General features: G+C 48.0%; 2 protein-coding genes across 3 annotated transcripts; one reads left to right on the top strand and one right to left on the bottom strand.

Moving 5' to 3' along the window:
• Positions 1-20765: 20765 nt before the first annotated feature.
• Ap2a2 (adaptor related protein complex 2 subunit alpha 2) lies at positions 20766-88407 on the top strand. 2 transcript variants are annotated; one of them, XM_005064194.4, is made up of 22 exons: positions 20766-20961; positions 46805-46873; positions 54369-54511; positions 55682-55875; positions 59383-59512; positions 62284-62385; positions 68178-68286; positions 70133-70283; positions 71327-71495; positions 72859-72996; positions 74726-74908; positions 75359-75456; positions 75690-75921; positions 76015-76188; positions 78853-79016; positions 81483-81565; positions 83295-83384; positions 84616-84739; positions 85449-85565; positions 85678-85747; positions 85826-85960; positions 86604-88407. In XM_005064194.4, exons 1-22 carry the CDS (start codon positions 20895-20897, stop codon positions 86679-86681), a joined length of 2820 nt encoding a protein of 939 aa, XP_005064251.1. In that variant the 5' UTR covers positions 20766-20894; the 3' UTR covers positions 86682-88407. The 2 variants fall into 2 exon arrangements, with proteins under 2 accessions (XP_005064251.1, XP_005064252.1); XM_005064195.4 differs by having other exon boundaries at positions 20767-20961; positions 70136-70283.
• Positions 88408-88940: 533 nt separating this feature from the next.
• Muc6 (mucin 6, oligomeric mucus/gel-forming) lies at positions 88941-117566 on the bottom strand. The gene is made up of 34 exons (XM_040751391.1): positions 117476-117566; positions 114030-114092; positions 113666-113719; positions 113271-113511; positions 113075-113201; positions 112689-112779; positions 112491-112600; positions 112116-112323; positions 111868-111990; positions 111411-111531; positions 111165-111303; positions 110983-111087; positions 110801-110873; positions 110564-110701; positions 110158-110319; positions 109969-110063; positions 109750-109882; positions 109267-109516; positions 109128-109180; positions 108917-109026; positions 108365-108516; positions 108032-108173; positions 107838-107948; positions 107118-107303; positions 106777-107016; positions 105908-106064; positions 105534-105677; positions 104642-104704; positions 104201-104236; positions 103620-103799; positions 102843-103061; positions 92076-102443; positions 90171-90273; positions 88941-89712 (listed from the first exon to the last, which is right to left on the bottom strand). The coding sequence occupies exons 1-34, from the start codon at positions 117537-117539 to the stop codon at positions 89535-89537; spliced, it is 14739 nt and encodes a 4912-aa protein (XP_040607325.1). The 5' UTR covers positions 117540-117566; the 3' UTR covers positions 88941-89534.
• Between the last annotated feature and the right edge of the window lie 16094 nt (positions 117567-133660).

Here is a 133660-nt window from a genome sequence, read left to right as displayed (position 1 = left end):
GTGTTGCTGAGCGTCACCTGCTGCGGGCTTACTGGCTGGCTGGCTGGCTTAGTGCCCGCACTGAAGTCTACCTCACGTCCACATTCGCGACCACCGAGGCGTCCAGCCTGAGGGTCTTGGAAACTTATCCCTGCCAAGGCTGGGTAGCGCGGGTGACTATGCGCATGGTCAGTTCCATAGTCTCCCAGGTGTGTCAGGATCGACCCTATTTCATGCACTCTGCACCAGGTTTTCCTTGGACCTTTCTCTCTCTGCATTACCTCTGATGCCACATTTCTGTCACCATCCACAGGTCTGCAGTGTCCACTACACGGCCTCCAGCAGGGACACTGCATCAGGCGACATAAAGTCCTTCTCCGAATGCCCTCGCACAGCAAACATTCTGCCTGTCCAAATCCTAGAGCTTCGTTTTGGTCATGCAAATTGTAGGAGATAGAACCCACAGAGGCAGACAACACTCTCTCCACCCCCATCTCACCCTTAACAAGAGGAGCCCAGACACTTCGAGTGGGTTGAATGCACACGTGACCAGCATTTTTATTTTTTCATCAAGCTGACTGGTCCCCACCTCCCCCTCCCTTGCTGTTCCCAGCAGTTTCCTGCAGAAAACCACATTCGGCCTGTACACACCCGGTTAAACCCTCCGCCCCACTCCACCAAGGCCTGTTCCAGAGTTCGCAGTGCGGCTGTTTCCCTATTCCTGCCGCTGCAGAGTTTTCTCACTGACTTGAGTTTTGTGTTCTTCCTTCCCAATCACGTTTCCTCCTTTCTCTTCCCCAAATTTTTCTACAGAAGTGGGGCTGGGCATGTGTGCTAAGGCATGCTGTGCATCGCCACCTGCTTTCCTGGCATCCAGCTCAACACCCTACTGTGAAGAAATGCCCAGAATGATGACTCGAAGTGGGGTGGGGCAAGATCTGGAGAGGGTCCCAATAGACTACACTGGATGTCATGAGAATTGTGTGGTTCTGGCGATACTAATGAGAACAGCATTCTTTTTTATTTGTCTGTCTGCTTTTTTTTTTTTTTCGAGACAGGGTTTCTCTGTGTAGCTCTGGCTGTCCTGGAATTCATGCCAGACTGGCCTCAAATTCACAGAGATCTGCTTGCCTCTGCTTCCGGAGTGCTCGGATTAAAGGCATGTATCACCACTCACTGGCTGAGACCAACTTTGTTCTAAGACAGCAAAGGCATTTGGCCACGGGAGAAGCCAGTTGAGGTCAGAGATCTCTGAGTTATAAACTTGCAAAGTCCATTAAGAATTCTGTTCCTGGCCGGGCGGTTGTGGCGCACGCCTTTAATCCCAGCACTCGGGAGGCAGAGGCAGGCAGATCTCTGTGAGTTCGAGGCCGGGCTGGACCGATAACCTCCAAAACAATACAGAGAAACCCTGTCTCGTAAAAACCAAAAAAAAAAAAAAAAAAAAAAAAAAGAATTCTGTTCCTGGTCTGTGTTGCTAAGAACAGAAAGCAAAGAGCCCAAGATTGCCTCTGCAGGGCTCCATTGGATAGATGCTCAGGAGATGCCAGCACAAAAAACATCTGTCCCTCTGTCCCCCCACATACACAGCTGGACCAAGCTGCAAGATCCCTGGTGTGTGTGTGTGTGTGTGTGTGTGTGTGTGTGTGCGTGCGCGCGCGCGCGTGCTCAGGCGCGCGCAGCATGCAACAGCAGGAGGTGTGAGGATGTCAAAGGACTTTTGGGAATCGACTCTCCTTCCCCCATGAGGTTTCTGGGGATGAATCTAAGGTTGCTAGGTTTTTATTTTTGGTTGTGAGCCTAGCCTTTAACAGCTGAGCCATTTCTCCAGCCCAGGTTGCCAGGTTTTTAATCAAGTGCCTTTACCCACTTAAGCCACCTCCTTGGCCCAAGGAATTGTTTTTTTTTTTTAATTCAAGTTCTTGAAATTCCTGACATCTTGTTGCTCATTTCAACAAAGTTACAAAAAATGTTTATTTTCAAAATTTAGGTCAGATGTGGTGGTACATGCCTCTGTAATATCAGCACTTAGGAGGCAGATATAGGAGGACAGCTACAAATACAAAGCAAGCCTGGGTTATGTACCAATATATACATACATATATGTTCATTCTAAAATGTTGAAAATGCTTGTTTTTATTTATTTATTTATGTTTTTCAAGGCAGGGTTTCTCTGTGTAGCCTTGGCTGTCCTGGGACTTGTTCTGTAGACCAGGCTGGCCTCAGAATTCACAGAGATCCCACTGCCACCCGAGCGCTAAGATTAAAGGTTTGCAACATCATCGTCTGGTGAAAATGTTTATTTATATTTAACTGTGTTTGATGTAGAACAAAATATTATGCAAAGGCATCTACACGGAGACTATAAAGAGGCAGGCACAGTGGCTCATAACTGAAATCTGATATTCACTGAGTTCAAAGCCAGCCTGGGTTAAATGAGACCCTGTCTATTTTTGTTTGTTTGTTTGTTTTTGCTTTTCAAGGCAGGGTTTCTCTGTGGCTTTGGAGGCTGTCCTGGGACTAGCTCTTGTAGACCAAGAGATCCTCCTGCCCCTGCCTCCGCAGTGCTGGGATTAAAGACGCGTGCCACCACGGCCCTGCTAGAGACCCTGTCTATTAAAAACAAAACAAACAAACAAAAACTAAATCTTAATTCTTTAACTTTAATGTAAATGTAAATATAACTCCCTTGACCAGAGCGCTATACTAGACCTCAAGCAGTTTCTCGGTCTTTGCTACCACAGTAATGCTGGAATGTCCCGGCCAAGGTTCCAGCTCTGACTCTGAGCTCTGGGCCCCTGGCTGGTGTTCTCAGGCTGTTTGGCTTGTAGCACCATCTGTCTCCAGTTGGCACTGGAAAGCAGACAAGACCAGGGGCAGTTGCTGTTCATCCATTAGACTTTCAGCTGCCAATGGGATCCCTGGTTTTGTTCTGGGAACACACCACCCTCATGCACATGGTCAGGTAAGGTTCTTCAGCCTAAGGCTATTTCATGGGGACAACCTAAGAGGTGACTCTGATTTACTTCAGGAAGCATGTGGTTGTCACCTCACAGTGCCCTGAGGTGGGGTGAAGGTACAGTCCTAATCTTAAAGGTGGCTCTGGGCCAGGCCTCATTTGCCAAGTCAGCACCAACTAGGCTGTGGCTGACAATAAAGCCCCATGTCTCTACTCTGTTTTAACCAAAGCTTTTGGCCTGGGTCATCTGGAGCTGTCTGTTTCATGCCACTCCTGGATTAGAGACACCGGGTGTGAAGGGTAGAAGTCTAGAAGGGTGGATGCTTCCTTGCTGCAGATCCCTCCCCCATCGTGTGTAGAGATGTCCTCTCTCAGTGCTGGAATAAGCAATTCCAGGAAAGAAGGAAGGAGGAAGCTTCTGGAAAGAGCTCCAGGGCCAGCACAGCCAATTATTTGTGTCCCACGCGTCTGGCATGGCTGACCTTGGCCATGATGATTGCTGTGTACAGGTGTCTGGTCAGCAGCTGGGCAGCCATCTGTGATGGCATGTGGCCCTATGCCTACAGCATTTGGACTTTGCAAAGAGCTGGTGCCTCAAGGTACCTATAGTTTTTTTTATTTTAATTTTATGCTTCTTAGTATTCTGAAACTAGCCTAAAACCCAAAACTAAAGGGAAGTGGCTGGGTAGGTGGCCATGACAGACAAGAAGCACTACTTCTTATAGGGTGGTTATGTTGAATGGTGCCCCCTCCTCAAAACACTATGCAAGTCCTAACTTCCACTGCTTTTCAATGTGACCTTGTTTGTCAATAAGAACTATGTACATATAATTAAATTAAGAATCTTGGATTAAGGATTAGGGTAGACCCTAAATCCAGTGATGTGAGAGGGTGTCCTTATAAGAGGATGAGAGGGAGATTTGAGACAGACATAGGTAGGAAAGCATGTGAGGGTGAGGACGGAAGGGAGTAACAGCTCCAAAGCCAGGAATGCCCAGCAGCTACCTGCAGCTGCCTCAAGGCCTTATGAAGAACCCCACCAGGATGCTAGCTTTATTTTGAACTTCTGGCCTCCAGAACTGTGAAGAAATAAACTCCTGTCATTTGTAAGCATCTTATCTTAGTTACTTTTTTATTGCTGTGATAAAACACCATGACCAAGACAAATTGTAAAGTGCTTAATTTAATAACACAAAAAAGTTTAATCTGTATTACAATTTCAGAGTGTAAGAGTCTATAACAGGACAGTGAAGGAACAGCTGAGAGCTTACATCTTGATCCACAACCACGAGTCAGAGAAAGCTCGAGCACTGGGACTCACACAAGGTTTTTGAAACCTCAAAGCCTTCCCCCAGTGGCAAACCTCCTCCAACAAGACCACACCTAATCCTTTCCAAACAGTTCATGTAGTCAGAGTTTTCTTTAGGCTGCTAGCTCACAAACAGCAACGCTGAGACTTACTATTTATTATGAAATCTTGGCCTTTAGCTTAGGCTTGCCCACTAGCTGTTATAGCTTAAATTAACCCATCTCTATTCATCTACATTCTGTTTTGTGGCTTTTTACCTCTCCTTAATTCTGTATGTCCAACTCCCTCCATGTCTTACTGGCATCTCCACCTTTCTTTTTCCCAGAATCCTCTCTATCCCCAGATTAGTCCCGCCTACTTTCTCCTGTCTAGCTATTGGACATTCAGCTCTTTAGTAAATCAATCAGAAGGTGCCTTAGGCAGAGACACATCTTTACAGTGTACAAAAATATTATTCCACAGCAGTTCTACCAACTGGGGACCAAGTACACAAATGTATATGCCTAAGGGGAGCGCCCTCATTCAAACCATCATAGTCCACACCCTGTCTCCATAGTCTTTCGCAGTCTCAACACCATCTTAATGCCCAAAGTCCAAGTCTCTTTTGACTTTGCAGGGAATATGTAAAACCAAAATTCACACTATGTACTTCCAACTTACAGTGGCACAGAATATACATTACCATTCCAAAAAGGAGGAATTGAGACCTAATGAGAAAATCCCGGACCTAAGTAAAACCAAACCTACCAAGGCAAACTCTTACCATAGTTGTAGCTCCATACTCAATGTCGAAGGCTAGATGGCTCCACTTTCTAGCTCTGCTCTCTGAAAGATATGTCTCTCTCTCCAGCTGGTTCTATTCCCTGTGTGCCTCTCTACTTGGCAGATATCCCAAGTGGGATTTACAACACAATCTAGCTTCACTTTCACAGCTTCACACAATGGCCTTTTAGGGCCTCCATATAGGACTCACTCCCCCGCCATCCACCTGGCCTCAGTGACTCTCCTCAACTACAAAGGAGGATTCCACAACCCCTTTACTCATGTATCTTTCATGACTCTATCCCACTTAGAAGACACTGCCAAGTTTGATGATCAACCTGGAGTGAACTCTGCACCCTTGAATTGCATTTGCAACAGTTTTGATTTGTTGTTGATCTTTATGAACATAAATTTTCTTTTCCTTTCACAAGTTGCAGAATTATCTGGGTGGGGTCTTGCTCTGAGAACACCACTGTCTCTATTCCATTATGGGTTAGGCTGTTCTTTGATCTTTTTATCTCTGATTTCAATATTAAATTTCCTGGGGCTAATTTTTTTTCTTCCAATTATACATTTTGTATTTCTTTTTACCCCACTTACCCTTTTTCATGGTAGAACTGCATAGGAGGGATCACCAGTACCATGCAACAGAGTCGATACTAGACTCTCTTGAAATTTCCTCCAAAGAAATTAGTTCATTGCCTTTTAATTTAGCTTCAGGCAAATTATTAGGACAATAGAAAAAGGCAGCCACATTTTTTACCAAAATATGACAAGAATGTCTCTTGCCCCATTGCTGATACTGTTCTCTGAAACCTCTCCAACTGGGCCTCCACAGTTTACACAGCACTCAGCACTGCTGTCTTCCAAACCTAATAGGACGGCCCATTAAGATCTGCTTGCAGCTGGGCGGTGGTGGTGCATGCCTTTAGTCCCAGCACTCAGGAGGCAGAGGCAGTTGGATCTCTGTGAGTTTGAGACCAGCCTGGTCTACAAGAGCTAGTTCCAGGACAGCCTCTAAAGCCACAGAGAAACCCTGTCTCGAAAAAACAAACTAACAACAAAAACAGCAAAAGATTTGCTTGCAAAAGCTGAGTGGTGGTGTACACCTTTAATCCCAGCACTTGGCAGGTGGAGGCAGGTGGATCGCTGAGTTCGAGGCCAGCCTGGTTTACAGATTGACTTCCAGAACAGAGAAACCCTGTCTTGAAAAAAAACAAGCAAAAATCTGATTACAGCATTCAACTGCTTTTCTAATCCAAAATCCAGAAGTCTTCAAATTTTCTCACAAACAAACCCAAAACAAAACAACAAACAACAACAAAAGTCCCACATGGTCAGGTCTGTCACAGCAATACCCCATTCCTAATATCAACTCTGTCTTAGTTACTTTTCTATTGAGAGAGAGAGAGAGAGAGAGAGAGAGAGAGAGAGAGAGAGAGAGAGAGAGAGAGAATAGAGAATATTGGGGAATCCCACAAGTCTTTTCAAATCTCAAAGGTCAGTCGTAGTGACACACTTCCTTCAATGAAGCCACACCTCCTAATCCTTCCCAAAGGGTTCCATCAACTGGAGACCAAATATTCAAACATATAAGCATATGGGGCATTCTCATTCAAGCCATCACATATCCAATTTGATGACAGTAGCTCAATAGCTCCAGGAAAATCATTCAGTGGCATTAAAAGGCCCAAAACACCATTCCCAGTGTCCTAGGTTTTTTTTTTTTTTTGGTTTTACGAGACAGGGTTTCTCTGTATTGTTTTGGAGGCTGTCGGTCCAGCCCAACCTCGAACTCACAGAGATCCGCCTGCCTCTGCCTCCCGAGTGGTGGTGTGCCACCACCGTCCGGCGTGTCCTAGGTTTCTGTTGTTATTATTATTGTTTTGTTTTGTTTTGAGACAGTGTTTCTGTGTGTTATTATTTTTTTAATGTGAACTTGACACAAGCTAGAATTATCTGAGAAAGAACCACAATTAAGAAAATACCTCTGGTCTGGGGGTATTTTCTTAATTAGTGATTAATGTGGGAGGATCCAGCCCAGTATGAGTAATGCCACTCCTGCCCTGGGCAGGTGGTTCTGGAGTATGTGAGACAGCAGACTGAACAAGCCATGGGGAGTAAGCCATTCTTCCATGTCCTTTGTTTCTATTTTTGCCTCCAGATTACTGTTTTGTGTTCCAACCCTGACTTCCTTTTAAGATTACCTACAAATTGTAAGATGAAATATACATTTTACTTCCCAAATTTCTTTTGAACACTTTGTTTTGTTTTGTTTTTAAAGATTTGTCTGTTAATTATATATACAGCGTTATTTCTGCATGTATGCCTGCAAGCCAGAAGAGGGCACCAGAGCTCATTATAAATGGTTGTGAGCCACCATGTGGTTGATGGGAATTGAACTCAGGTTCTCTGGAAGAGCAGCCAGTGCTCTTAACCACTGAGCCATCTCTCCAGCCTCGAACACGGTGTTTTTTTTATCACAGCAATAGAAACACTGAGTCTGTCAAGGTGGCTTTAATTCCAGTATTTGGGAGGCAGAGGCAGATGGGTCTTAGTGAGTGTGAGGCCAGCCTGCAAAACTTGTCCTACAAAACAAGTTCTAGGACAGCCTGAGCTACATAAAAAAGAGTCTCTGTCTCAACAAACAAAGAAAGAAAAGAAAAACTAAGTAAGACACCTAGACACCAGAAGCTCCTTTCCTCAAGTCAGTGTTAGAATGACGGTATAGCCTATCAGCTCACCCTGCCTGGACCTGCAGAGGAAGAAGCCAGCACTAAAAGCCAGACCTATGCCTTTCAGGTCAAGAGGAATATTTTTATTTTTATCCTGGAGGCCTGTGTCTGTGCTCTGTGGAAATGAGGAGGCCTGAAGGGTCTCTGTGTCTCATCTTGTCTCCATTTCTGTCTCTGTCTCTGTCTCTCTTGCTTTTAACAAAGAGGGAGACTGCTACTGAAAGGTTTTAACCATACTGACTCACGTACACCCAGCACTTTGGAGGCAGAGACAGGAGGATCAGGATTTTAAGTTCAGTCTACTCCAGATAGAAGATTGTCATAAATTTGAGACTAGCCTGAGCTACTTAGTGAGTTCTAGGTCAATCTGGGATACAAAATAAGACCTTGTTTCAAAAGCTCAATCACACTGGGGGCTGGAGTACTGGCTCAGTGGTCAAGACAACTGTCTACCCACTCCTCCAGAGGACCCAGGGAACCCACTGCTCTCTTCTGACCTCTAAGGGCACTGCATGCATATGGTGTCAGACTTACATGAAGACAAAACACCCACACACAAATAAAAATAAATAATATCTGGGGGCAGTGGTGGCCCGGGCATTTATTAATCCTGTCACTCAAGAGACAGAGGCAGTCAGGTATCAGTGAGTTGGAGCCCAGCCTGGTCTACAAAGTGAGTTCCAGGCAGCCAGGACTATTACACAGAGAAACACTGCCCCCCCATATATATAGTCTAGGAGGCTTGGTTAGATGGTTCTATAGGTAAAGGCACTGGCTGTCAAGCCTAAGGACCCTTGTTTAATCTCCAGCACCACTTGGTAAGGAGAGAACTGATTCCTCCTGAAAGTTGTCCACTGACCTCCACACATATGCTGTGTGAAGGGACCAGGTCCTCACCGAGCCCCCTGCCTTAGCAGCCATGACAGGCTGCAGAAAAGACCCAGCAAGGTGTAGGCCTCTGACTCAGCAACACGTACTGAGCTTCCCGACCTTGCCTGACCTCCCAGTCACTAGGAGGTCAGACACCCTCCATGTGGCAAGGAAATAATCAGAAGTTAGCTGGACAGCTCTGGATGTGCTTTACTGTGACAGTGACATTCAGAGCATAACAACCTCAGGCATTGGTGGCTCACCCCTTTAATCCCAGCACTCGAGAGGCAGAGGCAGGTGGATCTCTGTGAGTTAGAGGCCAGCCCGATCTACAGAGCAAGTTCCAGGACAACCTCCAAAGCAATACAGAGAAATCCTATCTCGAAAGACCAAAAAAAAAAAAAAAAAAAAAAAAAAAGACAAAATAGAGCATAGCAACCTCACTGGGAGGGCCTATAGGCCATAGTAACCAGTTGACCAATCAACACAGGCCAGGTCTCCCAAGCCTGGAAATGCACCAACCCATGCCTTTAGTCCCAGCACTCCAGAAGCAGAGGCAGATGGATCTCTGTGACTTCGAGGCCAGCCTGGTCTACAAAGCAAGTGCCAGAACAGTCTCCAAAGCTACACTGAGAAACCCTGTTTCGAAAAACCAAAAACCAACCAAACAAATAAACTCCAGAACTATGCAAAAACCAGTGCTTGCTATATTCAGTGTGGCCCACTGTGGTACTAGTTATGGAAGGTGCAAGAAATTAATACTATCCTTCATGTTCTGTTATCACCTGGCAATGTCTAGATGCAGAGAAGGCAGGGAAATGTAGTCTTTATTGTAGTTTTTATTTTGGGTGGTCATAAGTCCACGTAGGGTTAGGCTCAGGAGTTCACTTAGTGTAAAAGGAGAAAGAGTTAGTGTGAGGAATCTTCTGTAATCTCTACCGTTGGCATGCAAGTCTCCCCAGAGCTATTTCCTGCTAAGCAGGTCCTCTTTGTGTAATGGCTGTGGGATGATGCAATGAACAAAGGCCTCAGAAAGTCAACTCTGCAGAAAGGCCTCAGGAGGAGTTATTTTGTAACTCTGGGGATTTTTCTTTAAAAATATTATTTTAGCTGGCAGTGGTCAAGCATTCCTTTAATTCCAGCACTTGGGAGGCAGAGGCAGGTGGATCTCTGAGTTTGGGCCAGCTGGTCTACAAAGCAAGTTCCAGGACAGTCAGAGCTGTTACACAGGGAAACCTTGTCTCAAACAAACAAACAAACAAACAATTATTGAAATTGTGTGTGTGTGTGTGTGTGTGTGTGTGTGTGTGTGTGTGTGTGTGTACAGGTGTTCTCAGAGACCAGAGAAGGGTGTCAGATCTAGAGCTGTTGTGAACCTACTGATATGGGTACTGGAAATCTAATGGGTTCCTTGTAAGAGCAGCAGCAAGCACCTTCAACTGCTGAGCCATCTCTCCATCTCTCCCATCCTTCCTTCCTTTTTCTTTTCTTCTTCCTCTTTAAAAATTTGTTTTACATATAAGGATATTTTGCTTCTGTGTAATGTCTGTGAACCACATGTGTGCCTGGTGCCCACAGAGGCCAACAGAGGGCATTGGATTCCCTGGAACTAGAGTTACACCTCATGAGTGCTGAGAATTGATCCTGGGTCCTTGGAAGAGCAACAGGTACTCTTAACTGCTGAGACATCTATCTAGTCCTCCTGAGGATCTTACGCTGTAGCCCAGGATAGTCTGAAATTCACTAGGTAGCCAGACTAGCTTTAAATTTGTGAAAGTCCTCCTGCCTTAACCTCTTGCCTCTGGGATTGTAGACTTAAACCACCAAGTCCAGTGATCTGTTTTGTGTATATAGTGCTAAGGATCAACTCAGAGCCTTGTGCATGATATGCAAACCTCCAGCACTAACTTTCCTTTTCTACTACCTGAGAATGACAGGTGAAACAACTACTCAGAAGCCCGAGACAAGTGATATGTGCTGGAGAATACAAAGCTGTCTGCCAGGTCTGCAGAGAGAACATTCCTTAAGGGAACAATAACATTCTGCTCCAAGTCACTATGTCTGAAGTTCCCTTGTTAATCAGCTTGGCCTCTGTCCTCATGCATTTGAGAAAACAAAGGACTTTTAGCCAGGTCAACAGCTATGGGTGTGGGTCTGAGCTAATGGGATTTATTGGTGAAGGAGGAGAAAATGTTTCCCCTGGAGTCCCAGCAAGGAAGTTAATGCTGAACCAGAAAGGTTTTTTGTTTTGTTTTTTGAGATAGAGTTTCTTTGTATAGCCTTGGCTGTCCTGGAGCTTGCTTTGCTGACCAAACTGGCCTGGAACTCAGAGATGTTCTTGCTGCTGTTACCCCAGAAAGAATTTTAACATTGTAACCTAATGTTCCTGCTGAGAGTGAGACAGCCTGGGTCATAATTATAGGAAGAGCTAGCTGCCTTTCTCCTGGAGAGGGCATTGATTTGTCTCATTGCTGAATTTAGACACTTCTGCTGTTTCATCTGTTCTGTAAAATGTAAGACCAAGGGACTGCGGATATAACTCAGCCAGTAAAGGGTTTGTCTTGAGGACCTGAATGATGCATGTATCTATGTAAAATGCTAGCCATGTTGGCATGCCTGCAAACTCAGCACTGAAGAGGTAGAGACAGGAGGATGGCTGGGACTTCTAGCCTGTCTGTTTAGCTTAATAAATGAGCTCCGGATTATTGCCAGACAGTCTCAAAGAAGGTGGATGGCATTCCTGAGGATGGTATCCAAGGTTTTCCTTTGGCTTTCACTTGCATGTGCACATAGACAGACAGATGGCAGACAGACAGATATACACACACCAGGCACACACATGTACATGATTTAAAAATTATAAGAGTACCACAGGAAAGGCAGAGATAAATTAAGATGGTTTTGTTGTTTTCTAGATCAGGTTTGGCCAATCTGCAATAAATTCCACATCCTTTATCAAGTTCTGGCCTCTCAGTGTTTATTTGTTTATTTATTTGTATTTTGTATATTTTTATGCATGTGTTTGCACATGTGTATGTATGTAAAGGTTAGATGACAACCTTGAGGGTTACCCTCAGAAACTCAAGCCAACTTCTTTGAGGAAGAGTCCCATCAGCCCACAGCTGACTAATTGGACTAGACTTGTGCTCTAGTGATCCCAAGGGATCGTTCTATCACCACCTCTCTCTTGGCTAGTTTTTTTGTTTGCTTTGTATTTTGAGACAGGGTTAGGGTCTCTCTGTGTAGCCTTGGCTGTCCTAGAACTCTCTCTGTAGACCAGGTTGGCCTGGAACTCACAGAGATTCCCTGACCTCTGCCTCCTGAGTGCTAGGATTAAAGGTGTGCATCATCACCTTGGGTGTCTCCTGGCCAGTTTTATGTCAAGTTGACATAAGCAAGAGTGATCTAAGAGGTAGAAACTTCAATTGAGAAAATGCCTCTATTAAGATGGGACTGTAGGCAAATCTATAGGGATTTTCTTGATTAGTGATCGATATAGAAAGGCCCATCCCATCATGGGTGGTGCCATCCCTGCACTGGTGGTCTTGGATTCTATAAGAAGCAGACTGAGCAAGCCATAAGGAAGGAGCAAGCCAGTAAGCAATACTCCTCCATGGTCTCCGCATCAGCCTCTGCCTCCAGGTTTCTGTCCTTCTAGAGTTCTTGCCATGATTTCCTTTTGTGATGAACTGTGATAAGGAAATGTAAGCCAAATAAACCTTTTCCTTCACACGTTAGGTTTGTTAGAAACTAAGACAAGCCCTTCAGTACTGAGATTAGGGATGTCACCACACCCAGCCTCTTCACTTAGTTTCTAGGGATTGAAATTTAGGAGCTTGTATAACAAACAGTTTTTCAACTTTGCTTGTTTTCTGAGACAGGGTTTGAGGTAACTCAGTCTGGCCTTGAATTTACTACATAACTGAGGTGGAGGCTGAAGTCCTGATCTTCCTGCCTCCGTCTCCCAAGTGCTGGGATTACAGATGCTTGACACCATGCATGGTAAATGTTGACTTTTTCCCCCTCCAGTGTTGGAAATTGAACCCAGGGTCTCATACATGTTAGGCAGTGTTCTACTTTCATTCTGTTGCTGTAATAAAACACTGACCAAAAGCAATGTGAGGAGGTAAGGGTTTATTTGGCTTACATGTCCAGGTCACAGTCTATCTCTGAAGGAAGGTATGGCTGGAACTCAAGGCATAAACCTTGAGGCAGGAACCATGAAAGAAAGCTCACAGCCTCCTGCTTAGCTAGCTTTTTCATTCAGCCCAGGATCACTTGCCTAAGGATAATGCTACCCACAGTGGGCCAAGCACTTCTTCATCAGTTAATATTTAAGACAATCATCAGACATGCCCACAGGCCAATCTGATCTGAACAATTCAAGAGGCTTTCCTCTCAGATGAGTATAGACTGTGTCAAGTTGACAAACCTAATTAGGACAGGTAAAAACTCTACATCTGTGCAGCATCCTAGCATTGATTTATTTGTTTATTTTTGAAGTAGAGTCTCTTGTATTCCAGACTGGCCTTCAACTCACCATCTAGTTAAGGATGACAGTGAAGTTTTGATCCTCTTGCTTCTATGTACGTACAGATGTATGTGTGCATGAATGTCTTTCCCTATTTTGAGACAGGGTTTTGCTGTATAGCCTTATCTGGTTTGGCATGTACTATGTAGCTCAGGCTGGCCTCAAACTCACGGCAATTTTCCTGCCTTAGCTTCCTGAGTACTGGGATTTCAGGTATGCATCATTATTCATTGAACCAGTTTTTCTTTTCTTTTGAGACAGGGTATGTGTATTTACAAGTTGACTATTTTTTTCTTTTAGATGCTGTGAATAATAAAAGTGGGATACCATTACCATTGCAGCTCTATACCTGACAATCCATAACACTTCTTGAGTCACACTCATTTAACCTGCTACAGACCACACTCATCCTCAAAGAGTGTGGTACTGAGAGTATTTGAAAAACTTCCAACTCTATAGAGCTGGCAATATAGCTGAGTTGTAGAGCACTTCTGAAGCATGTGTGAGGTTCAACCCCTGCAAAACACACACACACACACACACACACACACACACACACACCACACAGAGACACAGACCCCCATAGACACACAGACATATACACAGACACACAGTCAGACACAGACATACACATAGACACACACACAGATACACATACAGACACACACATAGATACAGACACAGACATACACACATATACACACACAGACACACAAACACACACACATACACACAGAGAGGTACACACACACACACACACACAGCATTACTAAAATAAAAAATGACTTCCTACATCTATAATTCTAGTACTTTGAAAATGGAGACAGGGGATCAAGTGTTCGATATTATCCTTAGCCACATATTTAGTTCACCAGGCCATTTCATGAGAACTTCTGAAGGTGGTCCTGACATCAGCAAGCACCAGGGATGTTCCCTCCCAAAGTCTCTACCTAGCTATCCTACCCTAGATCTACCCAGTGGTCATTTCTTACTCTCTCAGTCAGGAAGCCAAAGGGGAGCTTCTTCTTTCTTTCTTTCTTTCTTTCTTTCTTTCTTTCTTTCTTTCTTTCTTTCCTTTTTCTTCAAAGGGGAGTTTCTACTGTGGAGTCCAGTGCTTTGCCTGCTAAAGCTGACTTCAGGTGTCTCTTTCCTCCATTTTGCTGATAATCCACCAGGAAGGGAGAGCAGAGTTGAGATGTTACTGCAGGCTTTACTTCTCAGCAGCACCTATCTCCTCTTCTAGGAGGCTCTCAGGTCTAGAGCCTGGTCTGTCCTTGGAAATCAGGGAGGAACTAATAATGGTTTATACTAGGCATGATTCACCAAATCTGGAATTTTCTTGACTAAAGAGGGATTAGAGAGTTGATAATCTGTTGGCTCAAGAGTCCCCTGTGCAGATGGCCTCCTCCAGTGCTACTGTTAAACAGATCATTTAATGATGTCACAGACTCTGTGGCCATCAGGATATTCTGTTCCTTGGGCCGTGATCATCTTGGCCAACCTCTTTTTAAAGCAGGGAACTCACCTTTGCCACCATTTCTGCTAGTCTAAAGGGATGATCTCCAGGGGCCTGAGAAGATGCTGACTTTCTGTGTCTTGTACAGTTCCAAAGTCAAAGGAGGGATCAGGCAAGCTCAAGCACTGAAGTTTGTGAATTCCTTTCTTTACATTAATTCTAGGAATTCCTGGAATCTTAGTTGTATTTGACAACAGCAGCAATGGGAGGGACAAGGGGCTGCCCAAACTGGACATGTTTGTGTCTTCCCACTGCATTAGATTTTACTGAATAACAATGAATTCATAAGTCATGTCAGTTTTGCTGCCTGTGATTTACTAAGTAGTCCCAATTTCTCAAGATAGTAATTAGCAACTGCAGGTTATTTCTTTTTCACTAAAAAAAGGATTTATTTGTCTGTATGAATATCTGGCTGCATGTATCTATGTGTATAACATGTGTGCCTGGTACTCTTGGAGGTAAGAAGAGAGACCAGATTCCCTAGAATTGAAGTTATGCATGGCTATGAGCCACCATGTGGGTGCTGGGAACTGAACCCAAGTCCTCTGCAAGAGCAGCCAGTGATCTTAACTCATAGTTTCTCTCATAGTGATCTTTTACTTTTGGAGACAGGATATCACATAGCCCAGGTTGTCCTTAAACTTGCTAAGGAACAGAATATGACTCTGAACTTCCTGAATTCTTATCTCCATTTTAATGATGATGGACTTGTAGGCACCATCACACCCAGTTTTATGTCCCACTGAGCATCAAACCCAGGGCTTTGTATATATTAGGCAAGTACTCTACCAATTGAGCTTTATCCCCAGTGTTTTATTTTTTGTTTCAGTATTAATTGTTAATATTAACTTTTAGATCACACATTACAAGTCCCATAAACACACACACAAATAAATGTATATGTGTATGTCTTTCCACAATGTCAGAATGTTGGTTACAGAATGACTAATAAAGAGTTAAGCAGATGGGTATGGTAGAATTTGGGAAGCAAAGACAGGAAAACCAGGAGTTGAAGGTCATTCTTGACTCCATAGTGTTTTTGAGAGTTGCCTGTACTACAGAAGACTCTGTCTCAAAAAAGCAAAAACAAAACAAAACCTCAAACAACAAACACCCTCCAATCCTAAAACTGAAAACAGAAGCAAAAACAAACATACACAAAACAAATAAGGGAGCTAGAGAAATGGCTCAGTGATTAAAAGAACTAGCTGCTTTTTCAGAGAACCCAAGATCAGTTCCAAGCACCCATATGGTGGCTCATAACCATTTGTAACTCCAGTTCCAGGGGATCTTTCTGACCTCTGCAGGCACCAGGCACCCACATAGTGCATATACATACATACATACATACATACATACATACATACATACATACATATATTTGGGTGGGGTAAGCACTTATATCTATAAACTAAGAGTAAATCTTTTTTAAAACAGCAGCAGTAACAACCGAAAGGTTGAGCTGGCTAATTTTGTGCCAAATTGACACAAGCCAGAGTCATCAGAAAGGTGGGAACATCACTGGAGAAAATGCCTACATAAGATTGAGTTGTAGGCAAGCCTGTAGGACATTTTCCCTTCCTTCCTTCCTTCCTTCCTTCCTTCCTTCCTTCCTTCCTTCCTTCCTTCTTTCTTTTTTTTTTTGAGACAGGTTTTCTCTGTGTAACAGCCCTGGCTGTCCTGGAACTAGCTTTGTAGACCTGACTGGCCTCGAACTCATAGATATCCACCTGTCTCTGCCTCTCAAGTGCTGGGATTAAAGACATTCATTTTCTTAATTAGTGATTGATATGGGAAGGCACAGCACATTGTGGGTGTGGGAAACCTCTGGGCTGGAGGTCCTTGGTTCTACAAAAAACCAGGTTGATTGAGTTTAGTGTTGCTTGCCTTTAATCCCAGCACCCAGGAGACAGAAACAGGCATATCTCTGTGAATTGGAGGCCAGCCTGGTCTACAGAGTGAGTTCCAGGACAGTCAGGCCTACACAAAGAAACCCTTTCAACCCTTTCTGGAAAAACTAAAGGGAGAGAGAGAGAGAGAGAGAGAGACAGAGACAGAGACAGAGAGATAGAGAGAGAGAGGGAGAGAGGGAGAGAGGGAGAGGGAGAGAGCTGAACAAGCTATGATGAGCAAGCTGGGTATGAGTTTTTGAGTTTTCCTGCCTTGGCTTCCCTTAGTGGATTGTGACTCCAAATGTGTAAACCAAACAAACCTTTTCTTCCTCAAATTGCTGTTTTGGTCATGGTGTCTCATCACAGTGATAGTAAGCCCAACTAAGACAGAGATAAAGAGGAGAGGCCTCTGAATTCAAAGAAATCTTGCTGAGGACAGAGGCAGAGAGCTTATATGCACGTGGTTAGATAAGATATTAACTAATGAAAAGGATGAGCTACTGGAGATGTGCAGGGACAGGGCCGTGGAGGTGAAGGGAAGGACTGGGTCCAGATGGAAAGATGGACAGACTGACATTTGAGTGGGCAGTGACAAGTAGTCAGATATCATGCTGAGCCAAAGCTCCATCCTCAAGGGACAATAAAGGATTCTCCCTCCCCCATTCATCCCTTGAGGCACATACTGCATGGGATGGTCAGGTGACAATTTATTGGGTCTTATCTGTGTCAAGACTGCTGCCATAGTAGTGTTAGGCGTCTCTTCTTTTAAGTGATCCATTGCATCCTTTTTGGCCTGTTGTATTCAATACATTTAAAACACCTGGCTTTTCTTTTTGTTTTTTAGAGACAGGATTTCTCTGTGTATCCCTGGACCAACCAGGCTAGCCTTGAACTCAGGGATTCAGCTGCCTCTGCCCCCCCAAATGATGGGATCAAAGGTGTGTTCCACCACCACCCAGAAAGACCAGGCTTTCCTGAGACCTTTTTAATACACCCATGTGTCCCTATGTTCCAATATACTTTGATAAGGTCATAGGTGGTAACTTTGCAACTTGCTAGGGATGTCATTTATCAGTCTGTGCCTCATGGGTGGTGCTGGGAAATGCCAGTGCCTATGTGCATGAATGAGATACAGAGTCACCCTGCCTCTACATCTGCACTCAGAATAGAGCCAAAGGCTGCCTGTAATATGGAGTCATCCAGGGCAAGGCACAGCCTGAAAGCCACGGTTGTGCACAAAATGCACAGCCTCATCTACATATATTAAGTAAGCATACTTTGCCACTGAGCTACATCACCAGCTTTTAAAAAGATGATTTTGAAGGACAGTATCAGCTGTAGAACAAGTTCCAGGCCAGCCTGAGCCACATGAGACCCTTTCTAAACTAAAATTAATTTAAAGACAGAGTCTCATTAACTTGCCTGTCTGGTCTTATACTTCCAATCCTCTTAGCATCTGAAGTAGCTGGGATTACAAGGTCTGGACATTTTTATTTTTCCATGGTCCTGGGGATTGCATGTGTGGTCTTATACATTCAGGGAAAATTTTCTACCATAGAGCCACACCCACAACCCCTTTAGAATTTTTGAGTCCCTCCATATGTACACATCATTTTTGGCAGGGGTTACTCCATTTTCAGGACCTGGCCTTCCCTGGGTTTTTGTCATTTCTGATGACCATAGGTAATTCCTACACAGAGATAGCCACTGAGTCTGAGTTTTTTGTTTGTTTTTTGTTTTTTGAGACATGGTTTCTCTGTATTGTTTTGGAGGCTGTCCTGGAACTCGCTGTGTAGACCAGGCTGGCCTCGAACTCACATAGATCCGCCTGCTTCTGCCTCCTGAGCGCTGGGATTAAAGGCTTGTGCCACCAACTCCTGGCGGGTCTGAGGTCTTCTGCATCCCTGTCCTTCAATAAGCCAGGATCTAGTCACACCTGTACTAGACAGAGAACCCCGATTTTCTGTAAGTTTCATTATCTGTAACCTACTGAAGAAATAAGGGGAAGAAATCTGGGCCATTTGTAAAAATGACAGGAGGTGTGAGCAGATCTAGGTGAGCATAGGAAAGGCCAGGCAGTGTTGCAGAAGCTGTCTGTCTGGGGTGTTCTGCTAATCTCTCTAAACAACCCCAGCTGGAGCTTGCAGAGTCCTCATCATCTAGTGGTTATGGTGGAAGGTAGGGCTCTCAGTACCATTCTCCCCTTGGGGAAATATACTGTGATGAGGCTAATGTGACAAGTCTCTAGTACAGACAACGTAAGAAACAGAATTGTTACCAAGGATTGCACATTAGCAGCCTCTCAGGGAGTGGTGGCCTTTGTTTGGAAGGACCATGTGCTCAGGTTCCAGGCTTGGGTGGGGAAAGTGATCCGGGTACTTGTGTATCTGGGAGGGCAAAGGTGCTGGCAGGAGGTGAAGTCCTTCCTGTGGTCACTTGTCTGGCCTGCTGCAGCACACTTGTGTGACCCTATATTAGTTTTTCTTTTCTGTGACAAAGCACTTGACTGAGTCAAGTTAAGAAAAGGAGACTTTGTTGAAGCTCACAGTTGGACGACCGTCCATCAAGGTGGGGAAGTCATGGCAGTAAGAGCTTAGGCAGCTAGTCACATTATGATCACAGTCAGGAAACACAAAGATGAATGTTGCTGCTTAGTTCCCTTTCTTTTTAACCCGTGCTGCCTATATTTATGGTGGGCTTTCCCACCTCAATTAAACTAAATCTAGAAACTTCCAGACAGACTTGCCCAGCTGTTTGTTCTCATGGTGATTATAAAGCCCATCAAACTGACAATCGAGATTAACCATCTTTTGAGATGGCTCAGCAGGTAAAGGTCCTTCCTGCGACTCGAAAGATGGAAGGAGAGCAGCAGGTAAAGGTCCTTCCTGCGACTCGAAAGATGGAAGGAGAGAATCAACTCTCACAAGGTGTCCTCTGATCTCCACATTGCATACCCCTCAATAAATAAATTATAATAAAATTTTATTTAAATATTAACCATCCCAGGTAGGAGTCTGCAATGGAGAAGTCAGAAATCTTCCTGCAGCCTCGTTCCTGTCTGGGCATAGGCATTGGGGGTTCCTGTTGTTTCTGTCCAGCACTCATATGGCCCAGAAGCATCCTTTAGATGGGGAGGACGAGCTGGAGGGTAAACACCTCTGCCAGGAGGTGGCTGTGGAAGTTTATTCTCTGGTGCTGGCCCTTTGCCTCTTAGAATCTCAGCAGGCAATCTCAGCAGCCTTGCCAGAGATTTGGTTTATTATGTTCTCAATTTCTTCCATCAGTCTTGGGGTCTTAGTGGGGTGCCTGATTCCTGTGAGGGTCCTGTCTCTTCCATCTCCTGGACTGTGTAAAAGAGCTTGGGAAGGGACAAAAGTCTGCCTGGTGGGTCTGGGACAGGATAGCCACCTGAAGCGGGGAGCTTCCTCTTTAAAACAATCTGGTTTCACAGAAGAGAACTGGGGAAAGACCATCATATTCTCCATTTCCCGAGTGTCAGCCCCAGCCAGGTCCTCTGCAAAATAGGTTCATAGGAAGAATCCAACAGTCCACTTGGCTAGAGAAGGAGATAGGGGACCAGAGGCAAGAAGTAAAGGGGTTTGGAGAGGTGCTGAGAGGTTGTACTCCACATAGCTGTCACCTTGGCAAGGGTGGTCAGTCTATCCTCAGGCCTCAGTTTCCCCATTTGCAAAGGGAGTGGGGTCCTGGAGTAGTGTGTCCTTTTGTCCCAGCTTAGAGGCTCGCAAGCGTCTCCGGCTATGGCTCCACGTGGGTGACTTGGGGAAGGATAAGGAGGTCAGTCCCACCGTAACGGAGCTAGTCTGGGGCTGGTTTGACAGGCGAAGGTTTGCCACTGCAGGTGGTAGCGCAGCAACACCCCCTTCCCCCGCCCCGCCGCCTTCTGTGTGACCCAGGGTTGGTCCGGCTTTGGTATCAGTATCCCTGTGTACGTGAAGCGGGATCTGGGGGCTAGTCAGATTCACATTACAAGAATCCTTCGCCTGGCTATAACAGGAGACGCGGCGCCTGCGCGTTCCGCACAGTTTGGGTTTTGGCTTTGATCCGGCCCTTCAGCGCCACGCCCCCCGTCCCCCCCCCCGCTCCCCCCGCCCAACACCGCGAGAATGCGCACGCCCTCTCGCACCGCCCATCGCCGGGCGCGAGGCTCAGCGTGCGCGTCGGCGCGTGCGTCGTGCGTGCTCGCGCGCGCGGCCCAGCGAGCGGCGCTCGGGGGCCCGAGTCGGCTGTGGCTAGGCGGCTCCGCGCTCCAGGGCTCCTCGGCGTGACGGCCGCGCCCGCGCTGTTCCAGCCCGCCGCCGAGGCCGCTCCCGGGGCGCGAAGATGCCGGCCGTATCCAAGGGGGACGGGATGCGAGGCCTAGCGGTCTTCATCTCCGACATCCGCAACTGTGAGTGCCAGGAGGCGGGAGGGCCCGAGCGGGGGCGCGGCTGGGGGTCCGCAGGTGCGGCCGGGGGCCTGGGGGTGCGGCCCGAACGCGGAGGGGGATGTGGTCGGACGCGCGGGTCGGCGCAGGCCTGGGGAGGAGGGCTGCGAGGTGCAGATCGTGCGGTGGGGTGGGGGTCCCGCGCGGGCACTCAGGGTGCAGAGCGCGCCTCCTGGGTGCACATCTGGCGGGAGTTGGTTGCCTGCTGCGGGGGCCCAGACACGGGCGGGGGTGGTGGTGTCCTTGGTGCTGGACCGATGGTGGGGTGTGGAGTGGAGATTCAGGCTGACGTGTGGGGCAGGGTCCTGGACGTGCTGTCTGGCAGTGGGTGGGGGTAGGAAGCAGAGGTGCCAGGCAGAGATCGGGGGTGCGGACCCCTGGTGGAGCGAGTGCATGTATCGGTTTGGACTACTGGGGATTGGCTGTGGGTGTTCAGACTGAGGTGCGGGGTTTAGGTGTCTTGAGATCTAGGGGTAGCGATGGGAATGTGGGGCGGGGTGAGGTGTCTGTGAGGTTTGTGGCACCGTCGAGGGGCTTCCGGCCCAAGACGCCCCTCCCCAGCATGATGTCATCTTGGTCTTTCTAGTAATGGAGCTTTTAACCCAGCCTTTTCCAAAATAGCGTGGATTTTCTCTTTGGGCGGGGATCGGGACACGGTATGTCTCCGACCTGATTCAGGCGGCATGTTGGACGATGATTAGATCTCACCCACTGCGATTAAAGTGACTCATTCCCCCAGGGAACCGGCAGCAGCCGGGTGTGGATGCTGGAAGCTGCTCCCGCTTCTCTGTTGAGCAGTTCTGTAGCTAGAGTCCCCTGGGTTGGGAAAAAAAAATTCGCCTAAAGTGAAATGGGTCGGAAGGTTAAAGGTCAGGCAAGGCGGGTGCCCAGGACTTTGACTTACAGAAACTTCAGAGTGTTATCAGACATCCCCTTACTGAAGAGAAGAAAAGCCTTTTTCCTGTCAGTTTTTTTTTTTCCTGGTATCCAGCAAACAGCTGACTCAATGACTTTTGTTACGTTAGAGATTAATCTGTGTCCTGAGGAATTCTGCCCAGTGCTGTCGTCACACTTCATTTTATACTGTGTTCCCTAAGACTGGTGCAGCATCCCAGCTTGCCTGATTCTGTAGGATTCTGAAAGAGTGGACTTCTGCTCTGCAAAGATACAGACATCCTTGGATTAGGGCTTACCAGAATTGTAGACAATAACATTCATAGTTATGATGCATTTTTCTTTTCGTAAAATTTTTGTAAAAACCTACATTTCTAGGTGTGTGTGTGTGTAGGGTGTTCACTTACAAGTCATGGTGCTGTGTTGCGGTCAGAGGACGACTCTGAGAAATCCCTTTTCCTCCCATCTCCCCAGCCCCATCCCTGTCTTTTCTGAAGATGGTTACGCTGAGCAGGACATTAAAAGTGAAAGCCAGGTTCTCACCCAACTAGTTAGCACTTGTCAGACAGGCATCCTGGTCCTGTGTTTGATCAGAAGCAGCACATGGTGAGAACTTGGTAAATAACTCACTGGCTGACTGTAGAGCAAACCTTCCCTTACCTTAGCACAGCTGATCTTTGGGGGTGATTGGCATTTGTTGTGGGGGAACCGTTCTGTCTTGGAGTATGTTCGTCAGCACTAGGTACCTCAGTTGTAATGGTAAATTGTCCCCCAAAGGTGTGGGAAATGTGTAAGAACATCCCTAAAGGAGCCATTGAAAGAAGAGCTACCTGGGCCTCTCTGGGAACCTGGTCTTTGTGTAACCAGCCATACTCTCAGAAGTACCTTCCTCACTCTCAGGCCTCCATCAATACTGTGGTTCTCTTCTGAGGAGTAGTATCCTCTCTTGTGATGTCTTTTCCAGTGGAGTCTATGTCCGGCTGTATAGGAAGCACCAAAATAAGGGCCCTCTGTGCTGTGCGCTTCATTTCACCCCTTTGGTGCCCCTCAGTGTCTGGCACACAATATGTGCTCTGTGAGTGAGTCAGCTCCAAGCAAGACAGACAACAGACGCTCTCACTAGGGAGCAGGGGCCAGAGCTAATGCAGACTTGATCCCTAGGCCATGGGGAGGGGGTCACTGCTTCCCCTTGTCCTGCATTTGTGTTTATTGTTTTCTCATGATGAGAGTTAGTGGTGGCTCTGTGAAGAGGGGGGTCCCAGGTCAGCCTCCAAAGTGCAGTGTTGGATCCTGGTTCCACCACCATCTCCATAGGTGGAAGCCACCAGCCAGTGAGCCTTGATTCTCAAGGGTTGCTTACAGGCTAACCTGTCATCAGAGTCTGTTTCACCCCTGTTTCAGCAGCATTTTTCTCTCTTTGGAGGCCTTTGTTGAACATTGAGAGGAAGGGAAGGGTCAGGGGGAACAAAGGGATGTGAGCTGGGAGGTTCTGCATCTGTTTGCACTTGGGTTACTAGTTTACCCTCTTACCGTAAAATTAACTTGCTCTTTCCTGATCTACTTCAGCCAGGGCTATGAATTCAGTAATGTGATTTCAGTGTGTCAGAGTCCTGTAAATTGCTCCTGTATCTCTTGCCTTTATTTATTTTTATGTATGTATGTATGTATGTATGTATGTGTGTGCGTGTTATGTATGTATGTATGTATGTATGTATGTATGTGTGTGTGCGCCTGCTTGTTTATATGTGTATCATGTGCCTGCAGATGCCAGAAGAGGCCAGAAGGTATTGGATTCCCTGGATGGCAGTTACAGGTGGTTGTGATCTACCCATGTGGTTGGTGGATACTGGGATCTGAACCTGTGTCCTTTGCAAGAGCAGCAAGTGTTCTTGACTGCTGGGCCATCTCAATTTGTTTCTTTCTTCTTTAAATAGCAACACACTATACATCTATATCTATTTCTATATGGATATAGTGTATGAATGTTTTGCCTGCATGTCTATATGTAGTATATATGCCACATGTGTGCCTGGTGCCTGTAGAGATCAGAAGAGGATATCAGATCCCTTGGAATTGGAGTTATAGATACTTGTTAGCAGCCATGTGGGTGTTAGGAATTGAACCAGTGTCCTTCCAAGAGAAGCCAATATTTCAATATTTCATATTTCATTCTTTCTTCTTCCTCCTCCTCCTCCTCCTCCTCCTCTTTTTCTTGAGACAGGGTTTCTCTTTATAGTCTTAGCTGTCCCAAACTCGTAGAGATGTGCCTGCCTCTTCCTCTGAGTGCTTGGATGATATGCGAGTGCCACCATGGCTGACATTGCCAGTGTTATCAACTGCCGAGCCATTGCTGTTTCTCTCTCTTTTATTTTTACTTCATGTGCATTGGTGTTTTGCCTGCATATATATCAGTATGAGGGTTTGGATCCCTGGAACTGTGAGCTTTCATATGGGTGCTGGGGATTGAACCTGGGTCCTCTGGAAGAACAGCTAATGTTCTTAACCTCTGAGTCATCTCTCCGGTTCCATTTTCTCTCTTCTTAAGTTGTCAGGAAAAAAGTTTTTGGACTTGTAAGATAGCTCAGCTGGTAAGAGCTCTGGCTGCCAAGCCTAATGACTGGAGCTCCATCCCTGGAACTCACATGGTGGAGGGAGAGAAGTGACTCACAAAACTGTTCTTTAACATCTGCGTGCACACTCGCGTGTTTGCGGTGGCACATGTGCCCTGCCAAATGTTAAAAAAGAAAAATTCTAGTCTTTTTTTTTTAAGTTCAAGGTTTTGTTTTGTTTTTTGTTTTTTCCGAGACAGGGTTTCTCTGTATTGGTTTCTGTGCTGTCCTGGAACTTGCTGTGTAGACCAGGCTGGCCTCAAAGTCACAGAGATCCGCCTGCCCCTGCCTCCCAAGTGCTGGGATTAAAGGCGTGTGCCATCACTGCCTGGCTATAATTTGTTATTTTGAAATAATTATAGATTCATAGGAAGTTGTCTTAGTTGGGGTTTCTATTGTGATGACGAAACACCATGGCCAAAAGCAAGTTGGGTAGGAAAGGGTTTATTTGGCTTACACTTCAGCATTGCTGTTCATCTCTGAAGGAAGTCAGGACAGGAATTCAAACAGGGCAGGATCCTGGAGGCATGAGCAGAGGCCATGGAGGGAGCTGCTTATTCATCATCTTTTTTTTTTTTTTTTTTTTTTTGAGACAGAGTTTCTCTGTGGCTTTGGAGGCTGTCCTGGAACTAGCTCTTGTAGACCAGGTTGGTCTTGAACTCACAGAGATCCGCCTGCCTCTGCCTCCCTAGTGCTGGGATTAAAGGCATGAGCCAGCGCTGGGTTCAGCTCATCTTCTTATAGAACTCAGGATCACCAGCCCAGGGATGGCACCACCCACCGTGGTCTGGGCCCTCTCCGTTTGATCACTAACTGAGACAATGCCTTACAGCTGGATATCATGGAGGCGTTTCCTCAGCTGAGGCTCCATCCTCTCTGATGACTCTAGCTTGTGTCAAGTTGACACACAAACCAGCTAGTACAGAAGTTGTGAAGAAATTGACAGGAAGGTCCTTGGCATCCTTTACCCCACCTTTCCTGATGTGGACATCTTTTGTAAATCGGGTATTTTCAGCATGGGAAAACAGACAGTATAAACCACTGGGCTATTTAGTTTTCATCATTTTGATTATTTATTATGTATTTGGTGCTGGGAATTAAACTGAGGGCCTTGAGTATCTCAGCCCCTAGATGTCAGTAGTTTTACCCGTGCTCATGTGTATCTGAGTGTGTGTGTGTGTGTGTGTGTGTGTGTGTGTGTGGTGTTGTGTGGCATTAGTGTGAGTAGCTTTCTTCGACTTCTACCTTTGTGAGAGACTGCTGTGCTCTGTTACCATGAAGCTGCCTGGCATCAGCTCTTATAGCCACACCCACCGCCTCCCACCATGGCAACCACTAATCTGCTCACCAGCTCTGTAATTTTGTGATCTCAAGGATGTCACATAAATGGAATTGTATAGCATGTGACCTTTGGAGGTTGGTTTTTTCACTCACTATGGTCCTTGACACTCATATAGGCTGTTGTGTTGATAGTGTTTCAAGGAAACTACAACCCTTCTCGTATTGGGGGTTTGGAATTTTATGTGTTTTTCTATGAGTAATTTATGTCCATGAAAGAGAACTATAGCATGTCTTTTTTCTTTTTTTGTTTTTTTCGAGGCAGGGTTTCTCTGTGACTTTGGAGGCTATCCTGGATCTAGCTCTTGTAGACCAGGCTGGTCTCGAACTCACAGAGATCTGCCTGCCTCTGCCTCCCCGAGTGCTGGGATTAAAGGCGTGAGCCACCACCACCACCACCACCACCACCACCACCACCACCACCACCACCACCACCACCACCACCCGGCTATTCTTTTGTTTTGTTTTGTTTTGTTTTTTTTCAGTGCTGAGGGTGAAATGCAGGCCTCACTCATGTTAGGCTAGAGCACTGTCATTTAGCTACAACCCCAGACAAGTGGAACTTGTCTTTGTGCACTGTTGTTGACTATCAGCAATCCAACATGATTGGGAATACTAGTGCTCCCCAACTAAGATGGTTTGGCCTGATGGAGTTTTGTTCTTGTTAATATGAATGAAAGCAATGCACAGTTCATGAAAATGTTGCTTTGAATTTGGGTCTTTTCCTGGGCTGCTTGTGGCAGTGGCAGTGAGTGCAGCATCCCCTCAGTCCCTGGTCATAGTATACACAAGTGTGATTCTGCAGTGTGTTGTGCTGCTGAGCTTGAGGCTCTGGGTTAAGTATGCTTTTTTTTTTTCTGCACTATTTTCACCTTACTCTGGGTTTGCTGGGGCACAGCTTTATCACAAGTTGAAGAGCATCTTTCTGTAACAGTGCTTAACATGGCATATTCTGAGAATTGATGTAGAGCAGGCAGGACTATAACAGAAAGACAGTAGGTTCTTGTGAGTGTAGTCATGTTGCCATGGGCAGGAAATTGCAAAAATTGCCATTTATCCCTTTGTGGGGCTGGAGCTAGGGCTTGGAGATAATGCAGGTGCTTTTATCATGCTTGGATGCTTCGCGGTTAATCACTGTAGGTGCTCAAGTGAAGGAAGACAGGAGGGTGGCCAAGTGGTGTCTCTTACGTTCCTAAGAGAAGAATGAATGTGGCTGTGCTCAGCTGCCAGGGTCTGCTGTTGGGAATGCCCCTTTGAGTTGTACTTCAGCATTACTAAAGTCCCAAAATGTACTTATTCATAGAATCTCAGCTATTATTAGCCATAAGTTGGATATGGAGAAATGGAATATAACAATTCAAATTATGCTTGAGTTCTGTGTAAACATTAAATATGAAGTTGGTACTTGATTTTTCTGTGTAATGGTAAAGATAAATTAAACTTGCTCTGTTGAATGTTCTTATTTAAAGGCATATTTATTTATTTATTTGTTTTTTTCGAGACAGGGTTTCCCTGTTTTATTTACTTATTTTTTTGTCTGACTTCTTTAATTTTAGTTGTGTGTGATGTGGTTTTGTGCACGTGAGTGCAGGTACCTGTGGGGTGTCAGATGCTGTAGAACTGGAGTTGAAGGTGATTGTGAGCTTCCTGATGTGGGTGCTGGGGACCAAACTCAGGTCATGTGTAAGAGCAGCAAACTCTCTTAACTGCTGAACATTTCTCCAGCCCTTGTTTTAATTTTTAAAATATTTTTACTTTGTGAGACAGGTCCATACTGTAGTCCAGGCTGACCTGGAATTCACTGTGTAGTCCTATTGTCTTAGCCCTCTGAGTACAGTTGGACTATCATGCTTGGTATATTTATTAATTGGAAATAATTAACTGATTTGGAAATAAGGTCTTCCTCGGTATCCCAGGCTGCCTCTGCAGTACTGAGATTATAGTCATGAGTCACCATGCCTGACTTTTTGTTGAATTTTAAAAAGAACCTTCAAAAAGTCCATGCAGTTAGTTCACTTTGTCCTCTTTCTCAACTGTCCCATTGAAAGTGCTGACTTTTTGAGAAGAATGCTTGTCTTGCACATTTCCTTTTGCAATCTTCTGCATAATTCATATTCCTTAGAAACCCATTGTGAAAACTTGTGACAGTATGAAGAGGGATGAGGAAGGAAGTCTGTGCTCCAAGCAGGGCTCCTGTGCTGCGCTGTTGGTTGGGGCTTTCAGGAAATGTCCACATGATCTTCATAGCACTTTCCCTCTCCTCTTCTGAAGGCTGGTGTCACTGTTTCTTTTATGACAAGTTAGCTGTCCCATTGGTAGAACCTTCCTGTGTCAGTACCTAGAAGTAATCTCTGCTATATCCACCCCCTCCCCCCAGTGTTTCGCCTTGAGTTCACCTGTACTCCAGGTTAGACTTTAGAGTGCTAGGATTGCAGGTGTGTGGTACCATGCTTGGTACCTCTTCCCTCTTAGAGTAATTCTCTGCTGCTTTGGCAAATGCTTGAAGCAGGTTCTTAGAAAGGGTGTCTCTGTGGGATTAAATGGCATTTCCTTGGCTCTTTAAAAAAACAAATGAGTCAGACTAGAAGAGCAGCTGAGCATCTGCTGTAGAAAATGGTTATTTTTTTTAAAGTCAGTTTTATTTTATGTTTTGTTTGCATGTATGTCTGAGCACTGAACACATACCTGGTACCTGCAGAGGTCACAAGGTGTTGGATTCCCTGCAACTGGAGTTCTGGGTGGCTGTGAGTGCCTTGTGGGTTCTGGGAAAGGAACCCTGGGCTGTTGCAAGAAAACAAGTGCTCTTAACCACTGAACCATCTTCCCATCCCTGAAAATGGTATTTTGAAGAGAGTTTACACTAGTGAGAAGAGTTAAAATGTATAGTGGGAACTTCTGAGCAAAAGGGCCGAGCTCCGGTGGATCTTACCTGTGGCAGATTCTTGAGCATGAGACCAACGCCCTAGCTCAAACTTTAGGATTTATAAGTTTCCAAAACTAAAAGTATTTTTGTTAATCTGTAGCAAAATTGTTGGTTGTCCTAGATTATCAAGATAGGTCAGAGTGTTAAGCTTGTGCCAAGACTGACAACCAGACTTTGATCTATGGGATCCACATGATGGAAGGAAAGAAGCAATTCCCTCAAGTTGTTCTTTGACTTCAATACATGTACCATGGCACATGTGTACATTCACACATGCACAAATAAGTAAATGTAATTAAAAAAACCCAAAAAACACTATGCTGAAGCTATGCATGGTAGTGTAAACCTTTAATTACAGAGGCAAGATCGAATTTGATGTCAGCCTGGGTTGCACAGTGAAATGCCATCACAAAGAAAAAACCCTCTGAAATCAGAAAACAAAACAACAGCAACAACAGCAACAAAAAACCAGCGGACCAGCACTGCCATGGGATGGACATGATGGGCCCTTGCATGAGATTTCTCAGATCTGGAGGTGGAGTGGGATGGACACCTTTCTTGATGAACTTCTTAGCTTGGAGGTGGGTGGTCCTACAAGAGACATAAAGGTATAATAAGGATACGTAAGGTATTTGGATGTTACAGATCAGCAATTCCAAGGTAACATTGGAGGACTGTGTACTTGGGTGTGGTGTTGCCCGGCAAGCATTCTTTTCAGGTGGAAATGTGTGGTGTTGTCCCCACCTGACTTCAGGTTAATAAAATACTGGAATGTTCCCCTCCCACCCTCTTCCATTTGGTCAGCAGTGGATGTCATGTGGCCTGATATGGAAGCTATGGGAGGTACAAAGTTGGATGGCTTCTCTCAGTTTCTGTATTAGAAGCTGAATACAAATCTCCCCAGTTAGAAAAAATGTAAGTTGAATGGCATCCACTTAAAACACAAACAAGCTGGGTGTTCTACACAGCTATAATCCCAGCACTGCCCAAGCTGAAGCAGGAGGAGCATCAATTTCAGACCATTCTGGACTACAGGGGGAGACCCTGCTCAGAAACAGCAACAACAAGAACAAACCCCAAACCAAACCAAAGAGCAAAACCAAATTGTATGCTGCCTTTCACTCAGATTACAAAAAATATAAGGGTTTTCTTTCTATACGTTCCTGACGATCATGTGGAGGTCAGCAAGACTGACATGTCCTGAAAACAGTGCCACATGTGCAGTTTTATTCTGGGAGAGTTTCAGGGTGTCTAGGATTAACGCGGTGTTCCTGTGCTGAGATGGGCGCCATGGCGGTGTTTCATAATTAACCCTGGGGTGGATGTGGCATTGTTAGGGTGGGCCAAAATGCATAAAATATATAGCTTGTGAGTAGACAACAGCTTCACTGGGAAATAGTGCCCTCTACACAGGACTGCGGAAGACCAGCAGAGTGTGGAGCCTGAGGCCACAGTCAGTGCTGCCACAGCCCTCCCAAGGAACTGGGTGGAGAAGGCTGTTAACTGCTGGCCTCATTGTGGACCCTGCAGCCATGAATTCCTTCACCAACCTCACCCATTCCTCCTGAGTATTGTTGGAGAAGAAGGGCTGGGGGTTAGAGGTGGGAATGGAGTAGGTTAGGTCAGGAGGATTTCTGTGGGAGGAGCACAGGGTGGTAGTGGGTTTTTCAGAGAGGGGTGGGCAGGGTGGTTCTACATCTGCTGGCGCCCCAGTGGAAGAGGTATGCTACTGCGGAGGTCCCATTCTCTGTTGTCACGTGGCCACCAAAGCTTTGGGCCAGCGGCTCTCTTCTTGCATTGTGTGCTCATGTGGAAAAACCTGTAGCCAGGGTTTCATGTCAGTCTGGGTCCTCTGCCCTGCGCATGTCTGGAGCCTGCAACTTCAACCTGTGGAAATCTCAATGGCCCTCTGTTTGTCCCTCTCCCATTTGCCTTTCTTGGCACTGGCCTCAAGGTTGGGTGTCTGTCTACTGGATAGCTGAAAGGTAGGGAGGCCGCATTCACATTGCATTGTCTTCAGATGAAGTGTCTTTTGTCAGTGGCTAGGCAGGTGGGATGAAAACTCAGGTTGCCCTGGAGCCCAGGCTGCTGCTGTCTGGGCTCTTAGGCAGCTGCCTGAGGGCAGGCTATGCTTCCTTCTGTGAAGTGGTGGAGAGCGAGTCTGTGTTCTAGTTGCAGTTTAAAAAGCACCAGATTGGTGGTGAAATCTTTTAAAATGATGAAAATATGAATATTTTGGAACATTTCTGTTTTGCATTTTTTTCATAGTTCAAAATATAGTTCTGAGACTGGGTGTGGTGGTTCATGTCCTTAATCCAGCAAATGTGAGCAGAGGCCAGCCTGGGCTACATAGTTCCAGGACAGCCAGAGCTATGTGATAATAGACATCTCAAACAACAACAAAATAAGCAAACAAGAAAATATGGTTCTGAAGCCCAGCATTGTAGTGCATGCCCGTAACCCTGGCCCTTGAGAAGCAGAGGCAGACAGGGGGTCAGGCTATCCTTGGCTACATAGCAAGTTTGAGACTAGCCTTAGATCACTTGAGAACCTTTCTGAAAACAAACTAAACCATAGCAAAAACTCCAAACCACCCACAAAACAACAATACAAACTGGTTTAGTAGTGTTTTTATTTTTTACTTTGGGTTTTAGATGGTCATTGCTGGCCACAGTACCAGCAGATCAGAGCCTTGCTTTGAACCCATTGTGCCTATGACATTAGAAAGTCTTTGACCCATTAGTTCTAAGCTTATTGGTATTGTGGGCTGTTGTGAGTCCATTTACAAGGAAACCTAGTATGTGCTCTCTGGTAGTTTGCTCACCACTACACGGGGGGGGCGGAGAGGTGATGGCTACATAGCTTAGGCTGGCCTCTATTTCCTGGGTTTAGTCATTTTCCTGCCTCAGCCTCAGGAGTAGCTGGGAAGACAGGTGTGCTCCACCCTGTTAGCTGCATTCAGTCAGTTCTCTGTGTTAAACTTTTGTTGCTGTGTTTAATTACACCCTGACCTGTAGCAAATCCCTCACTCCTATGAAGATAGAGTACAGCTGGAGGGAGCTGCAGGGTAAATGTCCCTGCCAGGGAGCACCAGGTTGTCTTTCAGTCCCCGAGGCTGGCTCAGCCTCTGAAGCCGGCATTCTTTTTTTTTTTTTTTTTCCTTTTCCCCAAGATCAGGTCTCACTAGGTAGCACTGAGTGTCCTGGAACTCAGTATGTAGTCCAGGCTGACCTGGGGTTCTCTGGGATTAAAGGCATGGACCACCATGCCTGGCTTTTGAAGCTGACATTCTTGTTATTGTTTTCCTTATGGTGGAGGGTGTGGATCCAGTTCTGTGAAGTGCTATTTCCTTGATATTTTCTGATGTGACATTTACGGCAGACCTAATTTAAATGTGCTTCTTCTTCTTCTTAACAAGTAACCTAGAAAACAAGCAGTTGTGGAGGTGTAACACTTAGAATTGAAGCATTCTGGGGGCTGAGGCAGGAGGATAGTGGGTTTGAGGTGAGAGGTAGTAAGACTCACAAAAAATAAAAACTGCAGATCTGTGTGTTATGTTCTTGTCCTTTGCTGTATTTTTATTTTCTTTTAGTTTTGCCAGGAGTGGAAGCTGGGGCTGTGGGATCCCTAGGCACATGTCCTGCCCTACTATATAGTAAATTACAGGTGATTTTTCCTTAAACCAAGGTCTCACTGTGTAGCCTATATTGGCCTCAATCCTTGGTCTCCATCTCAGCCTTCTTAGTGCTGCTGGAATTCCACATACTATTACAACTGACTTGTGTTGCTATGGTCTTTTTACTTTTTTCCCTTAAAGACAAGGTCTCACTGTATAGACCAGGCTGGTCTTGAACTCAGAGATCCACCTGCTTCTTCCTCCTGAGTGCTGGGATTTAGGGCTTCTTTTGGTATGATTTTGGTGCAACCCCATCCTGGAAGGGTATTCTGAGGGCATATATTTCAAAATTTTTTTATATATTGTGTGTGTGTATGAACACTAGAGCACATTTTTTTTTTTTAATGAATTGGTCAGGGATTGTGACACACACCTTAAATGCCAACACTAAATAAATACATTTTTTTTTTAAATTTTGAGACAGGGTTTTTCTACATAGCCCTGGATGTTCTGGAACTTGATATATAGATCACACTGGCTTCAAATCCACAGAGATCTGTCTGCCTCTGCCTCCTGGGGGCTAGGATTAAGGGCATATACCACCACACCCATCTAAAATTAAATTTTTTGACACATGTTGCACTATGTAGCCTTTACTGGCTTGGAATTCTCTATGTAGACCAGGTTAGCCTTACACAGATTGCTTGTTCTATCTCCTTAGTGCTTGGATTAAAGGCATTGACCCTGTGCCTGACCTAGATCTACCATGATGTCACCTTTCATCCTGAATGATACCTCAGGAAGGCAGGCCCTGATCTCGTGGCTATGGATGCCCAACGTTTAAAATTGTTTGGAATAGGCACTGGAGAGCTTGATTAGTGGATATAGTAAGCACTTGCTGCTCTTCCTAGACTCCCACTTAGTGCATCACACCACCTGGTGATGTTAATGTTTCTTATGCTTGGGATTTGAGTCTTTTAGATCAGTGAGTTTATAGTTCCAAAGTCTCAAAGACAGATGAGATAATCTACGTAAACAGAGAAAAGGTTGATTTTTGTCTCACAGCTTTGGAGTTTTCAGTCCTTGAGTGGTTGCTCCTACTGTGTATGGGCCTGTGGCATGGCAGGACTTCATGAAGGAGCACATGGAGCAAAGTCACTTAACTAAGCATCAGGAAGTGAAAGAGGGGGATGGGGCCCAAGGTCCCTTAGGAGAGCGAGTGCCCAGGACCCAAAGAACTGAGCTGTGTTCCACTTCTTAAAGGTTGCTTCCACCCACGGCCTCCCAATGCTGTGAGGTCGTGTTTGGCTTTTGGGGGACATCCCAGATTTAAACAGTAGCAGTAGTTTTCATCAATTTTGAAATGTGTTTGCACGCTCACCCACACTTTAGTAACCTGATTGTCAACCCTCAGTGAAGTTCCTCTGCCCTCACTGGTGGGCTTCTTTCTGTCTGTTCCACCTGCTTAGATCCCTGGGACTGTCCTGTCTGAGGCTGACCTGCGGGGGTATTGTGGACATGCGGGATCCCACGTGTCTCACTTACCTCTCACTAACCTCTTTTGAATGTTGTGTGCTGCCCCACCTGCTCTACCCTTCTCCACTCATAGCTTCTGCCTATTAGTCAGCTTCTTGCTCCTTTTAATTTGCTTCTGTTATTTTGCCTGCAGGGTGACATTTTCCTGGGGTTTAGACATTGTGAGTCCCACCTTGGTTTTGAATCATCCTCTTGTCTATAAATACACAGAGCTTTGTTCTGGCTGAAGCCCTGTCATTTGGGGACAGTTTGGTCTGGCAAGGAAGGACCAGAGCAGCCTTATGCCTGGGGCCAATCTCACTCTTTTTTTCTCTCTCTTTTAAAATCTTGTAGGCCAGCCGGGCAGTGGTGGCGCACGCCTTTAATCCCAGCACTCGGGAGGCAGAGGCAGGTGGATCTCTGTGAGTTCGAGGCCGGGCTGGACCAACAGCCTCCAAAACAATACAGAGAAACCCTGTCTCGTAAAAATCAAAAAAAAAAAAAAAAAAAAAGAGTCTTGTAGGCCAGGCTGACCTCCAATTTACTGTATACTTACTGTGTAGTGGATGCTGGACTTGAACTCACAACTTTCCTGCTTCTACTTACTGAGTACTGGAATTACAGGTGCAGCCACAATACCTGGCTCATTCCCACTTTTAAGGCAGGGTCCTTCTCCAGAAGCAGACCACATTGGGCTTCTTGCAGTTGAGTGGTTTCCTATTAACCAGGTCAATTCCTGTCAAGTCAAGGATCTTCCCAGAGTCCCTCTTCTGCTCAGTTCAGTGAGACAACAGGCCTGGATCCCTTTTCCTTGGCAGGACACTGGAGCCAGGGCTTAGCTCTGGTATCTTCTTCTGTGTAGCCCTGGCTGTCCTGGAACTCGCTTTGTAGACCAACTTGGTCTCGACTTCAGAGATCTGCCTGCTTCTGCCTCCTAAATGCTGGGATTAAAGGCATGTGCCACCACTACCTGGCTCTCTGGAGTCTTAGATTTTTTTAAGAGAGAGGATAAGTCTGGGCCCTGCTTATGACTAATAGGGAGATATTTGTTACAAACAGAGTGTAGTTTAGAGAAGAGGTATGGGGTGGAGAGAGAAATACAGGGTATCATTCTAGGTGGCATTTAAAGCTGGAGTGGAGGGTTCACTGAGGGCATGAAGGTACAGGCCCAGGAGGAGAAACAGAATCATCACTTTGGCCACCTTGGGTTTTGTACATTTGCCTTCTCTGGTTGAGCAAGTGAGGCAGCTGCTGTGGCCCAGATTCAGATCATGCACACTACAGACTGCAGTGCATACCCTCTTTTGAGGATGTCCTAGATATGTTGGGGTGGAGAGGATCATATAGACCAGTACGGAAGGGGGTTTAGGTAAGTTTGGCGAGGTGGCTCAAACTGTTCTAGGAGTTTTGCTGTAAGGAGCAATGAGGATGGGTGGTGACTGCAGAGGTAGTGGGTGTATTGGCTTCCTGTCACTTCATGATAGGTGCACTTAAAACCATAGCACATCCAAGCACTACTGGGGCTTGGGAGATAGCTTATTTAGTACAGTGCTTGCCACATAATCATGAAAGTCTTAGTTCAATCACCAGCACCTATTTAGAAAGCTACATAGGGCTAGTTGTGGTGGCATAGGCCTTTAATCCAAGCACTAGAGAAGCAAAGGTAGACACATCTGAGTTCCAGGCCAGTTTAGTCTACATAACAAGTTCCAGGCCAGCCAGGGCTACATAGGGAGACTGTGTCTTTCAGCATCCCTCTCCAACCAACCAAACAAAAAATTGCATGTGGTACTGTCATTTTGTGGAGAGGGCAAGGTGTCTATATGTAGACCAGGTTAGCCTCAGACTCACAGAAATCTGCCTGCCTCTGCTTTCTGAGTCCTGGGATTAAAAGGCATGCGTCACTCTGCCTGGCTGTGGTACACACTTTTAATACCAACACTGGGAAGGAGGAGATGGGGAATTTCTGGGGCTGGCTGACCAGTCAGTCTAGTCTACTTGGTCAATTGTAGGCTTGGTGGCAAAACAAAACAAATAAACAAATCACAAAACAAACAAAAATCAGGGTGGGCCTGGCGGTGGTGACCCATGTCTTTAATCCAAACACTCAGAGGCAGGAAGATCTCGGAGTTTAAGGCCAGCCTGGTCTATAAGAAGAGTTCATGGACTATACAGAGAAACCTTGTCTTGAAAAACCAACCACAATAACCCAAGATACAGATAGTGCCTGAGGAATGATACCTGAGGGTGATCTCTGGCTTCTACATGCACACACTGGCGGGCTCATCCATATAGACATGTGTGCACATATGCACACATGGAAGAGAGAGCCCTAGTCCCCGACTCAACTGAGCTGGGAGGATCTCACAGATACATGGTGTCTGGAAGGGATCTGGGGTATATTCTCTTTTTTACTTACAAGCTGTGTGCTGAGTGTGGCTCCTGTGAAAGGGCTCAAGTCCCCCTTGATTGGGTGCTAGTTTAGGGTTGGTACATTCAGTGGGGATGGTGGCTCAGTGTTGAATATGGTTACCATATGACTAGAAATTCCCAGGGAGGCATGTGGCTAAGAAAAAGCAAGTGTGCATACAGAATCTTGTATGTGAATATTCCTAGTGATGTTCTTTTCTTTTTTTTCTTTTTCTTTTTCGAGACAGACAGGGTCTCACTGTGTAGCTTTGGCTGACCCTATGGGATGTTAATTTATTAAGTTTTTGTTTGGTTTGGTCTGCCGAGACAGGTTTCTCTGTGTAACAGTTCTGGCTGTCCTGGAATTAGCTCTGTAGACCAGGCTGGCCTCGAACTCACAGAGATCTGCCTTCCTCTGCCTCCTGAGTGCTGGGATTAAAGGCATGCACCACCAATGCCTGGCCAAAATCCCATTTTATGTTCTTTTTAAAACAGATATATTTATTTGTTTACTTATTATGTATACAGTGTTCTGTCTGCATGTATGCCTGCAGGCCAGAAGAGGGCACTAGGTCTCATTACGGATGGTTATGAGCCATCATGTGGTTGCTGGGAATTGAACTCAGGACCTCTGTAAGAGCAGGCAATGCACCTAACCACTGAGCCATTTCTCCAGCCCCCCCCTTTTTTTTAAAGATGTATTTATGTTTATCTTATGTGTATGGGTGGTTTTTTCCTGCGTGCGTGCATTTGTGTGTTTGTGTCTCAAATGTGCTGTGCCTGAGGAGGCCAGAAAAGGGCATTGAATCTCCTGGAATTGGAGTTAAATAATTTGAACATTTGTGAACCACATGTGGGTGCTGGGAGTGGAACCTAGGTCCTCTGCAGAATAAGTGCTCTTAACTGCTTAGCCATCCCTCTAACCTCATAAGATTGTAAAGATTTATTTATTAATTTTGTATGAATTTTATTAATTATACATTATATTATTGTTATACATTATATATTATTATATTAATTTAGTAGCCTATGAACGTTTAGCCTGCATGTATATATGTGCACCCTATGCATGCTTGGTGTCCATGGAAGTCAGAAGATGGTTTTAATTATCCTAGAGCTGGTGTTAATGAATGATCGTGAACTTCCATGGAGTGTGGCAATTGAACTTAGGTCCTCTGCAAGAACAAGTGCTGTTTACCACTGAGTCATCTCCAGCCCCCAGGATGTTATTTTTGATAGCCTAAAAGTAGAAAGAACCCCAAAAGCCACTAGGTAGCAAAATATGGAGCACAGTGGCTCATCACTAATAAAAACGAAGTGCTGTGCTGACTGCTGCTTGACAGCAGACTTGGATCACACGTCCTGTGCTTTCCCACGTAGATGAAGGACTGAGAAGAGGCAAGCCTATTAAGAGCCAGTTGAAGTTGCCAGGGTTGGTGAGTGACTGCTAATGGTTATGGGTTTCCTTAGGGAAGATAAAGGACAGATAGATCTGAATATGTTGGAAGCCAGTGATGTACATGTTTTATGTGAGTCTAACGGTGTGGTTTGTGAATTGGGTCCCAAAAAGCTGCTGAAGAAGATGGGCCAGCTAGTGTGTCAAAGCCAGGTGCGTTTATCTTCTGGGACTTATTAGCAGAATGTTCTGTGAAGTAGTCTCCCTCCCTCCCTCCCTCCCTCCCTCCCTCCCTCCCTCCCTCCCTCCCTCCCTCCCTCCCTCCCTCCCTTTGCTGTCAAACTGCTTTAGCCTCACATGCTCAGGATCACAGGCATGCACCACCAGGGCTGTTGGGTTTGTTGGTGTGGATTTTGATCAGGAACCCCTCCCCACATACATTAACACAGACCACAGCGGCATCCCTAACCATAGCCATGTCAAGCCCATGGCCACTCATTGTCTTCTGCCCATTACCTGAAGTTGAGTTCTTCAGAGCATTCTGATTGCTGGCAGTCTTGTCAGTAGAAGATCTGAGGTGGGAAAAGTCCAGCAGCCTGAGTCTTGCAGCTCGTGGATAGGTTGTGAATGGCTACTGTGGTGAACACCTTCAGTGCTTATTAAGAGTCTTATCTTAGCTGGGTATTGGTGGCGCATGCCTCGGGAGTCAGAGGCAGGCAGACCTCTGTGAGTTCGAGACCAGCCTGGTCTACAAAGTGAGTTCCAGGACAGCCTCCAGAACAATACAGAGAAACCCTGTTTCGAAAAACCAAAAAAAAAAAAAAAAAAAAAAAAAAAAAAAAGGGTCTTATTAAGGTGAACAGTCTAGTTTTTGCATACATTTGACTGAAACTTGTCACTTTAGACAAAGTTCTGTTGGACACGTCGAAGTTCACAGTTTTGATGTCTATCTTGTCGTCTGTCTCTTTCTGTATGTAATGTTATACTGTGCTGGTCAGGCTAGCCATGAATTTGTGATTCTCCTGCTTTAGCCTCCTGAATGCTAGGATTAGAAGTATCGGCCAACGTGCCCAGCCTAGGCAGGTATTTTGTAATCCAGGCCATTACCTACCAGTCCCATCAGGGATGTATTTGGTCCGAGGAGAAGAAATGATTAACTAGCCCATTGCTGAGCCCTGAGCTTTCTCCCAGGTGCTCAATCTCAGCCTGTCCCCATTCTGTGCATTATTTGAGACTCACTGAGGCAAATCACAGCTTGCTCCTGGCCAGTGTCTGCAGCTAGCGTGGGTCACTTATTAGCCAGTGGTGCTCCGAAGTCCATGCTGAAATTACTGCTGCATTTCCGAGAATCAAGGTAGCTAAGACCAGAATCCCACAGCTCAGACTGTCTGGCAGACTTGTTGACACAGGCCTGTTAGTTACTCAGGCTGGTAGTTACACTTTCAAAATTGATTTTTTAAACTCAGAATAGGTCAGAAACTCCTGTCCTTGCCTATATCTAATTTTAATTTTTAAAAAAAAATTATTTTTTGTTTTTTTGAGACAGGTTTCTCTGTATTGCTTTGGAGCCTGTCCTGGAACTCACTCTGTAGACCAGGCTGGCTTCGAACTCAAAGAGATCTGCCTGCCTCTGCCTCCCCAGTGCTGGGATTAAAGGTGTGGGCCTCCAACACCCGACTATTTTTACTTTTTTATGGACAAGGCTTCTTCACTTTGTAACCCTGACTGGCTTGGAACTCCCTGTGTATACTTGACTGACCCCAGTGATCTCAAATTCACAGAGATCTGCCTGCCTGTTTCTTCTGAATGCTGGAATTGAAGGCATCCACCACTATATCTGACCCCAAGCTGATTCTTTGTCATGAGAGTGATTTTTTTTTCCTTTCTTTTTCTCCCTAGATCAGTTCTTAGCAAGATGAGGCCCTTTGCCTGAGGGTTAGAAGTGTGACATGAGTGAGGAGCATGGGCCAGGTTCAGTGGCACTTTGGTAATATATGATGCAGATGCTTTCTGCAAAACATCTGGACATATGAGGGCAGGTCTGCTACTATCCCCTGCTCTCAAAATTCTGTGTATCTCTTCATCCCGTGGGGTTTTCCCTGTGGCATTTCCAGAGGTTAACATTTGGTGACCCTGTGCTCAACTGAGTGAAAGTGAGACCCGTGGAGGGTAGTGTTTATGGCCTGTGTCACTCATGATACCTAATGCTCACAGAAACATTGGGTTCTATGATGCTGTCTTCTTTATCAGACCAGGCCTAGATCCATCACAGAACTGGGAAACATGAGCCTGTCTTGGGCAGCAGTATCAGAGTCTGGGCAGACATGCTCAGCTCATGGTTACTCCTCATGGGGGAGGTTTTGACCTGCTCTTCTCTCTCTATCCCCTGCTGCTCCTCAGTCTGCAGTGATGGGAGGTAGAAGGCATGGGGCTCTGGTCCAGGGAAAGGAAGATGGCCTGAGGGCATCTGATCCAGGAGAAGGTGAGACGACCTTAGTTTCTAGTGGAAGAGGCAGTGGCACTGCCGCCAGACAGGGATGCCTGAAGACAGGAGTACGTTGGGGGCTTATCTCTTTGAGCTGCCCCAGCAGTGTGCTGGTGGCAAGTGGAAGTTCTTTAAAGGAATAGGGTCTTTCCTTGTTCTCGGGAGACTCGTTTTCTGTAGGGGAAGCCATGGTCAGATGGATTGAAGGACCCAGATGAAGGCAGGGATATCCTCATGTCTATCGTGGAGAGTGCCTTGAGCAAACTCAGGTGACTGCCAGGATGGTGGGGCTGGAATGGCCTGGCCAGGGCCCCATAGAGCAGAGGCAGGGTAGGTCAGAAACATAGGAAAGGCCAGGTCCACTAGGAGCAAGCCTGAGATCTGTGGGTGTGTCTTCATCATCTCCACTTGGTACTCTTGTTCTCTGTTTCAGAACCAACCACATTGAGCTAGGACTGACCTCTGTTTTCAGGGCAGTGCTGCTTCTGTGTTGTGGGTAGGAAGCACTGAGTGGGGAAACTTAAGTTTTCTGAGTGATTATTCTCCTACAGCGAGGTGCTGCTATCCTGTGTGCAGGCTGAGCTACTGCCACCTTCCTGTCCTGTGCTCTTTTGGGAGTGTGTGTGACAGTTACACATTGTTTACATTGTCTGGACACAATGTTTCTGTACCTAACTTCCCTTTGCATATCATGCATGTCCTCCCCTTGCACACTCACCCATCCTGTACATTCACACTGTCCCCCAAACACTTACATCCACTCTTGCAATCACCCCTCCCCAGCTCATGCTCCTCTGCACACTCATTCATATGTTGATGTTTTCTGTGGTTCTTCATGTGACTCTAGATGTCTGAGGTCCATGGGCCACAAAGAATTTAGGGAGCAGGGTGGTCTAATGTAAGGAGTCTTTCTCTGTTTCACCAGCCAAATCCCAAATAATGATACAGAGAGACTTCTTATTAATTATGAAAGCTTGGCCTTATTTTAGGCTTGATTCTTTTTTTTTTTTTTTTTTTTTTGGTTTTTCGAGACAGGGTTTCTCTGTATTGTTTTGGAGGCGGTCCTGGAACTTGCTCTGTAGACCAGGCTGGCCTCAAACTCACAGAGATCCTCCTGCCTCTGCATCCCGAGTGCTGGGATTAAGGGCGTGCACCACAAATACCCGGCAAATTAACCTATTTCTATTAATCTATGTGTTGCCGTGTGGCTCGTGACTTTTACCTCTTCCTGTATGTCCTGCTTCCTCTTTGTCTAGCAGGTGACCCCTGTTTCTTCCTCTCTGTCTCCAGAAGTTTGGTCTAACTTCTTTCTAGCTATTGGCCATCCAGCGCTGTCTCTGTCTGTCTGTCTCTCTGTCTGTCTCTGTCTCTGTCTCTGTCTCTGTCTCTCTGCCTGAGGCAGACTTCGAACACACAGAGATCCACCTGCCTCTGCCCTCCCCCCCTCAGAGTTCTGGGACCAAAGGCATGCGCCACCACCCAGCCATTCAGCTGTTTATTAAACCAATCACAGCGACACATCTTCACACAGTGTAAAGGAATATTCCACAACAGTCTGGACTTTATGTAGTTGGTCTGTGACACCTATACTTGACGAAAGCTTTGCTGGATACAAAGCCCTAATAATGTTTGTTTCTTTTGCTTTTGCTTGGCTGTCTTAGATATATTATACTCATTCTGATTCCATCACTACCTGCTGTGTATGTAGAGCAGGCTAACCTTGAACTCACAGAAAGTCACCACACCCAGCTAATCTTTCTTTCTTTCTTTCTTTCTTTCTTTCTTTCTTTCTTTCTTTCTTTCTTTCTTTCTTTCTTTCTTTCTTCCTTCCTTCCTTCCTTCCTTTCTTTCTTTCTCTCTCTCTCTCTCTCCCTCTCTCTCCCTCCCTCCCTCCCTCCCTCCCTCCCTCCCTTCCTCCCTCCCTCCCTCCCTCCCTCCTTTCTTTCTTTCTTTTTGCAGTTCTCTCCCCCTCTATGCGTGATAGATACCCTGCATAAAGACACTGAAGAACAACAACCAGCTCACATATGCAGCGCCCCACACAACAAAAGTCCTGAAGCTTTATTTTGTATTCATGGGGGTGTAAGTGTCACTGTTCTTGTGGAGGTTAGAGGACAACTTGTGGGGACTGAATTTAGTTCTTCAATTTGATAGCAGATGCCTTTGCTCACTACTATCTCACCAGGCCCCCTGCCTTTTAAAGACAAAGTGTCACTCTGCTGTACTTCAGACTGCCTTTGAACTCAGTGACAACCATCCTGTCTTACTTTTGCTTTTGTGTGTGTGTGTGGTGCTGAACCCCCGGCCTTGTCATGCCAGGCAGTTTTTCTATACCTCCCCAGTCCCATTCTTTTTCATAAGATTGTTTCTTACTGTCTGATTTTTGTTAGCCAATATCTTGAGTTTTTAATTTTTTTTCTGAAAGAGTATCATTTTTTGATTTAAATAACACATTTAGAACCTGTAATGGCACACCTAGCTTAAAGGGTGTATTACATCACTACAAAGCAGGTATACATGGAATGATCATTTACAGATAATGTCAAAAAGAATTTGCTTCCTGATAGAGGTCCTCTTTCCTTTATTATAAGAAAATGAGAGCAAGGTGTGTTGGTTGACACCAAGGTGTGGGGATTGCCTTGAGTTCCAGGCTAGTTGAAGCTATCACATTCTTTGTCAGATCCTGTCTCAAAGTGGGGTGGGGAGTGGGGGAGGGAAAAAACCAGAATATACTTTACAAGTTAAAGCTGTTTTAATGTAAAACACAAAACAATTTAAGCACATCTTTTCTTTTTTGGTTTTTATGAGACAGGGTTTCTCTGTATTGTTTTGGAGGCTGTCGGTCCAGCCTAGCCTCGAACTCACAGAGATCCTCCTGCCTCTGCCTCCCAAGTGCTGGGACATCTTTTCATTTTTAAGATTTCTTATTCATGGTCTAAATTTAATTCTCTAGAATAACCGAAGCCTCACACACCTCTTTTTGCACTATCCAGCAGGCAAACTGCTTCTGGATAAAAAGTAGGTTCACAAATGGGCTGCATCATTCTCTTGCCCCTTTGGCTTCTAACATCTCTTTGCTGAAATGAAACTCTACAACAGTGTTTTCTCTGTAAATGTTGTCTGTAATGCAGCTCATAGCCACAGCCCTGAAAGGAGGAGCTTCCTTACTGTGCATTTCCTCAGCTGTCCCCCACACAGGTACTCCCATGTCACCATAGCAACTGTACAGCTACAGCCCAAGGTTTTGGGACCTCAGGTGACAGCTGTTTGCTCCAAGAGCCTCTCTCCTAAGGCTGGGCCTCTTGCTGGGGAGCCCTCGCTATCTCTTGAGAGCAGGATGTGGCAGAGCCTCATGCTCAAAGGAGATGTGGAGATGAGGCTTATGCTAGGGCTAGGGTGGGTGTACTACCAGCCTGGCTTTTTATTCTTAGCTCTTTTTCATTTTCTTTTTCTGTTTCTACTGTTAGCCCAGGTTAGCCTCCAACTCCTCAACCTCCTAAATATACTGGGATTATAAATTTGAAGTACTATACCTGGATATAGACAGGATTAATGAAAACTTCAGAAGAAAGCTTCTCCTTATCTTTCTCCTGGCAGTTTATGAAGCACCAGAGCTAAACATGTGCTGACTGTGTCCACCCTGATAGAGCCTTCAGCTGCTCAGGCATGGTAGATGGGAGCCTGGGTCCTAAGTTCCGCTCCATCAGGGCTGGTGACAGTGAGATGAGGATGTTGGGCTCTAGGCCTTGCTGCCCCTTGCCCTAGCGTCATAGAATCCTGTTTGTCCTAGAGCTTCCTAGGGCAGAGCTGGACTCAGACATGTTCTTAGCTCAGCCACAGTGAGCTCTGTTCCTGGGCAAGTACGCACAGGAGATAAGTGATGCTTGGACCTGTCTTTCTGGGAAGCAGATAATCTGGGCAGCAGCAATGTGAAGCCTGAACCCGCAAGGTGTGACGTGGGTAAATCACTGTTGGGACTCTGACAGCCTTGGGCCTGGGTCAGCCTGTGCTGTGGTTTTTTGTGTTGCAGATGGGTTGTTCCTTCTGGAAGAGCAACAATTGAATCAGGACCAACTTGAGGGGGCCCTTTATTTATTTATCTATCTATTTATTTATTTATTTGGTTTTGCGAGACAGGGTTTCTCTGTGGCTTTGGAGGCTGTCCTGGAACTAGCTCTTGTAGACCAGGCTGGTCTCGAACTCACAGAGATCCGCCTGCCTCTGCCTCCCGAGTGCTGGGACTAAAGGCATTCGTCACCACATCTGGCTTATTTTTATCTTTTATTTATATCTTTTATTATAACCTCCTACATGAATGCAGTGTATCCTGGTCATGTGCACACACTACGACTCTAACACTTCCATTCTCACTGTCATGGAGAGGGTTCTTTAATTTTTTCTTTAAAACTTTTGCTGATTTATTTCATGTGTACAGATGTTCTGCCAGCATATATGTCTGTGTATAGGAGGGCTTCAGATCCCTGGGACTGGACTTACAGATGGTTGTGAGATGCTGGGTGGGGGCTGGGGATCAAACCTAGTCTTCTGGAAGAGCACAAAATGCTCTTTACTGCTGAGGCAATCTCTCCAGTGCCCCCACTCCCATTTAAGATTTACTTTTGTTTTATTTGTATGAGTGTTTGATGTGTGTATGCTGTGTATTTACACCATGTGCGTACAGTGTTCTTGTAAGCCAGAATAGGGCATCAGATCCCTTGGAGCTGGAGTTAGAAGAGTTGTGAACTGCATGACATAGATCAGTCCTACAAACTGAACTTGAGTCCTCTGCAACAGCAGCAAATGCTTGTAACCATCTCTCTGCCTGTGAATGTTTTATTTTTTATTTGAAGCCATTTTAATTTTATTTAAAAAGAACTCTAAAATTCAAATTTATTTTTAAGTGGTACATAAAAAACACAAAAATTAACAAAATACTTGGGTACCATGTATGGTATCTGTATGCATTGTCTGTAATATTTATGCATAAAACTTTTACATTTTCTTTTGCTTTTTTATTTTTTGAGCATTTCATACATATATACAATGAAATTTTTTGTATCATATCTGTTTCTCATTTCCCTCTAATTTACTCTGTATTCACCTCCAACATATCTCTCTCTGAATTTTTTCTTCCATATTTTATTTAACTTTTTACACATGTCACTCAGTGTCCCCCCCCCCCCCGCATTCCTCCCCTCACTCCCACTCCATCCCCCCTCCGCTCCCCAGGGAGGGCAAGCGCTTCCATGAGGGATTTTCAGTCTCTCTGAATTTCATGTTGTCTTCTGTCTTTGTTTTTGTCTGATAATTCACTAAGTCCACTTAATGTTGCTCATATGCACAGGTGTGGGCCATTTACTGGAGCCTGGGTAACCTGCCAGTGACCACCCATACTCTCAGAGAAGGGTTCTCCTCCCTCTCTCCTCCCTCTTTTAGCAGCTATCAGTTGTTGAGGTGACTTTTTTTTTTTTTTGGAGACATGATCTCACTAATAGACCAGGCTGATCTTACCTCTGCTTCCTGAGTGCTGGGGTTAAAAGTTTGCTCCACTCTGCCTAGCAAAGCTATTTTTAAAGTTTTAATTTTATTTATTAGTGTTGCATGTGTGTGGGGAGTGATGTGCATGTGGAGGCCAGAGGACAACTCTGTGGAGTCAGTTCTCACCGTCCGTCTTTACCTGGGTTTCTGGGGATCAATCTCAGATTGCCAGCATTGTGCGGCAAGTGTGCTACCCACTGTGCTGCCTTCTGATTCTTTTAAACTGTTTTCTTGCTGTTTCAAAAGTGATTTAAACATATAGAGATTTGTTTTTACTCACAGTTATCTTTAAGCTATCTAGTAATATGTGTGGTTTGGTTAATTCCCCTGATCTCTCTAGACTGATTCATGTGCCAGTCTGGATATTAAAAGACAGGCATGTAGCAAACCAACGTTTGTGGAAGGATGGGTGATATCCAGCAGCAGAAATTACATGTAGTAGAAGTTTGTCACGAAGTAGTAGTTCTTCCATTTCTTCTAACTTTGTTTCGTGTTGTGGTCACTTGCTAGGTTTTACAGGTTTGTGAGCTTCATGAGAGAAGACAGTTCTCCTGTGGGGTTTAACTGTAGGGTTAAGCTGTTCTTTCATCTGTGCTCATGGGAGTCAGCTTCCATGAGCTATAGCTGATGGCTTACTGGGAGAAGCCCTCAGTGAATGTTGTGGGTGCTTTCCAGCCTCAGAGCTGTGGTGCACAGGTAGAAGAATTGGACCAGTGGTGTAGTGCACCCCTTGTGAGGTGCTGTGGGTCCAGTTCATCACTGTCTTGGTGGGGTCCTTGCCTTACTGTGTGTGACTATGCTAGCCCAGTTAACCAGGGTCTTGTGTTCTGCTGCTGGCCTTGAATCAGTTTACTTCATTCCTTGGTCTTACCTCCTGCCTTCAAGTTATGAAGCTGAGTGGAGACCCCAGGGCTTTGTCTGTGGTTGTGTCCCATGTAGTTGGACATCCATGTGGTTCACAGCCCTTCCCTACCCCAGCACCACTGAAAACCATGATTCTGGCATCAGTTCTCAATGTGGGTCCTAGCAGGAGTGAGTGCTTCTTTGAGGCAATGAAACAACCTATTTGTATTCTTTTTTCTAGGTAAAAGTAAAGAAGCCGAAATAAAGAGGATAAACAAGGAACTGGCAAATATTAGATCAAAATTTAAAGGTAAGTGCTACCCTTGTACTACACCGTAAGGGCCTTGTGAAGATTGTTAATCTTCCTTGTAAACCTGATGAGATCTGGAATCCGTTTGTGCGTGTCTGTGAGGGATATCTAGGTTTAGTTCATTGAAGAAGGAAGATACCTAAATGTTTGTAGTACCATTCCATGGGGTGGGGTCCTGGACTTAATTAAAAGGAGAAAGTAGCTGACTACATCCCTCCAGCCTCAGGAGTGTTCCCAGTTCAACCATAGTGATCCCTGCTCATAATCAAGTGTGCACAGGAGATAAGTGATGCTTAGACCTGTCTGTGGGTCCATCTTACTTTGTTTTCTGACTGGATGCAGTGTGATCAGTCACCTCAAGTTCCTGCAGCTGACATCTTCATCATGATGGACATATCCTTGAACTATGAACCAAAATAAACTCTCCCTTAAATTATCATAAAAGTAATAAATATAGAAACGATCTTTGAATTCTTTTTTTTTGGGAGACAAGGTTTCTCTGTGTAGCTCTGTCTTGGAACTTGATCTGTAGACCAGGCTGGCCTTGAACTCACAGAGATCCACCTGCCTCTGTCTCCTGAGTGCTGGGATTAAAGGTGTGCACCACCAACGCCTGTCTTTTAACGTTTCTTTAAAACTCCTAAAACACATCAAGTTGTTAGTATAATAAATTCACCCATTGAGGGATCTAGGCAATGAGAAGAGCTTGTGTTGAACTGGGTGGTCAGCCCCTTCCTAGCTGTGGCCTTGTTCTTTCTTTTCTGGGGGGTTTGAAATAACACTGATCTGGTATCTTGTCTAGAAAGTGCGGTCAGCATAATGCTGAGGTGGAACTGCGTGTGTCCGCCCAGCTGAAAAATAATTTTATCCTGTGTGTATGGGTGTTTTACCCGCATGTGTGTTTGTACATCATGTGTATGTCTGATGTTCACAGAGACAAGAAGAGGGAGGGCATCAGATCCCCTGGCATTGGAGTTACAGATAGTTGTGAGCTGCTGTGTGGATGCTGGGAATTGAATCTGGGTCCCCTGGAAGAGTACTCTTAACCACTGAGCTGTCTCTCCAGCCCCAAATGTTGATATTTTTTGTCAGTTTTAAGGCCATAAAGACTTTGGGGCCTGAGAGATACGTAGTCCTGGCTGTCCTAGAACTCACTCACTATGTAGACCAGGCTGGCTTTGAACTCACAGTTATCTGCCTGTCTCTGCCTCCCAACTGCTGGGATTAAAGGTGTGTGCTACCACACCTTGCACTAATGACTCACTAAAAAAAGTAAATAGACACAGATGAAACTAAACTTTGGTAGCCCAAACTTCTAAAATATCACTGCAACATGTTATTGGCAGCAAAAATTACAAAGGTGTACTCTGCTTTTTCATGTAACTCTTTGACCCCATTTGTGTTTCTTTCATGTTTGGAACCCATCTTCATTTGGACCCACTGCATCTCCAGGTGTCTGGCAGTGTGGGTGGCTTGTGCCGGCTTGTGTCACCTCTACTGAATATCACAGGAGACCAGTCCTGCCCTTGGAAGTCAGCTGGGGAGTAGACAGTGTTCCACGGCCTCCTGGGAGCATTAGAGTGCCATGAAAAAAGAAATGTTCCCAGGCCACCCAAGAGGTGGCTATGGTTTGAGGCCAGGAACAGCAGTTTGTGCCTTTACCCTTACTGCCTGAGAAAGGAGTTCAGACAGCTGTTTTGGTGGCCCTAAGTACTTTAGAGCTATGACCATTGGTTGGAATGATCTTGTCTTCCTTCTAAGAAATGCGCTTTTGGTTGTCAGCTAGGGGGAGGCTATAGCTGGCATATGGTAGGCAGAGGCTAGAGGCTGGACACTCAAAGGACAGTTCCTTCCTACCATGAAATAGCTAGCTCGGAATGGCAGGATCCCTGTGTAGAGGGATAAAAGTCAAAGTGGAGCCCACCAGATCGGAGACCTTCTATATCAAACCAAAATCACCCTAGAGCTTTGGGAACTGGGCCCACTGGCCTCTCTGAGACAGCAGCTGAGCTCTGTTGGCACGTGGCATATAGCTTCACACTTAGACTTGGGTTGAGGTGAGGAGCACCGGTCCCTTTGATAGGAAAGTGTTATCTTTCTGCCTCGAATGCAATTGTTTTAAATACACTCTTTAGTGTGTGCTCAGAGAGAACAAGGGTGCTCAGAGAAACAAGATCCTGTGAGCCAGAGCCCACAGAGGCCCAGGAGATAGAATCATGAGGACAAAATCAGGTTCATGTTACAATGAACTAGGTTTACAGCATTTTAAAGGTTTAACAGACAAAGTCGGTAGGAAACTTAGAAAGTGTTAGAAGTGAGGACAGATTTTGAAATAAGACCAGTTGAAGTAACTTAAATGAAGATAAAGTGAGTGGCTGTGGTGACAGGTAAGCTAAGAGACCTTTAGTATTCTGGAAGGCTAGTCAGATGAAAACTATAGCTCAGAGGGAAGAAAAGATGGTGGATAGATGGTGGGAAGCAGAGTTGATGCCTGGAAGGTTGCTTGGTGTCTTGGAGGAACGAGCTGGGTGGGGTGGGCAGATCTGATGGAATCTTCCTTGAATATGGTAGTATACAATGTGTGAGTTCAAAGACAGATGCTTTGAGCAGCTGGGGCAGAGGGCCTGTCTACACAGCAGCTGTGCAAGGCTGGCAGCTTTTGAACAGGAACAGCAGGGAGCAGGAAGAAGGATGCTAAGTCCAGACATTGAGGAAGTCCATTCTTGGCTCAAGGAAAAGAGAATTAAAAAACAACCACAGGGAGTGGGGAGGAGGAGGAATAGGAGGAGGAGGAGGAGACAGGGGAGGGAGAGAGAGGACAAGAGCCAGTGGGAGCTTACATATACAAACACTTGTAAACTCAGGAGGCTGAGGCAGGCGTTATAGTGAGACCTTGTCTCAAAAGACAAAATAAGGGCTGAAGAGATGCCTCGTTGGTTAAGAGTCTTGGTCTTTCTGAGGACCGGGGTTTAATTTGATTCTCAGTGCCCATAGAGTTGGTCACAACCATCTGTAACTCTAGTTTCAGAGGATCCAATGTCCTCTTCTGGGATTGAATGCACATGATGATGCATGCAGGCAAAATACATACTCATGAAACAAAACAAGCCAAATTATAAGTCTAGGCATGGTGGCACATGTCTTTAATTCCAGCACTTGGGAGGCAGAGGCAGGTGGATCTCTGTGAGTTCGAGGCCAGCCTGGTCTATATGACAGCAAGTTCCAGGCCAGTCAATAACACAAAGTGAGACCCCATCTCAAAAAAAACAACTCTTCCTAAGCTATAATAATAATAATAATAATAATAATAATAATAATGATAAAGCAGCTTAAAATATATTTTAAAGACAAAATGGAAGAATATCTTAATAGCAGGCTTCTCTGATAGAGGAACTTTTATAGATTCATGATTCCAGGTACAAGGTCATTTATATAGAAAGGAATGATAAGGCAGAGGATGTTGGGTAAATTTTAAATGGTGATTATGTCTGGTAATGCTGTCTTGTGGAGTTTAAAGTCTATGTAGGAATTAAGTCCTTGATAGCAAGCAGATAAAATGTGAGCAGTGAACATTGGAGTGTTGAATCTGTATCTGTTTATTTTTATGGCACTCTAAACTTACTGAATGATTAATGTGAGTTATACAAAAGGGCACTACTTTAATTAAGACTTAGAAGGACCAGGCTGGCCTAGAAAGTGTGATGTCATGAAGGTTGACTTTGAACTTCTGATTCGCCTACCTCCACCACCCTAGTTCTGAGATTATAAGGTGTTTGCTACCACACCTGGTTTCTGTGGTAGTCGATTTGTGGGGCTCAAACCCAGGTTTTCCTGCATGTTGGGCCAACATTCTATCAATGATCTATGTTTCTAGCCATTTTAGTTTACACGTGGCCACCTCAAAATAGTTATAACATTGAGTTGGTCTACTTAAATCCTGTGGTTCTCTGTTAGATAGACATACAATATTTAACTTTTTAATGAGACATTGTCTCATATAGTCTAGAGTAGCCTCAAACTTGCTGTGCAGCCAAGACTGCCTTGAACTTTAGATCCTTTTGACTCTTGCCAAGTACTGGAATTACAGATGTGTGCCACTATACCACAGGAAATTGCTGTAAGTTCAAGGCCAACCTGGGCTACATAGTGAGTTCCAGGTCAACCTGGGGTATAGAATGAGGCTTTGTCTCACTCATTACCCCTCAAAAAGTTGCACATGTGAAGCCTTTACTAACAGGCAGAAATACCAAAACTGTATATTTGTTGCAAACAGATATGTCTATACACGAGCAAGCCAGGGATTCACAGTAGGAGACTACAGCTGTAGAAGCCTGACAGTTACAGGAATTGTGAAATCAGTGAAAGAACATTATGAAAATAAGTACTTCTTGTTGTAGCCTTCCCCTGTTCAGAACTACAAATACTGTTCACTATGTAAACAAAAAAGGAATGAGGAAATTTTAAGAGTCTGAATGAGGAGTTAGGATGGCCTAGAACCCAAAGAGATCCATCCATCTGCCTCTGCCTTCTGAGTACTGGGATTATAGGCGAGCGCCATCATGTCTGGCTGGGATTTTATTTCTTTCTCTCCCTCCCCCTCAAGACAGGGTTTCTGTATCCTTAGCTGTCCTGGAACTTACTCTGTAGAACAGGATGTCTCCCAACTCACAGAGATCTGCCTGTCTCTGTCTCCCAAGTGCTGCAATTAAGGCGTGCACCACCACCTCCCGGCTAGTTAAAATTTTTTTCTTAAATTTTTAAAAATTTATTTCTATCTATTTTATGTGTTTGTGTGTGCACATATGGAGGTCAAGGACAATTGTGAGTCCTTGGAATGGAACTCATGATGTCAGGCATGGTGGCCTTTGCCCACTGAGCCATTTCACAAGGTTAGGCGGGCTTGGGATTTTCTTACTATAATTAACATTGTGGTACTTTAAAGATTACCATTTTAAGTTAATTCCAGCATTTGGGAGACAGAGGCAGTTGGATCTTTGTGAGTTCAAGGCCAGCCTGATCTGTGGAGAGAGTTCCAGGACAGCAATGGCTACACAGAGAAACCCTGTCTCTAAAAAACAGCAGCAACAACAACAACAACAGATTTGCCATTTTGCTCTCCAATAGAGTATGAAGAGTCTGGTAGGTGAAGATTGTCTCTCAGCAGTAATAATGAATGGGTTGCATATGATACAGGTAAAAGTCTGTGGTTAGGATGCAGCTGGTGCAGTGTACTTATCTGCTGGTTCAAGGTTACCACCATACACAGGAAGTATATTTAAGATGTTGGTACGTTTGCGGCTGGGGATTTGGTCTGTTGATTCCAAGCACCACATAAAATCACGCATGGTGTGTTCAACTATAACCGCAGCGCTCAAGAAGTAAAGGCAGGAAGATCAGAATTTCAAGGTTATCCTCTGTTACGTAGTAAGTTTGAGACTAAGCTGAGTTACATGAGACCTTGTTTCAAAAAAAAAAAGTTAGCAGTTTGTGTACCTGTGCATGCTCAGAGGTCAGAAGAGGGTGTTGAATCCTTCAGAGGTAGGGTTATAGGTGTTTTTGGAACACCCAGTTTGTTACATGGATACTAGAATCTGAATGCCATTCCTCATGAGTTAGTTCCCTGTAAGCACCCACCATAGCCAGGCCATCTTTCCAGCCTGATCATGGTAGGTTTACAGAACTGGATGCTTGTTCTGTTGAATTGGGTATCAGAGCCACAATGTATTTAGTCTATTAAAAAAAAGCAGACAGGATGACTTTGACTTTTACATGCTTTCCCAGACTCTGGAGGTTTTCTGTTACTTTACTACACTAGATTGTAAAAAATTTCATTAACCTTTATTTTTGGTTTTGCACAAGTGTTTATGAATACATGTCTGTTCATTGCCTTGCTAGATTTTGACCAATTCCTTTCCTATAGCTCTTTCATCTTCCATCCAGGTCGCATTCATCACCAATCAATGATTGGCACATCCTCAGTGTCTTTTAAAAAAGTTTTAATTTTAGCTGGGTTGTGGTGCACGCCTTTAATTCCAGCACGCTGGAGGCAGAGACAGGTGGTTCTCTGAATTTGAGGCAGGCCTGGTCTACAGAATGAATTGTAGTACAGCCAGGGATACACAGAGAAACCTGTCTTGAAAAACAAAAAAAAAAGTTTTAATTTTTATCATTTTTAGTTATGTGTATGTGTGTGTTTGTATGTGGGTATACACATATGTGCAGGTGCCCCGCAGGGGCTAGAGGTGCTGGATCATCTGGAGCTGGAGTTACAGGTGGTTGTGAGCTGCCTGATATGGTGCTGGGAATGAACTCTGTGAAACAGTCATGCTTATCCTGGAACTCACTCTGTAGACCAGCCTGGCTTTGAACTCACAGAAACTGCCAGCTTCTGCCTCTGCCTCCTGAGTGCTGGGATTAAAGGTGTATGCTGCTGCCACCACCACTCGGTTCATCATCATCATCATCATCATCATCATCATCATCATCATCATCATTTTCATCTTCATCATCATCATCATTGAGACAGTCTCACTGTGCTGAAACCCACTATGTAGACCAGGCTGGCCTCAAATTTGGGAAGATCTCTTCCTCCCTGCTACTACGCATGCCACATACACATACTAATGAATACAGCAGTAAGCTGAGATTAAGTAGGAGGTACAGCCAACTAGATAGGACCTCACAGTGTTTGAATTTTAAATTATATTCTGCTGCTAGAAAGGAAGAATGGTTTCCTGGGAGCTCCACAGGTCACTTTGAGTTGATCTTCACCCAATGTGTAGGTGTTCTGGACACCTGTCACCCTGCCACTGCTCAGCCCTTACCAAGCAGAGGGATAGTGTTGCTGCGATGGTCTTGACCAGCCACATACCTTTAGACCATACGTACCTTATACTGACTCAGTGTCACTGGAAGGCCCAGCCCAGTGGGAAGAGGATATGCCACATCCCCTCCTTCTGCTACAGATGAAGTGAGCAGCAGTGTGTGATGTGAATCTTTGTGGTATAGTAAGTCTCCTGTTGAGCCTGCTTTGCTGTGATCAGGAGGGAGTTCAGTCATGCTACATGTTCTTGGACTGTGTATGTGTGTGGTTTTATGACTAGGTGATTTGCCCCGTAATTGTGAAAGGGAAGGTAATTTATAGTAAGTGTATCTGCCTAAGGCAATAAGTCTGTTTAAAGGATTAACTTGATGGCTTACACAGGGCTTGCAGATCTATCCCTTAGGGACTTTTGGGGCCAAGAAGGTTGAAGGAGGTCAAGGCCCCACTGGCAGGCACTAGCAGGTCTTCTTGGTACAGAGCACTAACTGCCAGGTAGTCTGGTGTGCACTGTGATTACCAGATAGCTGCTCTGCGTGTGTCTGTAGCTGCATGTCTGGCTGGAGGCCTGTGCCCTGTTTGAGGCCTTTATTGCAGTCTGTTACTCTGCTGCACAGTTCTCTTGCCTTCCTCACCTTGTTCACTAGGTAACCCTTTTCTTCACCTTTTCTGTAGGTGACAAGGCTCTTGATGGCTACAGTAAAAAGAAGTATGTTTGCAAGTTGCTCTTCATCTTTCTCCTTGGTCATGACATTGACTTTGGACACATGGAAGCTGTGAATCTTCTGAGCTCAAACAGATACACGGAAAAGCAGATTGTGAGTATGGTTGAGGGGCAGGGCCATGTGCCCTGTGTGCAGTTGGCAGACTCTCCTACTACCACTCTGTTCCATGTTGGAAACTAACCACCTGTGCCTCTGGCCTGTGTTACTGCCTGGGGCTGGTACCTAGCAGCCATGCTCATTCCTACTTAGTTCTTTGCTTCTAGAGAGCAGTGGTGCCAAGGATGGACCTTGATGGGGTGGCCTTCCTCCCGCTACAGCTCTGTGTTGTTGGCTTAGACTGGTAGATTCTCTGTGCTCGCACCCCTGTGTCTCCTGCCCACAGCCCTCATTGCCTTCTTCTCATAGGACCTTGTTAGTGAGTACAGTGCCAGCAGTGAACTTTACTCCATGGCCTTTTGCATGACTGTGTGAAACAGAATCTGTGCCCACAGGGGCAAGAAATAAAACCATAGAAGGTGCTGTCCCTTCCCTTTCCTTCTCTGCACCAGAGTATGAGGGTCCCTGCTATGCAGGCTGCTAACATTTGCTTAGGTTTGGTGTTTTAGCTCTGCATTCTTTTGTAGTAAGGCTGTTTGTGTTTCAATTAATAGCTTTCTCTTTTGGTTAAAAATTTAACTTACATAAAAAAAAAACCAAGCCAAATGACGTAGGATTTTTGTTAAGAAAATAAGCCTTCCGTGTTTTCAGTATTCACATCCTCACCTTGTAAGTGACAGAATGGTGATATGAGACTGGGTTTGAACTGATAGTGAGGTAACAATGGGGATAAGCTTGAGAGAGGAGTGGATAGCAGTAAGCTAGTTTTCTGGACAGATGCATATTTATTAGTGACTGGTGCCAGGCTTAGTTCTTGCACTGACAGCCCCCTCCCATCCTGACCTGAGGACACAGATATGAGCTACTGAGAAGGACATGAGGCTTGGGGAAGGACTGAGTGGTCTGGTCTCCTTGTGCCTCTGGCTATGCATATATTTTAGTAGGAATGCTGGGCTGAGCACGTATTTTAGTGGGAATGCTGCATCAGGGCTGGATGGTAGCATAAGTGTTGCTCACTTGTACATTGTCTGAATGTGTACTGTTTTCAGGGATAAGTCTCTGTGGCACCTATTGGGATGGTACTTGAGGCTTTCTAGGCTTACTTACCTGTGTATTGTGTGTTAGGCATCTTGTCAAACTTTTTGTCCCTGCCTTCTGGGAATACAGGGCTACCTTTTCATCTCTGTATTGGTGAACTCGAACAGCGAACTGATCCGCCTGATTAACAATGCCATCAAGAACGACTTGGCCAGCCGAAATCCCACATTTATGGGCTTGGCCCTTCACTGCATTGCCAATGTGGGTAGCCGTGAGATGGCGGAGGCCTTCGCTGGAGAGATCCCCAAGATCCTCGTGGCAGGGTACGTATCTGGGTGCTGTTGATAGACAGCATGCTCTCCTAAACACATCCCACTATGTGCAGCGTGGGATGTCATGAAGCCCTAGTGCAGCTCAGAATCACTATCAGATTCTTTCCCTGAGATCCCTGAGACTTACAGCACATCACGGAAGAAAGCCCTTCTTAGCCTGCTAGCCTAGAAAGGACACCAGCTTTGTATGGAGGGCAGGGAGAAAGAAACAAAGTTGTTTGACATAGCCCTGAGTCTTGTCCCTTCCCAGAAGCATTGGGGCAAAGGCCAAGCTCTTGTATCTTGAGAATTCTGTATCATCTCTCCCCTTAGTTCATTTGGAAAGCTGTCAAGTGTTGCCAAGGGGCTACTCTGGAAGGGTTTGAAGCAGCTCTGGGCTGTTTTGGCTTCAGGGTTGACAGAGGCAAGGCTAGCTTCTGCCTGGTCACGTGCTTTATGCTGTTGTCTAGGCAATCCACAAACGTAGTGCTTGCATTCATCATGGGTCCAGGAGACAGGATAGGATAGTTGTTAGTGAATTAAATAGGGTGTCAAGACCCTGGGTGCTTTTGCTACAGCCCTCTGCTGCCTTAAAGTGAAAGTATACATAGTGGGCCCAGAGGTCAGAGCTAGCCTACATTCTCTATTTAGTCAGCTATCTGAGGGGAAATGGATGGGCTGGCCCTGAACAAAGACTCAGAGCAGTTACCATTTTCATAGTGGAGGGCCTACTTCAGTCATCTAGTAGGCAGAGGCCTAAGATGCTACTAAATGTCCTGTGTATGGCACAGACACAAAGTAGCACAGGCCTCTGTTGCTGTGTTTTAAGCCAGCTTTGGCACCTCAACCCTGAGTAGTGGGAAGCTGGAGAGAACCGTCCTGTGGAATTGTAGATGTAGACCATAGGAGATTGATGAAGACGAGCATTACAGAGCTGAGTGGCAGTGGGAACTCGAAGGCTCATTACTGTAGACTATAAACTCCAGGGTACCTGAGGTAGGGGATCACAGTGGGTCTTGGGGTAGGGGAAGGAAGTTGGGCAGAATGCATGTGTGAGCTACCAGAAGGCCTCCCTGGCCTTCCTCCCTAGTAGTCATAAGGAGTCCTGTGGACAGGAAACTTGAGTGTTGTCTGCTGTGTTCCATGAGGGCTTCTGCCTTGGATATCTTGTTATTTTGCTGCCTTCTGGCACTGCCATGGGGCTGGTCCAATGGAGGAAGTGCAGACACTGGAGGAACAGGCATGTTTCATGAACTACACGAGCACATGCAGAGTGACCATAAGGCCCAATGTGGAGTAAAGGTTCTTTAGCAGAAGACAGGCGGGGCCTCCCAGTTGGAGAATGTTGGGCTGTAGGGACAGTTCATAGGCACCCGGTAAGCAAGAGGCAGGAACCTCTGAGCAGTAGGTGATTCTGTGAACAGTGTTTGCGCACTGTCAGCAGTTAAGATGTGGTGCTGAGGTGGGAGGTGACATGTTTCCTAGGATACAGTGTAGGATCAGAGAGAATACCTTCAACAGGTGGGAGCTGCTCTGGGCTCAGTGGGTATATGAGGGTGCTATGTGTCCTTTCCTCTGAGCTGGCAGGTGCTTGCTCCTTTTCTCTGAGCTTTCTGGGAACAAGGGGGGATGGTCTCCTGGCTCAGCATCCTGGTTGAATGTGTAGAAACAAACATGGTTCTTGTTACACAGACCCTGCAGTTGTAGCCTACAGTGAGGGCACCCGACAGTGGCTCCCATGGGATTGCTAGGAGGCCAGAATGAGACATGGGCCTGTTCTTCTCCCCATGGCATGGTGTCTAAAAGGACTTTCAGGCTAGGCTGTAGCTTAGAGGTAGAGTACTATACATAAACCAAAATTATTATTATTATTCTTCATTGGATAGTCCTGGGGGAGATTTAGAAGGTTTTCCTATTAGTTTTGTTTCATTTGGGAATAAAAATCCAATAACCAAGAGATAGCTGAACTAGAGTCCACAGACTCGACTCTTCTCATCACAGCCACAGTTTCTACCTCAAGTTGCAAGGACTCCAGCTGATTCTTATAAGGATTTCTGATGGCCTCCTCTAGCTAACTTGGTCAGCCTGTTTTGTTTTTCCACTGCTTGTCTGTTTGTTTGACTGTTTTTGGGACAGGGTCTTAGTATGTAGTCCTGTTGGCCTGGAACTCACAGAGATCCTTCTGCCTCTGCCTCCTGAGCGCTAGGATTAAAGACATGTCGCTATACCTGCCTCTTTCCTACTTGTAGGCAGGGTCTGGTAGGGTGAAGGGGAGCCCCCAGAGCTCCTGTCTTCAACAGAGCAGAAATCAGTTGCCTTCCTGGTTGGTATCTGCAAACAACTTTTGTTTTGGCCTCTGGGTGACCTTGGAGAGAGTAGAGAGAAGACCGCACTCCTTAACACTAGAGACTGCCTCAGGCCCTTGTATGTACAGCATGGCTGTAAGGCAGCAGCTGTGTGTAAGGTGTGTCTGTCAGGTGAGGAGGGGCAGCAGCTGTGTGTAAGGTCTGTCAGGTGAGGAGGGGCAGCAGCAGTGTGTAAGGTGTGTCTGTCAGGTGAGGAGGGGCAGCAGCTGTGTGTAAGGTCTGTCAGGTGAGGAGGGGCAGCAGCTGTGTGTAAGGTGTGTCTGTCAGGTGAGGAGGGGCAGCAGCTGTGTGTAAGGTCTGTCAGGTGAGGAGGGGCAGCAGCTGTGTGTAAGGTGTGTCTGTCAGGTGAGGAGGGGCGGCAGCAGTGTGTAAGGTCTGTCAGGTGAGGGGCGGCAGCAGTGTGTAAGGTGTGTCTGTCAGGTGAGGAGGGGCGGCAGCTGTGTGTAAGGTGTGTCTGTCAGGTGAGGAAGGGGACATAGCAGCTACATGTAGATATGATGTGGGGCTGCAGGCCAGGCCGGGACACAAATTTGCTTCCTCTTAAGACTTTCTTAGATTTGGGCATGGTGACATATACTTGTAACCTTAGCATTCAGGGGGCTGAGATGGGAATCGTGACGTTGAGGTGAGTGTAGGATACATGACTACACCCTGCATCAAACAACAAAAATCCAAAGCAGAAGAAAAAGAGACCCCACTTTTTCACCGGGACAACTTGAGCCTGCTTCCTCAGAGTAGTGCAGGAGCAGGACACATTTTGTAGAAATCACTCTGGTATTTCAGGTCTCCAATCGGTTCCTGCTATAATGAATTGAGGGAAGGGGAAGTCCTATGGTTCAGAGAGGAGCGTCATAGACATAGCTGGCCTCCATAGTCCATCTTGTATTCAGTGTCCAGGAGAGGATGATAATTGAAGCCTTGGAGGTCAGAGAGCAAACAGTGCAGGCTTTTGCCTGTGGGCAGGTGTCCTGCTAGAACTTAGTCCTTTAGCGTGACCTGTGCAGGGCTAACATTTGAACTGTGCAGGCTTCTTGACCCACTGGTCCCTGGTTATTCTAATGTGCTCTCTACTCAGCTCCTTTTTCTGCTTGGTGTAGCTTACGGTACCTGGAGATGCCACCATTCTCCAGAGTGACTGATGTCTGTTTTCCAGAGACACCATGGATAGTGTAAAGCAGAGTGCAGCCCTGTGCTTGTTGCGTCTGTACAGGACATCACCTGACCTAGTTCCTATGGGTGACTGGACATCCCGAGTGGTACACCTCCTCAATGACCAGCACTTGGTAAGTGCATTCCATTCCACTCTTACCCACCCAGTCACCTTTTCAGAAGAATGTTGTAGAAGTGGCCCTTGGAGACTCTCAGGATTATGAAGGTGATGTACTGCCTCTTCTGCAGCTTTGTACACAGGCTGCCAGCATCTCTCTGCAGCAAGGCATTCCCCAGGGATTTCATCTATGCAGGGTGATTCTCACTCAGCACCTATGTCCTTATAAGCTGCTTGTGTGGTCCTGTGATGGGTGTGTTCCATCTCTTGGCTAAGCATCAGTGTGCAACTCTTACTAAATTGCCCATTTTATAGAGGAGGACTGGAGGTCTGTGATGGCGACTATGGCTGCTCAGCTGGGTGGGAAACAGCTGTGGGCCATGGCCTCTGTTGCTTGGACTGCTGAACAAGTGAGTCTGATGGCCTGGCTGGGATCAGACAAGTGTGTTTGCTAGTTAATTTTTTTCCCCCCAGAAAAATCTGATGTGAACGTTAAAGATTATTACATGAACATTCAGAAGACAGTACATGGGACTTGCATTGGACATTTTACTGTGGAATAGCAACCATTCATGCTATCCCTGTATTGTGACTTCTTGTGCTTGTTAAGATAGGAGTTGGAATAGATCTTGGAGTGCAGAGAAGCAGAGGGCTCTGGAGGTGAGCCAGTAATGCTGCTTTGAGTGGGCCCTGAGCACTGCAGGGTTAGACCCTGCACGTTTGAATACTACCTGGGGGCTGTTGCTAGAGGCCATCAGTTGTGTCAGATAAATGGTAGTTCATCAATAGACTTTGTAAATTGTAAATAGTGGGAATTTCCCAGGTTTTTGTTTTTTTCAAGGTAGGGTTTCTCTGTATAATAGTCCTAGCTGTCCTGCTCTGTAGATCAGGTTGGTCTTGAGCTCAGAGAGATCCACCTGCCTCCCAAGTGCTGGGATTAAAGGCATGTGCCACCACTGCCCAGCTTTTTTTTTTTTTTTTTTTTTTTTTTTTTTTGAGGCAGGGTTTCTCTGTGTAGCCTTGGCTATTCTGGCACTCTCTCAGACTGGCCTCGAACACACAGAGGAGATCCACCTGCCTCTGTCTCCTGAGTGCTGGGATTAAAGGTGTGCACTACACTGCTTGGTAGGAATTTCCCAGTCTTATAGCTGAGGAAACCAGAAAAATGAAGATTCTCATAGCCATGACGTGAGCCAGGTTTTCAGAGGCTGAGAGTCAGGTGTCATGCAAATGAGCAGGGAGGCCGCTTTGAGGAGCAGTTCAGCACCTTCTGTGCAGTTTTGTCTGTAGAATTCTGGCAGAAGTTATTTCTTGCTTCCTGCAGTCACCTTGCTGTGCCCATCAAGTCATTTCCAGGTAGCCAGACTAGGTCTTTGGTGCCAGGACATTGCCCCTCTCTGGATACTGATTCTTTGATCCCAGTGTCTTGGTTGCTTTCAGTCTTTCATATGCATATTATTTTGCTAGCACCTTGGCTTGTGACAGAAGCTCAGTTCATAGTAAAGAAGGTCAGGGCATCATATCCAGACCCTCAAGCCTTCCTCAGCTGTGTGGCATGCTCTCCTTTAGCTGCTCCAAACCCATGTCAGCTTTGCCACTGTAGAAGGCCTGAGACACTGTTTTCCTAGCCTCTAGCTTAGGGACTCTGGTAAGATGTCAGATGCCTGCTTATGGTGAGCTTGGTGGCCTTTTCTGAGAACAGTATATAATCGGCCCCAAGGCCAAGGTCTTCAGATGAGATCAAGAATGCATAGAGGCCGTCAGTAGAGGGTTATACTTGTGGGGAGGCAGGGTCAGCCCTGATGGCCCATAAGGGTGGTGATGTGGAACAGATAACTCAGAGCTATGAGGACTGAACTGCCTTCTGGGGAAGAGATGTGGAGAGGGAGCAAAAGACCAGGGCTGCCCTATATCTACCTGAGGCCAGGGAATACTTGGGGACCATGTGTTAGCATATGGCAGTGTGCTTCTTTGTTTTTAGCTTCCTGTGAGACCACAGAAGAGCAAACTATGATGTGGAGAGAGACTAAGTCAGTGGCCAATAATTAGGTATTTGCACATACTGTATTCTCTTGTGAATTTGGCCTATTCCAAATGCTAGGGACCCAGCAGTGCCTGTTTTGAACCAGTGTCTTATTATATAGCTTGGGCTGGCCTTGATGTAACATTTCTTCCTCTTCCTCTGAAGTACTATGATTACAGATGTACTATACTGCCAGGCAAGAGATTTCTTAACCAAAATCTTTCCAGAGATTATGTATTAGAAACAGTTGTTTGTTATCCTGGGACAGTGGTAGACCTAAGGCCTTGTGGGAAACTGCCATGCTGCATTGGGGTTTCAGCTGTTCCGATCTGAACCCAGGTAGGGTGTGGGGACTCTGCAGGGGAGCAGTCTCTAGCCTTGGGTCTGGGACCCATCAAGTGAAGACACAGCAGGACTGAAGATTCTGTCTCTCTACAGTGGGTACAGTGACTTAAACTAAAGCAACTAGAACATATGGAGACAGAGCCATGCAGGTAACAAACAGAATAAGACTCACATGCTTTCCAGTTGCAGCCTAGTACTGCTTCACGTGCAAGTACCTGGGCCAAGCTGGACTAGATTTCCAGTTTCCAGAGAGAAGGTGGGCCCAGAAGGAGCCAGTATGCCCTTGCCTCAGTTTTGCAAACCTCATGGGTTAGTCAGGGCAGGCCTGGGGCTGAGGTGCTGTGCACCATAGATTGTACTTTTTATGTACTGTCTCCTGTGGTGCCTGTGGACCTCCTGATTGGATCTTTGTCTTTCAGGGTGTAGTGACTGCTGCAACTAGCCTCATCACCACACTGGCCCAGAAGAATCCTGAGGAGTTCAAGACCTCTGTCTCCCTAGCTGTCTCTCGACTGAGCAGAGTAAGTCCATGGTGGGGACAGACAGCAGGGTGGATTTGATCTTCATTGCTCAACTTAAGTATTAGTTCACATTTTAGAATGAAGTACATCTTGCCCACTTTGTAAATTCCAGAATAAAAATTGCCTCTGTCAGTCCTTGACATTTTGTTCTCTGTTAGTTGAGAAGCACCCTGCCCTATCCGGTATGCATATTGAGGGACAACTGGCAGTGCTAAGCATTCTTCTGTTCCTTCTCCTAAAGGGGAGAGAACCTGTTAGCTGGTATACTTCCTACCACCTTCACTAGCTAGGACTGACTCTGGCTTTGTGTCTTGGATTTTGTCAGCAGGTCTGTGTGGCGTGCCCCCCCCTTTAATGTGTCTGTCTGGCAGCCTTGGGTGTGAACCCCTCACTTTTGTTTGGAATGACTGTTATTACTTTTCTGATCCTGCAGAGAAGTGGCTATTTGATGGACTGCAGTGTAGTCATCTCTGTTCTCAAGCCTTCTTGTTACCTTCTGCTTAGAGACAATCCTTAGTGACTGACTGTGAGAAGCCCGGGATGTTTCATGGTCCATGTGTGTGAGGTGTTGGAGCAGGGGTGGTATTTCTCAGGCTGTAGCGGTGTTCAGTAGCTTCTGCAGTAGTTGCTGTGGTACCTACAGTACTGTGGCTGGTTCCTCTGCTTTGGTCTTGCTTGAGGATGCTCACACTGGCCTCTTGGACCTGTGTTTTGTTGTGATTGGGCCTGGTAGTCATTAAGGCTGTGGATTGGCACTGTTGGCTGCATTGGACTGGAACATACAACTTGCCAGTACTTGCCCTTTGTTGTTCTTCAAAGGTAGTGGCTGTATATGACATTCCCTGATCTGTGTGTAGAAGTTGGTGTGGCATGCTAGTTGGCTTTTTTGTTGCTTTAAGACAGGTTCTCACTGTGTAGCTTAGACTAGCCTTGAACTGACAGTTGGTCCTCCATGGCTAGGTATATTTCCAGGTCACTGTTTTGCAGAGTTCTCTGGTTAGAGACTTTAAGTTACTAAGCCTCCTCTGGTCAGCATGCTAAATCCTGTTTGTGAAGCTGGCTGCTCTGAGGCCACATCTAGGTGGCACAGCTGGCACTGTACAGATGTGAGGGACCCAATATCCTGGACCACACTGGAACCCGCTACTCTGCAAGTTCTACTTCCTGCTCTCCCCACACTGCTCTCTGGAGCTTTGCCAGTCTGCAGTCTCACAAATCATCTTGTACCTGGTTCCTACCCCAAAGTCCTATGGGGTCACCTGAAAACAAGGTGTCTCTGTAATCGTAGCTTTTTAAGAATTTAAGATTTTTAAGATACAGTATCAATTTTAAAAGATTGTCTTTTTAACTTTCTGGCTAACATTTTTATTGTAGTATTTCCTCTTAAAATTCATCCAAGACAAAAAAGAAAACAAAGACAGTGGGCCCTGGAAGGAACACAGTTTGTTTTAGTTTTCAGTACAGAGATCCTTTTCTTTCTTTCTTTCTTTCTTTCTTTCTTTCTTTCTTTTTTTTTTTTTTTTTTTTTTTTTTTGGTTTTTACGAGACAGGGTTTCTCTGTATTGTTTCAGAGGCTATCGGTCCAGCCCGGCCTCGAACTCACAGAGATCCGCCTACCTCTGCCTCCCGAGTGCTGGGATTAAAGGCATGCGCCACCACCGCCCGGCGAGATCCTTTTCTTAATGGGAGTTGTGCTCTTGGTTTCAGCAGTAAATGAAAAAACTTGCCCTTTTGAAGTTCTGAGGGAGGTGTGGGTGTCCGCATTAGTATGTTGGATAGGATATGTGATCGCTGTAATGCTTCGTCGTTGGGATGGTCTTCCATCACCATGGCATCCATTTGCTACTGGCCTGAGTCCCAGGACCCTGTTGCCACAACCATGCCATCATCAGTCACCCCCAAGTGCCTTATGTTAGAATGACAGCTCTGTTTTATGTTTAGAATGCTATTCTCAGTGATCGCTTTAAATTTTTACTTTTGTGAGGTTCAGAGGGTTGAATCTAGTATCTTGTGTACCTAGGTAACCACTTCACTGCTGAGTTGTCTCACCAGTCTAGTGTAACATGAAAACTAAAAGACCCAGAGACTGATATTGGGATTCAAGTTAAAAGCTGAAGATCAGAAAAGCAAAGTAGCCTGACACTAGCTCAGAGCAAAGGGGTGATGCTCAGACTGCTCCCGACTTCACTGCTCCTCAGGTTCACTCAGACTGCTGTGCTGTCCTCAACTTGGCTAGAGACTAACTCTCAGACTGAGTGCTTCTACCTTTTATACCTTTCAAATCCTGGGGTTAAAGGCATGAGCTCTGACCCACTCTCTGGTAGCTCAGGGTGGTCTTGGACTCAGAGATCTATCTGCCTTTCTCCTGAGTCCTGGGATTCTGACTGGTTTCTATAGCTAACTAGTGTGGTTGGCTTTGCTTTCTGTGCCCTCAGGCAAGCTTTAATAAATCATAAATAATACATCACCACAGTCTAGAATTTGTGCTTCCATTATATGATGATATCTTATGCAACTGATTAAAAAATTTTTTTTGGCCAGGGTTGGTGGCACCTGCCTTTAATCCCAGCACTTGGGAGGCAGAGGCAGGTGGATCTCTGTGAAGTTCAAGGCTAGCCAGGGCTGCAGAGTGAGAATCTGTCTCAAAAATAAAATAAAAATTTTAGTGTGGTGTAATACATAAAATCTGTCATTCTGTCTTTAAAATGTACAGTTTGTTGGTGTTAAGTAGATAAGTAGATCTGTAAGCTGTGTCTATTGCTATAGCTTTGTTTTTTAATGTGTATTTATTATTTGTGTACGAATGTGAGCATATATGTCATAGCATGCATGTGGAGGTCAGAGGTCAGCTTATGGGTGTCAGTTCTCCCCTTCCACATGAGTCCCAGGGATCCAGCTCAGGTCATTAAGTTTAACTGTAAACACCTTTACCCCTGAGCCATCCGCTGGCCCTCTGTTTCACTTTTCACTCTGTAAACTTGAAACTGTCCTCATTAAACACTGATAGCCGACCTGTTGCTTGCCAGCCTTTGGTACTTTATACATGACTGCCTCTGGCTTTGACAACACTAACTATGTTACAAAAGCAGAATCACGTAATATTGTTTCATTTTAGCATAATGCCCTTAGGTTCCACCTATGTTGCTAGACTTATCAGTATTTTCTTCCTTCCTAGGCCTGAATAATCTTTACTTATTGTGTGTGTGTGTGTGTGTGTGTGTGTGTATGTATGCACATTCCTCACAGGAGACATAGAGAGGGGAGAAGGAAGAGGAAGAGGAGGGAGGGAGGAAGGGAGAGAGAGAGAGAGAGAGAGAGAGAGAGAGAGAGAGAGAGAGAGAGAGAGAGAGAGAGAGATTGAGATTGGTCCCCAGGAGCTGGAGTTGCAGGCGGTTGTGAGCTACCAAACATGGGTATTGGGAACTGAATTAAGGTCCTCTGGAATAGCAGTGTGTCCTCTTAACCAAAAACTCTCTCTTCAGCTCTGAGGGATGGGTACTCTTCTGTCTCATAGGTATTTTACTAACTCAGCCTTGGGCTACTTTGATGCTGGACTACTTCCATATTTTGGCTGCTGTGGATAGTGCTGTTGTAAATGTGGCTGTGCAAATGTCTCCTATGTGCTGCTTTTTCTTTTGGGAGTGGAATTGCTGGATTGTATGCTAATTTTATTTTTTTTTAAAGTAACTGACATACTGTTTGCTTATACTTACATCATTTTACATCTCCATCAATGGTATACAAGGGTCTAATTTATCTACATTTTCACCAATATTTATGTCTTTTAGTATTATGTGTGTGCATCATGACCCATGTAGAGGTCAGAGGACAACTTTTAGGAATTAGTTCTCTTCTGGTTTTTTTTTATATAAAGGATTTCTAATCTTGTGTAGGTGTGTCTGTTTGCATGTGGGTATGTACATGTGAATGCAGAGACATCAGATCCCCTGAAGATGGAGTTACAGGTAGTCATGAGCTGCCTGATGTGGGTACTAGTAGCTGAACTTGGGGTCTCTAGAAGAAACACTAAGCCATCTCTCTAGTTCTCTCCTTGCTTTTTAAAAAAATTTAAAAAATTTTTTTGAGACAGGATTTCTCTTTGTAGACCAGTTTGGCCTTGAAATCACAGAGATCCGCCTGCCTCTGCCTCCCAAGTGCTGGGGTTAAAGGCAGGTGCCACTAACCCTGGCCAAAAAAAATTTTTTAAATCAGTTGCACCATTAACGCCCGGGTTCTCTCCTTCCATCTTTACATGGGTTCCAGGGATTGATTTCAGGTTGTTAGGCTTGTGAGACAAGTGCTTTTACCCACTGAGCCATTTGGTGTACCCTTCCAACTCCCTTTTTTTGAGACAAGGTCTTGCTCTGTAGCCCATGCTGATCTTGGAGATCCTCTTCCCCATCCTGAGGGCTGGGATTATAGGTGTGTATCACCATGCTACTATGCTGGCTTGTTGTTTTTTTGTCTGTACTTTTCCTTACAGGTGTGGGGTGTGTCCTGTGATCTTGATTTTTATTTTCCTAATGATGAAGAGGGTGTCTTTTCATTGCTTATTGTCCATGTACTCATTTCATCTGCGGAAGTGGGCAAGTCTCAGGTTTTTTCCCCCCTGGGAGGCAGTGTTGGAACTGAACCTATGGCCTAAGTCTAGGCAGTTTTTCTATCACTGAGCTAAGTCTCCTGCCCTGCCCCCTCTCTATTTTAGCTTTAGAGACCATATCTGAGGTGTGCTCCATTGACTGTACTAATTCCTCTGAAAGTATTCACTTTTGATTTTCTTGGTCTTCTCTATTACGTTTTCCTATTTTGCTCTTGTCTTTGTCTTATTTCTTCCTAAACATTCAAGAGTTATCTTTGCCTTTCTGCTGTAAATCAGTGCATTTAAAGCTTCAGGTGTCTCTCTGAGTGTGATGTAGCTGGAACATACATTGCAAAGACAGATCATGTTGGGCATGTCTCTGCATTTCTTGGGGGGTGGTATGGGGCTTGTTTTTGCCTGGCTTGGTTGCTTGCTGTCGACTTCTTGCCCTCTGTTTAGTCCTTTCCTGACTCTCCAGGCAAATATCAGGTGAGCTTTCTAAGATGTGCTCACATAGCTAAAGGGTCACACAGGTGCACTTTTAGGGAGGGAACAACTCTGAGTCCTTAAAATGAGAGGTAACAAGCAGCCATGCATAGTGGTGCATGCCTTTAATCCCAGTACTTGGGAGGCAGAGATAAGTGGACCTTTGTGAGTTCGAGGCTAGCCTGGTCTACAAAGTGAGTTCCTGGGCAGCCAGAACTGTCCCACAAAGGAACCATCTTGAAAACAAAAAGGTACAAGAGGTGGAGAGGACACAGAGCTGTCTGTGGAAATAGCTGGGCCATATTGGATTAGGGGGTGGAGATTGTAAGAAGAGCAGGTGCTACCTGGCTCAGCAAACTCACAGCCTGGATCAGGCTTGGACGCTGTGGGATGTGGATCAGAACATTGGCTTCTTTGATTGTCACTTCCCAGCCCACAAAGGAAAGACTGATTTCCTTCTTCAGGTGTCAGCATGCCTCAGGGCACCATAGCCCTTGTGGTGACAGCATTTGAAGCTGTCCTCTGAAAGGGGTGTACCAACCCTTTCAGTGTGAGCTGATGAGGCCTGGCCAGCTTCTTCAGGAGACAGGAAACAGTATTGAAAATAGCTAACACTGCAAACTATTGTTCTCAGAAGGCGTGCTTCAGGGAACCAGTGTGACTCTTCTAAGGTTCCTGGTGGAGTCTCCTGAGGACAGTGCCTCTTACCCACTCACCTGTTTTGCAGATTGTGACATCCGCATCAACAGATCTTCAGGATTATACTTACTACTTTGTCCCAGCTCCTTGGCTGTCAGTCAAACTTCTGAGACTGCTGCAATGCTACCCACCCCCAGGTAATGTTCCCGGAAGCCCCACCTCCAAGTAGCATTCCCCATGCCCCCTTCCTTGATGCTCCCTGCAGCCCCCTACTCTATAGCCACAGACTCAGTTCACCACAGAGTCTTCATGAGGAAGAATTTAATTCCTTAGTTGATCAAAATCTTGTTTATTAGATTTAAAAGTTTATTAGGTGCTTCAGAGAGAGCTCAAGGTAGTGAAGTGTTGGCATAGCAGACACAAGGACTTGATCAATCTAAAGCACCACCACGAAAGCCAGGCTTAGTGGTACATACTTGTAATCCTAGCATCAGGGAGACAGAGACAGGAGGATCTAGTGTAAGCTACTGGTGAGATTCATGTCCCAATGAAAGATCCTGTCTTAAAATGTGAATGTGAATGACTCCTGAGGAATGGAACCTGAGGCTGACCCCTCCCACATGCACATATAGCTACACACAACTACTTGAGGACCACACATAAAATTCATTGGGAGTTTTGGTTCTGTTCTGTCCTCTTCCTCTTCTTTTTTGCTTTTTTCTGAGATAGGATTTCTTTGTGTAACAGTTCTTGCTGTCCTGGAACTGACTTTGTAGACCAGGCTGGCTTGAACTCAAACAGATCCTCCTGCCTCTGCCTCCTGAGTGCTGAAATTAAAAGTGTGTGTGCTACCACCCCGTCTGCAATAGGTTCTTATGTTCTTATTGTACAGCCCAAACTGTTCTAGAATTCAGTGTAATCTTCCTGCCTCAGCCTCCCAAGTGCTGGGATAGCCGGCTCCCATCACTATGACTCAAATTCCCTCTCTATAGGTTTTTGTTTTATTAGTTTTTACATTCTCTCTCTCTCTCCCTCCCTCCCTCCCTCCCTCCCTCCCTCCCTCCCTCCCTCCCTCCCTCCCTCCCTCTCTCTACCACCCCCTCTGTGTGTGTGTGTGTGTGTGTGTGTGATGGGTGCATGTGTCACAACATGCATGCAGATGTCAGAGGGGCAATTTGTGGGAGTTGGTTCTCTTTCCACATGTGGGTTCTGAGGATTGAGCTCAGGTCATTAGGCTTGAAGACAAATGCCCTTATCCACTGAGCCATCTCACTGGCCATAGTTTTGTTCTTTTTTTTTATTTTATTTATTACATATACAGTGTTCAGCCTGTATGCCAGAAGCCAGGACACCAGATTGAATTGTAGATGGTTGTGAGCCACCATGTGGTTGCTGGGAATTGAATTCAGGACCCCTGGAAGAGCAGTCAGTGCTCTTAACCTCTGAGCCATCTCTCCAGCCCCATAGTTTTGTTCTTAATGAGACAGGGTTTTATGTAACTTAGTCTGGTCTTGAACTTACTGAATCATCTTGAGCTCCTAATCCTCCTGTCTTTGCCTTCTATGTGCTCTGATAAATGTATGTACCACTATTATGGCTGGCATTAGTTTTTGCATATTTTCTTTTCCTTCTGCTTTGAAGGAAATTAAATAAAACATTCTTTTTATGTTGCTGTGTATTTCCTCTATTTCTATGGGTAATAACAGAAAAAGGTCTCCTTGTCTCTGAAGCTTCCTAGATATTTTGCCCATAATTCTTGGATTTTATGACTAACATACTCTTGTCTTAGTGGAAATACTTGGTGCCATCTGAATCAGAAGCAGATGTGACTACCACAGCTGCTAAATCTCCACCTCATGTTTATGACACTGGAACAGGGAGCTGTCCCATAGCAATTTACAAATGCTCCCAGTCACATCTGCAGCTGGGAATAACTGTCAAAGGCCTCCATAGGGCAGTGTGTCAGAGGCCTCTTGCCCAAGTGTGGGTTGGGCTGGTGGGATGAGTGCCTAAGAGCCCAGCTGACAGTTGTGTCTTGCCCAGAAGACCCCGCGGTGCGTGGCCGTCTGACTGAGTGCTTGGAGACCATCCTGAACAAGGCCCAGGAGCCACCCAAGTCTAAGAAGGTCCAACACTCAAACGCCAAGAATGCTGTGCTGTTTGAGGCCATCAGCCTTATCATTCATCATGACAGGTGAGCCACTATCAGCAGCACATCCCTCAGAGGTAGCCAGTGGAGGCTGGCACTTGGCGCCTGTTGTTTGTGCAGATGCTCACAGGTGGCTTCCCCTATAGGCTTGGCCTGTGCCAGGTAAGACCACTGACTCCTTGAGCTTCTCCAGCTCATGTACCCTCTCTGGCCCCAGGACATCCCCTCTAGATACTTCGGCTGTGGCATCTTCCCCTAGAGCTGCTTGTGTGTGTCCTGTCACCAAGAGGCTTCTCTGAAAGGATGGGACACCTATGTACTGTTAGCTTTGCTACTCAGGGAGGCACAGTCCAGTATTCTGGTGTTTCCTGGGGCAACGACAGTAATGACTCCCAGCTTCTGTAGAGGGCCATGGGTGGGTCACAGGCAGTGATAGCACAGGCTTGCTTTTGGTGGTGTGACCTTCTATATGCTTGTGGCACTGTGCTCTGGTTCTTGGCCAGAGGCATGAGGCTCAGAGGCAGGGCTGTAGAAGACAGCACTCATAGCCTGCTTGGAACCAGCTGTTTTTGCTATATCATTTAGTTAAAATGTTACTGTGACAGAAACAGTCTGTCAAACTGGAGCAGGGTTGAGAATGAACTGTTAAAAAAACAAAACTTGCAATGTGAGGGAGATCCTATTTGTCATTAAGAAACATATATGAGGAGGACTTAGGACGATTTATCCTGAGTTCCCTAGTAGCCCTTACCACTCACTGTCTGCCCTAGCCTGGTCCAATTTCTTGCATAGTCCTGCTTCATGCTGGCTGCTGTTCAAGTAACATTCCTGGACACAACTTGAAGAAAGTGAAGCCTTGCTCTACCAGAGCTTTCTAGAGTCCACCCTGGAGTAGGGAAGGTCCTGGAGACTCGCTCCCTCTTCACTGTAGCTCCTCCTCAGTGTAGCTCTCTTTACAACAGTCCTTCTTTGTGCTCCTTCCTGTGCCCCCTCCTCACTGCACCTCCTCTTTACTGTGTCCTCTTCTTGTTGCTCCCAACCCTCCCTCACTGTCTTCCCCTCCTCACCATGTCCCCTGTTCCTTGCAGTGAGCCAAACTTGCTTGTCCGTGCCTGCAACCAGCTGGGCCAGTTCCTGCAGCACCGGGAGACAAACCTGCGATATCTAGCCCTGGAGAGCATGTGCACACTGGCCAGCTCTGAGTTCTCTCATGAGGCTGTAAAGACGCACATTGAAACCGTCATAAATGCCTTGAAGGTGCGCTCCTTGTTGGTAATGTGTGACTGCCCTCATGTGGATGCCAGAAGGTTAGGAGGTGCCTCTTGTAGGCATAGATGAGTTCCTTCAAGCTGTTTAGTTTGGATCCTAGGGTGTTTGCTTGGCTCCTATCTCTTGCTGACATGTGGATTAGATGCAGCAAATGGGTGAGAAAGTGGTCTGTCTTCCTGCAATGAAGCCCTGGTATTCCCATGGATACAGCACCGAGGAACACAGCTCTAGCCAATTGCCTTTACCTGAGTTTGTCTCCCTGGTGACAGTCCTGTCCCATGGGATGAATTCATGTGACACCTGCCTACAGTTCAAGATAATATAGTTTACTAAACTTAAGTAGTTTTCTTTGATAGACATGTGAAATATTTTATTCTTATCTCCAAGAAGCTTCACCCTTTATAAAGCAAAATTCCTTGTCAAGGATTTTAGATTTTTTTAAGGATTAGAATTCCAGGGTTTAAAGAGCCTAGCTGAGGTTACCTGTTCTCACACCTGCTTTTGAGTGTGAACAACATTACTGGTGTGCTTCTATGGCACAGCACACACTGTCCACTGTACCTGCCTGTTAGGCTAGTTAATTAGGGAACTATGGGTGCAGACCCTTCATTTTGGTGAGTCTTAAGCTGATCTCTGTTTTTTTTTATAACTCAATGTCTTAAACATGAGGTTGCATTCTTCCTAGTCCTGATTGGTATCTGTTTTGTCACTCCCTTTGATCACAAAGACGGCTCTCATCTCAAGCTGCTCTAGCCCTCGTTAGGTCCCGCTATCCTACCCTGGGTCATCCTACACTGTTCTCTACCTGTGCAGGTGGCACAGATGCCAGCGTCATCTTTCTTAAGCACTCTGTGTAGTAGGGTTTCTAGACTTTCTTTCCCATGCCACCTGGAGAAGGACCCAAGAACATGCCTCGGAACCAGCTCCCAGGCAACACGGAAGGTGCTGGCCTGTGCCCACACAATGGAGAGGCCTTAGTGACCACCTGCTCATTAGGCTTGAGTGTAGTTCTCAGAAGAGCCGGTCAGGGAGGAGGGAGTGTGAACAGACAGAGCCAGAACTGGATTATCCTGACTGGACTAAGTATGAGGGGACAGGCAGTGAGTTGTGTGTGGGTTCCAAGTGACCTAAGTTGTTGGGTCCCATATATTGATAGTAAGGGGACCTAGTAAGGGACTTGGAGATAGGGGAGCACCCTGCCTGAAGGGTACAGTGCTGTAGGGTGTCCCAAGGCGGCTTCAATGGAATAGATAGATGCTAGCTCATGGTCTCATCGTGTACAGCAGTGGGTATGCACTGTCCAGTAACCTGTGCTTTGCGGAAGTCACTCTGACTCTGCCTTGTTTCCCAGACTGAACGAGACGTGAGTGTGCGGCAGCGGGCAGTGGACCTGCTCTACGCCATGTGTGACCGCAGCAACGCCCAGCAGATTGTGGCTGAGATGCTGAGCTACCTGGAGACAGCTGACTACTCCATCCGAGAGGAAATTGTAAGTCCTGCAGCCTGAGGGCTGCCCAAACTGCTCCTTACTGTGGACATGAGTTCCAGTAGATAATTCCTGGATAGTGTTCAGTGCCTGTCAGACTTGCATGAGTGTCTGTGAGACACTAGATAAAAGATTCCTTGGCATCAGCTTCCTCATCTCTCTGGCCTTCCAATGTGGATATTTGACAGTACATATGTGCTAGGCAAGCATGAACAGATTCGTGAGGGAAAAATTCTCCAAAGCTATTAAGAAAAACAAAATTATGAAACTCACAGGTAAATGGATGGAGCCAGAAAAAAAACAAAAAACATTATCCATTCGTTAGTTGATGGACAAGTATCTCTAGTAGTAGGATATAGAATTCCTTGGGTATATGCCCAAGAGTGGCATAGCTGAATCTTTTTGTTTTTTTGAGACATACCTTCTTTAGCCGTGGCTATCCTGAAATTCTGTGTAAACCCGGCTGGCTTTGAACTCACAGATCTGCCTTTGTGCCTCACAAGTGCTGGGATTGAAGGTTTGCACCACTACGCCTGACTTATATAGCTGGATTTTGAGATAGATCTATTCCCAGTTTCTCGAGGTTCTGAGGAGCTGCCACACTGATTTCCTTAGTGGCAGTCTACGTTTGCACTCCCACCAGCAATGAATAAGTGTTTCTCTTTTCCTGAATCCTTGCTAGCACACACTATCATTTGTTTTATTGATCTTGGATGTTCTGACTGGGGTAAGATGAAATCTCACAGTAGTTTTAATTTGCATTTCCCGAATGGATAAGGATATTGATTATTTCTTCAAGTATTTCTAAGCTATTTATCTTTAATCTTTTGGCAACTGTTTAGTTTCATATCCCATTTTTAAATTGGGTTATTTGTTTTTTTCTAATGTTCATTTTTTTGTTCTTTATATATTTTAGATACACTATCAGATGTGTAATTGTTAAAGATCTTTCCCATTCTGTAGGTTGTGCTTTGTTGGAATGATGGTGTCCTTGCCATACAGAAGCTTTTAAGCTTCATTAGGCCGCATTTATTAATCGCTGGTTTAGTGTCCACGCTATTAGTGTGAAGAGACACCATGACCAAGGCAATTTTTGAAACAAAAGCCTTTAATTGGGGGCTTGCCTACAGTTTCAGAGGGTTGGTCCACGAGCATCGTGGTGGGGAGTGTGGTGGCAGGTAGATAGGCGTGGCTGCTGAGCAGTAACTGAGAGCTCATGTGACTTGCAAATTGCAGGCAGACTGGGCCTGGCATGGGCTTTTAAAACCTCAAAGCCCACCCCCAGTGACACACCTCCTCCAACAAGACCACACCCACTCCCAGGCTTTTCCAAATAGTTGGACTTACTGGAGACCAAGCATTCAAACATAAGATCTTATGGGGACCACATATAGGCTCATTCAAACCACCACACTTTAGAGGTGTCATGGAGTCAGGGAGGTAAGGTGATGCAGGGTTGGGGTGTAGCTGACCTCAGAGATTGTCTGGAGTGTTAGCATCTTGTTCCAGGTGCAGCTGTTGTACCCAGTCGCACTGTTGTGTCTCTGAAGTTGACCAGCTCTCCTCACCTGAGTCAGCTGCTCTCGAAAGATCTGCTGAAAGCTTCCTGTCCGCCTCAAGCTTTAGGCCCTTCTGAAACCTGGCATAGGCTGTGTGCCAGCCTCTTCTTAGTATGTCTTAGTATGTCCATCAGCCTTGGTAGCATCTGCCTGAGAGCCTCGTCTCCCTGCAGGTGCTGAAGGTGGCCATCCTAGCTGAGAAGTATGCAGTGGACTACACTTGGTATGTGGACACCATCCTCAACCTTATCCGCATCGCAGGCGACTATGTGAGCGAAGAGGTGTGGTACCGTGTCATCCAGATTGTCATCAACCGTGATGATGTGCAGGGCTATGCTGCCAAGACAGTGTTTGAGGTATGATGGAGAAGGGTGTGCACCCTCACTAGGTGCAGTGGTGTCTAAACTTGAGGGGACAGAGATGGACCTCGGGTATTGCTTCTGTCCCTTCTTGGTCCCAGTTGTGGTTATGTCCTTCTTGAACTAATGCCCCCTACCAAGCTGCAGTTTCCTCCTACCCTAATCTCCAAAACCTTATTAGGGATGATGGGGCTGTTGAATGACCTACTAGCTCTCCTGCTGCATCTCAGGAGTCTCTCGGGACAGTCACTGGTCTTGCTGCTGGGCTCTTTGCTGTTGCACTGCAGCCAGCTATAGGAAGCCAGGGTCTGCCAGGGCTTTAGGGGGAAGTTCTCACTGGCTTCAAAATATACCTTGCAAGGAAAGGTCCAGCTGTCTCTGCTGTGGCTTCACTAGGTATCAGCTGCCTTTTCTGTGGCCTAGCTTCTGGTGTTCCTTGTTTCACAGGCATTACAGGCTCCAGCGTGTCATGAGAACTTGGTCAAAGTGGGCGGCTACATCCTGGGGGAGTTTGGAAACTTGATAGCTGGGGACCCACGATCCAGGTAAAAAACCTCAGGACACTAGGGGTATGTACTGCACGGGACTGCCCGGCTCCCCACAGTGCTTTGACATCCTGCGGGAGGTGGAAACTCTTGCACTGGGAACTGGCAGTGTGTCTTCCTTAAAGAGGCACTGCCTTAGCATAGGGTCCCACTGCAGGTGCAGACTGAGCACAAGGCAGCACATGGGGCAGATGAGATAGTGTGACCCCGTCTGTGCTCTCTACCCTCTCAAGCCCTCTGATCCAGTTCAACCTGCTCCACTCCAAGTTCCACCTGTGCAGCGTCCCCACCCGGGCACTCCTGCTGTCCACCTACATCAAGTTCGTGAACCTCTTTCCAGAGGTAAAGGCTACCATTCAGGACGTGCTACGCAGTGACAGCCAACTGAAGAATGCAGATGTGGAGCTGCAGCAGCGGGCTGTGGAATACCTGCGGCTGAGTACTGTTGCCAGCACTGACATCCTGGTGCGGGCTCCTGGCTGGGCTGTTTGGTGCTGGGGCCACTGGGCTGGTACTGGGTGTCAGGATGGCCACACCAACCTTTAGTCCTTCCATTAGGCAACTGTCCTGGAGGAAATGCCACCCTTCCCTGAGCGTGAGTCCTCCATCTTGGCCAAGCTGAAGAAGAAGAAGGGCCCGAGTACAGTGACCGACCTGGAGGAGAGCAAGCGGGAGCGAAGCATCGATGTGAACGGGGGCCCTGAGCCTGTTCCAGCCAGCACTAGTGCTGCGGTGGGTCCCTGGTGCCCGCCCATCGGGGCCTCATATCCAGGCTTGGGAATGGCAGGGCTGATGTCTGTGGGAAAGCTTGTGGATAGGTACTGAGAGTCCAGTGGAGTCCAGTGCTGGACATGTGGTCAGATGTATTCCTGAGCCTAGGGTCTCCAGGGCAGCCTATGATACCAGCTTATGACTTCTTGGGACTAGGCCAGCACCTAAGCTCTGTGGTGACTTATTTTTAGACCCAAGACTATATACTTCTGTGGGAGGCCTGGTGTGTGTTCTCCATAGATTTAGACTGGCTTGTCTTTTCCTATTGGAGGTTTCCTTAGTGACTGAGGTAGAACAAACTTCCCCTTGATGTGGTACAGTGAAAATATTCCTGTGGATGTAAGAGTGCAGCATCTGATGCTCATGGTGGGAAATGCCATTCGGACAACTTCATTACTGTCTTTCTGCAACTAAAACAGGACTAAAGATACGGTCTTGTGATAACCTTTGCTTGGGCTGCTGTAGATGTGGTTTGTCAGATGCTGTGATCCCAGGCTTTTCTAGTTCTTTTCTGGCCAGCCACTCTCTGGTCCTGTCCCCTTTTTTGGGTGGGTGGGGGGCACCTGTGACAGGAAATCTGTGTTGCTACCGTTGGTGGCCTTTTTGAAAGTGTTTTGGCCCTGTGAAGGGGGCCAGGAGCTCACTCTGTCTGTAGCTTCCCCATTCCCTTCTTTGTGCTGGCCAGCAGCAGCAATCAGGCCTGTTCCTGGCCTGAGGCTTCACAAGGCTCTGCTCATATCTGTGCCGCTTGCATGACAAAGACTTAGGATATCTCATTTATTTGAAATAATATTCATACACATAGTCACCTGCCTACACATGAACTTATAAAAAGCACAGCATATTACACCTGTTTCAAAGGATAAATATTTTAGCTTTCCTGCTAATGCATTTCTATATTCAGATTCTTTGCTGGGGCACACTGGAAGGCCTGGCCCTACTTGAAGGAGCTCCTGTGACTGGGACATATGATTGCTACCTGTGTGCAGGGTACATGCAGCTGCCGAGCTCCCACTCTGCACAAGATGTGTAGTATTAGAATGTCTTCAGGATCTAGTTACCTGGTGTTTGCCTTTGTAAATGACCAGTAGGATGTTCAAAAGTCATTCATAGTAACTCTTGAACACAGGTTCTCATGTCTGTAGCACCCCACATTTATAGATTGGCCTGGGAAGTTCTGTGGACAGCACATAGATGTGTGAGTCAGCTGTGGTATAGTAGGGGGGCACCCTTGGGTAAGTCAGGTCTGGGGAATGAATGTGGTGTGACAAGCTGTGCCCTTGTACAGTGTGATGTAGTGATGATTTCAAGGACTCCTCCTCCTCCTCCTCCTCCTCCTCCTCTCTCTCTCTCTCTCTCTCTCTCTCTCTCTCTCTCTCTCTCTCTCTCTCTCTCTCTCTCTCTCTCTCTCTCTCTCTCTCTCTCCTCTCTCTCTCTCTCTCTCTCTCTCTCTCTCTCTCTCTCTCTCTCTCTCTCTCTCTCTCTCTCTCTCTCCAGGGCTTCTCTGTGTAGCCCTGGCTGTCCTGGAACTCACTTTGTAGACCAGCCTGGCCTTAACTCAGAGATTCTCCTGCCTTTGCCTTCTGAGTGCTGGAATTAAATGCTTGCACTGACTTCAAGGGCTCTTATGCTTTTGCATGGACTGAAAGCAAGGATTTCCTAAGAAGTTTGTGCTTATCTGCTTCCTTTCATAACAGAACCAGACTTAATGCTGAAACGAGAATGCATCCTAGCAAACTGCTTGCTTACCTTTGCATCTTTTTATTTTCTTTTTGGAATCTTACTGTTCTTTGATAATTTCATACATGTGTATAATACATATTGATTACTCTCTTCCTACCCTTCTGTCTCCCCCTTATCCCCTTCCGTCCACTTTCCTTCCTGCACATTTCTTTCTTTCATTCCTGTCAACAATCACTTGTAGACGAGGAAAGAATGCACAGAGCTCTAATCCTTACTAATAAACTTGTGGCTAGTGATAGATTTCCGAGAGGTGGAGTCATTGTCTTCACTTGTGCATCCACTGCTGAGCCAACCAAGCTATGATAAATAGCTCCAAACCATGGTTACACAGATGGCCCTTGTTAAACTCAGTAGATCACACACCAAAACTTTTCTGTTGTTTGTCTGAAACCAAGACTTCATTTGTCGTCTGGAATTCATTGTGCAGCCCAGGCTGGCCTGGAACCCACTGTGTAGCAGAGGATAACCTTGAACGCCCTGTCCTCCTGCTTCTAGCATGTGCAAACCTTTTGAACAGTTGACAGTAATGTGCATGGTCTTATTTCTTAACCCATACATTTCAACCTTTTTGATGATAAAACTTTTCTGTAGAACTTGGTTGTTTTGTTCAAATAGCATTTGTGGGGAAAATGCAGATTTCTAGTTGTATAAAATTATGATGGTATTATGAGGTGAACTTCTTCATCTGGGCTCATGGGTAGGCTTAACTTTGTACGTGGCCAGCAGCCCTCTCTTCCTGGTCTTCAGTCTCTGGACTGCTCAGATCCCCCTCCTCCCACTTCCCAGCTCCCCATTACTTGACCTAGGAGTGGACCTAGGCCTGGCCTGTGTGGGTTAAGCATCTGAGTATCCATGCTAACATTCCATTTTCTTATCTTCCAGTCTACACCTTCTCCATCAGCAGACCTGCTGGGTCTGGGGGCTGCTCCCCCTGCTCCCACAGGGCCCCCTCCCTCCTCTGGCGGCGGGCTACTAGTGGACGTGTTCTCAGACTCAGCTTCTGCAGTCGCACCTCTTGCGCCCGGCTCTGAAGACAACTTTGCCAGGTAGCCCAGTTTTTGAGTACTGCCTGGGAGGTGTGGTGGGCCCTGTACCTCATGGATGATTTGTGCTCAGTCCCTAGCACCTAATGGGTACTATCAGAGAGGGGCTGGTGTTCTTGCCGACAGAGAGCATGTGAGTGACTGTGCTTTGCTTTGGCGTCTGATGGTACCTTTACTATTTCTCTTCTTTGAGACATTTGATAAATACTCTGAGCTTGTTTCTTCTTCCCACTTATCCCCCAACTCCACCCCATGTCTCTTGTGCTTTCAGCTCTGTCAGTTTGTTTGTCTTCCTCTGGCATATCCCCTTTTTAAGGAAATCCCCTTTGGCTCTGTGTAGATAGCCACCTTTCACTACAGTCTCGGCCTGGCTCTTTCTTGCTGACTCTATAGGTGTCTTCCGCTTACATGCCCCTTGTCCAGCTGCTTTCTTATATTTTTGGTTGTGAGCCTAGCCTTTAACGGCTGAGCCATCTCTCCAGCCCGTCCAGCTGCTTTCTATGTTTTCTACTTTGAAAGGTTTGGGATCACTTTCCTTCTTGTTGGCTGAGTTTGCCATCTCCCCTGCTGCTCCTTACCTCGCTTGTGTCCTGGTTCCTGGGTGATGTGACATTGGTTTTTGTTTGAGGAGATTAGAATGGACATACAATGGCTTTGTTTCCTGCCTGAGATGACACCAGGATTCTTGTGGTTTTAGAGTTTTCGTTTCCTTGCATTCATTTTGCACAGGATCCTTCCTTCCTGTTAGGAAATGTGTGTTTGGAGTTGTGTTTGGAGCAGGCTGCCTCTTCAGTCTGTGAACAGACCTCTGATGGCTTGAGAATTGCTGAGCTTGGTGTTTGACAGCTGTGGAAAACCCAGCTTCCCAGACCCTTGTTGCAGAGGCAGCATGGGGTCCAACATATACATACCTTAGTTTTTACAGGGTCTGTATCTAGAAGCACCCTAGCCTTGCTTTGTTGTCATTGCTTCATGACAGCCATGGGCCCTGGGTCAGCTAATCCCTGAGAAGATGGGGGTGGGGACCGTGGGTGGTAGTTGTTTGCAGGCTTGAGTCTTCCTCTGTTGGTGGAAACTTCTAATATATGCTCCTCAACTCCAGGTCATGCACCTTTATTTTTTCCTTATCCTGGCCTGCTGCCTTATCCTTGATACCATCTCTTAAGGTTCTAGGACAGTTTTTCAGGATACCATCTGTGCAGGGATTTGCCTGTCTTGGTTTTGATGTGGCCACACGGGGTCACCACATGATGTTTATTTGCCCCTGTTGCTTTGGGCAGTGCAGCAAGCATGAGGGAGATTGCATCCCCCATAAGACTAACTTGACTGTTCACTTAGGAGATCCTCTAGGCCAAGTGCAGTTGAAGTGACCTTTTGGGAATAGCCAGCCAGCTATGGATAGCAGGGATTCTTTATCATTTGGATGATAGATTGATACCTAGATCCAAGTGTGTGAGCCCCATAACCTCGGCTCAGGCTCCTTGAGTAACATCCAAGCTGGGCCTGGGTAGAGTGCTGGCCTAGGCTGGCGGGCTCTATGCTAGTGTTTGGAGCCTCAGGCTAGGCTTGTGGCTCTGGGAACAGTCATTCTCATGTGAGTTGTTATATGTTCTCAGAAGTGTTGAGAAAATGGCTTCTTTTTTTTTTAGTTGTTTTTTTTTTAGTTTTTGTTTTTTTCAAGACAGGGTTTCTCTGTGTAGCCTTGCTGTCCTGGAACTTACTTAGACCAGGCTGGCCTTGAACTCACAGAGATCTGCCTGCCTCTACCTCTTGCATGCCGGGATTAAAGGTATGTGCCACCACTGCCTGGCAGGGAAAATGGTTTCTTACAGTGGATAGACGATGATTTATTTTGGGACATGTCATTGTTGCCACAACTGGGCAGACAGCTGTTGGGTTGTGGCCTGGGTGACTTGGAAGAGCTGGTAGCACTTGGGCCTTTGGTTTCCATTGCTCTTGTGGCACAGTGCAGAGTGGGACCAGCAGGGCCTCTCTGCCCTGAGTGCCCAGGCACAATGTGATATCTTCACTGCCAGGAAGCAGCTCTTACACATCCTAGAGTGACAACTGTGGGCAAGTTGCTTTAGTTGATTGATGTATGATGTAGGGCAGAGGTCACTCACCTTGGTCCCTTAGTCTGCTCAGGTGTGCATTGAGACCTGAGGTGTGTTGCCACATGCCACTGTCGCAGGCACCTGAGGTCAGCTGTACCCCCTGCATACCACCCATCCTAGCTGCCTCACCCCAGATCTCCCTGTGTGGTAGGCACAGGCGACACCATTTGTTTCTGAGTGGCACTTGAGGAAGCTTGCCACTAGACACTGGCTCTATCATGATAAGTAAGGTCTTTGAAGCCTTTCCACTTTGTCTTTCCCTGTCTCCACAGAAATATTTTAGCCCTTTCTAAAGCAAATTCTTCTACTTCCTGTGGGTGGCTCTGAATGATATTTCACTATCCTTTTGTCCTAGGTTTGTTTGTAAAAATAATGGTGTGTTGTTTGAAAACCAGCTGCTTCAAATTGGACTTAAGTCTGAATTTCGGCAGAATTTAGGTATGTGTTTTACTTAATGAAAATTTCTTTAGAAATTATTGGAAATAGCCAAGCATGGTGACACACATCTATAATCCCAGCGTTTAGAGGCAGAGACAGAAGAATTGTGCATTTGAGGGCACTCTGGACTAAATAGCATGTTTCAGGCACACCAGGGTTACATAGAAAGATCTCCTACAACCAAACAAAAATTTTTAAAGGCAGGTATGGTGCTTACATCTCTAGGCCTGGCCTTGGGAGATTGAGGCAGGGCGATTGTCATATGTGCCAGGCCAGCCTTGACAATAGTATAAGATCCTGTCTTAAAAAAAAAAGTAGAAGCTGGGTGGTGGTGGCGCATGCCTTTAATCCCAGCACTCGGGAGGCAGAGGCAGGCCGATCTCTGTGAGTTCGAGGTTAGGCTGGACCGACAGCCTCCAAAATAACACAGAGAAACCCTGTCTCGTAAAGCCGAAAAACAAAAAAAAAAAAGGTAGAAAAATAAACACACACACACACACAAAACCCAAAAGGAATTAGGGGAAATTATGTACTAAGAAATGTTTGTGATCTGTACCCTGACAAGTAGCATGGAGAATTGGATGGTGGGGATGGCTATGCATTACTAAGCCATGCACCTAGCATGATTTAAGTTATATACATTTTTACCACAACTAAAAAGAGAGGAAATTTTCTTGAGTCCTGAAAGAGAACATTTTGCCCACTATTTGGAGTTGCTGCTAAGGTGGGCTCGAGGTATGTGAAAGGGAGTAGGAGTATGGAAGACCCAGCACGCCTGTCCTGTAGGAGCTTTGGGATGCCAGGCTGGCGTGAGTGCTCTCTGTGCCTGGTCTGGGTAAGGCTTTGCCCCTTCCCAGGGTGATTTCACCACATTTGGTTGAGGAGGGAAGCTACATTGCTCTTTTATCTATAACTTTGGGTGTTTGGTTTCCTTTTAGAACTCTAAGGGTGTAAGTATCAACAGGACCTGGCCAGTTGGTACAGGGAGCATGTCCTGGTTGGTCACTGTAGGGACATGGCATGTTTGAAGGACAGTCCTGGCTGTTAGTGCCATCTAGTGAGTTAGCTGGTAGACAACAGTGGAAGATACATGGTGGGTCTAGGTGCCATCAGCACAGGGCAGGCTGGCCCTCAGAAGGCTCTGGGTGTTCTGTTTGTGCCACTGAACCTCCAGACCTGGCGTTTGCGGTTCTGGTTGTGGTTTGCAGAAGAGAAGATGCCTCCCATTCCCCCATTTCTAATCTTGCCATGCTATTTTTTTTTATTTGACTTTAGTTTTGTATTTGAAGCAGGTTCTATGTAGCCCAGGCTGTCCTTAAATGTACTATGTAACTGAGACTGGCCTTGAACTCCTGATCTTTCTGCCTCTGTCTTTCAAATGCTAGGATGACGGATGAATGCTAATGTGTCCACCTGCCATGCTACTTTTAATCTAAAAGCTTGGTATGATGGCTCATGTGTATAATTCTAGCATTTGGGAGCCTGAGACCGTAGGATTATCATGAGTTCAGGGCCAGCCAGGAATATACAGGGAGTTTTCTAGGCTAGAGTAAGCTATATAGTGAAACCAAACAACTGTTTGGTTAAACAAAAAATTAGATAGCAGCAGTTAGTGAGTAACAGCTCACAATAAATACATTCAATTGGGAGTTTCAGGGGTCACTTTTGACTGACTATTCATGATAAATGTGACAATAATGTGTATAAAACTATTTCTGTTTCCTCCTAGGCCGAATGTTCATATTTTATGGTAACAAGACCTCCACGCAGTTCCTAAACTTCACTCCAACACTAATCTGTGCTGATGACCTTCAGGCTAATATCCTTGATTATCTCTAGGCTCTCGGATAGACAGACAACAATTGGGTTAGAGGAAGCTTGAGGGGGCTGCTTTTTGTTCATATGGCAGTGCTTTCCATGGCTCAGTAAAACCAGGGGCCTTCCCTTTGAGTTGACCCGATGGTGCATCAGACACCACCCACACAGCTGTCCCTTTCATCTGGTTATGTGAGTCACTCTCTTTGCTTGCTTTGCTCTCCTGTGGAGATCATGTGCCCTTTACCCTGTGAAGTCCCCCACAAGGAGCTGTGGCCAAAGGCAGAGTGACCCTGTGGTAACTAGAGTGTGGAATATCTCATGTCTGCTGGACTTATCTGTGCTCTGGCACTTCTTCTGCTCAGGCAGAGGATGGCTCCATGTGGCCACCAGGGATGGTCAGGAATGTTGGATGGCTTCAGCTGAGGAGCTGCGAGAGAGGGACAGCTAGGGTCTGCTACAGTGTGCAGACCAGGGTCCACAATGGCCAGGGATGCATGCCTTGGGCTTAGCACATAGTATGTACAACAGTGAGTGCCATCTTTGTAGTGTATCTGTGTTCATTTGGAGGTGATATATTTAAATATAGAACCACTTGGAAACAAGTCAGAAACACTGGTGTGGTGTTTAGGGGAATGGCTTAATGGTAAATTGTAATTTATGCAGTATAAGCAAGAACCTGGGTCCATCTCCAGCATTCCCCTGCTATACACACAAAGGACTGATGCATACAGAACTGCCGCATATGTCTCCTCGCCTTGGGCTCCAGGGGGTCATGAGCTGTGGGCATAGATTGCCATACAGAATGCAGAGGGAAGCGGAAGCTGCCCAGTTCCAGCTATGGTTGCATGGATCCTAGATGCAAGGGTGTTGCAGTGAAGCCTAGAGACTCCTATTCAGATGTTTTAGTCTCTGGCTTACATAGGTCCAGAGCTACACTGATGTGTAAAGCTGTGCCTTTGAGTTAGCAGGCATGGCTTCTGCTGAGCATATAGTCGCAGAGCTCAGTTCTGCTGTGCCAAGGCCAGTATGCAGCTAGTGGATAACTTCCATGACTGTGGGTGGTCTGGGACATTGGGACATGTTGAATGGTGAAAGGGTAGGCTGGCAACAGTTCTGGGCCTTGATTGATGATGTTAGCAATGTGATGTGTAGAGGCCCTTGCTGCTTTCTGCTGTGGGCTGGTTGTGATGGGTCCACTCTCCCTGCCTGCCTGGACTCCTTAATGCACTCACATCTGAACCTGCAGACCAAGCCCGTGGACCCAACTGTGGATGGGGGCGCACAGGTGCAACAGGTGGTCAACATTGAGTGTGTGTCTGATTTCACAGAGGCACCTGTTCTCAACATCCAGTTCAGGTGAGGACTGTGTGCCTCCTATGTCCTTTCCCAACCCGTGTGCTTCTCCTCCAGGGAATTAATTGGTTATTGCTGTGCCACTGTGCATGCATGCAGAGTGCTGCCAGGCCTGGAGCTTCCAGAGTATAGGAGTAAGTGGAGAGGGAGCTGGCTCCTGTGACCATGACATATGATACCCATGGGGTTTGAGTCTCCTGTGTGGTCTGTAGGCAAGGCTATTTCTGACCCAGATGATTTTGTGGTGAGAAGTGGAGGAGCCAGGCTCTCTGTGCTGCCTTCTTAGGCTGGCTCAAAGGACTTCTTGAGGGATAAGGATGGCAGTAGCTGGTTTAGAACTAGACTTCTGGGCCATAGTATGTAGCCTTCTTTTTAGTCATGACAGTGGTTCCTTGTTTGGGAGCTATAGGCTAATTGATTTGGTAGTCTACTTGGGCCTGTCCTGGGTCTTCCTTTGCCAAAAGAGTAGGACTGAAAGGAATTGGTCCTCTAACACTTGGTACAAAACAGGGGTTTGGTCCCTCGCTCACCTGTGAATGGTATAGCCATGGATTGTAACTGGAGGATGTGGGTTAGCCCTTCCAGGAATGCAGTCTTTGTGGCTGTTATTGGGATGGCTGGCCACATAGTCTTTCTCTAAGCCCTGAAGACTCATCAGCTAGAACATTTTGACCAAGCGTTTGTTCTCCATAACATGACTCTATTGTTATAGGTATGGTGGTACCTTCCAGAATGTGTCTGTTAAGCTGCCCATCACACTCAACAAATTTTTCCAGCCCACAGAAATGGCTTCTCAGGATTTCTTTCAACGCTGGAAGCAGTTGAGCAAGTGAGAAGGCTGTACTATGTATGGGTGGAGGGGAGAATGGGGGGCTGTCCCTGGACAGGATGCTCCATGGGTCTTAGCATGGCTTTTAGTACTAACTTTCTGTTTTTCATAGTCCACAGCAAGAAGTGCAGAATATCTTCAAAGCAAAGCATCCAATGGACACAGAGATTACTAAAGCAAAGGTAAAGGGTTGTATGATGATGTAGCTGAGGCAGGGGTTGTGACCAGTGTGTTCTGACCTGCCTCTTCATTCTGTACAGATTATTGGATTTGGTTCTGCACTCCTTGAAGAAGTTGATCCGAACCCTGCAAATTTTGTGGGTGCTGGCATAATACATACCAAAACCACCCAGATTGGCTGCTTGCTGCGCCTGGAACCAAATCTGCAAGCTCAGGTGAGGTCTCTATAACAGGAGGATGGATATGATTGTGTTGCCTTTTGATTTCCCTTTCCTCACAGAAGGCCTGGCATGCCACCACATTGCCTATGTAGCAGCCTAGCCCTCAGCTGTGTCTGTGCAGCTCTTCTAGTGAGGTCTTGTTCTACCTCCCTCTGTGAATGTGGTATACATTGCAGCTTGTTTCAGCAGTGTTCCTCTAGAGACTCCAGTCTGTGTATTCTATTGTTTATAGATACTTGTTTTTACAACATTTAGGTGATTTTATGAGTGATCGGCTCAAAGTGTGGTGCATAGTTAACTGGATGAGAGGCTCTCAAGCTGATTGTGTAATCTCAGTACTCAGGAAGAGAAGGCAGGAGGAGTACCAGTTCAAGACCAGCCTGGGCTACACAGTTAAGACTGTGTCTCAAATACAAAACAAAAGAAAGAGCTTTCCAAAGTGGCTGCTGACTCTCACCTCTACTAACAGCCCACTCCACCTCCACACACACTTGCTTTCATTACTTTTTGATTTCTGCTAGTGAAACAGTGACGCTTAGGGAGGGCCTGCTGTGAATGATGAGGCCTAGGCCACAAAAGTACCTGCTAAGAGCCTGGAGCTCAGTGCTTGCTCACCCTGCTACTGTCTCTATTTCAGATGTACCGACTCACGCTGCGTACCAGCAAAGACACCGTCTCTCAGAGACTATGTGAATTGCTGTCGGAACAGTTCTGATCCACAGACCAGAAGATCAGGCTCCTTGTTTGTGCGTCTTCTTGTCTCTACTGTTTGTCTTTGTACCACACTGCAGATAAACACCCCTTGTCTGAAAACTGCCACTCAAGGCACCTTCAGTCCTACACCTACAGCCAGCCCCTTGGGTGTGGAGATAATGCAGGACACAGTTTGAGAAGGGCTGCAGCAGGCCTGCCCCATCAAAGAAGGGTGCCTGGGCCTGGAAAATCAAGGCAGCCCTGTGGTTCAACCTACAAATTAAAGGGAAATTAGAAGTTTGAACGAAAGTGGAAATTTTGTTCAAATTTTATTAAAATGCCACTGACTCATTCTCAGAATCCAGACACAGCTCCATGTGCTTAAAGGGTTAACACAGGGCTGTGTGGCCATGCTGGGTGGTGACGGCAGTGGCTTAGAGGTGTGTGACCTCACGGGCTGAGCAGACTCTGTGGGGTTTGCTATAGCACTATCTGATGGTGCCGAAGTGCTTGTGTTTTATGACTGTTGGCAAACTCCATGAACCACTCATGGTAGGATCCTGTGCCTAGCATACCAGTGTTCTTGAAGAGACAGTTTAAACATTTGACCACTTACTTGAGACCTTAGGTTTGCAGCATGGTGAGTACAGAGGTTCTTATTGACTTTGGACAACATGGACATCACCCATCTTTTGTTTTTAATGAATGTACTGTTCCTGTGATCATTCCGGAGACTTGAAGGTTAATGAGTCTGGTGGTGAAGTAATAATTCATAAGGTGTGCTTCTCTTCAGAGGGTCTTAGTTGGTGCCTCGGTATTGCATTCCCACTTCTGTGAAGCCCTTGTGGCTGGGTGGAAAAGGGAGGCCTAAGTGTGGTAATGGAGTGAGAGGCTGGGTTGAGAATGGCAGCCCAGGCAGGTGCTGTGCTAAAGGATGCACTGGACTTCCTAGCTTGCGCACTGGCAGGTCAATTGTTAGTTAACCTCTTAGGGGCATTGGACTGTATGTGCAACCCATCAGGGGAAGTGCATAGACCATGTCAGAAGCCTTGGGAGTCCAGGCTGGGACCCTGCACTCTGCCTTGAGATGATGCCCAGGATTGCTGTAGACCCAGCTGGACAGGCTTATCTGTACTTAACACAAGCAGTGTTGATGCCCCTTGCTCACTAGAGCACTGGTGTGGTCACATATGCATGTTTTTGTTTTTGTTTTTTTGTTTCTTGTTTTTGCCTCAGCCTCAGGCTACCAGTCTGCCATGGTGGATTTGAGAACAGTAGCTGGGTTCCTATCCCACTCAAGCTCCTGCAGCCCCACTCGGTACAGCCCAGGCAGTTAGTTTCAGAACAACCAACACCTGCTGTGCTGACCCTTGTGTTCCATGAAGCCCTTGGTCTGGCTGTCATGTGTTGTGATCCACACTTGCTATGGCACAGGCTTGTGTTGTAGGAGGGTGATCTAGCTGTGGCCACAGTGAGCCTCTGGAGTTATCTTGCTCTAGTAGCTAAAGTGTGCCTCTCCATTTTGTACAATCCAATCCATGCACTACTGCAAAGACCATGTGGATAGCTCAAACTGTGTGGCTAGCCTGTGTACCGTGTGCTACCAGTGATGGTGTCTAGGTCAGCAGTGCCCAGCACATGGAAACTGCTGGGGTACAAGCCCATCCCCTGTGACTCCTGGGCCTCCATCAGTACAGTGTGCTTGTTCTCAGAGAAAAAAAAAATAAATGCTAGGACAGGAAACTGGAGCAAGTGTGTGTGATCTTTGTGGGGAGTGTCCTGTACTGCCCTGACTCCATGCCCTGTAGAATCGAGTACAACTCAAGAGCAAGGGACCCTGGAGTGTCACCTGCCTCTCAATTAAGGGGTACCTCAGGAAGTGATTGTCCTGACTGCCTGTTTGGGGCTCGGTGTGTGGAGCCTAACCTGGGTCCACATAAATCTGTGGTGGCTACAGTTCCACTGAAGTTTGTACCTGGAAGATTTGGTCTAACACACAGGACCCGTGGGCTCAGGACTCCTTTCTTCTGCCCCAGTCTGGGGCTGCACATGAGGAATGGTCCTTGCCTGGGGAGCCTGGAAGGTAGTGGGTTTTACCACAAACTTGGCAAAATCCTGGGTGAGGGTGGCTCAAGACCATGGCTGGTGATCATTCTGTCTTAGATCCACCTGGCACATGGGCCTGGACAGTCCCAGGTCCTGGTGGCCTGGCCTGTGCAAGTGTTTGTAATATCATGCTTGGGATTCTGGAAGACAGTAGCAACATGTACACAAGAGGTTCTGCCTTGAAAAGAACCAGTTTATTTGAAATCTGCTTATTGTTGGATGATAGCCTCCTGCCCAGCGGGTGCCAATGCTTTTGCTCCGCCCTGTCTTTGGGGAGACCTCCTTTCCTCAGGCTTCTTTGGTGCTTGCCTTAGTGCCTATCCAAACCCAGGGCTCATACCCCTACATCTTCCTCCTATGTCTCCCCAGGTACCTTGCCCAGTCTTCCCAGCACCTGCCTTTTGTGCTCTGATCTCTTGGGTATTATTACAACCAGAGGCTGGGAGGTGCTATACAGGTGGACAGGAAATTCCCAGGGCTTCAAGGTTGCAGGGATGCCAGTAGTTCATTTCCACTGAAGGCCTGTTTTGCTTGGTCAAGGTCTTCAGGAGGTAGGAGACTTTGCATGATGGATGTTGCTGTTTCTCTGTTGCCTCAGGATGAGCCATGTTCAAGGTCTCTTTGAGGCCATGTCCATGGCCAATAAGGGGATTGCTTGTTACAGTGTGGGGAAGTATCAGGAATGGCTTTTTGTGGTGTGTGTGTGTGTGGTGTGTGTGTGGTGTGTGTGTGTGTAGTCCCTTGTACTTAAGAAACGAGTTGCTGTTGTTTAGTTCTTGCATTGCAGAGGGCTACATGCACAGCTGCTGAACACTTGGAGGGTGAGTGTGAGCTGCTGACCTGGTATATTGGGATCTGGGCAGGGCAGGGAGAGTTGCTTCTCGTAGGTGCTAAGGGGCTGGCAGCAGCCACAGCGGGTCTCCAACTGCAGGGTGTCCGTATTGAAGCTGCCAAGAAGCAGAGACCGGCAGGATCAGGATTGGCCCCCTCCTTCCCGGCCAGTCCCAGAATAGAATGAACACTCTATCTGATTTGTAGGCCAGGCCCTCTGGAGCAAGCACCTGCTCATGGGCAATGAAAGTGTGGCCAGAATGAACTGCCTAGACAGTGGCTCTCAACGTGCTTAATGCTGTGACCCTTTAGCACAGTTCCTTGTATTATGGCAATGCTCAACCATAAAATTATTTTTATTGTTACTTTATAATTAATTTTGCTACAGTTATTAATCATAAGTAAATATTTGCGTTTTTCAGTGGTCTAAGGTGATTCCGTGAAAGGGCTATTTGACCCCTCCCAAGGGCCGTGACCACTCTGTTGGTCAGAGTAGATGTGGGAATTATTGAGAACCCAGCTCCTGGGAGGATTCTGGTCCTAGTAAAAGGGAAGGTGTTTGCCAACAACTCACCTAGCAGAGGAGGCACAGAAACCCTGGCAATGAGTTAGAGTCACATTTGCCACACAGCCCTGGTAGGTAATTTGTCGCTCCTCTTCCTGCAAGCTGCAGGCTCCTGGAGATGGAGGCCCAAGAACAGGTCTCAGTCACTTTAGTCCTTACCTGGCTCTCTCCTCTGTGTAGCTCCGTATCCCTCCAGCATTCAAGGCTTTCTTAAAGAATTTGGCATTGAGCTAGCCAGGCCCAGGTAGATCTGAGTCAGTTACCCATAGTCCCCAGTAAAGGTGTCTTAGGTCTGTTGAATGTTCGACATGCTGAGGGCCAAAGGAGGGTGTTGAAGGAGAATGTCCATGCCCCTCAGAAAAGAACATGTAATATCTGAGAATAAGCAATGTGCCACCTGGGTTAAGGGTCACAGCAGAGAAAGCCTTTTGCTCTGGGCTTCTGGAAAGGTTCCAGAGACCATGACATCCAATGACAAATGGATGCCTCAGGAGGCAGGCAGCATTGCATTGTTGATCTTAGGAACTGCCAGCGTGGCCAGTGTTGTGTTGGGGGACACCTGCATGTGACATCACTCAGGAGGCATATGTAGGAAGTCCATGAGTTCATGAAAAGCCCAGGTTAGATACTGCCCGTGTGGTACCTGGGTTACAAAGTTAAAAATTGGGGTCCAGTAGTGGTGGTGCACTCATTTAATCCCAGACCTTGAGAGGCAGAGGCAGGCGAATCTTTGTGAGTTCAAGGCCAGTCTGGTCTACAGAGAGAATTCTAGGGCAGCCAGAGAAACCCCATCTTGAAAAGCCAAGATGAAAGCAAAACAAAATGAAAAAACGAGTAAGATGGTTCAACAGGTAAAGGGTCTCGCTGCCAGACCTAAATGGCCTTTTGTTTCCCAGTACTTACAGGATGAGAGAACTGGCTCCTTTAAGTTTCCATACAACACACACACAGTAACTTAAACATGATTTGTGGGCAGCAGACAAGCTCTGTGTACCTTTTCTCTCCTCTGCTTGCTTCTCCCAGAGGTTTGGGGGAGGGTCTGGTGGCCTTCTGTTCCTTTCCTACAAAACTGTTTGGTCTCCTCACTTCCTGAGGCTATTTTCTCAGGAAACAGCCTGAACTTAAAGTGACAATCTGTAACCATGAGGCAGTAACAGATTGCTGATTCTGTGGGGACTTTCTGCACAAGGGAGACCTAGAGGATGTGTGGGGAGTCTGGCCCCAAGGTGGGTGCCTTGAGAGGAACACTCAGATTGGGTGAACTCAGAGTATAGGTTGAACTCCTGTCCCCGTGCAGGCTGACACTGTGTGGGGATCACTGCCCTGTGGGGAGCCCTGGTCAGGCAGTAGTGTAGGAGAGCTAGTAGAAACCATGGGCAGCAAGAAGTGTACATACTGGTTTCCAGGTTTTGCCTGGCCTCCAGTCCCATCTCTGCCTCCTGCATGTCACCTGGGATGAGCTGTGCCTGGACTAGGCACTGAGGTAGGTTGCATTCTAAAACTCAAGGGCCCTGTCAGATATCACTTGCTAGCTTCCCAAGGGAGAGGTGCAGAGAGTTGCTTAGAGATGTCAGGACCAAGGGGGGCACATGGGCCACAAGTGAGTGAGCCTCTTGCAGGGAACACAGGCCCAGAGAAGTCAAATGGACCTGAAATGTATGGGGATCAAGTCCCTAATTCAGCCAGACTGGTTGAACACAGAATAGTGTTCCTGACAGGTAAAGGGAAAGAAACTTGTAGTTAGGTCAAGAAACACCCAAAAGAAGCTCCAGAACCACGCTTTCATGGAGGCACCAAGGGATAATGGACGGAAAATACTATACAGCAGAACCACACTCTGAAGAATTCTGTGGAGTAAACAGTTGGAACTAAGCAGGCTAGGAGCCAAGGACCCAAGCAAATGGCGCCACTTACCAGGATGGGTAGGTGGAGAGGAGATCAAGGAGTCCGGACTGGAGGGTGACACTGGGGTAGTAGGCGAGGAGCTTCCAGTAGGAGTAGCAGGATTGCTCAGGAACACCGATGTAGGCAGTGGGCTGGTACCAGAAGGCCTAGTAGTGTGGTTGGTGTCTGGGAAACTTGAGGAGACTGTCATACCCATGGTTGAAGACAGTATCCCTGACGTAGAAGCTTGGGTAGTAAGGGAGGTAAAATGGGAGGTGGTGGACTTCGAGGAGGATGAAGAAAAGATGGGAACCTGAGATGTAGTCTTGGAAGTGGATAGAAGGCTAACACTGGAGGCTGGTATGCTAGATGGGGTGGGAGTCATGTGGATGGTGGGGAGAGCAGAGGAAGGAATGGATGAGGTGACAAGAGGGAGAACAGATGAATTAACAGGAGTAGAGGCTGTAGTTCCTGACACAACAGATGACTGCCATGATGTGGATTGAGTAAAGAGTGGGGAATGGGACACTGAGCTGGGAGTAGGAGTATACTGTGGAGTAGGCCCTACAGAACTTGAAGACGGAAGAGGCAATGACATGGAAGATGATGGGAAGGATGCTGAAGTAGGAACAGACAGAGTAATACCAGAGGTAGGTGGCAAAGAGGTAGGTGAGGTCACAAAGGAAGAATGTGGGACATTACTGAGAGAAACCAAAGTGGTTGGAGAGGTTGGTGGGACATAAGACAGAATAGGTATAGATGAAACAAAAGGAGAACGAGTAGAGCTGAGGGGAATTAATGATGAACTCAAATGTGAGGAAGAAGTTTTTGATGTGGTGAAGGAAGAGTACACAGAAGCAATAGAACTTGTAGTAGAAGAAACAAGTGATGGTGTTGTAGGGAGACTTGTACCCTTCATTGGGGTAGTGGAAAGAATGGTACTCAGTGGTGTGGATGTGGAAGCTGCAGATACTGTGTGCTGCTTTGTAGGGCTGCTCATTATCTCAGATGTCACAGGTGAGGTTAATGATATTGATGACATGTGTTGACTGGTTTGGGTGCCAGGTGTCACCGAACTGGGTGTCACAGAGGAGGTTGAAGACAGTGGCAGCTGTGTGGAGAGAGAGGTTCGAGGACCTGTTGGCGTTGGGATGTTGGAGGTGGCCTGTATGGATGTTTCTGAGGTGAGACCTGTGGTGTGCATCGTGCTGGAGACTGCAAGGGTGGTTGAAGGGTGTGTGGTGTGTGGAGCATGAGGACTACTAGGTGTGGCTGAGGTGGTGTGGACCACAGGTGTCGCAGTGGCCGCCGTGGTGGACCCAGTTGTTTGAGGAACAGTGGTGGATTGGTGTGAAGTCATAGAGGCAGTTTCTGGAAAGTGTGAAGTAGAGGTTCTGGCTGTGGAGAATGAGGTTTGAACTTGTGTGGTGGCACTGGATGTGTATACCACAGCTACTGGTGTTTGTGGGGTCCCAGTGGCCTCGCTTGTGGTGTGGAGAGTGGTGGTGTGTGGCCTGGATGTGGATGGTGATGATGGTGTGTGTTGACTTGCAGGGTGGGTAAGTATCTCAGATGTTGTCACAGGTGAGGTTGACAATGACGGCAGTGGTGTGGTCAAAGAGGTCTGAGGAGCTGATGGGGTTGGGAAGGTGATGGTGGTCTTCTGGGATATTGCTGAAGGACTTGTGGTGTGTGGTGTCCTAGAGACTTCAGCTGTGGTTGCAGAGTGTGTGGTATGTGGTGTATTGGCGCTGCTAGGTGTGCCTGAGGTGGTGTGCACCACATGGGTCCCAGTTACACCCGTAGTTGTTGTGGTTAAGGTAGAAGTGGCTGGCCCTGAGGTCGAGTGGTAGGGGGTCAACGAGGAAGTTTGTGGAATGTGGGAAGTAGAGGTCCTGTCTGTGGAGAATGGGCTTCTGCTTTGGGTGAAGGCACTGGTTGTGTAAACGAAGTGTGTTGATGTGTGTGGAGGCCTTGTGCCTTCCACTGTGGTTGGAAGAGCAGTCAGTGGTGTCGATGAGGTGGGCGGTGTTGATGAGGGGAGTTGACTGGTTTGGGTGCCAGGTGTCACCGAACTGGGTGTCACAGAGGAGGTTGAAGACAGTGGCAGCTGTGTGGAGAGAGAGGTTCGAGGACCTGTTGGCGTTGGGATGTTGGAGGTGGCCTGTATGGATGTTTCTGAGGTGAGACCTGTGGTGTGCATCGTGCTGGAGACTGCAAGGGTGGTTGAAGGGTGTGTGGTGTGTGGAGCATGAGCACTACTAGGTGTGGCTGAGGTGGTGTGGACCACAGGTGTCGCAGTGGCCGCCGTGGTGGACCCAGTTGTTTGAGGAACAGTGGTGGATTGGTGTGAAGTCATGGAGGCAGTTTCTGGAAAGTGTGAAGTAGAGGTTCTGGCTGTGGAGAATGAGGTTTGAACTTGTGTGGTGGCACTGGATGTGTATACCACAGCTACTGGTGTTTGTGGGGTCCCAGTGGCCTCGCTTGTGGTGTGGAGAGTGGTGGTGTGTGGCCTGGATGTGGATGGTGATGATGGTGTGTGTTGACTTGCAGGGTGGGTAAGTATCTCAGATGTTGTCACAGGTGAGGTTGACAATGACGGCAGTGGTGTGGTCAAAGAGGTCTGAGGAGCTGATGGGGTTGGGAAGGTGATGGTGGTCTTCTGGGATATTGCTGAAGGACTTGTGGTGTGTGGTGTCCTAGAGACTTCAGCTGTGGCTGCAGAGTGTGTGGTATGTGGTGTATTGGCGCTGCTAGGTGTGCCTGAGGTGGTGTGCACCACATGGGTCCCAGTTACACCCGTAGTTGTTGTGGTTAAGGTAGAAGTGGCTGGCCCTGAGGTCGAGTGGTAGGGGGTCAACGAGGAAGTTTGTGGAATGTGGGAAGTAGAGGTCCTGTCTGTGGAGAATGGGCTTCTGCTTTGGCTGAAGGCACTGGTTGTGTAAACGACGTGTGTTGATGTGTGTGGAGGCCTTGTGCCTTCCACTGTGGTTGGAAGAGCAGTCAGTGGTGTCGATGAGGTGGGCGGTGTTGATGAGGGGAGTTGACTGGTTTGGGTGCCAGGTGTCACCGAACTGGGTGTCACAGAGGAGGTTGAAGACAGTGGCAGCTGTGTGGAGAGAGAGGTTCGAGGACCTGTTGGCGTTGGGATGTTGGAGGTGGCCTGTATGGATGTTTCTGAGGTGAGACCTGTGGTGTGCATCGTGCTGGAGACTGCAAGGGTGGTTGAAGGGTGTGTGGTGTGTGGAGCATGAGGACTACTAGGTGTGGCTGAGGTGGTGTGGACCACAGGTGTCGCAGTGGCCGCCGTGGTGGACCCAGTTGTTTGAGGAACAGTGGTGGATTGGTGTGAAGTCATGGAGGCAGTTTCTGGAAAGTGTGAAGTAGAGGTTCTGGCTGTGGAGAATGAGGTTTGAACTTGTGTGGTGGCACTGGATGTGTATACCACAGCTACTGGTGTTTGTGGGGTCCCAGTGGCCTCGCTTGTGGTGTGGAGAGTGGTGGTGTGTGGCCTGGATGTGGATGGTGATGATGGTGTGTGTTGACTTGCAGGGTGGGTAAGTATCTCAGATGTTGTCACAGGTGAGGTTGACAATGACGGCAGTGGTGTGGTCAAAGAGGTCTGAGGAGCTGATGGGGTTGGGAAGGTGATGGTGGTCTTCTGGGATATTGCTGAAGGACTTGTGGTGTGTGGTGTCCTAGAGACTTCAGCTGTGGTTGCAGAGTGTGTGGTATGTGGTGTATTGGCGCTGCTAGGTGTGCCTGAGGTGGTGTGCACCACATGGGTCCCAGTTACACCCGTAGTTGTTGTGGTTAAGGTAGAAGTGGCTGGCCCTGAGGTCGAGTGGTAGGGGGTCAACGAGGAAGTTTGTGGAATGTGGGAAGTAGAGGTCCTGTCTGTGGAGAATGGGCTTCTGCTTTGGCTGAAGGCACTGGTTGTGTAAACGACGTGTGTTGATGTGTGTGGAGGCCTTGTGCCTTCCACTGTGGTTGGAAGAGCAGTCAGTGGTGTCGATGAGGTGGGCGGTGTTGATGAGGGGAGTTGACTGGTTTGGGTGCCAGGTGTCACCGAACTGGGTGTCACAGAGGAGGTTGAAGACAGTGGCAGCTGTGTGGAGAGAGAGGTTCGAGGACCTGTTGGCGTTGGGATGTTGGAGGTGGCCTGTATGGATGTTTCTGAGGTGAGACCTGTGGTGTGCATCGTGCTGGAGACTGCAAGGGTGGTTGAAGGGTGTGTGGTGTGTGGAGCATGAGGACTACTAGGTGTGGCTGAGGTGGTGTGGACCACAGGTGTCGCAGTGGCCGCCGTGGTGGACCCAGTTGTTTGAGGAACAGTGGTGGATTGGTGTGAAGTCATGGAGGCAGTTTCTGGAAAGTGTGAAGTAGAGGTTCTGGCTGTGGAGAATGAGGTTTGAACTTGTGTGGTGGCACTGGATGTGTATACCACAGCTACTGGTGTTTGTGGGGTCCCAGTGGCCTCGCTTGTGGTGTGGAGAGTGGTGGTGTGTGGCCTGGATGTGGATGGTGATGATGGTGTGTGTTGACTTGCAGGGTGGGTAAGTATCTCAGATGTTGTCACAGGTGAGGTTGACAATGACGGCAGTGGTGTGGTCAAAGAGGTCTGAGGAGCTGATGGGGTTGGGAAGGTGATGGTGGTCTTCTGGGATATTGCTGAAGGACTTGTGGTGTGTGGTGTCCTAGAGACTTCAGCTGTGGTTGCAGAGTGTGTGGTATGTGGTGTATTGGCGCTGCTAGGTGTGCCTGAGGTGGTGTGCACCACATGGGTCCCAGTTACACCCGTAGTTGTTGTGGTTAAGGTAGAAGTGGCTGGCCCTGAGGTCGAGTGGTAGGGGGTCAACGAGGAAGTTTGTGGAATGTGGGAAGTAGAGGTCCTGTCTGTGGAGAATGGGCTTCTGCTTTGGCTGAAGGCACTGGTTGTGTAAACGACGTGTGTTGATGTGTGTGGAGGCCTTGTGCCTTCCACTGTGGTTGGAAGAGCAGTCAGTGGTGTCGATGAGGTGGGCGGTGTTGATGAGGGGAGTTGACTGGTTTGGGTGCCAGGTGTCACCGAACTGGGTGTCACAGAGGAGGTTGAAGACAGTGGCAGCTGTGTGGAGAGAGAGGTTCGAGGACCTGTTGGCGTTGGGATGTTGGAGGTGGCCTGTATGGATGTTTCTGAGGTGAGACCTGTGGTGTGCATCGTGCTGGAGACTGCAAGGGTGGTTGAAGGGTGTGTGGTGTGTGGAGCATGAGGACTACTAGGTGTGGCTGAGGTGGTGTGGACCACAGGTGTCGCAGTGGCCGCCGTGGTGGACCCAGTTGTTTGAGGAACAGTGGTGGATTGGTGTGAAGTCATAGAGGCAGTTTCTGGAAAGTGTGAAGTAGAGGTTCTGGCTGTGGAGAATGAGGTTTGAACTTGTGTGGTGGCACTGGATGTGTATACCACAGCTACTGGTGTTTGTGGGGTCCCAGTGGCCTCGCTTGTGGTGTGGAGAGTGGTGGTGTGTGGCCTGGATGTGGATGGTGATGATGGTGTGTGTTGACTTGCAGGGTGGGTAAGTATCTCAGATGTTGTCACAGGTGAGGTTGACAATGACGGCAGTGGTGTGGTCAAAGAGGTCTGAGGAGCTGATGGGGTTGGGAAGGTGATGGTGGTCTTCTGGGATATTGCTGAAGGACTTGTGGTGTGTGGTGTCCTAGAGACTTCAGCTGTGGTTGCAGAGTGTGTGGTATGTGGTGTATTGGCGCTGCTAGGTGTGCCTGAGGTGGTGTGCACCACATGGGTCCCAGTTACACCCGTAGTTGTTGTGGTTAAGGTAGAAGTGGCTGGCCCTGAGGTCGAGTGGTAGGGGGTCAACGAGGAAGTTTGTGGAATGTGGGAAGTAGAGGTCCTGTCTGTGGAGAATGGGCTTCTGCTTTGGCTGAAGGCACTGGTTGTGTAAACGACGTATGTTGATGTGTGTGGAGGCCTTGTGCCTTCCACTGTGGTTGGAAGAGCAGTCAGTGGTGTCGATGAGGTGGGCGGTGTTGATGAGGGGAGTTGACTGGTTTGGGTGCCAGGTGTCACCGAACTGGGTGTCACAGAGGAGGTTGAAGACAGTGGCAGCTGTGTGGAGAGAGAGGTTCGAGGACCTGTTGGCGTTGGGATGTTGGAGGTGGCCTGTATGGATGTTTCTGAGGTGAGACCTGTGGTGTGCATCGTGCTGGAGACTGCAAGGGTGGTTGAAGGGTGTGTGGTGTGTGGAGCATGAGGACTACTAGGTGTGGCTGAGGTGGTGTGGACCACAGGTGTCGCAGTGGCCGCCGTGGTGGACCCAGTTGTTTGAGGAACAGTGGTGGATTGGTGTGAAGTCATGGAGGCAGTTTCTGGAAAGTGTGAAGTAGAGGTTCTGGCTGTGGAGAATGAGGTTTGAACTTGTGTGGTGGCACTGGATGTGTATACCACAGCTACTGGTGTTTGTGGGGTCCCAGTGGCCTCGCTTGTGGTGTGGAGAGTGGTGGTGTGTGGCCTGGATGTGGATGGTGATGATGGTGTGTGTTGACTTGCAGGGTGGGTAAGTATCTCAGATGTTGTCACAGGTGAGGTTGACAATGACGGCAGTGGTGTGGTCAAAGAGGTCTGAGGAGCTGATGGGGTTGGGAAGGTGATGGTGGTCTTCTGGGATATTGCTGAAGGACTTGTGGTGTGTGGTGTCCTAGAGACTTCAGCTGTGGTTGCAGAGTGTGTGGTATGTGGTGTATTGGCGCTGCTAGGTGTGCCTGAGGTGGTGTGCACCACATGGGTCCCAGTTACACCCGTAGTTGTTGTGGTTAAGGTAGAAGTGGCTGGCCCTGAGGTCGAGTGGTAGGGGGTCAACGAGGAAGTTTGTGGAATGTGGGAAGTAGAGGTCCTGTCTGTGGAGAATGGGCTTCTGCTTTGGCTGAAGGCACTGGTTGTGTAAACGACGTGTGTTGATGTGTGTGGAGGCCTTGTGCCTTCCACTGTGGTTGGAAGAGCAGTCAGTGGTGTCGATGAGGTGGGCGGTGTTGATGAGGGGAGTTGACTGGTTTGGGTGCCAGGTGTCACCGAACTGGGTGTCACAGAGGAGGTTGAAGACAGTGGCAGCTGTGTGGAGAGAGAGGTTCGAGGACCTGTTGGCGTTGGGATGTTGGAGGTGGCCTGTATGGATGTTTCTGAGGTGAGACCTGTGGTGTGCATCGTGCTGGAGACTGCAAGGGTGGTTGAAGGGTGTGTGGTGTGTGGAGCATGAGGACTACTAGGTGTGGCTGAGGTGGTGTGGACCACAGGTGTCGCAGTGGCCGCCGTGGTGGACCCAGTTGTTTGAGGAACAGTGGTGGATTGGTGTGAAGTCATAGAGGCAGTTTCTGGAAAGTGTGAAGTAGAGGTTCTGGCTGTGGAGAATGAGGTTTGAACTTGTGTGGTGGCACTGGATGTGTATACCACAGCTACTGGTGTTTGTGGGGTCCCAGTGGCCTCGCTTGTGGTGTGGAGAGTGGTGGTGTGTGGCCTGGATGTGGATGGTGATGATGGTGTGTGTTGACTTGCAGGGTGGGTAAGTATCTCAGATGTTGTCACAGGTGAGGTTGACAATGACGGCAGTGGTGTGGTCAAAGAGGTCTGAGGAGCTGATGGGGTTGGGAAGGTGATGGTGGTCTTCTGGGATATTGCTGAAGGACTTGTGGTGTGTGGTGTCCTAGAGACTTCAGCTGTGGTTGCAGAGTGTGTGGTATGTGGTGTATTGGTGTTGCTAGGTATGCCTGTGGTGGTGTGCACCACATGGGTCCCAGTTACACCCGTAGTTGTTGTGGTTAAGGTAGAAGTGGCTGGCCCTGAGGTCGAGTGGTAGGGGGTCAACGAGGAAGTTTGTGGAATGTGGGAAGTAGAGGTCCTGTCTGTGGAGAATGGGCTTCTGCTTTGGCTGAAGGCACTGGTTGTGTAAACGACGTGTGTTGATGTGTGTGGAGGCCTTGTGCCTTCCACTGTGGTTGGAAGAGCAGTCAGTGGTGTCGATGAGGTGGGCGGTGTTGATGAGGGGAGTTGACTGGTTTGGGTGCCAGGTGTCACCGAACTGGGTGTCACAGAGGAGGTTGAAGACAGTGGCAGCTGTGTGGAGAGAGAGGTTCGAGGACCTGTTGGCGTTGGGATGTTGGAGGTGGCCTGTATGGATGTTTCTGAGGTGAGACCTGTGGTGTGCATCGTGCTGGAGACTGCAAGGGTGGTTGAAGGGTGTGTGGTGTGTGGAGCATGAGGACTACTAGGTGTGGCTGAGGTGGTGTGGACCACAGGTGTCGCAGTGGCCGCCGTGGTGGACCCAGTTGTTTGAGGAACAGTGGTGGATTGGTGTGAAGTCATGGAGGCAGTTTCTGGAAAGTGTGAAGTAGAGGTTCTGGCTGTGGAGAATGAGGTTTGAACTTGTGTGGTGGCACTGGATGTGTATACCACAGCTACTGGTGTTTGTGGGGTCCCAGTGGCCTCGCTTGTGGTGTGGAGAGTGGTGGTGTGTGGCCTGGATGTGGATGGTGATGATGGTGTGTGTTGACTTGCAGGGTGGGTAAGTATCTCAGATGTTGTCACAGGTGAGGTTGACAATGACGGCAGTGGTGTGGTCAAAGAGGTCTGAGGAGCTGATGGGGTTGGGAAGGTGATGGTGGTCTTCTGGGATATTGCTGAAGGACTTGTGGTGTGTGGTGTCCTAGAGACTTCAGCTGTGGCTGCAGAGTGTGTGGTATGTGGTGTATTGGCGCTGCTATGTGTGCCTGAGGTGGTGTGCACCACATGGGTCCCAGTTACATCCGTAGTTGTTGTGGTTAAGGTAGAAGTGGCTGGCCCTGAGGTCGAGTGGTAGGGGGTCAACGAGGAAGTTTGTGGAATGTGGGAAGTAGAGGTCCTGTCTGTGGAGAATGGGCTTCTGCTTTGGCTGAAGGCACTGGTTGTGTAAACGACGTGTGTTGATGTGTGTGGAGGCCTTGTGCCTTCCACTGTGGTTGGAAGAGCAGTCAGTGGTGTCGATGAGGTAGGCGGTGTTGATGAGGGGAGTTGACTGGTTTGGGTGCCAGGTGTCACCGAACTGGGTGTCACAGAGGAGGTTGAAGACAGTGGCAGCTGTGTGGAGAGAGAGGTTCGAGGACCTGTTGGCGTTGGGATGTTGGAGGTGGCCTGTATGGATGTTTCTGAGGTGAGACCTGTGGTGTGCATCGTGCTGGAGACTGCAAGGGTGGTTGAAGGGTGTGTGGTGTGTGGAGCATGAGGACTACTAGGTGTGGCTGAGGTGGTGTGGACCACAGGTGTCGCAGTGGCCGCCGTGGTGGACCCAGTTGTTTGAGGAACAGTGGTGGATTGGTGTGAAGTCATGGAGGCAGTTTCTGGAAAGTGTGAAGTAGAGGTTCTGGCTGTGGAGAATGAGGTTTGAACTTGTGTGGTGGCACTGGATGTGTATACCACAGCTACTGGTGTTTGTGGGGTCCCAGTGGCCTCGCTTGTGGTGTGGAGAGTGGTGGTGTGTGGCCTGGATGTGGATGGTGATGATGGTGTGTGTTGACTTGCAGGGTGGGTAAGTATCTCAGATGTTGTCACAGGTGAGGTTGACAATGACGGCAGTGGTGTGGTCAAAGAGGTCTGAGGAGCTGATGGGGTTGGGAAGGTGATGGTGGTCTTCTGGGATATTGCTGAAGGACTTGTGGTGTGTGGTGTCCTAGAGACTTCAGCTGTGGTTGCAGAGTGTGTGGTATGTGGTGTATTGGCGCTGCTAGGTGTGCCTGAGGTGGTGTGCACCACATGGGTCCCAGTTACACCCGTAGTTGTTGTGGTTAAGGTAGAAGTGGCTGGCCCTGAGGTCGAGTGGTAGGGGGTCAACGAGGAAGTTTGTGGAATGTGGGAAGTAGAGGTCCTGTCTGTGGAGAATGGGCTTCTGCTTTGGCTGAAGGCACTGGTTGTGTAAACGAAGTGTGTTGATGTGTGTGGAGGCCTTGTGCCTTCCACTGTGGTTGGAAGAGCAGTCAGTGGTGTCGATGAGGTGGGCGGTGTTGATGAGGGGAGTTGACTGGTTTGGGTGCCAGGTGTCACCGAACTGGGTGTCACAGAGGAGGTTGAAGACAGTGGCAGCTGTGTGGAGAGAGAGGTTCGAGGACCTGTTGGCGTTGGGATGTTGGAGGTGGCCTGTATGGATGTTTCTGAGGTGAGACCTGTGGTGTGCATCGTGCTGGAGACTGCAAGGGTGGTTGAAGGGTGTGTGGTGTGTGGAGCATGAGCACTACTAGGTGTGGCTGAGGTGGTGTGGACCACAGGTGTCGCAGTGGCTGCCGTGGTCAACCTTGTTGATAGGGTTCTAGCCGTAATCGATGTTGATTGATGGGCATTCATGGAGGAAGTTTCTGGGAAGTGTGAAGTAGAGGTTCTGCCTGTGGAGAATGAGGTTTTGATTTTTCTCTTCTTTACATGCATGTTGCATTTTCTGTATATTTCTGTACTCAGAGAGCCCCTTGGGTGTTTTTTTCTGTGTGTGTATGTGTGTGTGTGTGTATGTGTGTGTGTGCGTGTTAAATTTAGTGCTCTTAACGCTCCCTCTACCCCAGTGTATTCTCTTGCTGCTCCTTCTCTTGCATCTGGCTTTCCTATGGCCTTATTTGTGGCTGTGAGCCTTGTTGTTTCCTCTTTTTGCTGCTTCTAGTCTGCCAAATGAATCCCATTCTCTCTCTTCTCCCTGAACATTTTAATTACTCTTTCTGAGTTGATTTTTCTGTACTGAGGGCCAGAGTTGAACATTTGACTCTGATTCCCTGCTTCTCATGTTGACTCACCTTCGCTGGTGGACATCCCAGGCCCTTCTGAGGTTAGTTTCGCCACAGTGGTACTCTCTGTGAACTGAGCTGTGGTCTTTGTGGATGGGCTGGTAGAAGATGCTGTGGGCTTGCTTGTTGCTTGTGTCACTGGGAGCCTTGTGGGTGTTGTCTTCGGTATGGATGTAGGCGCCAAAGGTGATGTCAATGGTGTGGTAGCCACAGTAGTTTGAGGGTGTTCTGTAAAAGAATGTCATGGTAATATTCTCTTTTCTCCTCTGCTTTTATCCTGATGCTTGTTTGAATCCCCTGTTCTTTTCTCCTGCCTTCAGGATGCTTGTTACCTCTTTATAGTTTGATGAACACCAGTTTTTTCCCTTTCCCAGCCTGCAAGTCCACATGGGTGGAGCTGGCTCACATCAAAGGCAGTGACCCTAAGGCTGTCGTGGGCCAGTCATCATCCCTCTGCTCAGAGTTCAGCTCTTTGCACTGATGTTCCTTGCTGCTTGGTGTCCCAGCCCCATCTGGGAATGCTTCTCGTGTGAGTAGGGCAGGCTTCAGGTTGGAGGCCCAGCAGATCCCATATATATTCTAGTGGGAGTGTCACACAGCTTTGAATGGCCACACTGAGTGACCGTCTAGCTTGAGTTGTAAGCTTGGTTTCCCGAAAAATCTCCACCCTGCTTTTCATGCCCGGGGAATTCTGAGTTTAGACCCCACCTTGAGGCATATCTCAGTGGGGAGACGATGAGTGACTCCTCCATACCCTAGGGTTCTGCTGTGCCCCCTCCTTTTTACCTCCTGAGGAGACTGTGGATTTCTTGGGGGTAGTCCAATGTGTTACTTCCTCAGTGGAGGATGGAGCTGAGGGTGGCGGGGTTGGAAGACTTGGCAAGTCGGAGGGACCCAGAGGTGTAGATGCAGAGCTGGGGCTGTGTACCTCAGTGCTGGTGGGGGCTGCTGTGGTAGGCTGTGAACCTGTTGGGGCACATGTGCACTCATGAACAGGCAGAGTCTGCCTCTGGTGCCCCTCTCGCAAGAGACTGATATGCTGGCTGAAGGGCTAGGCATAAGATGCAGGGTGGCCCATGGACCTGTGAAGGCAGCATGGACCCCTTGTAGACTCACCTGTTGAGGCTCTGCTTCCTGCTCTATCACACATGAAGTGATTCAAGTGGCCAGGGCCAATGCTGGCTAGGAGCCAAGTTGTCTATGCTGTTTCCCTTCTGACCTGGGACTGCAAGGTACATTACCCACCCTCCCAGGAGCCGGCAGGGGCGGAGACTGGACTGGTGGGGTGGGGGAGAGCTGTCCACTGAGCTAGGGTGAGCCGTAGGCAGGAAGCCCTCATCCTGTGCTACCCGATCGTAAGCAATCACCTGTGGGGGCTGGCGGTAGTGCGGTAGTGGGAGGCGCTGCAAGAGAAGGCAACCATCACGGTTTGCTCCCCGACTGTCCCGTTGCTCCCCGACTGTCCCACTCTTCTCCTTCCCTTCCTCCCTCGTCAGCCTGGCAGGGAGAGTAGGGGACCAGCCAGGGTGCCATGGCAGGGTAATGTAGAGCTGGGTTCACAGGAAAATTCCCATTATGTACCCAGGTCACCTGGCTGGCTTGGGACACTCTGCCCTAGGATTATGGCTAAGCAGTGGCTGCGATGGGGACCAGAGCAGAGGCCAAGGGACAAGTGTTGCATTTTTGTTTCTATTTGAGCCTGTGTGTCAGTGTCCTGAGGGAAAGGATCTAGGAAAGAGTTCCCAGGGCTGCTTATTTTACTTACACAAGGGCTGTACTATCTGGAGGCAGGGGCCTGCTAGACTTACCACAGGGTACACAGGTCCCTTCTTTGTGGTCGAAGTACTCATTCTGGGAGCAGTTGTAGCAGCCTGGGGTAGAAAGGGCCAGGCTCAGCACCCCTTTTCACACCCACTAGCCCCACGTGTCTCCAGGGACCACTGCTGTTCTCTGCTCCCTTCTCAGCCCCGATGCCACCCCTCCCTCCCCCATTTCACACCAGCCTCTGAAGTCACCTGCTGGGCTCTAGAACTCTGCCCTGTGTGTCCTTGCTTTAGCTCTCGACTCCTGGGTCTTAACTGCCTTTTCATGTTTTTAATTATGAGACATGTCACTACTTAACTCTGATTGACATGAAACTCACTATGTAGCCCAGAATGTCTTTGAACTTACGGAAATCTGGGTGCCTCTGCCTCCTGAGTTCTGGGACTAAAGGTGTGCACCTCCATGACTGGCCTAATTGCTCTTTTTTTTTTTTTTTAATGTGGAGACCCCTGTCTTTGTCTCCACTCCTACTCCCTCTTATCTTCCACTCTGCCAGAGACTAGAGTAGCAGCAGTCCATCTAGCTGTGCTGTTCCTACGGCGCCTGTCTTAACTTCCACTGTGGTACATGTGTTGTCTGACAGCCTTTTAATTCCTTAGTTTGATTTTAGGGATCTTTCCCAGGCTAGAGAGCAGGGCTGGTTTGTGTGCCACTAGGTCTGTAGTCAAGAAGAAGGCCTAGAATGGAGGACACATTTGCTGAGCATGCGAGTGAGTGACTGCGTGAGTGGATGAAGTGGTGGGGGTAGATGTGTACTGAGTAACGGGTGGGTGAACGAATGCAGGAGAGTGGATCTGTGTGTGAATGAATGGATGCGCTATGGACAGGTGTGTGTATGAAAGAGCGAATGAACAAGCATGAATAAATGGATGATACCTTCAATGTTGGTGTCCGGGAAGCTCTCCAGGCTGCCAGGGCAGAGACAGGGCTGGTAGTGCCACGTGCAGTTGGCCTCCTGTGCGTACTGGTATTCGTTCTCACCCACCAGTGTGTGGACGTTGTAGAAGTCGCAGTAGACAGCTGAGAGGAAGGATGTGTGTTAACTGGCATCAAGGCCTAAATGCCAGTGTGAAGAGCTTGCGTGCTCTTGGAGGCTGTCTCCTCTTGATGGGTCTGGGAAGGGAGAGTCTGGGGATCAGCTGGTGACTCAGGGTTGCCCTGCAGGGGTCCAGCCTGGCGCCTGCCTAGAGAGAGGCTTCTGAGGTAGGTGCCTGGGTGGAGCAGATTTGGGCATGGCATGAAGTACTCACGGCAGAAGTCTGGGGCCCTCCAGTCCACACACACGCCCTTGTCCAGACAGGCCTTGGCATAAGCTGCCACTGCATCGCACAGACACTCACAGTCTCCGCCCATGTCGCACCCACAGGTATCACGCACGCAGGCCTCATAGTAGGGCAGGTGATATACCTATGGAGTAGAGGGTCTCGTGTTGGCATTTGTTTTGCAATGCTGGCAAGGTGGAATTAGACTTTGCTGCCGTGGGTATAGATATTGGGGAAATGCCCTGGCACTCTGAGAGAGCATCTTCTAGTGTAAGCTGCAGCTGTCAGGGGCTGTCACCTTCTAGACATACATGCTATTGGTGCTCAGTCAGCCCTGCCCTGGGGTGTCTGTTAGAGACAACTCCTATTGGGGCTGGGGTTTGGCAACCTAAGGCTGGGTGTCTCTTGCTTAAATACCTGATCCTCTTAGGGTCTCTACTCTTGTCTTGACTCTCCTGAACACCCCAGATGACTTCTGGGTATAGGGCCTTTGCACTGCCTGGGGTAAACCCCTGTCATTCTAATGAGCGCCAAGAATCAGTGCTGTACTAAAAACTCATGATTCCAGAAAAGTTCACCCCTGGCCCTTGCTGGACCCCTTATGACTGAGTATTTCCTCTCTGGGTCATGCACCCCAGAGCAGCAATTATCTGCCTGAGATGACACTTTCCTCACTGTCTCATCTGCTATGGTCTGCTAGTAGGTAGAGGTCTGGGCATTGCTAACCATCTCTAGCTTTTGGATGGCACTGACCTCAGGTGATGGGTATTCCCCTCTCCACACCTGATATCCCCAGCCAACTTAAGTCCCATGGTAGGACTGTGTCTGATATTTCCATCTTGGAGGACGGGGCCTACCTTGCTGTGGCAGGCAGCAAAGGTCTGGCTGTTGATAATGCTGCATTTGCGCTCAGCCCAGGAGCGCCGGAAGGCATTTAGGCTACAGGGATCCACCACATAACTTGCATCCCCGCACAGTGGACTCTCTTTCCATGAGTTCACAAACTCCATTTCATCGGATGCCACGTATTTGCTGCGTGTCTCAAAGTCATCCTTCATGTTCCCATTGGAGTTGCCACACAAGCCACAGAGGGCATCCTGTGGGAGCAGATTGCTAGGGAGCCATGCAGGTTCACAGCGGACCTCTCGCCCCGAGACCCAATGGAATCTTGGCTCACTGGCAAGCACGCAGTGAGTACCTGGGTGGCACGGCGGATCTTGATGGAGACGCTCATGTGCTTGTTCCACACAAGTGTCAGGTTGAGCCTTCCAGGGATGCCTATGTCCAGGATGAGATTCAGGGGACTGGGCTTCACCTGAAGGTGCACCAGGGGTTCTTCCCCGCTGACTGTGTAGTTTCTGTCTGCCATTGTTATGGAAAGCCCCTGTATGGAGAGGGCTGTCACCACTTGCTTTCTCTTCCTGCCCATCCCAGTACCCAAGCTAACTGTGATTTGGATGTTTGGGAGTTAGAGGTGTAAAATCCAACGTAATAAATTTCCATCTTTGTGAGGATCAGGAGTTCAAAGCCAGCCTAAACAGCATGATAAACTTGAGGCTAGCCTAAGCTACATGAGACCTTGTCTCAAAACAAGAACAATGACAGATGTGTAGGAGTGTCTGCTTAGATCCAGTTCTGGACAGAAGGTTCTAGGCATGTGGAAACAGATTCAGCTTCCTGGAGAGCAGCTTTCTTTTCCTGCCCCAAATGCTGTATGTCCCTGGGAAACTGGTGGAGACCATGTGGTCACTAGTTCTGAGTGTGCAACTACCCAGTTGGTCACCAGTCTCTGGCCACCCCTTCCTGCCATACAAATGAGGAAGGTGGGAGGACTATGCAGTAATGTGGAGGCGGGGAGACCTGGGAATTGATGATCAAAATACAGCCCTCTCCCACCCTTTGGGGCCCAGCCACTTACACCCAGGGAGATCTTGATGGCTCGGGAGCAGGTGACCCCTGACTTCCCACAGATGACGTTCTCTGTCAGGACCTTGAAGGTAGGCTGTGAGCTGTTGGCACCACAGTCATCCTGCAAGAAAGGGTGTTGAGGAGAAGCCCTCATGGTCCCCACCCTGGCTCCTTACAGCCTTTGGCACTGGGCGCAGTGGTTACCGTGGCCAGAGTATATTCGCAGTTGCCATCAAACACAAAGCGCTGTCCATCAAAAGTTATGATGTGGCCTTCACCATAGAGGACACAGGTAGATGGGCATTGTGTGCTAAGCTGGCAGGTCCACCTTCCCTGTGAGCAAGTGCTGGGGAGATGGAAGGGGAGGAGTGGGTAGAGGCAGCCCTTCCACACAAGGAGGTGGGCCAGAGAGCTGGGTCATGACGCTAGGATACCCCACCTCTGGGAGCCCCACCTTGGGGGACAACTTACTTTAAGGAGTCCTTGCCAGCCCAGATGGCCCTCAGGATCTGGGTGTTCAGGGTAAGGATGACCTACCAGGTCTTACAGTCAGTATGGAGCTCAGAACCACCAGGATAGGACATTCCTGCAAAGTCACATGGGCATTCCTCTGCAGGCACACACTGCCCATTGCTGTTCTCATAGAGCCCCGTAGGACACGTACAGCCGGGCTCGCATTTGGTGGGTACCTGGTGGGGAGACGGGGTTCTTAGCTTCTCAACAGTGTGCTACCCCAACTCTAGCTCCTTAAGACACCCCATGTCTTTCTTTCTGTCCAGCCTTCTCTGTCTCTGTCTCTCTGTCTCTGTGTCTGTCTGTCTGTCTCTTTCTCACGTGCGCACATGCATGCGTGTGTATCAGACTGGTCTGCCACATATACAGCGACAGGTGGCCATAGTTCCCAAGCTGGGAAGCAGTCCATGTCCTCACAGAATAGTATAGACAAGCACCCAGTCTTCCAGCTACCTAGCTGCCAATCAGCACTAGCTATTGAAACAGACACATGGCTAGAGGGAAATTGTGGGTGCAGCATGACTCTGCCCTTCACTGGGCTCCTGCAGATTTGTGGAAACCCTCCTCACTACTTACACAAGCAATTCCTGTGGCCAGCATCTGACATGTGGGGGCACACGCAGCCCCGAACTTGTCCTCTGATGACTGGCTGCAGGACTGGAAAGTCTTGGGCTCTGGGCAGGATGCTGTAGGGAAAAAGAGAGCAGGTCAAGTGGATTGGGGGACACCAGGTGGTGGAGGGACCTGCTGGACAGGGTCTCATGGCCAGCTTCTGGTACACACTTACCCAAGAACATCTCTGCCTGCCGTGGGCAGCTCAGGCGGCCATTGATGCAGTAGCTGTAAGAAAGGGGCAGGGGCACATGAACTTACAGGTATGCAGGGCCCCTCCCCCATCAGGCATTGCCCAACCCTGCCCTCCATACCATATGACCCCATTGATCATTGTTGACTGATCAGCCTGGACGAACTTGTTGCTGTCCAGCAGGCAGGGGCACTGGGCCTTGTGCACACATTCTGCTTTGTGGTTCAAGTAGGTGCCCTCAGGACAGTTGCAGCCATCCACTGGGACAGCACTTGTGTGACACTCCGTCTCACGGTCCGACAGAGACAGGCAGGTGCGGTCACAGGCCTTGCTATCATAGCTGAACGTGCGGTTGCCAGTGCAAGGCACAGCTGTGGGGAGCTAGGGGTCAGGTTCTCAGGACAGGAAGCTGTGCAGAGGGGGCCTGGAGCTTGGGGATGTGATGACTAGCAGGCAGAGAAATGACTGAGCGGAAGGCCCTAGAATTCCTCAAGATGACCACAGTCAGGGGCTCTGTTGGGGTCCAGGCTCCCATTCCTCCCATGCCCACAGCCCTGCCCCTTCTGATACTGCCACATCCTCCCGCCACACAGCCGGCACTCACTGCAATTGTCCACACTGTTCCTCCAGCCTAAGAGCAGGATGCCTCGGGAGGAACAGGCATGGGCATAGGCCCCCAGTGCAGAGCAGATGTGAGGGAAGGTCTCCTCATAGTTGCAGGCCTGGTACACACACCTCTGTGGGGAGGGCAGGACCCAGATATCGAGGACCGCATCTGCTGCCACCACAGCCTCTCATCTCCTCAAATGCCCATCGGACCCACCTTGTAGAATGGCTGGGGGTTCACCACAGTGTGACACTTCTCAAACACACTGCCCTTCCTCAGCAGCATGGAGCAGTGGGTCTCTGCACACACCTCTGGGGACAACAGGTACAGCTGTGGGTGTCCTGTCCCCTCTCCATCCCGACAGGCTTAGGCGGCTGGGGGGGGGGGAGGCTGCAGGAGACTCACTATTGAGCTGGCTCATGGAGCAGGGGTCAGTCTCACGCTCTAGGGCAGCTGGACAGTTCCCTGCACGCCAGGAGTCCACGAAGAGTGAGGCAGTGCCTTCGTCAATGCCCATGCTGGTTGTGAATTCATCCGTTGTGTCCCCATTGAAATTGCCACAGAGCCCTGAAGGGACCGGGATGTGAGAGCAACTCAGTCTTGACCTTTGCACTCAGTCCCTCATGCCCCCTAAAGCTCTCTTCTCTCCAGCTATGCCCCTCTGATTAATCATCACTGTCCTCATGAGGCTGGGGTGTTCCCTGGATGTGGAGAGCCAGTATAAGGCACTCCTGGGTCTCTTCTGCATTTGGCTGTGCAGCGGAGACCAGTCATGCTGGCTCTGGGAGTGACCAGCAGGACGGTGGCTCACCTCTGGTCTTGCCTTTGAACTGGGGCCCGACTGCGATGTACACCTGGAAGATAGGCTGCAGTTGGACCACAAGTTCCAGTCCAAAAGTGGTAGCCATCTGGAGGTGGGTAGATGTCTGCCTGAAGATGGTGATGTTGCCTGCAAGATTTCAGGGCTAAGCAGGCTGTCCCCACTGCTAAGCTCCAAAGGCACACACAGCCACTCAGCATTCTCAGAGCCGGCTCCAGAAGGACTTACGTGTCTTGTATGGCAGCAGCTTGGTGTCCCCATTGTTGGTGATCACTTCATCCTCTGAGATCACAATTTTGTCCTGAAGGGACAGAGGAGTGTGAGTAGGGAGTAAGAGAAGCAGGAGTCGGATGCTGGGTCTGCAGGTGGTTGGCCACAGCATGTGCCTGGTTGAGGGGAGCTAGCCTTACCTTCGTGGACATGTAGATGACGGACACTAGGGAGGTCTCTGAGTGTGAGTACCCCGACTTTTCATACACAGCCATAAGGGTGCCTTCGTTGGGAAGCTGTGGGCTCTAGAGAGGTGAGTGAGTATGTAGGTCAGGCATGGACAGACTGTCCCCTTCCCCCACGGCCTTAGGGCGCCTCCTACCTGGAGAAGAGTGTAGGTGCAGGAACCGTGGAAGCGGTAGGGTCTGGCGTCGAATGTGGTGACGAAGGAGCCACCTTCTAGGGAGCAGTGACCAGGACATGGCTGCTCTGTGCATGTCCAACGGCCCATGGTACACTGGCTGCAGGTAGGCGTTGGGGGTAGTCCCCAGTGGATTGTGAGCCTCAAGGTAAATAATACCCCTTCTCAGGTTCCATACCAGCAGAACTTCTTGCCCTCTATACTTACCAGGTTTGGCAGGCTGTCCTTGTGATCTCCCCAGGGCCATAGACCACACCATTGAGCATACAGGGGCACTGACTGACTGGCACACAGGAGTGGTTTCTGGATATATCGTCAAGCAGTGTACCTAAGGGCACGAGCTCAGGTTGGATGGGTGTTCCTTAGGCAGCCTATCACTGTAGGGACTCCTCCTTAGCTGGCTGTCCAGTGAGTCCCCAGGCTCTGCCCTTCCCTCATCCATGCCAGCCCCAGGAAGTTGCCTTGGATGACTCAAAGCCCATCTCTCCTCAGTACTCTTAGATCCCTCTTCCCCACTGTTCAACTCTGCATGGAGTCCTGGGTGGACTGGAAGTTTTGGGGTAGGTAGATAAGGACCTGGGACTCAGATATAGAATATCTAGGCCAAGCTGGGTCAGAGTGAGAGTGAGTTTTGGGGGAAGCGGGTGCGGGTATACATCCTCACCATGGGGGCAGAAGCAGCCAAAGGTGCAGAAGTTGGAACAGCTGTGCTGTGGGTTGGAGCACGTCTTGACACAGACCTCACCACACTCCTGGTACACCTGGTTGGCTGGGCACTGGCTCACAGCTGCAGGGAGCAGGCATAGGGTCTGGCAAGAAGATCCTGCCCACCTTCCTGAGTTCCTACTTCATTTTCGCTTAGCTCCTCCCCTACCCGAAGCTGCTTTCCCTTTCATCCTGCCTAGTACTCACGGCAGAGTCTAGGGGTCCTCCAGTTGCGGACAGCCTGGCCGGCCATGCTGCATCGACGGGAATACTCAGACAGTGTGGCACAGCTGCAATTTTGCTGGCCTGGCTGGGCACAATCAGCCATGTCTGCCTGGCAGCTCAGCACCAGTGGTTCCTTAGGCACGTCACACCCAGGGGACACTAGGGTCAGTAGCTGGTTGCAGATCTGGGCCTGAATAAAGAGCCGCTCAAAGTCATGCGGGTTAAGCCACATCTTGTACCATACATACCCAGGGCTTGGAAGACTAGAAGTGGGGTTAGCATTGGCCTCAGAGACCCTTACACAGCCCCCCTATGTCAGCCACACTCTGTTCCTGATTTCTGGGCCACCTCACATACGTATCTGGTCTTCAGGGTAGTGGGACTGGGGATGGCCTCATGGGCACAGATCTCATTGGGGTCATCGAGCTTCTGAAGTGTGGCATACTTGTGAGGTTCTAGAAGTTTGCCTGGGGGCACAGGACAGAGATCAATCAGCACATGGAACAGACTACAGATGGGTCTGGCGCTTGGCCACCAAACTCCAACCCAGCTTACCATCCTCGCTGAGAAATTCATTGTCTGCCTTCCCGTCGAAGTTCCCACACAGTCCACACAGCTTGCCCATGTATTTCTTCTCCACCAGGACCTGCAGGGTGGCACTGTTGGTCCCTGTGGGGATGCATAAGGCTTCCCCACCCAGGCTGGAGAGCACATCAGGGTTCCAGATGTTTCCCCACCTTCCCTCCCTGCCCTCTCTGGGGGGTGGGGTTCATTTCCTGGCTGGATCCTCCTTTTCAAACGGGGAAACTGAGCTGCTATCTAAGCTCAGGTCCTCTTGGGTTGCTGGCCAGCAGTCAGTGCTGTTCTGCCAGTCTTGGCTCCTGAGACTCACTCTGAGGAGGGCCCTTCCTGAATGCTGTTTGTCAGCTCATGGCTCTCACCAGAAGATAGGCCTCTGAATCCCATGTGACAACTAACTCCAGCTCCAACTGCTTGGCCACCAGCCTCACACTCTGGCCGTATGGCGTGATCTGGAGGCCATTGCTGGTGTAGGGCAGGCTAACAACCCTGTGGGAAAGACAAGTCAGCAACTGTCCCTTCTGCCTCTGACCCTGGATGCCCTGCCCCATAGCTTACCCGATGTCCCTGACAGAGATGATTGCTTTGTTCACGGTGACTACAGAGGCCCCCAGTTCCACGATGATACGGGAGATGTTCCCATCCCTATCTCTCCGCAACTGGATGCTAAAGGTGGGCAAGGCATCCCCACATGTGGCCGTAAATACATAATTGCACATTCCTTTGAAATCATACTCATGGCGGTCAAAGGTGGAAAAGTGGCCGTCTCCCCACGTGGAGCACCAGCTCTTTTCTGGGGCTGCAAAGAAAATTAAACACTCCCAGCCCCATGTCTAATGACCAGGCAGGGTATGCCTGGGGCATCCTGGCTCAGAAGTAGGGACCCACCATAGCCCCATCCCCACATGGCAACCCATCTCTGGCCCAAGCTCTGCCTTCTGTCTAGGCCTTACAGGATTGCAGGCTATCCTCAGTGTTGGGATCTGTGGCGTCTCCAGTCCAGGCACCTGTAATGCAGGAAGCTACAACTCAGCGTCCCACCCAGGGACAGGCACAGAGGTCACAGTGCCCTGGATGAGAACTCTTGGCTGGAGCCTGAGCTGTGGCTTTCATTGCTGGATCCTTCTTGAGGAAACCCCAAATCACAGCACCCCCAAGGCCTGCATGGGTGTGGTCAAGCAACAGCATGTGTGTGTGTGTGTGTGTGTGTGTGTGTGTGTGTGTGTATGTGTTGAGTGTGGCCTCCTTTCTGCACACTGGGGCCATTGGGCCTCTGGTACTGTTGTGAACAGCGATGTGATTGCTGATGCCTCTCACCTGTCTGTGGAGAGTTCTTCAGCTTCCAGGGACTTAGGCTGGCAAAGGAGGTGGTGCCCAGACCTGCATGGACAGGACCCATGGTTAGTGTTGTGACTTATCTCAACTTGTTCCACCCCACTGTCATGCCTGGTGGGTTTGTCTACTTCTACCCAAGGCTGCCCAAGTGTGAAACCCCTATTTGTCCATCATTTGTAGCAGCACCCTGCTCTGGAACAACACAAGCTTGTCTGCAGTATGTGAACTGAGTAGGTAGCAGGCTCTAAGAGGACAAAGGGTGGATTCCAGCCCAAGCCCTGGCATCATCGCAGCTCATTTTCCGGCAGCTGTACCATCTCCTGTTTTATTGCTTCCTGGTTTGTTCATTCATTCATTTGTTCATTCGTTCATATATTTGATCTTTGGCTTGGCTGCATGAAGCTCCTGCTTGGTGCCTATCACCATGAGGTGCTGCAGGCCCACAGCACAGGGCTTGTTCCCACAAGGTCTCAGGAAGGTGGCAGTCACTCATACAGCACACACATGCTGCAGAAGTGACCTGGAGTGATGAGCACATGAAGCAAGGGAGAGTAGTCAGCTGCCACTGTGCATTCTGGAATGGGAGGGCAGCCTCTCTGAGGAAGTAACATCCAAACAGGGCCTAGGGCACTCTCTACTCTGGGGCATGATGGAGGGACACACTGTCCTGTGGAGGCCAGCAGGGAGTGGAGTAGAACTTGCAGGACATCTCTGGGGAGAAGGTGCCATGCCGGGATGGCGGTATCTTGGGCATCGATGTCTGTCAGGATCACTCCCCATTCACTGCTCAGGTTGAGGTAGGGTGCAGAGCTCAGCTGACAGAGACTCGAAATGTAGGAACAGACTCTGAGGGAACCTGCTCTGCACAGGGCTCATCTCCATGAAGCTCTTGGTAAGGATACAAGGAGGTGGGCCTGGGGTATGCTGAGAGGCGGCAACTTAGGAGAGTACAGAGGGCTGGGGCAGATTTTGGCTCTCTCCTGTGCCAGGCCACACCCAGTTGTGTCCCTGATCTGGCTGCCCAGTCTCCCTGTGGGTCTATTCCAGAAACTACCCAGAAACTACATACGCCCCCATCTGGTGCCCTGCACTTGGTTTTCTTCCCTTTTCCTCCTTGGCAGTCTCTCAGACAGCTGTATAGGCCCTTGGTCTGTGATTATCATTGCCAAATAGCATTAGTCTTGGTGACTGGTAGGCAGAGCCAGGCAGCCACAAGATGGCCGTGTGAGGGAGAGCTCCTCTGGGGCTCTCATGGGCTGTAATGTTCTGACCCCTCTGCTAGTACCTTACTGGACACATTTTCCACCCTGCTGGCCAGCTGAACAATACAGTGAGTCATCTGGAATGCAGTTCTCCACCTGGACCCTATCCTGAGCTCTCCTGAATTTGGGATGTTTGTTTCTAGCTGGGGAGCATAGCTGCTCATATACACACCCTTAAACAAAGAACAGTCCTCCTGTATTGAGAAAGAGCATCCTCCTGAACCAAGTATGTCTTCAGGAGGGCCCCACATGGAGCAGTGAGGGAGGAAGGGGATGCTTGCTTAGCCAGCCAGATCAGCCAAGAATCAACTTCACCATCAATGTGGTGACAGATGCCACAGCATCACATCATCCTGTGACAGATGCCACAGCATCACATCACCCTGTGAGCTTTGGGCAAGATGCTGTCTTCCTCACTGCTGTCAGTCACTTACTGAGTATGTGCACCTTGCACCTCTAAAATGTCACCAAGAGCAGAGACGGGCCAGCTGAGGGCTTTGTGTGGCTTGTGCTAATGAGGAAGAACTACTATGGCATTTCTCTTATATTTTTGGTTGTGAGCCTAGCCTTTAATGGCCGAGCTATCTATCCCTCCAGCCCCTACCATGGCATCCTGAGAGTTCCTTGGGACTTAGGGTCTAGCTCATGAGACCTCTCTGGCAATGCAGTGAGGATCTGGCATGAGCAGGAGTGGGACTCTCACTGAGCCCCAGCTAGTGCATGGCCACCCATCACCCTTCCTGCCTCCCTCAAGATCCAGCAGGCAATGAGAATGGGCGATCTAAAGTAAAGTCTAGGGAAGTCAGTAGTACCTGCTCCTGTCCAATGGTTCTTAAGAGTGTGGAGAATAGGCCAGGTTCCCTGAGCAACACCCTCAGTGGCTTAGATTTCTCTATCTTCCAGACAGGATGGGGACACTGGGGGGCTATCCCACTCTATGAGGTGTGAGTAGCACATGCTCAGGTCCTGGCCCTTCTTGGTCCCATACCTGGGTTCCATACCGGGACCATCTATCTGCACCTTGTGGTAACTGACTCCTCGGCCATGGCCCGTGGGGACTCTCATTCATAGGGTTTTCCTTCAGCTTGTTTGGTGGCCTTACCTGTTCCTGGGTTAATCCCACTGCCTTAGGTGTCTCCTTCCCAGCTTCTGTAGCCTCAGGTCCCATCTGGCCTGTCTGACCTCACACTCTCCTACCTCTGCCCTCCCTTTAGAGTACATAGAAGTGATACCCAAACGCTGCTGTCAGAGTGGCTCTGTCCCTTCAGCCTCCCAGCTCTCCTGAGCCTCTCCCATCAGTCCCTCCTGTGGCTTATTCCCCTATTCCTGGCTGTGGGCCCAAGGGACCTGGTTCCTGTCAGTACCCCCTCCTCTTCCTGCCAGGGATGCTGAGTAAGGGGTAAGACAGGGTCCCAGGTGACCTGGTAGGACCTGTAGGCATTGCTTTATGGTGTTCAGAGCTACCTTTGGTGTGGACAGCTGGCCCTAGTCAAGGAGGAGGCCATTGCTGGAGAGAGAAGCAGAGCAGCCTGGTGGGAGGGACAGTTATTTCAAGCCTGAGACCCACCTAGCACCTTTGCTCCCAGGCCTGGGTGCATTTGAGGTTGAGCTCTAGGAAAGGTTCCTGACAGCTGGTGATTGACATACAGAGCTATGGGCTAGGGTAGCACAGGATGTCTCCCCACATACACAGAAGGGAAAGTTGAGACCTGGAGCCAACCATACAGTTTTGTTAGTGAGTGAGGTCAGGAGTAATGGAGCCTGGATTCTGCCTGGGAACTTTGGCTTCAGCACCAAAGGAGCAACTCTATTAGGGTGTCACATGCCCCTGCCCTACATACCTCAAAGATCTGGAAGAGTGTCAGGTCTGCCCTGTTGCTACCCATTGTGTTCTTCTGTCACCAAAACTGCTGAGACTATGCAAGAGGGAGCCCCACTCCCCATTTCAGGCGAGCATGTTCCTTTGCTGGCCACCACACCCAGTTCACAGGAGGTAAACGGGTTTGAGTAGTTTGCTGGACCCCTTCTGCCTCTATTCATTAGTGTCCTCATGGCAAGAGTCAGCGAGGCGAGACGACCTGAGGACTTTGCCTTGTGCAGGGACCTGAGGAGGGCATTGGGTAGCACCCCCCCCCCCCCGGCATAGCCTGGCAGATGCCCACTCACCAGCATTGATTAGTGATCCCCTGAGGAGCAGCAGCAGCGGCAGCAGCTGCTGAACCCTGAGCATGGTGGCACTTCTGGAACCAAAAGGCGGCCACCAGCCCTGGTCTTCTACTGCTGGGTGCTTAGGCAGTCTTGCTGCTGCCTCTGCTGGGACTTGAGTGTCTAGCTCTCCGAAGCATATATAGGGGTGGTGTGCCCTTCCCCTGCCGCACCCACGTGTGCCCCATACTCCAGGCCTGTGATCACCACCGCCTGCCGGGCACAGCAGTGGCCAAACAGGATATGGGGTTTCGCTTTATCAGGACTCAAACTTCTTTGGAAAATTCTGCAGTGGCTGAGGCCCCATTATCTTTCTACTCCCAGTGGGGGGCCTGACACATGCACTCTAGGGGCCCACAAACACCTCCTGCATCTGGCTGTCCTAGGGGCCATGGTGGGTCCTGTCACAGCCCGTCCTAGCTGCCAGGTCACTGTGGACACCATCAGTCACACACCTGGGTGCCTGGGATGGGGCTGGTCCAGGCGGACATCAGAGAGTCGGGGCCTCCTCTTGATACTGTCAGGTAATCTAGTCTCCACGCTGGATCTTGGTATCCCACCAGAGATACTCATTTTTTGGGTCCACCCATCTATTGTGAGTTTTCCCTCCAGAAGACAGATCACGTGGGGAGGGGTCCTGCTGCCTGTACTGGGGGGGGGGTCCTCTGGCACTGTTTGCTGGGGTGAGGCACAAGGATCTCCTGGTGGTGGTTTTGGTCACTAAACGAGTGTTGAGTGATGCCAGCCCTAGCTGTATCCATTGTAGGCTTGGTATTGGCTCTAAGCCTACCTGAGTCTGGGTCCCCAAATGAGCCTGTATTTCATAGCCAGGCTCAGCCAGGCCCCATAGCTTAGACCCAGGTTGTCTGCACTGATCCCCCATCTCTACACTGGGAGATCTCAGATTCTGTTCTCACTTAGCTCAGCAAATCCGGCAGATCCTGTGACAAAGCAGTGGATGTTGTTTTCTGTAAATGAATCTTAGCTTTAATGGGATGTTTTGGACTTGGGTATGGCACTGTGATACAGTGTGTGTCTAGCATATTTGAGGTCCTGGGTTTGACCTTAAGAACCCCCCCAAAAAACCCAACAACCCCCTCCCGACGGAACCAGAGAGAGAGCATGATCTTTACAGAAACTCTGTGAGTTCAGTCTTGGTGGGTGGAGTGGTCATTTACTGCTGTGTGTGCTTTTGGGTAGCCTATTATTGCTCTTACTTATTCTTGCTTCCTTCCTTCCACCTTTCTTTTATTTAATAGATTTATTTGTCTTGTTTAGTGTGTGTGTATGTGCGTGTGTGCACGTGTGCACGCGTGGGAACGCCATAGTGTGTATATGTGCACATGTGCATGTAGGTGCCTGCGGAGGCCAGAAGAGGGTTGGAACCTGAGTGCATTACAGGCAGCTGTAGGCTGCTATGTGGGTATGAAAAGTAAACCTGGATTATTGATAAAAGCAACAGGTACTCTTTAAAAAAAGGTGTATTTATTTTTATTTTATGAGTATGAGTGTTTTGCCTGCATGTATGACTGTGCACCATGTGTGTTACTGGTACCACAAAGGCCAGAAGAGGACATCAGCTTTTCTAGGACTGGAGTTATATATAGTTGTGGGCTGCCATGTGAGTGCTAGGATTCGAACCCTGTTCCTCTGGAAGAGCAACCAGTACTCTTTTTGTTTGTTTGTTTTTGTTTTTCGAAACAGGGTTTCTCTGTATTGTTTTGGAGGCTGTCCTGGAATTCACTCTGTAGACCAGGCTGGCCTCGAACTCACAGAGATCCGCCTGCCTCTGCCTCCCGAGTGCTGGGATTAAAGGTGTGTGCCACTAACGCTCGGCGCAATCAGTACTCTTAACCACTGAGATGACAGTTAGTTTAGTAATGGCAACAAGTGCTCTTAATGACTGAGCTCTCTCCAGCCTCTCAGTGACTTCTTTCCTTTTTAGTTTTCGTATTTTGATTTATGTGTGTGGTATTTGTGTGTAGGTATGTGCATGTGGGTACAGTTCCAGCAAAGATTAGAGGGTCAGAGTTGGAGCTGGAGTTTAAGTTATAGGCAGTGTCGAGCTGTGATTTTAACCACAGAGCCATGTCTCCAGCCCTCTTAGTGGTCTCTTAGCATTCAACAGCACCCACTCAGGTGAGAAACTGAGGAACACAGTGACATTTTCACCCAAAGTGACATGAAGGAGCTTGGTTAGCTCTGGCTGCAGCCTTGCAGCTGGACTTGGGCAGGTAAGGAAGGGACTCAGGGCAGCCACATAGAAGGGGCTTATGACCTTGTATGGCTAGGAACCCTATGTCTGCTTGGCTGGCTGGATGTGCTTGTCTAACAATCTGCAGGGGCGTGTGCATGTGCTCACGTATGAGTGGCTCAGAGCTGTACCTTCCAGGATCTTCTGGGCTGTTTTGGGCTGCGTGCACCTGTGGCAAGAAGGTAGCTCTAGGGAGTGGCATTGCCCTTTCCCGGGTCAATGACTCCATCCTGGTGAGGAGGGGCCACAGGAGGGCATCAGGGCCCACCTTCTACAGCACACTTACTTGATTGGCAGGAAATCACGGCTCAATAGTGTTTTTGTCCTTTGACTTGGGAGAGCGAATGCACTGAGTAAACAGCTCTGACAGCCGAGATAGTTCTGACGGGGAGATAAGTGTGTGCGCCATTGTTCCCTCAGCAATCTCGGTGATAAGTCCCAGATCCCTCTGGTGGGCCAGGAAAGCGGAACCTACAGCTGGACAAGTGCGTGATTGTCCTCTCTCACGTCCAGCTCAGACCCTTGCCCTCCCCGTCCATCAGTGTGGCCTCCCAGGGCCTAGGCTTGGCTATGAAGTGTGGCCCAAGCCAACTCTGGTCCTAGAGCAGTGGCTCTCAACCTTACTAATGCTGTGGCCCTTTAATACATTTCCCTTTAATACGTTGTGGTGACTCCCAACCATGACATTATTTTCATTGCTACTTTATAACTGTAATTTTGCTACTGTTAATGAATTGTAATGTAATATCTGTGTTTTCTGATGGTCTTAGGCGACCCCTTGAAAGGGCTGTTCAACCCCAAAATGGGTCATGACCCACAAATTGAGAACCACTGGTCTAGACAGAGGTGGCCCAGGATCATGCACAGCTGACAGCAGGCCCCTATGTGGGCTCTTGTCCATAGCAGGTGCTTCCAGCATCCTTCATTATGCTTGGGTCCCAACCACTTTGGCTTGACAGTGATATACCATCAGTTGAAAAGGCTTTAGGGACAGTTTGTAAAAGATGTCTGTACCAGAAGTAGGAATTCTCCCCTGTGGCTGAGTCATGCTCTAGAAGGGTGAGCCAGGACTGATCGACATGGACTCTGGGTGGAGGATGTAGCTCGGAATTCCCAAGGACTGGGTATAAAGTGTGGGGCCATGGGCCTGATGTCTCTTGAAGGTTGAGGGTGGGCTGTCTGGACCTTGGTGGTCAGTGAGCTTCAGAGCTGACTCGTGGGCACCTGTTGTTGGGAAGAGGGTGAGAACTGGTGGCCCTGGACACAGATGGCTGAGGGACTTCAAACCTTGGAGCAGGAGCCATGCCTGCCATGTCCTGTGTGTAGTAGGTGGCAGTTAGCTTTGGACTCTGACTCAGTGGGTCTGAGCTTCATTAACTGTGCCAGAAATTAACTCGTCTCCCTCTGTCCCCAAGTATCAGTGGTGGCCCCCTCCAATTCTCATATGCCCTGGATGCCTTGGGAGCACACAGGAAATAAAGTATTCCCGGTCCATCTCCTTCAGGGACCCACAACCCTTGCCCTAGGACCCTGCTGGCTGGTACTCCTACGTGGAGCCATGCTGTGCTATCCCCTACCACCTCTACAGAAGGTCCAAGTTCCTATTAACTCCTGGTCTCTGGTCCCCTACTCTAGCCAACTCTTGTTTCTCTGGCTCTTGTAGAATTAACCCTGAGCTGCTGGAGTCAATTCTGATGAAGATAACAATAAAGCCAGCAGATCTTGTGCTATGACCCACAGCTAAAGGGTATGTATGCCCTCCATAGCCCCTTCAGTGATGGTTCCTCAGTTTCTACCTAGCAGAGTGCCTAGATCTTACCACTTGCTTTGGCTTTGGCTGTAGGCCTGGGATTTGGTTGTGATCAGCCCCTCCCTCTGGATATGGGCCCTGGCCTCTGGTCTTGGCAGAGAAGTGACTACCTCAGGTAGGTCCTACCTGGGAGCAGTGGAACTATGTTCTGAAATGGGCGGAGAGCTCACTACCATGCTCCCCTGGCTGGGGCCCTTTAGTCCTTTTTGTTCATAGATGTCTTGTATTGGTGCCTAATGGAGGGACTGCAGATAATAGGGGTGGCATCAGAAAGGGGTCCTAGGTGGACCTGGATTCCCAGGGAGCCAATAGGTCTTAGCCTGGGGTGAGGGTGGCTGCGCTGGCACCTACCTTATTTCCTCTTGAGATCCGGTCTCATGTTGCTCAGACTGGTGTTGACTTGCTATGTAGCTAAGGATGACCTGAACTTCTTCTCCCCCTTCCTCCTCCTCCTCCCAGAGACTGAGATGACTAGTGTGAGCCGCCAAACTTGATTTGTAAGGTGCTGAGGATCAAATTCAAGGCTTTGTATATGTCGGTGAACTACACCCCTGTCTGAGATACCACAATTCTACAAGGCTTCTGGCTCGGCTGACTCTTGGGTCAGGGTAGACACTACACCTCCGAGTCCCATGCCTCCTCATACCCCTCATTCTACATGCAGGAGGGAGGGGAGCCCTGGGTCTCACTGACCACCAGACGGAAGCCCACGATGTGACTGTCCCCACTGCTTAGATGCCCTATCAAGCCTTCCAGGACCCTGATCCTGAAGTCCTGCTCACAGCAGGTATTCCAAAATCACACAGGTACCTCCAAGTCCTGGGAAGACTTCAGAATCCCTACAGATGGGCTACGTCCAACCCTGGCTAATGTTGACGCAGTTCCGGCTTCCAGGCTACATGTAAGGGTGCCCTCAACCTGGCAAGCAGGAAGCAGCACAGGATGGCCAGGGAGTCCTGCCCAAGATGCCCTGCCCCCTACAGTGTTGATCAGTGGAGGGAAAAACAGATAGGGTTGGCCTGGATACAGGGCTCAACCCCCTGGGCTGCCCCAGGTGGTACTGTGGACCAACCACCTGTTGTGGTTTCCTGGGCTGCCTTCTGCCCTGCAAGCACCTGTAGCATATGTAGCGTCAGTGAAGACTTGCTCACTTCTGGGAGCTACAGAGGGGGATTTGGGAAGTTCAGGATGGTCCTAGACTGTGTGGGTGACTTTGGAAGCTAGAAGTCAGATGTTGAGCCAGAGGACTACAAGGCCATTCCTCCCAGACATCTCTGGTTTCTCTCACAGATGGATAATGTTGGGGATCCATCAGGGCCCCAGAAACACAAGTCAGATGGCCACTGAAGCCAGGTGCCTTTCAGAGCAGGGCAATAACAGCCAGTCACAGGAGGCTACCATACTATCTGGGGCAGAGCCAAGACTATGGAGGCCTGGCCTGGCCAGCAGCAGGTACTTAAGAGTGTCCTGGACTTAGAGTTAACTTGGGGAAATGGGTAAACTGAACCTAAGCTGATGGTGGTGAAGGGGCTTAGAACTAGCCATGGGAGTAAGCAGGGCACTGTGTGCTTATATGGGGTCTGGGTAAGGTGTCTCAGTGGAGTTTGAGGACAATGTGTTAGCTCTGCCAGCAGCATGGTAAACAGACATGCACAGAGGCCACAGGCCTGAGGCCACAGATCCTGCATGGAATTTCTAGAAAGTCACAGCCTCTCCCTTGAGAAGCATGGCAGCCACAGTCAGAACAGTACAACTCTCAGGAACTCAAAGGGGAAGGGGAAGGTGGCTGTGGCAAGGGCAGGCAGCCAGTGAGAGGGGAGGTCTGGACACAGAAGGGCTGTAGCACTGGTCATAGTTGTTTGTAGATTCAGGAGGGTTGAGTTCAGCAGAGACAATGGGAACAGGTGGACTTCTGGGGTCCCGGGGAATTGGGCTGTAGCCTCTCCTGCCAGTGTCAGATTGAGCAAGGCTGAGACAGGCCTTAGAGATGAAATGCCTAGGGCTGGGAGTGTAGCTAAGTGGTACTGTGCTTGTCTAGTATGTGTGAAGCCATGGGCTCAAGTCTCAGCACTAAGGGAAAATAATAAATGTGATGTCCAGGGGCAGCCAAATGGTTCAGCAGGTAATAGCACTTGTGCAAGCCTGATAGCCTGAGTCTGAACGCTGGAATGCATGGTGGAAGGGAGGACAGACTCCCAAAAGATGTATTCGGACTTCCACGTAAATGCTGTGGCTTGCTTTTCCTCCTATCCAATAACAATAAATAAAAATGTAAATAAAAAACAAAGAAAAAGAAAGTAAATGTCCATGTGCCTGTGTTCCAACTCACCCTTGGAGCCTGGCGCATGCTCCCCTCCCCTGTTGGTTGTTATTTGGCTTGTTTCCAGCTTGTGCTAACCTCAAGTGGGTTGTTCAGAATGTGTGGGTAGAGACTCAGGTGCTCACACTTCGTCATGATCAAGTTTTCTATGGACACATAGCTGCTGTCTTTGGATTGTGTGCCACTGGGGCATGAGAGACTTCTAGGCTCTTCACATCTCCCTAGGTAGTGATGCCATGTGACAGACCACAGTGCCCTCTGTGTGCAGTGCTGTGGAAGTGCAGTCCGCAGTGGCCACTGTGTGCAGTGCTGTGGAAGGGCAGCTTTCAATGGGCTTCCCCTATCTACTATTTTCTCATTATTTTCTCCCTTTCTCTTTCTTTCTTTCTTTCTTTCTTTCTTTCTTTCTTTCTTCCTTCCTTCCTTTCTTTCTTTCCTTCTTCCTTCCTTCCTTCCTTTATTCCTTTATCTCTCTCTTTTTAAAAAATTTCATTTTACATTCCAACCACAGTTCTCTCTCCCACCTCCCTCACCTCCTCCCCAGCCCACCCCCCACCTACTCCTCCCAAACTGAACCTATTTCTTCAATGAAGTACTTCAAATCCTGGTTCATCTTCAGATTGGGTTATTTGTTTAAGTATAACTCACTTGGAAGTGAACACACACACACACACACACACACACACACACACACACACACACACACACACACAGTACCTGCAAGAGCTGGGAACTGAACTCAAGTTTCATGCATGTAGGCAAGCACTCTGCTACCTGGGCTATGTCCCCAGTCCTTCGAGTCCTTTGGTATCTGCAAGCTTATCAAGGTTATGGCCTCTCTTTATTAGGTTACTCTTATCTTCCACAGACCAGTTGTTCTTCAGTTTGGTAGAATCTGATTCACCAGTGTTTCGTTACCATAATGCTTCCATTATTGGAGCTATGAACTCTTTGGAGGTCACACACCTTTGGCAGTCTTTTCATTATTAAATAGCCTTTGTTCATGGTAATATCTCAAGAACCTGTTTTGTCCGATAATTAATATTGTCATGCCTTCTTCTAGAAGAAAGAGGACCCACTGTTAAAGCAGTGGATTTGAGGCAGGGTCTCAAGTAGTCCAGGTGGGGCAGGAGCTGGTTGAGTCTGGGATAACCTTGAACTCTGACCTTCCATCAGCATGGGAGATCCTTTTCTAACACTTAAATAATTTATTTGTCCTTTATAGTATATTTTAGAGACAGGGTCTTGCTATATAGCCTAGTCTGACCTTGAACTTCCCATCTTCCCATCTTAGCCTGCATAGTATGGGGATTCCAGGCAGGCATCACCATGGTTGGCTGCTCTAGTGAGTTTAAATGCCCTGTAGGATAATTTTGCCTTTTGATCCAGTCTGGCAAGCCATGCATGTTTTGACTGGTGTGTTATTGTTGTGGCTAGGGCAACGTCTGCCACCTGCTGCTCATTTCCCATCCCTTCCGTCCTTCCACTGAGCAAAAATAGGAGTGTGAGATGAGGGCTGGAGACCAGGGAGGTACCTTTTCTCACTTTTGTAATGTGCTTCTTTTTCTTTTTTGGTTTTTCAAGACAGAGTTTCTCTGTATATCCCTGGCTGTCCTGGAACTCGGTCAGTAGACCAGGCTGGCCTCAAACTCAGAGATCTGCCTGTCTCTGTCTCTGGAGTGCTGGGATTTCATGGGTGGGGTTTCATAGCTCAAGGTGGCCCCAGACTTGCTGTGTAGCCAAACCTCTGGGCTCTGTCTCTTAGGTGCTGGGATGGCAGATGTGCACCACTGCATGGAGCTTTTCATTCTTTGTTATTGTTACTACTTTAGCTATTGCCTAAGGTTTCGTCCCTAAGCTTTGGGGGTCCAGCACTTGTCTCACACCACAGGTTATCTTCCAGAGATCCCCTAACAGCTCACAATAGAATTTAAGCTCTGACAGGGTGGTATCTTTCTTTTTGCCCACATTTTGTGTCATTTTGTTATGCACTTTCTATAGCTGTTGTTGACCTAATTAGGTTATTTTTTTTCTTTTGTTTAATCTTTCAGAGCTAAAGTCGTAGCTCAAAGGTTGGAGTGCTCTCTAAGTACTCACAACACCCAGGATTTAATCCCCAGCACTGTAAAAATAAATTTAAAAATAATTAAAATAGAAGAGTGACAGAGGTGTGTGTGGGAGCTGGAGAGATGGCTCAGTGGTTAAGAGCACTGACTGCTCTTCCAGAGGATCCGGGTTCAGTTCCCAGCACCCATATGGTGGCTGATAACTACCTGTAACTCCAGTTCCAGGGGATCCAACACCTTCATAGAGACGCACATGCAGGCAAAGCATGAATGTGCATAAAATAAAAGTAAACAATTTTTAAAAAGAAGAAGAAAAGTGGCAGGCAACTGGAGAGATGGCTCAGTGGTTAAGAGCACTGGCTGCTCTTCCAGAGGACCTAGTTTTAGTTCCCAGCACCTATATGAAGCAATCCATAACTCTAGTCCTAGGGGATCCAATGACCACTTCTGACCTCTGAAGGTGCTAGGCATGCACAAGGTACATACACCTACATGCAGGTGAAATATTTATAAAAATAATTCTAAAAAAATGACAGGGTCTGTAGGGTTTCTGCAACTTGTGTTATTGTTGAATTCTAATTTTAATGCATGGTGGTCTGATAAGATACAGGGGGTTATTTCAATTTTTTGTATCTGTGGAGATTTGTTATGCTTCCGATTATGTGGTCAATTTTAGAGAGGGTTCCATGTGGTGCTGAGAAGAAGGTATATCCCCAGAGAAGAGGAATGAGGTGAGATCTCCTGAACAGATTGGGAGCCCGGGGGATGCAGGGGGAGGGAGAGTGGGAATTGGGAAGAAAAGAGGGGGGAGAAGGGGAGGAGAGAGTAGGTAATGGGGGAGCAAAAAAGTTGAGTTGGGGGAAGAATAGGGGGAGAACAGGATGAGAAATAACATATTAGAGGGAGTTATTATAGGTTTGAAGAGAGATCTGGCACCAGTGAGACCTCTAGCGATCTACAAGGATAACGCCAACTAGCAAGCTAAGCAATAGTGGAGAGACCACCTTAAATGCCCATTCCTGATAATGAACTTGAAATCTACCTTATATACCATCCTAGAACCTTCATCCAGTGACTGATGGAAGCAGAGGCAAACACCCACAGCTAAATACTGAACTGAATCCCTGGAACCCAGTGACAGAGAGAGAGGAGCAAGGAGCAAATGGGCAAAGAATGGGCTGGCAAAACCAGCAGAGACAGCTGATCTGAACAAGGGGGAGCTCTTGGACCCTAGACCAACAGCTGGGAGGCCAGCATGGGACTGATCCAGACCCCCCCGAATGTGAGAGTCAGTGAAGAGGCCTGGGCAATCTATGGAGCCCTGGGCAGTAGATCAGTATTTATCTCTGGCATACAAACAGACTTCGTGTGTCCATTAACACAAAGAGGGATGCTATCTCAGCCTGGACACTTGGGAAAGGGCTTGGACCCTGCCCTGAACGAAATGACAGCCTCTGGATATCCCCTATGTGGAAGGTAGTGGGAACAGGGTGGGAGGCTGGGGGGCTGGTGGGGGGTGTGGGAGGAGGGGAGGGAGAGGGAGCTGGGATTGACATGTGAAGCAAGCTCTTTTCTAAAAAAAAAAGTAATAAAAAATGAAAAAAATGACAGGGTCTGGAGAGATAGCTTGATGATTAAGAGCACGTATTGCTCTGGCAGAGGACTGGAGTTTAGTTCCCATCACCCACATCAGACAGCTCACAATTGTTTGTGACTGACTCCAGCTCTAGGAGATACAACACCCTCTTCTAACCTCTGAGACTATCTGAGCTCAGGAGCATATTCACACACATAGACACCCATACACATACATAATTAAAAACGAAAATAGGCCAGATGTAGTAGTGCACACCTTAAATCCCAGCACTTGGGAGGGGGAGGCAGGCAGATCTCTGTGAGTTTGAGACCAGCCTGGTCTATATAGCAAGTTCTAGGCCAACCAAGACTACATAGTGAGACCTTGTTTTACAAAACCAAAAATAAATAAATACATAAATAAATCCTTAAAAAAATAGGAAGTGACCAATAGAAGGGTTAGGGATGTGGTTCGGTGGCAGAGCATTTACCTAGCATGCCTGAGGCTCAAGAAAGAAAAATATAATGAAAGGGACTTTCTATTTTACATATTTTCACACAGGACCTTGTTTAGGTGCTTCTGGCTCTTGGGTGAGTCCTGATTCCTTTCCTTATGCCTAAAGGTCTTTGTGTCATACTCCAGTGATATTCAGAGCCATAATGGCATGTACCAAAAATATCTGTACTGCCTTTGAGGGTTTTCCATGGCCATTCAGGGAGAACATGGAGCACCCAAGGCCTTGGGGCTCATCCTATGTGTCCCTTGCCTCCATTGGCTGATGTACACCCTGCTGTCTTGGTGCCTGTGTGGGATCACCCGGAGCCGGGGTCTGCAGGTCAGAAAGACAAAAGTGGGACGAGTAAGAGCAGATGACCTCTGACCTCTGTGGTTCCTGAGATGTGAAACTGCACATCTGGTTTCCAGAGGACCAGCAGCAAACTGGACCCCAGAGGAGTTATGAGTGAGGGGGACTGTGTGGGTTAGATTCCTTTCTTTTTTTCTTTTTCTTTCTTTCTTTATACCTCCATCAGATTGGCCTGTGTGGTGATTGATGTGGGAAAGTCCAGCCTACTGTGGGTGATGCCTCCACTGGCAGCTGATCCTGGGATGTATAAGGAACAAGTTGAGCTTATACCCCAGGGTTAGATCCTGGTCCTACTGCCAGGGGCCACTCAGATAGTCCAAGCTTCACTACTGTCTCCCACATACAGAGGGCCTAGTTCTGGTCCATGAAGTCTCCCCAGCTGTGGGTCTAGAGTTCATGAGTTTCCACAGCTTGGCTCAGCTGTCTCTGTAGATTTCTCCATCATGATCTTGACTTCCCTTGCTCATATATTCCCTACTCCCTTTCTTTGACTGGATTTCTGGAGCTCAACCTGGTGTTTGGTTGTGGATTTCTGTATCTGGTTCCATCAATTACTTGCTGGATTAATGTCGCGTCTGCTGCGCGGCCTGTGTCCGAGAACGTGCGGAGGGTGTCGGGGATTGACAACACAGAGACTCATTCAACGATGTAAAGAAAACTTTAAGCAGGCCCAAAAAAGGTTCAAGAAAACTTCCTAAGAAAGGCTCCCTCCAGAAAAGCTTCTGCTCTCTCCTCTACCCTGGCTGGTTCTGCTCTGACACCAGAGGTGGATGTGTGTGGGTTTGAAGGTGCGGTTAGTCTTTGGACAAGGTCGAGGTCAGGGCGGTTTCCGTGGGAAAGCCTTTTCCAGGAAATTATTGCCCCGGGCATTGTATCGTTTTTTAGTAAACATGTTTTTAGTAAACATTGTCTTACAGCTGCCTACTCCCAGGCAGAAGGGGAAGTGGGTCTCTGCTCAAGGTCTGGTGTTCCCACAGATTAAGGCTCTATGATGATAGTTGGGTTACCCACCAGTCTGATTATAGGGGTAAGAGAGGAGGTAGACTTCTCTCCACTATTTCTAGGAGTCTTAGCTGGGGTCATCTTTGTGGGTTCTTGGGAATTACCCTAGCATCAGGTTTCTCCCTAACCCCATAGTGGCTCTCTGTTAAGATGTCATTGTTCTTCCACTCTGTCCCTCCTTCATCTTGCTCCCTCATGCTCTCATCCCCCCTCCCCTTGCCGTTATCCCCCTCCCAGTTTACCCAGGAGATCTCATCTAGTTTCCCTTCCCAGGGCAATCCATGTGTCTCTATTAGGTCCTCCTTGTTACCTAGCTTCTCTGGAGCTGTGGATTGTAGTCTGGTTATCCTTTGCTTTTCATCCAGTGTCTACTTATGAGTGAATATATACCGTGTTTGTCTTTCTGAGTCTGGGTTACCTCACTCAGGATGTTTTTTTCTAGTTCCATCCATTTGCCTATAAATTTCATGATGCCATTGTTTCTTATAGCTGAGTAATACTCCATTATGTAAATATACCACATTTTCTGTATCCATTCTTGGTTGAGGGGAATTGGGTTGTTTTCAGGTTCTGACTATTACTAACAATGCTGTTATGAATATTTTTGAGCAAGAGTCCTTGTGATATGATTGAGCATCATTTGGGTATATGCCCAAGAGTGGTATTGTTGTCTTAAAGTAGATTGATTCCCGGTTTTCTGAGAAGCCGCCGTACTGATTTCCAGAGTTGGCTATACAAGTTTGCACTCCCACCAGCAGTGGAGGAGTGTTCCCCTTACTCTGAATGTTCTCAAACCTAAGCTGTCCTCAGTATTTTTGAACTCAGCCATTCTGGCAGGTGTAAGATAGTGCCTCAGAGTCATTTTGATTTGTATTTCCCTGATAATTAAGGATATTGAGCAATTTCTTAAATGTCTTTAGGCTATTTGAGATTCCTCTGGTGAGAATTCTCTGTTTAGCTCTATACCCCATTTTTCACTTGGATTGTTTTGTATTTTGATGTCTAGTTTCTTGAGTTATTTATGTATTTTGGAGATCAGGTCTCTGTCAGATGATGGTTTGGTGAAGATCTTTTCCAATTCTTTAGGCTGTTGTTTTGTCGTAATGCCAGTGTCCTTTGCATTACAGAAGCTTCTCAGTTTCAGGAGGTCCCATTTATTGATTGTTGCTCTCAGTGCCTGTGCTACTGGTGTTATGTTCAGGAAGTGGTCTCCTGTGTCAATTTAAGGCTACTTCCCACTTTCTCTATTAGGTTTGATGTAGCTGGATTTATGTTGAGGTTCTTGATCCACTTGGACTTGAGTTTTGTGCATGGTGATGAGCTAGCTTGTTGGAGCCCATTCCCTATGGTGGGATGCCGTGTTCAGCCTTAATTCATGGAGAGGAACTTGGTCCTGACCCCACTAAATGTTCCAGACTTTGTCCCTTACCCATGTGGAGGATTGTACTGGGGTGGGGGGATGAGTGGGCTGCAGGGGAAGCAAGGGGCCAGGAGGGAGGGTGGGAGGGAGAGCTGAGGTTGGGATGTAAAATGGAACTTAAAACATAAATAAATTATAGAAAGAAACCAGCTGAGTAAACCAAGGAGAGCAAACCAGTCAACATGTGCTCCACCACCTCTGCGTCAGTTCCTGCCTCCAGGTTCCTGCCTTGAGCTCCTGCCCTGGCTCTCCTGACCATGGCATGTAATTGAAGTAAAAACAAACCCTTTCCTCCTAAGTTTGCTTTTGGTCATTGTGTTTATCACAACAGTAGAAAGAAAACTAGGACAGGGTCAGTTCCTGGGGGGCTTGTTGCAAATGTTCCCACGGCAAGAGGACCTCAGAGAGGACAGTAGTGACAGTTGCAGCCATTCTCATGGTTTGAGAACACTCATATACTCATACACCTTACCCACATACGGGACACATGGGCTCCTCCCTTAGTGGGCACACACCCATGTACATGCACATATACGTATATGTTTCCATTGGTTATCAAGTTGTATTATGGTTTAAATACAAAGTGTCTTCCCACAAAGCTCACAGCGCCATTTGGAAGGTGCTGGAAAACTCTAGGAAACAGGGAATCTCTGGAGGAAGCATGGGAGAGCTGGTGGAGGCGTGGGGGAGCTAGATGAAGCGTGGAGAGCCTGGAGGAGGCATGGGGGAGCTGGTGGAGGCGTGGAAGGCCAACGTTCAAGGTCATACCTGGTTTCTGGTCTCTTATTTTCTCTTTGTTTCCCAGTTTCCATGAGGGTTAGAACTTTGCCCACCACACAGTGCTGCCACCATGACAAGTGGCTGTGTACTAAGCTGTCTGAAGCCACAAACCCAAATTTTTCTTCCTGTGAATTGCTCATCTTGGGTACTTGGTCGCCATGAGTGAAAACAGAAGCAACAACAACAACAACAACAACAACAACAAGTTAACCCAAGGCATAATGTGCTTAAATTGGATAGCACATCTCTTAACCCATGCGGCTGTATGAATTTGCATATGCCCACACATCTGTGCCCCCTTGACCGTCCAGTTATGCTCAGCCAGTTCCACACTTCGTATTTCTGTTATCCTAACTAGTTTGGCCCGCTCTGGAATGTACCACATTGGAGCCTGGTGTGTTCAGAGGTGACTGAGACCCAGAAGACAGCATTTCTCCCTTGGTCAACACTTATGGCCCAGCCCTCCTCTGAGACATTGTGTGGGCATCAGGTGCCACCTGCTGGCAGGTAAAAGCATCTTGGTATGGCACTTTTTGGAGTCTTCCATGGTTCATACACTGGCAGCCTCAGGGTTGGCTAGAGCTGGCTTGGGTAGCATAAGGAAGCCGTGGATTCAGAGGGGAAAACCTGAATTAGGCAGGGAAGAAATGGGGGTTTGTCAAGTCCTGGTTCCTATAATCTGGCTCTGTCTGCCTCCCTAGAGCTAGGCAGGATCATCTCCTGGGTCTTCCGGAGGTTCCATAGGGGAGGGGAGTCCAGCCAACCTGACTTAGGTCAGGCTCTACAGTGGTCTCTACTGGTCAATTCCAGAAGAGGCCATTCCCTAGCCCCTTGACTTGGGAAGCTTTGGCAGAAAGCTGGTGTACAATTCCTGCCCTTCACAGCCTTAGGTCTGGCCAAGACTGTTGGTCACTCACACCCTGGAGACTGAAGGGGCAGGACTTCCTTAGCATCTTTGGGACTTCACAAGACATGGTTGTTGCTACCCACACCCCAACACAGTCTCCACCCAAGTCTGTTTGCTCCTCTCCCATGTTAATCTTCCTGCTCAGACCAGATCACAACCCTTGTGGTAATATTGAAAGTGCCAACTGCGTCCACAGGGCCCACATTAGCCATTTGCCCACTCTATGAGGGTATAGAAACACTGCTGTACACCTGCTGAACCCTCAGGCCTACAGGAGGGGGCACTGAGGTTTCTGAGAGGCTGGGGAACTGACCAGGTATGCAGATTCTCAGGTACCCCATTCAAGGCTGGGAACTCAGGACTCAACCTACTTTTCAAATACCATGGCGCATCTAGGGGTATCAGAGTGGCAGGTGAGGTGCCCTGGGCAGGTTACCTCTGCCATCACCCTAGGCCAGCACTTTGGGAAAGCCCTCTTGAGCTAGGTGATCACAGCATGCTGAGGGTGACAGATCCTTGAAAGGTCACTGAGGTCCTGTTGGCTCTAAGCCACCAGGAGTGTCTGCTCCCCTCCCTGTCCAGTCCCAGAGGCCATGTGGGTAGTGGTGAGTGTAAAAACTGCAGCTGACATGTGGCATGGGGGAAGTGACTGTCCCAGGTACCCTTATCTGGGCGGAGAGATGGGCTCAGCAGTAATGTCTGAACAGTGCCTCTGGTGCCTATAGGATGTCACCTGGGCAGGGCCAGGAGAGGCTATCTAGTACCTGCTCTCGCTGTGTGTTCAGAAGAGCTGGTCTCCATTGGTGACCCTGTAGTCCCCAGTGACATCTGTCCAGGGAGGGCTATGGGCTACCACTGCCCTTCAGGGCTGAGCGGTAACAGGCAGATTTCTTTAAAGGTAATACGCGACAGCCTTGCAGGTGTAGAATGGATACCCAGTAAGTACCCCAGGCCCTGGCCGCTGATCCTCAACCTTGTCCCCACTTCTCTGCCTAAAGCCCCCTTCAATCCCAGCACTTGGGAGCCAGAGGCAGGTAGATCTCTGTGAAGTAGAAGCCAGCATGGCCTACAGGATGAGTTCCAGGACAGGCAGAACTACGTTAATAGAGAGACCCTGTCTAGAAAAAAATTCTCTTGGCAGTCCCC

The sequence above is a fragment of the Mesocricetus auratus genome, unplaced genomic scaffold (genome assembly GCF_017639785.1).
Source record: "Mesocricetus auratus isolate SY011 unplaced genomic scaffold, BCM_Maur_2.0 Super-Scaffold_4256, whole genome shotgun sequence".
Classification (NCBI taxonomy): Eukaryota; Metazoa; Chordata; class Mammalia; order Rodentia; family Cricetidae; genus Mesocricetus; species Mesocricetus auratus.
Note: the sequence above shows the minus strand (reverse complement) of the source record. Positions and strands in the feature narration are given on the sequence as shown.

What these genes read in the sequence shown, in the direction of transcription:
- Ap2a2 (XM_005064194.4), top strand. Translation starts at nt 20,895, where the DNA reads ATGCCGGCCGTATCCAAGGGGGACGGGATGCGAGGCCTAGCGGTCTTC. An exon ending in GCTGGGGACCCACGATCCAG is followed by an intron (nt 75,457 to 75,689) that starts GTAAAAAACCTC and finishes TACCCTCTCAAG; the next exon opens with CCCTCTGATCCAGTTCAACC. An exon ending in TGAATTTCGGCAGAATTTAG is followed by an intron (nt 81,566 to 83,294) that starts GTATGTGTTTTA and finishes GTTTCCTCCTAG; the next exon opens with GCCGAATGTTCATATTTTAT.
- Muc6 (XM_040751391.1), bottom strand. Translation starts at nt 117,539, where the DNA reads ATGCTCAGGGTTCAGCAGCTGCTGCCGCTGCTGCTGCTCCTCAGGGGA. An exon ending in ATTCAGAGGCCTATCTTCTG is followed by an intron (nt 112,780 to 113,074) that starts GTGAGAGCCATG and finishes GCCACCCTGCAG; the next exon opens with GTCCTGGTGGAGAAGAAATA. An exon ending in AGGGACCTGTGTACCCTGTG is followed by an intron (nt 104,237 to 104,641) that starts GTAAGTCTAGCA and finishes CTTCTCTTGCAG; the next exon opens with CGCCTCCCACTACCGCACTA.